This window comes from Mobula birostris, chromosome 1 (genome assembly GCF_030028105.1).
Source record: "Mobula birostris isolate sMobBir1 chromosome 1, sMobBir1.hap1, whole genome shotgun sequence".
Lineage (NCBI taxonomy): Eukaryota > Metazoa > Chordata > Chondrichthyes > Myliobatiformes > Myliobatidae > Mobula > Mobula birostris.
Window position 1 is genome coordinate 227,046,520 of NC_092370.1, and position 144,179 is coordinate 227,190,698.

The 144,179-nt window shown below is 44.8% G+C and overlaps 3 protein-coding genes across 5 annotated transcripts in view; 2 read left to right on the plus strand and 1 right to left on the minus strand.

Annotated features, from left to right (window-relative positions):
* The first annotated feature begins 3,087 nt into the window (after positions 1 to 3,087).
* nrde2 (NRDE-2, necessary for RNA interference, domain containing) lies at positions 3,088 to 82,823 on the plus strand. Its single transcript, XM_072272918.1, has 14 exons — positions 3,088 to 3,187; positions 18,103 to 18,211; positions 23,446 to 23,655; positions 24,529 to 24,675; positions 31,530 to 31,998; positions 39,025 to 39,430; positions 43,428 to 43,561; positions 63,973 to 64,096; positions 66,288 to 66,460; positions 71,330 to 71,716; positions 74,795 to 75,714; positions 77,250 to 77,388; positions 77,965 to 78,036; positions 82,286 to 82,823. The coding sequence occupies exons 1-14, from the start codon at positions 3,115 to 3,117 to the stop codon at positions 82,409 to 82,411; spliced, it is 3,489 nt and encodes a 1,162-aa protein (XP_072129019.1). The 5' UTR covers positions 3,088 to 3,114; the 3' UTR covers positions 82,412 to 82,823.
* Positions 82,824 to 84,341: 1,518 nt separating this feature from the next.
* On the plus strand, positions 84,342 to 114,430 carry LOC140205349 (epithelial cell adhesion molecule-like). Of its 2 annotated transcripts, none has more exons than XM_072272947.1 (9): positions 84,342 to 84,752; positions 91,062 to 91,232; positions 95,636 to 95,873; positions 96,941 to 97,012; positions 97,992 to 98,055; positions 99,408 to 99,506; positions 101,503 to 101,685; positions 103,417 to 103,476; positions 104,748 to 114,430. In XM_072272947.1, exons 1-9 carry the CDS (start codon positions 84,680 to 84,682, stop codon positions 104,802 to 104,804), a joined length of 1,017 nt encoding a protein of 338 aa, XP_072129048.1. In that variant the 5' UTR covers positions 84,342 to 84,679; the 3' UTR covers positions 104,805 to 114,430. The 2 variants fall into 2 exon arrangements, with proteins under 2 accessions (XP_072129048.1, XP_072129055.1); XM_072272954.1 differs by having other exon boundaries at positions 84,343 to 84,752; positions 104,751 to 114,430.
* Positions 114,431 to 115,008: 578 nt separating this feature from the next.
* Positions 115,009 to 144,179, minus strand: part of LOC140205337 (26S proteasome regulatory subunit 4) — a 41,392-nt gene continuing 12,221 nt past the window's right edge. For both annotated transcript variants that reach the window (XM_072272938.1, XM_072272929.1), the window contains exons 2-11: positions 134,902 to 134,955; positions 130,938 to 131,034; positions 128,275 to 128,399; positions 126,964 to 127,149; positions 125,173 to 125,301; positions 121,919 to 122,015; positions 119,517 to 119,706; positions 119,070 to 119,221; positions 116,622 to 116,776; positions 115,009 to 115,304 (exon numbers count right to left, since the gene is read on the minus strand). In XM_072272938.1, coding sequence (XP_072129039.1) covers positions 115,170 to 115,304; positions 116,622 to 116,776; positions 119,070 to 119,221; positions 119,517 to 119,706; positions 121,919 to 122,015; positions 125,173 to 125,301; positions 126,964 to 127,149; positions 128,275 to 128,399; positions 130,938 to 131,034; positions 134,902 to 134,955 — 1,320 coding nt within the window. In that variant the 3' untranslated portion in view covers positions 115,009 to 115,169. The remainder of the gene's footprint in view (positions 115,305 to 116,621; positions 116,777 to 119,069; positions 119,222 to 119,516; positions 119,707 to 121,918; positions 122,016 to 125,172; positions 125,302 to 126,963; positions 127,150 to 128,274; positions 128,400 to 130,937; positions 131,035 to 134,901; positions 134,956 to 144,179) is intronic.

The window sequence follows — 144,179 nt, forward strand, 5'->3', positions numbered from 1 at the left end:
CCGACGCTATGAGCTGCACCACCCCAACCAATCCCGATTTAACCCTATCCTAACCATGGGACAATTCACAATGACCAACTAACCTACCAATACATCTTTGGACTGTGGGAGGAAACCAGAACACCCGGGGAGAACCGCGCACATTCCACAGGGGGAATGTACAGAGACTCCTTACAGAGAATGCCGGAACTGAAATCTGAACTCCGACACCACTCAGCTGTAATAGTGTCATGCGAACTGCCTAGCTACCCTGGCGCTATGTTGGTGCTGGAAGAATGGTGACCAGGACATATATGGACCATGTTGGTTTTTGATGCAAACCAATGCATTTCACTGTACATTTCAATGTTTCAATGGACATGTGACAAGTAAAGCCAGTCTTTAATTTTGTCTCTTTACCATTGTAATTGCCCTTAGGAAGGTGGTGATGAGTCTGATGAAGGGTTAAGTAACTCAAAAGCAACGTTGTCAGATAAGGAAGTATTGGATCAACCCTTAGTGATGATGGAGGCACAAGGTCTTTGAATGGAGACGAGGGGTGGTGGGGTGTGGTGCAGAAGATGGTGTAGCTATGCCCTTGTACTTCCCGGTCATAGGTTTAAAAAGTGCTATCAAAATTGCTTTGTGGTGCAGTTAAATGAAAGTCACATTTTCCATTGATTACCAGTCAAGTGACCAGTGCTCAGTCTCCTGAGTGTTGTTGGAGTTGTATTCATTCTGGCTTGTGCCACATCTCATGCAGGAAATTTGGGGTGTGACGTGGTGAATCACTCAGTCAGTGAATTGCTCATGGTATTTAGCCGACAAAGTGGAGTGGACTTTCTGATTAATAGTGACTCACAAGATGTTACTGTGTTCTTTATTTTTCTTCAGATAAAGATACAGCTTGGTAACAGGCCCTTCTGGCCCACGAGCCTGCACTGCCCATTTACACTCTTGTGACCAATTAACCTACTAATCCGTACATCTGGACTGTAGGAGGAAGCTGGAGCACCCAGAGTAGAACATATGAACTCAATACAGCAGCGGTGGAATCGAACCCAGTCATTGGCACTGTACTAGTGTTATGTTAACGTCTACACTACTGTGCTGCCCCAGAGTTGACGGTGGGGACTTTGCAAGGATAAATGGTGAGACATTTATTTTTTGAGATAGTCACTGTCTAACATTATGATTACTGCTTTCCAACCTGGAATGAGGCCTGTAACATTTACGAGGGACACTGTTGTAGGAAAGCTCTTCCATCATCAAGGACCCCCGCCATCCAGGTAATGCTTCCCTCCCGCTACTGCCATCAGGAAGAGAGCTGTCAAGTCCCTCACCACCAGGTTCAGGAACAGTTATCCCTCAACCGTCAGGCTCCTGAACCAAAGGGGATAACTACAGGCATCCCAACACTGAATTAATGCAACAGACTACATTATGAACTCACTTTTAAAGAGTCTATAACTCATGTTCTCAGTATTTATTGCTTAGCTATTTATTATTACTTTTTTTCTTTTTTTGAATATGCACAGTTTGTCTTTTGCCTGCTGGTTGTTATTCCGCATTTGTTTTCATTGATTCATTTTATGCTTCTTTATATTTACTGTGAATGCCCACAATAAAATGAATCTTGTGGTTGTATATGGTGACATAGATGTACTTTGACAATAAATTTACTTTGAACTTTGAACATTCATAACGATGCCTGAACTTGTTTCTGTCTGATTGCTTGGCCAGCTTTATATGCAACATTAATTCAACAGAATATCATGTAAAAAATGTTTCATAGAATCATGGAACCTGAAATAGGCCCTTCGGCCCCCGTATCCATCCTTACTATTAAGTAGGTATTTACTGATAAGCTACATGACTTACTTGGAGCTCTGACTAAGTACCTTCATTATTAACTGTTTGCACACATAAATTCAGAAATTGATTGCTGATTACTTCAATTATTACGTATGTATCTATTACACAGAAGAGAAACAGTGTAATTTGCCCACAATGCCTGTGCCAAACATGATGCTGAATTAAACTAATTTTATTTTGCCTGTACACGTCCATGTCCCTCTATATTCACCTGTTTCTTAAACACCACTATACTATCTGCTTCCACCATTCCACCAACAGTTTGTTTCAAGCATCCACCATTCTCTGAGTAAAATATAAACTTTCCTGCATATCTCCTTTAAACATTTTCCCTTTACCTTTAATGCATACTCTCCAGTATTTGAGTGGGCACATGGCCAAGTGGTTAAGGCATTGGACTAGCGATCTGAAGGTCGTGAGTTCGCGCCCCAGCAGAGGGAACGTGTTGTGTCTTTGAGCAAGGCACTTAATCACACATTGCTCTGCGACGACACTGGTGCCAAGCTGTATGGGTCCTAATGCCCTTCCCTTGGAGAGGGGAGACTTGCAGCATGGGCAGCTGCTGGTCTTCCATACAACCTTGCCCAGGCCTGCGCCCTGGAGAGTGAAGACTTTCCAGGCACAGATCCATGGTCTCGCAAGACTAACGGATGCCTAGTATTTGACATTCTGGGAAAAGACTCTAATGCTCATAATCTTAAAGACTTCTATGGAGGGGAACAAATAGTTGACGTTTCGGTCTGAGACCCTTCTTGGTCTGAAATGTTGACTGCTTATTCAGTTCTATAGATGCATTTTGTGTGTGTTGCACAATCTTTTGAATCTGTAGAATCTTTTGTGCTAATAAACTCCCGTCAGGTGTTCCTTCAGCCCCTGACACTCCAGATACAACAATGCACATTCGCCAACCTCTCATATCTCAGACCCTCCAATCCAGGCTACATCCTGATGAACCTCTGCTGCACCCTCTCCAAAGCCTCCACATCCTTCTTGAAATGAAGTAACCAGAATTGCACACAATAGAATAATTGCAGTCTAAGCAAGGTTTTATATAGCTGCAACGTGAAACATAATATTTTCGTAGATTCATGGCTATAAACTTATTTGTACATTTTCCCTCGCTTGTAGTCCAAGAAAGGGCAGTTAGACATCTCTACTGATGAGGATGCACCATCTGAAACTACAAATCCCAAACTCCCTCGCGGTTCCATGCCGTCATATTCAAAGGACGAAGCGACGGAGGAGAGCGGCCTTGGGAGGATGGAAGCGCCGTCGGGTTCATTGTTCCCGGCGTTTGCTGGGACGAAGGTGCCCTGTGCAAGCGGTTCCGAAGGTAAATGCTCGGGAGTGGGTGCTGCCCACTAGGGCTCTCCCCACCAGAGTGCTTGCATCTTCCGTTTTCCTATCTCTGCACACAAGAGTCTGCAATTGGGCCTTGATCACCCTCTATTTCTGCCAAAACAGTTCGGCTTCACCTTGTCCTCTGTCCGTTTTGTGGAGCATTGCCGTGCGTTCCTTACTTATAGCGGCCTCTTTCGCAGCTGGGGGCTATTTGGCCCTGTTATTCATTACCCTGCTCGCTCACTATCCTCTCATGCCGTTGGTCTGTGGTTCCCCCCCGCCTTTCTTCCATTAAAGCATCTACCTTACATCCCTTCTCGAGGTTTGGATTGGCTATTCACCCGGGTGGTGGGGTGGAGATACGTCTCACCAAAGGTGTAGGGCGCTCCTTCCCTCCGCTAGCCTGCGGATGACCATTAGGCAAGGTGTAGCACCTGCTTAGCAACCCCCACCGCCGATCCGACCAGACCAGGGTGAAATGAAGCCGTGGGGACATGGTGGATGGTTGTATGAACAGCTGGTGCGTCTCTCAATCCTAGTCCTGCGTCCACTGACGCCAGGCAGCCATCTGAAGAGTATTGATCATGGCTGGGGTAAAGACACAGCCCAGAAGAAGGCAAAGGCAAACTACTTCTGTTGAAAAATATTGCAAAGAACAGTCATGATCCGTAAAATATAGGAGCAGAAATAGGCCATTCAGCCCATCGAGTCTGCTCCACCATTCAATCATGGGCTGATCGAATTCTTCTAGACATTCCCCCCCCCCCCCCCCGCCTCTCCCGATAACCTTTGATGCCCTGGATAATCAAGAACCTATCTATCTCTGCCTTAAATACACCCAATGACTTAGCCTCCACAGCTACTCATGGCAACAAATTCTACAGATTTACCACCCTCTGACTAAAGTAATTTCTCCGCATCTCAGTTCTAAATGGACGTCCTTCAATCCTGAAGTCGTGCCTTCTTGTCCTAGACTCCCGTACCATGGGAAATAACTTTGCCATATCTAATTCGTTCAGGCCTTTTAACATTGGGAATGTTTCTGAGAGATTTCCCCTCATTCTCCTGAACTTCAGGGAATACAGCCCAACAGTTGCTAGACGTTTCTCATATGGTAACCCTTTCGTTCCTGGAATCATTCTTGTGAATCTTCTGTGAACCCTCTCCAATGTCAGTATATCCTTTCTAAAATAAGGAGCCCAAAACTGCACACAATACTCCAAGTGTGGTCTCATGAGTGCCGTATACAGCCTCAACATCACATCCCTGCTCTTATATTCCATACCTCTGGAAAGGAATTCCAACATTGCATTCGCCTTCCTCACAACTGACTCAACCTGGAGGTTAACCTTTAGGGTATCTTGCACAAGGACTCCCAAGTCCCTTTGTATCTCTGTATTTTGAATTCTCTCTCCATCTAAATAATAGTATGCCCATTTATTTCTTCCACCAAAGTACATCACCATACACTTTCCAACATTGTATTCCATTTGCCCATTCCCCTCAGCTATCTAAATCTCTCTGCAGGCTCTGTTTCCTCAACAGTACCTGCTCCTCCACCTATCTTTGTATCATTGGCAAATTTAGCTACAAATCCATTAATACTGTAGTCCAAATAATTGATATACTTTGTAAAAAGCAGCTGTCCCAATACCGACCCCTGTGGAACTCCACTGGTAACCACAGAATTCCACAAATGAACACAGAACACTCACGAGCTGCGTCCTTCTCCAGACCTTGCACTCGTCCAAAGAAAGTTTTACTTCATTAACCCCCTAGTTGCCTGGGATCCCTCACTCGCCTTGCTTCATAGTCTTCCAAGGTGAATCCCAATGCTAGGAGATCATCCAAATACACCAAAACTCCACACAAGTCCATATCCCCCGCTGGAAAGTTGCAAGGGCTCCGGATATGCCCTGGGGCATCTTTTCGGACTGGAAGAATCCTGGGGTCCTATAACGGCCGTCTTCTCCTTGTTGGCCTCACTCATCGGGATGTGGCAACATCCACTCCTCAGATCCAGCACATTAAACCACTTCGCACCACTCAGACAGACCAGTGTGTCTTCGGCCTTCGGGACCACATACTGGTCGGGGACAGTGCGTCTGTTCAGAGTCCTATAATCCACACACACGCTGCCGGCGTCCTTCACATCTGCAGGGGCCAGTTGCCGTGACCTCTCTCTCACCGAGGTGTCTACAGCGGTCAACTCCCCCTCACCCCCCAGTGGTACATCAGAGCATCCACTAAGAGGATCTCACCCTCAGATACTACCCCCCCGGGCCATATCACCATCGGCTCTCGTTTAAATTCGGATACTGGCCCAATGCCGCTATACACGTCCTCACAAGCAGCTCGAAACACTGGGTGCACAGATAATGCCTCCAAACAGCTCTCACCCACCTCCTCCGGGCAGGCCCCCATGCGCCTCCTCACCAGCGGGGAGTTGGTCCCCTCCAGAATCGAAACGCTGCCCGTCTCAACAGTGTCCGGGCACATCAGCACTAAGTATTCATGACCCTCAGACACCCACACATTGGCCTCCGAGAACTCCAGTTTCACTGACCAATAACCGTCATCTGAATAATCACCAGCATTGGTACCCCAGATCTCCAGTGCCCTGAAGGTTATCAAGGGTAAATGCTTCAGAAACCGGTTGTAAAACGAACTGTACAGCAACTCGACCTGCGACTCGGTGTCATAGTCATACTTTATTGATCGCGGGGGAATTTGATTTTCGTTACAGTTGCACCATAAATAATTAAATAGTAATAAAACCATAAATAGTTAAATAGTAATATGTAAATTATGCCAGGAAATAAGTCTAGCACCAGCCTATTGGCTCAGGGTGTCTGACCCTCCAAGGGAGGAGTTGTAAAGTTTGATGGCCACAGGCAGGAATGACTTCCTATGACTCTCTGTGCTGCATCTCGGTGGAATGAGTCTCTGGCTGAATGTACTCCTGTGCCAAACCAGTACATTATGTAGCGGATGGGAGGCATTGGACAGCATCCTCTTTTCAGAGAGTCCAGTTCCATCCCCACAACATCACTGGCCTTAGGAATGAGTTTGTTGATTCTGTTGGTGTCTGCTGCCCTCAGCCTGCTGCCCCAGCACACAACAGCAAACATGATCGCACCACCACAGAATCGTAGAACATCCTCAGCATTATCCGGCAGATGTTGAGTGTGGCTTCAGCATGGCTTCCATCCCTCCTTAACGACCCACTGGAGTGCAGTCCCACTAAGCCTTCAGAAAAAGGGTCTTTTCCTCTCGGGAGTTCCTTCATACATTGCTGGGAACATGTTCCCCCAAGAGACACCAGGCAGTTCTCCCACTGAATCTCCTCGAAGTTTCCTGACACCTCTCTGATCAGCTGAATGACCCTCCCCCCCCCACCGCACTGCAACCAATTTAGCTGTTTCTCTAGCCAAACAAAAAACCTCTGAAAGCTTTTCCCCATTCTCCCGACTCACGTTTGGAAACTCCACCCCGAGCTGCAGTTTGCCCCCAGTCGAACCAAGCACCTTTTCCCGCGCTTGCCGATAAAGAGCAGCTGTCACTATGGAGGCATTGAACCTGACAGTTCTAACAACGTCAGCAGCCTGCCTATCCAAACTTCCAACCAATCCCTGTCGCTGTCCGTCAGCTGAGCACTGCCACTCACCTAACAACTGAGAGGTCCGCTCTGCCCACGCCTCCGCCCCTTTAGGGGTGGACATTATTCCAAAAACCGGGTGGAGCCTGCCATAGCTAGAACATTCCGACCACTCTTTCCCCTCACTCCTGACAGTATGGACAGCCCATGGCCCCGCCTCGCCAGTAGACACTGGTAGTCTCACCACCGTGACGTCAGTGCTAGTCTGACCTAGAACAAAGACCGCCATTTTATCAGACCTTGGCGCCACGCTTTCAACTTCGCCCTCAGCTTTACCCAAACTCCAAAATCGAATGAACAATTCCTCCTGGGTACAAATATCCACCCCACTGAACCCATTCTTAACCGTAATCCCACAGAAACACAGTAGCACTGATTTAAACAGGGCGATCACACAGCCTTCCACAGAATCAAATCCCGGACGAGCCCCCAAATGTAACACTTGCTTTGCCTAGTGGCATGATCTCGGGGTGATAACCCCCTGCCCAGCCAAACCTTAGAACTCTCGTTTGGATGAATGCTGTGCGATGTGTCCCCTGTTTCAAACCAGTACCCCGTAATGATAAGCTGCACACAGGATGCGGTTAAATAATTAAGATTTTATAACTCTTACTTGAACTATGGGATTAGTAGAGAACCAAAATATAAAATAAAATGGCGCCAAGAATAATAATTAAACAGTTTGTGCACAGATAACTCGGAGCTCACGCAGTATCCTCGGTCCACCATTCGATTTCCTCCGAACTCGGCGGGTCCTGAGCCCCCGTTTGGGATCCGCTCCGTCAGCCAGCTCACAGCATCTCTTGGTGTGCGTCTTCTCTCTTAATCCCCATGGTGCATTCTGACCAAATCCCACGCAAACAACAGCTTTCACACAGACAGAAAGAATAACATCTATCCCAATTGGTTAGCAAATGAATACAAGTCCCGTTATCACTAATTATAACCCAAACATGCTGCTACAGAGAACCCCTTACATCAGCAGTTAACATTACAGAGAAGCCATTTTATTATAACATTGCAGAGAAGCTGTTTTATTAGCCTTAGCAAGTAACATGAAAGAAGAACCCCTTACACTTAAATAAGGGAACAATATCTGCAACCCTCCAATCTTCTGGAACCTCTCCCGTCCCCATTGATGATGCAACGGTCATTGCCAGAGACTCAGCAATCTCCTCCCTTGCTTCCCACAGTAGCCTGGTGTATATCTCATCCGGTCCCAGTGACTTATCCAACTTGATGCTTTCCAAAAGCTCCAGCACATCCCCTTTCTTAATATCTATATGCTCAAGCTTTTCAGTGCACTGTAAGTCATCCCTACAATCGCCAGGGTCCTTTTCTGTAGTGAATACTGAAGCAAAGTATTCATTAAGTACCTCCGCTACCTCCTCCGGTTCCATACACACTTTTCCACTGTCACATTTGATTGGTCCTATTTTCTCACATCTTAGCCTCTTGCTCTTCACATAGTTGTAGAATGCCTTGGGGTTTTCCTTAATCCTGTCTGCCAAGGCCGCCTCATGGATCCTTCTGGCTGTCCTAATTTCATTCTTAAGCTTCTTCCTGCTGGCCTTATAATTTTCTAGATCTCTATCATTACCTAGTTTTTTGAACCTTTCGTAAGCTTTTCTTCTTGACTAGATTTTCAACAGCCTTTGTACATCACGGTTTCTGTACCCTACCGTCCTTTGCCCGTCTCATTGGAACGTACCTATGCAGAACTCCATACAAATATCCTCTGAACATTTGCCACATTCCTGCTGTACATTTCCCTGAGAATATCTGTTCCCAATTTATGCTTCCAAGTTCCTGCCTGACAGTTTCATATTTCCCCTTACTCCAATTAAATGCTTTCCTAACTTGTCTGTTCCTATCCCTCTCCAATGCTATGGGTAAAGGAGATAGAACTGTGATCACTATCTCCAAAATGCTCTCCCACTGAGAGACCTGACACCTGGTCTCAACCCAAAATGTCAACTGTCCACTGGTGCTGCCTGTCCATCTGGAATCCCCCAGCATTTTGTGCTTAGCTGCTGATTTCAGCATCAGCAGTCTCTCGGGTCTGCAGAATGGAATTGAATTGACTTTATTACTTACATCCTTCATATACATGAGGAGTAAAAATGTTTATGTTATGTCTCTGTCTAAATGTGCAATGTGCAATTTATAGTCATTTATAATAGATATTATGTACAACAGGATACTCAATATAACATAAAAATACAGTTGTGTCAGCATGAATTAATCAGTCTGATGGCCTGGTGGAAGAAGCTGTCCCGGAGCCTGTTGGTCCTGGCTTTTATGCTGCGGTACCATTTCCCAGATGGCAGCAGCTGGAACAGTTTGTGGTTGGGGTAACTCAGGTCCCCAGTGATCCTTCAGGCCCTTTTTACGCACCTGTCTTTGTAAATGTCCTGAATAGTGGGAAGTTCACATCTACAGATGTGCTGGTCTGTCGGCAGCACTCTCTGCAGAGTCCTGTGATTGATGGAGGTACAGTTCCCAGACCAGGTAGTGATGCAGTCAGTCAGGATGCTCTCAATTATGCCCCTGTAGAACATTCTTAGGATTTGGGGGCCCATACCAAACTTCTTCATCCATCTGAGGTGAAGGAGTGTGCCTTTCCGCAGCAGCATTCCTCTGGAGGATCTCAGTGGTATTTGCGGAAGGGAAAAAGTTGTGAATGGCACAGGAGATGCTGGAGGAACTCAGCAAGGCTGGTGACGTCTATGGAGGGGAATAAACAGTTGATATTCTGGGCCAAGACCCTTCGTCAGGACTGGAAAGGGTGCCGTCTAACTTGTTGAGTCCCTCCAGCAGTTTCTGTGTGTTGCATGAGATTTCCAGCAGAATCAGAATCAGGTCTAATATCACCAGCATACATTGTGAAATTTGTTAGCGGCAGCAGTACAATGCAATGCATGATGATATAGAAAGAAAAATATGTATATTAAATATTTAAATTTAAAATAGAGCAAAACAGAAATTTTATATATATATACAAAAAAAGTGAGGTAATGTTCATGGGTTCAATGTCCATTTAGGAATTGGATGGCAGAGGGGAAAAAGCTGTTCCTGAATCGCAGAGTGTGTGTTGTCAGGCTTCCGTACCTCCTTCCTGATAGTAACAATGAGAAGAGGGCATGCCCTGGGTGATGGGGGGTGATTAATAGCTTCTTTTGATTCTGTGCAGTAGCCCCCTCATACCAGACTGATGCAGCCTGTCAGAATGCTCTCCACGGTACATCTGTAGACATTTTCAGGTGTTTTAGGTGACGAACCAAATCTCCTCAAACTCCTAATGAAATATAGCCACTGGCATATCTTCTTTATTACTGCATTGATACGTTGGAACCAGGTTATATCATCAGATATATTGACACCCAGGAAATTGCTCACTCTCTCCACTTCTGGTCCCTCCATGAGGATTGGTTCGTGTTCCCTTGTCTTGCCCTGCCTGAAGTCCACAATCATATACCCACTACATCCTAGAAATCAATGGGTAATAAAATGCCAATCTTGCTGTTGATGACCATGGTCTGTAAAATAAACCTAAACCCAAGAAATTTTGCAGAAGGTGGAAATCCAGAGGAACAAACAGAAAATGCTGGAGGAACTCAGCAGGTCAGGAAGCATTTACGGAGAGGAATGAGCAGCTGATGTTTTGGATTGAGGCTCTTTATCAGGACTCTGCCCAAAACATGGACTGTTCATATCTCTCCATGGGTGCTGCCTGACCGGCTGGGTTCCTGCAACATTTTGTTTGTTCTTTTGTAAAATGAATGAGTTTTGAGATCCAAGCCACAGATTGTTTTCACTAGCCAGCTTAACTCTGTGGATACTGGCTCTTTTATCTTTGACAGATTTTCTTCATTTACTCTCTTTGAAGAGTTACCTGGTCTTTAGTCTGAATGTATTTATTTTTATTTAGCGATACAGTGTGGAACGGGCCCTTCTGTTCTTATGAGCTGCATCGCCCAGTAACCCACCAATTATCCACTAGCTTAATTACAGGACTATTTACAATGAGCAATTAACCTGCTTTCGACTGTGGGAAGAAACTGGAGCAGAGGAAACCCACGCACTCATACGAAGGATGTACAGATGTTTTACAGACAACATTGGAGTTGAACTCCAAGCTCCAAGTTCCCGAGCTGTGATAGTGTTGGGCTAATCTCTACGCTACTGTGGTGCGAATGGAGAGGTTTAATGTGGTAGTTGTTTCATAATGAAAGCAGCCTGTTTATATAGTGATGTTGTTGCAGTAAACCAGGGGCTCCCAGCCTTTTCTATGCCATGGACATGGACCCCTACCATTAACTGAGGGGACTGTGGACTCCAGATTGGGACCCCCCCCCCGCAGGAAACCATCCCAAGGGACTCAATAGGAAGGCTTAAAAATAAAATTTGACATTGAGTAACTTAACATATTGAAACATTTCAGTAGATTTTGAAGTAAAAGGTATGCCACTTAATTCTCATAGACAAATACTCTGACGTTTAGGGAGACTCATGGAACTGCAGATGCTGTAATCTAGTGCGACACACAAGACGCTGGAGGCAGCATCTCTGGAAGGAAATGGGCGGTCCACAAAATGTTGGAGGAATCTAGTGGTTAGGTAACACTTATTGCGAGGCCTATGCATATTATTTGCCAGGGGAACCACCACCAAGTGGTGTTAGGTCAGACAACAGTGATGTGATATATTGGATGAAATGACTTGGGCCCAAGCACTCTATCAAACTTCTGCAGTGTCCTGACTGGTTGCACCATGGTCTGGTATGCTAATTCGAATACACAGGAACATAAGACCATAGGAACAGAATTAGGCCATTCAGCCCATCAAATCTTCTCCCCAATTCTATCACGACTGATTTATCATCTCCCTCAATCTCATTCTCCTCATAACCTTTGACACCTTTACTAATCAAGAACCTCTCATCTTCTGCTTTAAATATACCCATCATCTTGGGTCCACAGATTCACCACTCACTGGTAAAAGAAACTGCTCTGCAACTCTGTTCTGAAGGGACATAACTGTACACTGAGGCTGTGTCCTCTGATCCTGGTCTCCCCCTTACTATAGGAAAGATCCTCTCCATGGCCTTTCTATCTTAGCCTTTCAATATTTGATAGGTTTCAATAAGATCCTGGCTCATTCTTCTAAATTCCAGCAAGTACAGGCCCAGAGCCATCAAATGCTCCTTTTGCATTAACCCTTTCATTCCTGGGATCATGTTTGTGAACTTTCTCAGAAGTTGCGAAGAGTAGAGGACTCAGCCCAATACATCGTGGACACGTCCCTCTCCACCATCGGTAGTATCTACAGGAGGCACTGCCTCAAAAACAGAATATCCATCATCAAAGATCCCCGCCATCTGGGCCATGCCAACTTCTCAAAGATACCATTGGGCAGGTGATCCAGAAGCCACCGGCTTCAGGAACAGCTACTCCCATTCAACAATTCGGTTCTTGAACCAATCAGCACAACCCTAATCACTACAGTTTGGAAACACGATAAGCACTTTGATAACTTTCTACTAAAATAGGCTTCATATTTTAAAATCTTTCTTGTAAAAATTGTGTATAATTTATCTTTAATTTGTGTTTTCTTTGTGAATGCTCTTTATACAATGCTTTGGGCCTGTGATGCTGTTCCAATTAAGTTTTTCATTGCATCTGTGCATACATATACTTGTGCAGATGACAATCAACTCTACTTTGATTTGAATGTAACTTAAAAGTCTATACCAAGTGGTAAGCCCTGCAGTACCGCAGTACAGGGATTACCCTGGCACAGTGTTTACCAGCCTGCTTAGTCTATCAGAGAACTGGACTTGAAAATAGGCTAAGGCTATTTCAAATAATTGAGTGCCTGTAACAGCAAATTGCTACATCTGAGTCTACTGCAGTCGGGACTGATTCCTCAGCACTTTTAAAAGCTGTAAAAGCTGAGTAATGTACCTCAAGCAAGAGCAGAAGTTGAACAAGTTTCTGCTATCAATGTATTGGAATCATTGGGATCTTGGGGTCACTCAAATTGATATGGGTGGTTAAGAAGTGAGTCACTACTCCGGGAATTGAGTTCAAGAGCCGCAGGCTAATGAAGCAGCTCTGTAAAACCCTGTTTGGACCACGTTTGGAATATTGTGGTCAGTTCTGGCCGCCTCATTGTAGGAAGGATGTGGAAGCTTTAGAGAAGGTGCACGGGAGATTCACCAGGTTGCTGCCTGGATTAGTGTGCATGTTTTAAGGGGAGAGGTTGAGTGAGCTAGGGCTTTCCTCTTTGGAGTGTAGGAGGATGAGGGGTGACTGATGGAGGTGTACAAGATGATAAAGGGCATAGGTCAAGTGGATAACCAGAGACTTTTTCCCAGAGTAAAAATGGCTAATATAAGGAGGCATAATGTTAACATGGTTGGCATCCCACTATATATCCTCCAGAGGTAAGTTCTTTGCACAGGGAGCGGTGAGTGCATGGAATGTGCTATCAGGGGTGGTGGTAGAGGCACATACATTAGGGGTATTTATGAAACTCTTTGATAAGTGGATGGAAGATAGAAAAATGGAGGGTTATTTGGGAGGGAAAGATTAGATTGCATTTGCAATAGGTTAACAGGTTAGTACAATATTGTGGGCTGAAGGGCCTGTACTGTGCTGTAGTGTTCGATGTTCTATTTGGGACCTACGGATCTCGATGAGATTAAGCTAAATGACTGTGAACCTTAGGAGGGTCTCCCTAAATGTTTGCCAGCAATAATGGCCATGAAGATCATCTGACAAAGCCCAGGCACAATGGGAACTCAAGTCACACTCCTGAGCAGTAATCCGATATTTCGGCAAGATCCCTAGACATTTGGGATTCTCACTGATAATAGGTGAATCCTATCCACCATTGCTCAGTCTGGGACGGGTGGATCAGTGCTGGCAAGGAGCCGCAGAGAGGTCAGGCTAAGAGCCTACAGGTGAGGTGAGACTGTGCACTTTGACCTCTGCGGGGTCACCATGGGGAAAACCCCACTACTCTGTGCCAGCCTAGATCCCTCATCCAAGCCCATCCTGTCTGCCTGCGTTTGACCCATCTCCCTCTCTTCTCGCTACTATGAGTCTTGAATCCCAAGCGACCATGTTTTGCAGCAGTTGTTGCCCTGCAGCTTTTGGGTTCCTGGTTCGGCTTAGCTCACCTCAACGTTGAACTGATTCTGCAGCTGATATTCACTATTACTTGCTTGCTTCTTTTAATTATTTGCATCATTTTGGACATGGGATGTTTATTGGTCTTTTTTTTAATGAATTCTGTTGTATTTCTTTGTTCTCCTGTGGGTGTCAGCAGTGAATCTCAGGGTTGTATAGGGTATGTAGTATACTTTGATAATAAATCTACCTTCAACTTTTGAACTTTGAGCTTGGTGCAGGTAACACCCCTAGCAGAACATGAGAGTTTTGATGCAGTTTTTCGACCCTAACTGTTGACAATTCCTCCCATTCCACCACCCCATAGATGCTGATGGCCTGCTGAGTTCCTCAAGCAGATTGTTGGTTGCTCCAGATTCTTCTGCATCCTTCGTGCCTTCATGAATCCATTCTCCCTTCTCCTTTACTCCAGGACTTCCCCTTTCCTTGTCTATCTTATCTTCCTCTGTCAAAATGTTTGATGGTTTCTTAAAATTGATGAGAGGAGACATAGGGGATTCAAAGATTCAAGATTCAAAGTATGTATGCAGCATACAACCCTGAGATTTGACTTCCCACTGACAGCCACGAAACAAAGAAACCATCAAAGAAAAACATCAGACCCCCCCAACGCACAAAAGAAGAACAAATTGCATAAAAGGGCAAAAAAAAGAGCAAAAAACACAAGAGTATAGAACATCAAACCAGAAAATCAACAAAACAGTCGAGGAACGTTCAGTTTCAGCTCATTTTAGTTCAATGCTGTTGACTGTAGGCCGCAGAGCCAGTGTGCACTGATCAAAATTGCATAAGATAGCAACAAAAAAAAGGACCCACCAGAAACGCATCATAACATGAACTACAAAGTCTGGTCCACAAACCACGTCAATAGAGGTTTGTGTGTTCTCCCCGTCGCCGTGTGGCTTTCCTCTGGGTGCTCCAGTTTCCTCCCACAGTGCAACGATGTGTCAGTTGGTAGGTTAATTAATCATTGTAAATTGTCCTGTGATTAGGCTAGGATTAAACCAGGGAATTGCTGTGTGGTGCGGTTCGAAGGGCCAGAAAGGTCTATACCGCACTGTATCTCAATAATTAACTAAACCTTTCCAAGACCCAGGACTCCGGCACTGTCCTCTGGCAGCTATGAGTGAGAGGGAGGGAGAGACTGATTGAATGCAGGCATCTTCATTCTTCAGTGAGAGAGAGGGATCTACAGTTTTTTCACAAAAAAATGCAGAATTGTTTTAAATTACAGAATTCATAGAAATATTAAGGACTAGCTTTATTTGTCACATGTACATCGAAAAATCAAAACATACAGTGAAAAGCATCTTTTGCGTCCACAATCAACATAGTCCGACGATTGTGCTAGAGCAGCCAGCAAGTGTTGCATGCCCACAACTTACTAACCGTAATCCATATGTTTTTGGAATGTGGGAGGAAAACGGAGCACCCAGAGGAAACACAGACTGTCATGGGATGAACACACAAACTCTTTACAAGCAACGGCAGGAATTAAACCTTGATCGCTGGTGCTGTAAAGCGTTATGTTAACCGCCACACTACCGTGCCACCTCATTAGCAACTCCAGGTTAAAATTAATAGTAGGGGAAAAGGCTAATGCCCTTTTGTGGCCTTGTTATCTCAGCATAGTACTTTCAGAGTTATTCTGGTAATACTAACTTGTTCAGAGCAGCCTGGATAGATTATCCAAAGATGACATGATGCCTTTAAGCTGAACTGGTAAATTTATTTATTATGTCACATGTATTGAGGTGCAGTGAAAACTTTGTTTCACGTGCCATACATACAGATCATTTTGTTACAACGGTGCATTGAGGTAGTACAAGGGAAAACAATAACAGAATAGAGAATTAAATATTACAGTTACAGAGAGAGGGCAGATAAAGGTCAAGGACCAAATTTGGCATATGTATTTATATTTACTGTGGGTTCAGATTAATTGGGACACATCAGATCCAATAGATTTTGGCCCAGTTAAGCGACTGCCCTAATTAGCCGAAGTTTCATGGAAATAGTTAAAAAGGTATAAAAAAAAATCTACCGTTTAACTGAGTAACAAGTTGTATGTTTAAATAACATACAGAACTACCAATGCTACTACAGTACTGTATTATAGAACTGTGTCCATTCCTAATAGTTACTAATGGAGGAATTCATCTGGTGTACACTGCCATGTATGAGGTGTCCAGGGCGGGGTAACATCTTTGGTGAAGGGGCTTGTGTGCATTCTGGGGCAGCTCGCTCACCTTTGGTCCCCACCAGACGTTCAGCTCTCATCTCTGGCTCCAAGTAGCTGTTTGCATGCGATAGCAGCCATACCCTGGTACACCACTTCAACAGGCGGGCTAATTGAGGTGAGGGTAGCCAGCAGACCTCATACCCCAGTGAATTAGGGATGTGCCGTAAGATGTAAAAGAAGAATTAGGCTATTTTGCCCATTGAGTCTGCTCTGCCATTCTATCATAGCTGACTTATTCTCTTGCCTTCTCCCTGTAACTTTTGATGCCCTGATTAATCAAGAACCTATCAACCTCTGCTTTAAATGTACTCAATGACTTGGCCTGCACAGCCGTGACATTGAATTCCACAGGTTCACTGCCCTCTGGCTAAAGAAATTTTTCCTCATCTCTGTTCTAAATGCTTGTTCCTCTATTCTGTGGCTATTCCCTCTAGTTCTAGACTATCCCACTATAGGAAACTTCCACTCTCTGTCAGCTTTCAATACTCGATAGATTTCAATGAGATGCCTGTCATAGCATGTGAAGTCAGCTCTGGCAGACTGGGTGGATGAGATCCAACAGCTAAGGAGGCAGTTCTGCAAAGCTTCGTGGGGGGCAAAGGTTATGATAAGGCACAGAATAATTCATGGCAACCGAGAAATACTGCAGTTTATGATGATTATTTGTACCACAGGTCCTGGACTTCTGAGGTTGAGGAGTGGAACTGCCCTTTGTGCAGTGGCTTTTCCACTTTAAAAGCTCCCCAGCACCACAGGTTTCACTGTCATTATTGGATACGGCAGACAACCAACACGCTGTTGTGTTCTTTTGATCAACTGTAAATGAACAAAATTAGCACAGGCACCTAGCACAGATAATGGACTGCCTTCCTACAAGGCCTGTGATGATTGCATCCTCCAAATCTTCATTTTCATTGTAACATTCAAAATGATTGTCAGTGCCTTCAAATTCTTTGTAGTTCCTAACTTGCTAAAGTAGTGAAATAGGTTCATTTTCACCCCCAGCCATCTCTGGCATCTCTAAGCCTGAATGCTTGAAACTGCAGTGAAGTGAGCAGAACAGTCTTGCTGTTTATTTCTTTCCAACCATCAATGACGAAGATCACTTCCTTTTGAACACAAACGCATGTAAATGAGGGTATTTAAAACCTGATCTAAACACGACATAGTGTCTAATGGCCACACAAATTCACATGATGGACTCCAGTTGGTTAACTTTTCAACAATAGTCTCCTGTCCCAATTAAGCGGCATTGTGTCCAAAAAAAAAAAAGAGGAATCCTGGCTATTTTCCCAATTAGTTTTTGTTATTTAAGAGTTGTCTCAAATAAGCAGCTGCTCCGATTAACAGATGGGCCAATTAACTGGAATCTGCTGTATTAGGAATTTCTTGTGATGTGTTGGTCAGGGCATGACATGCAACAAAATCAAGTCAACAATTATAAAGAATTATACAAAGAGCTATTAAAGTTAGAGGTTATATATGATGACCTCTTGGTATCTGTGATCCAGACTGCATCTTTTCAACAAAAGCTTTGAAGCTACTCCAGGCCAAGGAAGCTGTGACGTCCTTGTTAGAAGACTGCACCATCCACGTTTCCGAGGTTTCTCTTACTGTGGGAGTTTGACAGTCAGCACTGCAGTAACAGAGGGCAGTGTGATCAGCGAGGGTTTCATTGACTTACATTATGTTGTCCTTGACTGTGAAGAATGACTTTAATGGCATTTGCTGTGATTTACTGTCAGTTTATCTGATGAATCCTTACATTAAAAAGCGCAGCTGCTAAGTAACATTGATTTCTGCTGCCCGCAGGGTTGGATTGGCTCAGTAATCAAAGCTTCCGCACTGAGGATGCCCTACAGCTGCACCAGCGCATCGTGGGGAATGCAGCAGACTCAGTCCAGGGGTCACCACAGGCAAGGTACACCCTCCATCTCTCTACCTCTCTATTCATTGTCTCCTCTTTACCCACTCCCTGTTTTTTGTCCACTTTCAGTCCATTCTTTTGCTTCAAGTCATAGGATGTGTCAAGCGGCGTGAATCCCACTCATTGCCCTTGGGGTATAAATTTATAAAGTACTTCTTTGGTTTGATTTTTGTCTGTGTAACCAAGTTCAGTATAGAGCATAGATCATGGAGCATAGAACAGTATGGCACAGTGAGGACCTTTGATTTATGATGTTGTGCCAACATTTTAACCTACTACAATATTAATCTGACTCATTCTTCCTGCGTCGCTCTCCATTTTTCTTTCGTCTAAATATCTGCCTCTACCACCCACTACTGTGTTTTTAAAAAAAAAAGTACCTCTGATATCTCTCTCTCCTCTCCCCCCCCCCCCCGCCCCCCCCGGTACCTTCCTCCAATCATCTTAAATAGATTATCTGTGAATACATGGCTCCTCTTTAGACAGAGTTAAGTGCTTAAGTTCCTGGGAGTTCACATCGTGGATGACCTCACCTAGTCCCTCATTATCACCTCCCTGAACAAGAAGGCACAGCAGCACCTCCACTTCCTAAGGGGATTGAGGCAAGAGAAGCTCCCCTCCACCTCCATCTTAACTGAATTATACTGGAGCACCCTGACAAGTTGCATCTCTATCTTGTATGGGAGCAGCAGAGCATCAGACCAGAAGTCCCAACAAAAGACTGAGTGTCTGAAAGGATCATAGGAGTCTCCCTAACATCCATTGCGGACACTCATCAGGAGCGCTGTGTATGGAGGGCCCTTAGTATTATCAAGGATCCCGCCCATCCGTCCAGCTTCCTCTTTGACTTTCTGTCATCAGGCAGGAGACTGTGATGCATTTAAAAAAAAATGGTCAGGATGGGAAACAGTTTCTTCCCTCAAGCCGTTTGGCTTTTAAACCCCCAGCTGCATCGCATTTGAAGTGTCACTGGATAATTTATTCTGTACCTTACAATATTTAATTTATCCTTACTTTCCAAAGTTATTGTGTGTTATATTTGTGTTATGTGTACTACTGGGTTTTACACCCTGGTATGGAGAAAAGTCTTGTTTGACGGTATTCATGTATATAGTTAAATGACAATAAACCTAACTTGACTTGAAAAAATACGCCTTCTCGTATTTGTTATTGTCTCTCTGGGAATAAGGTGCTGGCTGTCCACTCAGTCTCTGATTCTTGTCACCTCTCGTCCTCTTTCGCTCCAAAGAGAAAAGATCCAGATCGCTCAGACTATCCTCATAAAGTCAGGTTTGTGCTATAACTGTCAACTGGCGTTTATCATATCTCCTGAACTCCAACAACCGTAGTCCTTTGTAAATGTTCTAACTTTGCTGCCTCAATATTTTGAGCTGCATCACCAAGCCATGAGCAGCAAAAGAGAAGAGGGAAGAGGCCTTGCCTAGAAGAATGAGTAGTGCCTCCTTGTACTTCCAGCAGTGACAATATGGAATATGATGGCCAGTGTCAATGAACTGCTTTGAAGAAGCACTTAGCATGTTTTGTTAGTTCTCTGATATTGTCCTGATATCTCCTTACAGTTCCTCATGACAAGTGGATGCATTAAAAAAATTCCGCCTCATCTAAACTTTTGATACTAAGGGAGCCCCGTCAATATGGGTTAATCAAAGTCACCCACAATAACAGTCCTGTTGCTTTTAACACCTCATTAGCTGCTACATATCTGTTACTCCCACAGTTTTTTGGGAGACTTTCAGTGTAACTCCCAAGACCCTTATTCCTGAGGTCTACCTATGTCACCTCAGAATGTCCTCTCTAAGTGCCACTGGGACATTCTACCTGATCAGTAGTGCAACTTCCAATTGCATCTTTTTTACATTTCTTTTACATCCCTCCCTTGCACTGCATTGCTTTGTTTTCCAAAGGCTGTGTGTGTTGGTCAACTGATTACTTGTGTATGTATGATTGCCTGTGGAATAATTAGCCATACTTGTTTAACGTGCAGTGTTTTGTGTTCAGTTGCACTTTGCTGGCAGCTCAAGGTGGTCCTTGCATTGCTTTGGTTTCTATTGGAGATTAGTTGGAATTGGTGAAAGGTTTAATGGTTGAGTAACAGTCTGACAAGCTTCTGTATTCATAGCAAGTGGGATGAGTTGTCTATAGTAGGAGGATTGAGTAGGCTCCTATAACCAATAAAAGGAATGTAATGCTCCTCCTTTGAACAGTCCATTAATCTGACCCTCTGTCCCTCTGTCCCCCTCTGTCCCTCTGTCCCTCTGTCCCCCTGTCCCCCTCTGTCCCTCCCGTCCCTCTCACGAAGAACATATATGCCACTAACGGGCATACACAGTAATTCCAAGAAACACAATAGAATCAGTGAAGGACGATATCCAACAGGACAGCCAAGCAACCAATGTGCAAAAGACAAGCAACTGTACAAATACTAAAGAGAAAAATAAACTAAATAAGCAATAAGCAACGAGAACATGAGATGAAGAGTCCTTGAAAGTGAGTCCATAAGTGTGGGAACAGTTCAGTGATGAGGTGAATGAAGCTGAGTGAAGTTATCTGGTCCAACAGCCTGATGGTTGAGGGTTAATAACTATTCTTGAATCTAACTGTTCCTCAGGCTCCTGTACCACCTTCCTATTGGCAGCAGCGAGAAGAGAGAGTGGCCTGGGTGATGGGGATCCTGACGATGGATGCTGCTTTCCTGCAACAGTGCTCTGTGTGAATGTGCTTAATGGTGGGAAGGGCTTAACCTGTGATGGACGGACATATCCACTAATTTTTGGATTTTCTGTTCAAGGGCATTGGTGTTTCCATACCAGGCAGTGATACCACCAGTCTATATCCTCTCCACCAGACATCAATTTTTAAGTTTGTTGAAGTTTTAAATGTCATGCCAAATCTTTGCAAACTTCTATGGAAGTAGAGGCACTGCTGTGCTTCCTTTGTAATTGCACCGACATTCTGTGCCCAGGACATCCTCTGTAATGGTAACACAGAGGAATTTTAACTCCACTTCTGATCCACCAGTGAGGATTGGCTCATGGACCCCTTGATCCTGGAGGAACGTTGTTTCATTTTTACTGTGTACTGTACCAGCAGTTATGGTTGAAATGACAATAAAAGCTTTGTGACTTGAAGTCAGTAATCAGCTTCTTGGTCTTGCTGAAACTGAGTGAGAGGTTGCTGTTGTGGCACAGCTCAACCAGATTTTAAATCTCCCTCCTTTATGCTGATTTGTCACTACTTTTGATTCGGCCAACGACAGTGGAGTCATCAGCAAACTTAAATATGGCATTGGAGCAATGCTTAGCCTCACAGTCGTAAATATAAAGTGAGTAGAGCTGGAGGCTAATCACACAGCTTATGTGCTGATAGGGTTTGTGGAGAAGATGTTGCCAATCTGAGCTGACTATTGAGGTCTGCAAGTGAGGAAATCGAGGATCCAGTTGCACAAGGAGGTAATGAGGCCAAGGTCTTGAAGCTTATTGAATAGTTTTGAGGGGATGATAGTGTTGAATGCTGAGCTGTAGTCAATAAGGAGCATCCTGATCCTGATGGATGCATCTTTGCTGTCCAGATGTTCCAGGGTTGAATGAAGAGTCAGTGAATTGGCATCCACTGTGGGCCATTTGAGGCAGTAGCAAATTGGAGCAGATCTAAGTCACTTCTCAGGCAGGAGTTGATAAGTTTCAACATCAATCTCTCGAATTATTTCATAACAGTAGATGTAAGTGCTACCGGACAATAGTCATTGAGGCAAGTTACCATGAATTCTTCTCGGGCACCGGTGTAACTGAATCCTGCTTGAAGCAGGTAGGCACTTCAGACTGCCGAAGCAAGAGGTTAAAGATATCGGTGAACACGCCAGCCAGTTGAGCAGCACAGGTCTTTAGTACTCAGCCAGGTAGCCCATCTCGACTTGATGCTTTCAGTCAGTTCACCCTCCCGCAGAATGGTCTCACGTCGGCCTCAGAGATTGAAATCACAGGATCATCGGGGCTGTGTGAAGGTTTCTCCATGTTTTGACAGTAAAAGTGAGCATAAAAGGTGTTGAGCTCACCTGGGAGCGAATTCTTGTAACCAATGTCGCCTGGTTTCATTTTGTAAGAGGTAATAGCGTTCAAGCCCTGCCACGGTTGTCAAGCATCCCCCAGAGACTGGTTTGGAATTGCCACTAAAGTGGGTGACAGCCGTGGTGTATTTGTTCAGATCCTGTGCTAAGTCTTTGAACTTGGTCTAGTCCAGTGACTGGAAGCAATCCCATAGCCTTGCTCTTTAGCCTCTGCCTGTATGCAGATAGAAGCACAGCCAAGTGATCAGATTTCCCAAATTGCAGTCTAGGGATGGAATGGTAGGCATTCCTAATCATAGTATAGCAGTGGTCTAGTGTGTTTGGACCCTTGGTGCTGCAGGTTACATGCTGATGATAATTGAGCAGAGATTTCTTCAAACAAGCCTGATTGAAGTTCTTGAGTATGATTTGAAATGTGCTGGGGTGGGCAGTTTCTTGTTCGGTGATGACAGCATTCAATATCTCGAGTGCCTAGTTGGCTTTTGGCAGTATGTAAACTGCAGTGAGGGTCATGAAGTGATAGATATGGAGTGTATCTGGCTACCTCTGTGACTACACAAAATGCTAGAGGAACTCAGCAGGTGAGGCAGCATGCACAGAGAGGAATAAAGAGCGGACATTTTGGGCCAAGACCCTTTATCAGGACTGAAAAGGAATGGGGAAGAAGCTAAAAAAGGAAGTTGGGGAGAGGGGAAGGAGTACAAGCTGGTGTGTGATAGGTGAATTTAGTGATGGACAAGGTGGGGAATGGGGGATGAAGTTAGAAGCTGGGAGGTGATAGGTGGAAAAGGTGAAGAAAAAGGAATCTGATAGGAGTGGACCATGGGAGGGAGAGAAGGATGAGGGGCACCAGAGTGAGATGATAGGCAGATGAGAAGAGAAAGGGGTAAGAGGAGAGCCAGAATGGGGAAAGGGAAAAGAGAGATTCAAAAAAGAGGGAAGAACACTCCCCATTCTGGATCCCCTCTTACCCCCCTCTATTCCTGCACTATGATGTTGCCTCTAATCTTGACCAAGAAAGGGAGGGGACGTTGCAAGGCCTTGAAGAAGCCAGGACCGGACAACAATGATAGCGTGGCTTTAACTAGTGATTGACTAGCGGTTAGCAGGTGGTTAATGATTCCTTATCTAACTGCATTTTCAGTGCATATTCAGACCGTGAAGTATCTGGGAGGTTGTCCCCCAGATCGCTTGACAGTGGTGAAGAGCATGTTGCAGCCAAGAAGAAGAAAAAGAAGAAGAAACATCGCCGTCACAAAAAGGAGAAAAAGAAAAACAGGGACAGTTATCATTCCAGCAGTGATACGGACCCTGAGCTCCTCTGGGATAAAGGCAAAGAGGTCCCCATCGAGAGGTGAGGAGATTGCACTACGATACCATATCAATGAACATTGCTGTAGTTTTGTTGAGTCTTCCAGCACATCCTTTAGAACATAGAACAGTATTGCACCATACAGGCCTTTCGGCCCATAATGTTGTGCCGACCTTTTAATCTACTCCAAAATCAATCTAACCCTTCCCTTCCCTTAACTTTCCACTTTTCTTTCAGGCATGTGCCTTTCTAATGTCCCTAATGTATCTTCTGCTACCACACCAGGCAGCGTGTTCCATGTACCCACCACTCTCTGTTTAAAAACTTAGCTCTGACATCTCCCCACCCCTCCGTACTCTCCTCCAAACACCTTCAAATTATATCCCCTCATAGTAGTCATTTCTGCCCCAGGACAAATCTCTGGCTGCCCACTAGATCTCAAAGTTCAAAGCAAGTTTATTATCGAAGTATGTGTATGTCACCATATACTTCTCTGCGATTCATTTTCTTGCAGGCATTCACAGCAGAACAGAGAAATACCATAGAATCACTGAGAAACTACATAAATGCACAAAAGAAAGAGATAAACTATGCAAATAGAGATATGAGTACATAGAGTCCTAGAAAGTCTCTCTGCCTCTTATCATCTTGTACACCTTCATCAAGTCACCTTTCACCGTCCTTCACTCCAAAGAGAAAAGTCCTAGCTCGCTCAGTTGATCCTCATAAGACATTCTGTCTAATCCAGGCAGTCTCCTGGTAAATCTCCTCTTTAAACCTTCCACATTTTTCCTTTAATGAGGTGACCAGAATTGAACCCACCTGTCCCTTTGCATAGGAATTGAAATATTGAAATATACATGATTTGAAATATACAGTCGGATAGTTATGCAATCAGATTCTGTAACTTTGCAGGGATGAAGCCTGTAGTGACTTGCCTGTGGGTGCATTCATGTGGCTGGATGACCTCCAAGAGCAGACTGCGCAGACCTTCTGCATCGACAGAAAGCCTGATCCTGGCAACTGGGAGTACAAGTCGCTCTATCGTGGAGACCTGGCAAGGTACTAGTAATGAGAGAAGCTGTAAGACTCGTTGATACTTCCCTTGTGATTGACTTATGACATTGAGTGTGATGCGTTGTTTGGAATAGGTGTTTTGAATGGGAGCATGGCACTGTACTGGCAGAGAACATTTGAATGGAACTGGAAGCTGATAATTACCCTGATGTAGGATCTTGTCCTGAAACATCCGTAGATGCTGCTTGACCTGCTGAGTTCCTCCAGCATTTTGTGTGTGTCACCCTGGATCTCCAGCATCTACAGGCTCTCTTTATGTTGTTGAAAATTGCCACTTGCCATACTTTCTGTTGCATACCTCAATTGCTTTCTCTGCCAAATATCCATCTAGTTCGGGTAGCATGGTAGCATAGCGGTTAATGTTATGTTTTACAGTGCTAGTTGTATGTTCAATTTGTACAGTCCCCCCATGACCACATGGATTTCTCCTTGTGTTCCAGCTTCCTCCAATATTCCAAAAATATATGAGTTAGAGTGAAGGTTAATGAGTTCCGGGCGTGCTATCTTAACACCAGAAGCATGGCAACACTTGCGGGCTGCCCAGCACATCCTCGAACTGTTTTGGTTGTTGACGCAAACAATGCATTTCACTAATTGCAATGTTTAGATGTACACATGACATATAAAGCAAATCGTCAATCTTAATCTTTAATCTTTCTTCCTTGAACTCTGATATTTGGATTTGGCTGCGGCACTGTCGATTGGGACCATTTGTCTATTGAGCCCACTCCAGCTCCAGTTAGTCACATTACCTCACTTCTATCTTTTCTCTGAAAGCCTGCTGCAAAATTTTTTTTATGCAGAGAGTGGTGAGTGCGTGGAATGGGCTGCTGGCAATGGTGGTGGAGGTGGATACGATAGGGTCTTTCAAGAGACTTTTGGATAGGTACATGGAGCTTAGAAAAATAGAGGGCTATGGGTAAGCCTAGTATTTTCTAAGGTAGAGACATGCTCGGCACAACTTTGTGGGCCGAAGGGCCTGTATTGTGCTGTAGGTTTTCTATGTTTCTATGAAATACTGCCCATTATTCTTTAAGGCAGTGCAATTTCTCACTTCTTAAGCATACCATTTAAATTCTGCTTCTTCTCTGAGGATCGTCACCTTGTTGTGGCAGAGAGGTTGGTGAGTTCCTGAAAGGGATGCTGTCTGGAGCTTAGATCCTGGTAGGGTCACCCATAGCAGTAAGGTTAAGAGAGAGGTTCCATACAAAGGGTGATCCAACCAATATGTCAACAGTGGGGCTGGTGGAAGATGATAATGCATCACAGTGGCATTGGAGGTGGAGGAAGTGCAGCAGTGAAGGGTCCCCAGTCATTTATCATTCTACGCCACTGAACCCTGACCTCGATCTGTCAAGGACCATGTGGTGGCTGCCCACATCAAAGTCACGCACAGGTGTTCTCCGTTAATGGAATGCATCCTAACGTTCCAGTTATGTGGATTCTGGATCAGCCTCTACAGCCACCTGAGGACCCACCTATAGACAACCCCTTAGGAGAACATCATACTCGACTCAAGTGATTGCAAGAAGACCTTGCAAGCTTCTAGACTGTTTCTGGATTTTTGCCTCAGTGTCACTTTTAGCTCGATTACCTTCCTGTGAAGAGCCTTTGGATAGTTTCCCATGCTAAAGATACTATGTAAGCAAAAATCAGTACTGAGGTTGGCAAGACTCTCCACAATTGCTGGTTGCCTGTTTGTTCTGTAGTTGTATCTTAACTGTTTGATACTTTCCAGTACCTTGTAAATTATCTTGTTCCACTTCCTTCGAATTTAGTCTCAACAAAATCTGATTTATCCATCACCCTCATCCCCTGTATTAACACTAAGCAGCTCAAATCACTGGGCTACACAATAACTGCAGCCAGCTCAATGTACACGTATCCCAAGAACAATTATTTTCTTGTAATTGAAGGTTTGATGAGGGAAGCAGGTCTCTGTGTCAATGACAGATTATTCCAAGGGAGGGAGAGAGCACTCGTCACTTTGTACAAATCCATTTTCTTGTAAGTCGCTTTGCATCCAGGCCGTGCTAATGGACTGTCTTCCCGTGTCCCACGGGCTGTCTTCCAGCTGACTGCTAAACAATGCCCTATGTCAATATTGTTTTGGCATAAAGGCAGACTTAATTAGCCATGAGATGAAATGTCTCAACAATTGTCATTACTCCCTGCGGGTAGACAGCTTTCACATAATGGTAAATACAAAGTGTCCGGGTCAGTGATGTTCAACACAGAGTTGTCATGTCAATTATCTGAATGGAGGGTGGAGTTTCACTTCAGAAATAAAGCTCGGGAGTCTTGGTTTTGCCCTGCTGCAGATTGTTCAGACTGCAGTACTGCTGCTTACTAACCCAACAGGGCCCTGCTCTAACATGTTGGCTTTGATCGAGGTGCTGATAGGTTTGAATTCTGAAGACAGTTTGGATAAACACAGAACAGCACAGCACAGTATGGCCCTTTGGTCCACAATGTTGTACCAGTCCTCTAACCTACTCCAAGGTCAATCTAAGCCTTTCCTCCCACACAACCCTCCATTTTTCTAACATCCATGTGCCCATCTAAGAATCTCCTAAGTATCCCCTAATGTATCTGCATCTACCACCACCCTGGCAGAGTGTTCCACACACTCACCACTTGGCTTGCATCCTTTGATTTTAGATTTCAGATTTCAGACTCATTTACTTATCGCATCTGCATTGAAACATGCAGTGAAATCTGTCATTTGTGTCAATAACCAGCACGACCTAAGGGTGTGCTGGGGGCAGCCTGCAAATGTTGCCACACATTCTGGTTACAATATAGCATGTCCATAGTGTTCAGCAGAACAACACAGAACACAACAATAGAAAACAAGACTTTTTCTACACCCACACACACAGGGAGTGTGATGGTGAGTAGAAATTCAGGCCCTTTGGCCCACTGAGTCCTTGTTGACTATCAAGCAGCCATTTCCACCAATCCTAACTGGTGCCATTTTATTCTCCCCACATTCCCACACATCAGGGCCAGTTTACAATGAGTGGCCAGTTCACCTATCAGCCCTCACGTAGCTCACGTGGGAGCAGCACGTAGAGAAAACCCAGATGGTCATGGGGAGAATGTGTAAATGCCTGAGAAGGAGCACCCCATCAGCTGTGCCTTCCTGTATTTAATATGGAGTAACTAAAATTGTTTTAAAGAAATTTAGAGGGTAGATACAGTTTCTTAGGACGTGGAACACTGCATCACAGTACAGGCCCTTCAGTCCACCATGTTGTGCTGACCCTTTAGCCTACTCTTAAGATCAATCTAATCCTTCCTTCCTACATAGCCCTCCATTTTTCTATCATCTATGTGCCTACCTGAAAGTTTCTTAAACGTCCCTAACGTCCCACCCCTGGCGGGGCACCTCTAACATTCCCCCTATATTTTTCTCTAATCACCTTAAAATTATGCCCTCTCGTATTAGCCATCTCCATTCTGGGAAGGTCTCTGGCTGTCCACTCATTCTATGCTTATCATTTTGTACATCTCTATCAAGTCACCTCTCAGTCTCCTGTTCTCCAAAGAGATAAGCCCTAGCTCACTCTGCCTTTCCTCACGAGACATGCTCTCTAATCCAGGCAGTATCCTGGTAAATCTTCTCTGTACCCTCTCTGAAGCTTCCATGTCCTTTCTATAATTGCTCTATTGGGGAATCCTCTGAGGTAGTCGTTGCTTCAAGGCCAGCCTGTGCTTACTGTATCAGTGAGCTATGTTGTCATTCAACAGGCCAGAGCTTTAAACTGGATATGTATAAAGGACAAGCCCACTTGCCCAGCAGTTGGTCTTTCCAGATTCCAGTCGATCCTTTGTGGAAGATGCCGTGGAACTTTAGCCAAATGATTACACAGGATGAAAGATGTCATCTGTGTGGAGAGTTCGAAAGTTCAAAGTAAATTATTATCAATGTACGTATGTGTTTCCATGTGCTATCTTGAGACTCATTTTCTTGCTGGCATTTACGGGGGGGGAGAAATATAATAACATTTGTTTAAAAAAAACTATACATAAAGACTGACAAACAATCAAAGTGCAAATAAAGAAATGAATGCCAAGACCATTGTTAATGCAAGAGATTCTGCAGATGCTGGAAATCCAGAGTAACAGACACAAAATGCTGAAGGAATTCGGCAGATCAGGTAGCACTCTGACCTGTTGAGTTCCTCCAGCAGTTTGTGTGCGTTACTGAGAACACGTGTTGTAAAGAGTCCTTGAAAGTAAGTCTGTAGGTCGTAGAATCAGTTCAGAGTAGTCCGTGCCAATTCAGGAGATTAATATTTGTGCAGTAATAATTTTTCTTGAGCCTGGTGGTATGGGACTTAAGGCTTCTGTACCTCCTGCCTGATGGTAGTAGTGAGAAGAGGTTATGGAGTGGATGGTGGGGGCTTTCATGATGAATGTTGCTTTCCTTTGGCACTGCGCCATGAAATTGTGCTCAATGATGGGGAGGGGTTTGCCTGACCATAAGACCATTAGATATAGGAGCAGAATTAGGCCATTTGGCCCATTGAGTCTGCTCTGCCATTTCATCATGGCTGATCCAGTTCCCTCTCAGCTCTAATCTCCTGTCTTTTCTCCATAATCCGTCATGCCCTGGCTAATCAAGAGCCTGTTGACCTCTGCCTTAAATATACCCAATGCCCTGGCCTCCATAGCCAGTCATGTCAATGAATTGCACAGTTTCACCATTCTCTGGCTAAATAAGTTTGTGATGCACTGGACTGTATCTGCCGCTTTCTGTCAACTTTTTCTGGAGTGAAGAAGCTGAGATTACTCTCTAGTGACTAAAGAGAAGCAATTTCCATTGATAAGCAGGGAGTACCTGTCTATGAAAACGAAGGATTATGTGGAGAATTTCAGAACGTAGCGTAAATCATTGTGGCATAAGAGGTGGTCACTTGGCCCATTGAATCCATGTCCGCATTTCTACAAATTATTCTGCTTCCAGTTCCTTTTTGTGAAAGCGATTGACTTAATGTTTCAGTAACAGGTGATGATCCAGATCAAAACCGCTGTCTGTGTACAACAAAATATTTTCCCCCATGTTCTCTCACCCACATCCCACCTCTTCATCTATTACCCATCGCTCTCAATGTATGACTTTTGGTTCTCAGACTACAATATTGAACACCTCTATTAGATCTTTGAAACCTTCATTACTTCAAGGAGAATGACTACTGATTAACTGGAATGTATTTATGGAATGGGTGGTGGAAGATAATTTATAGATTACCGTTAAAATGGACGTGGATACATTCTTCAAAGGGAAGAATTGGTGTAATGGAAAAAAGAGGAGGTGTTAGACAAATTTGTTAATCTTTCAAGGCCAAAGCTGGAACAGATATGTTAAATTGAGCAGTCTCCTGCACTGTAGAATTCAGTGATTTATTGAAAAATAGGCTTTTCCAGCAGCATAGCAGCTAGCTTAACATTGTGTATCGAGTCCTGTGCTTCAATTCCACCACCGTGTGTAAGGAGTTTGTACATTCTCCCTGTGACCGCATGGGTGCTCTGTTAACTCTCGCGCCCCAAAGACATACAGATTAGGGTTAGTAAACTGTGAGCATTCTGTGTTGGCACCAGAAGCTTAGCGATACTTACAGGCTGCCCCCAGTCCAGCCTTGACTGTATAGGTCATTGACGTCATCAGTGCATTTCACTGTGCGTTTTGGTGGACAAGTAAATCTAATCTTTAGATCTTTATCTTTTTCTCGACTGACAATTTGATCCGTGTTATCGTGTTAACTTTGGATCGGTATATTTCCTTTCATGGAGCCTGTGCATTCAGTATAACTGCTGCCAAACCTCCCTCCCCATCTCCCCCATCCATCCCTGTGACCTTTACCCCAGTAAATGACCATGCTGACAGAAAATCTGTAATAGACACCACAGTGACTGCCCAGTAACTCGAGCCTTTAATACTGTAAAATTCCCCACGGAATTTAACAGCAGAATCAAATTAGATTCAACACTGACTCCTGTAAGATTATCTAGTTCTTTTAAGGAGCATCCTGGAAAGAGTTATAGAAAGGGAATTCCAAAATTATGAGTCCAGATAGATAAAGGGTCCAGAAAATGTTTATGAAAATGATCCTGGCAATGAAAGTGTTGACATATGAGGAGCATTTGATGACTCTGGGCCTGTACTTGCTGGAGTTTAGAAGAATGAGGGGAGATCTCATTGAAACCTACTGAATATTGAAAGACCTAGATAGACTAGATGTGCAGCAGATGTTTCCAATAGTGGGAGAGTGTCGGGCCAGAGGGGACAGTCTCAGAATAGAAGAATGTCCCTTCAGAATAGAGATGATGAAGGATTTCTTTAGCCAGAAGGTGCCGAATCTGTGGAATTCATTGCCACACACAGCTGTAGAGACCAAGTCATTGTGGATAATTAAAGTGGTTCTTGATCAGTAAGGCCTACAATGATTATGGGGAGAAGGCAGGAATATGGGGTTGAGAGAGAAAATAAATCAGCCATGAGCAGAGCAAACTTGATAGAACAAAGGGCCTAATTCTCCTGTGTCTTACAGTCTTGTGGTCTGAGGCATGGTTGCTAATGATACAGTGATGCACACTGGAGATTTTATCAATTCAGAGAAATAGGCTAGTGCAGAGATCTGCTGATGGGTGAGGGAATGCACAAGGCTATGGAATACACAAAATACTGGAGGAATTCTGCATGTCAGGCAGAATCTACTTAGGGGGATAAACAGGCGGTGTTTTGCCAAGACCGTTCATCAGGACTGCTTGTTGTATTCAGGACTTGTATATTAGATCAATAAATAGTTAAACATGGTGGTTGTGTATTACAGATACAAGAGGAAGGGGGATGTCTGCATTGGTCTTGATCCCAAAAAGCAGTGGATTACTTGGGAAGATTCAAACCAACAGAAGAAAAAGATCAAGAAGAAGGAGGATCGATATTACAGCCCATCCAGCCTTCAGCTCCTAAGCACTGACACAGTCCCTGTTTACCGTGAAGGTGGTTTACAAGGTCAATCTTGTGTTGCTCCAGCGTCTTTCATTCCTGTTCCAGATTGGGAAGAGAGTGACAGTACGCTCTCAGGGGCCATCACCTCGGTCAATCCACTTGGGATTTACGATGCTTCCACCACGCTGTGGCTACAAGGGAAGGGCCAGCTGGAGCAGGAGACCTGTGCGCCCATGGACAGCGATAGGAGGATAAATTCTGCCAGGATGGCCAAAGTGGAACGATACAACAAGTTGTTAAGAGAGGACCCCAGTAATATCCAAACCTGGATGGAACTTGTTCATTTTCAGGTGGGTACAGCATAGTAAAAGACCTTCCAGACGAACATGTACATGTCTAGTTGCCAGCAAGTACTATGGGTATTGGTTTATGATTATCATGTGTACCAAGATACAGTGAGAAGCTTGTCTTGCATTACAAATCATTACACAGCGCATTGAGATAAAATGCAAAAGCTGCTGAGAATCAGAATCAGGTTTAATATCATCGACACATGTCGTGGAATTTGTTAACTTAGTGGCAGCAGTACAATGCAATATATGGTAAATATAGAAAAAATAAATCAAACACTTACTATAATTGTACATTAAATAGTTAAATTAAAATCTGAAAAAAGTGAGGTAGTGTTCATCGGTTGAATGTCCATTTAGAAATGGGATGGTGGAGGGGAAGAAGCTGTTCCTGATTCGCTGAGTGTGTGCCTTCAGGCTTCTGTAAGTGCAGTACAGATAAACAATGAAGTGCAAGATCATAACAAGGTAAATCGTGAGGCCAAGAGTCTATCGTAGTATACACAAAGTCCATTCATAAGTCATAACGGTGGGATGGAAGCTGTCCTTGAGCCTGATGGTATGTGCTTTTAACCTTTTGTACGTACTGTCTGAAGGGAGAGGAGAGAAGGAAGAATGGCCGACGTGGGTACGGTCTTTGATTTTGCTGTCTTCTTTACTGAGGAATTGAGAAGTCAGACAGAGTCCATGGAGGGGAGGCTGGTTCCTGTGATGTGCTGAGCTGTGTTCACAACTCTCTACAGTTTCTTGCGGTCACAGGCAGAGCAGTTGCCATACTGAGCTGTTATGTATCCAAACAGGTGCAGTGATGAAAAATTGGTAATGGTTGACAGGGACATGTCGAATTTCTTTAGCCTTCTGGGGAAGTAGAAGCGTTGGTGAGCTTTTTTGGCCATGACATCAACATAAGATCATAAGACACAGAAGTGGAATTAGGCCATTTGGCCCATCGAGTCTGTTCTGCTATTCCATCATGACTAATTTACTTATTATTCCTCTCAATCCCATTTTTCTGCCTTCTCCCAATAATCTTTGATGCACTCACTGATCAAGTATCAATTAACATCTGCTTTAAATATACCCAATGACTTGGTCTCCACAGTCGTCTGTGGCAGTGAATTCCACAGATTCATCAACCTCTGACTAAAGAAATTGCTCCTTATGGTTGGACCAAGATAGACTATTGGTGATATTCACACCTAGCAACTTGGATCATATTTTCCAGCACTCACCTCATACCCTTCCATGCCATGGTGTTTCTTGTGCTCATCTCAATGCTAGTTAAACATTGTAGTACCTCTGCAGACCATCTCAGCTTCATAAATTTGCTTTATATCTGGCACCGGGTCTGTACCCGTGAGCTTAAACCTCGATCTGTAGAAAATCCTGGGCAGTCGACAATGGCCCCATGACTGGTTGTAACAGAAAGTTAACCCGGTAATATTTCCGGGGACACTGCTGTTCTTAAGAGAACAGTTGAGATGTTGGAATGAATTAGGGATATCATTGTGATGGCCAGAATGAACTACGATCTATAAATTAAAGAACAGAAATGCAACAAGGCCTTGGAAACATACAGAGCAAAAGTTGCTGTTCTTGCTATGTGATTACAGGAATGGAGGTGGCTATTTTCTGAAACTGTCCTTGCAGCCACCATTTTGTGAATTGTTTGGTGAACTGATTCTTGCTCTAGGATAACTTAATGAGAGCAATTAAACGTGGACACAAGAAGTTCCTGCTAATGATCTGCTAAACTTGAGACCATTCTCAGATAAGAAGCTGATATTATGTAGAAGGAACAGTCTGTGATCTGGTCATTTGGGTCCAGTGTTTGGCTGACCTGGTTAGGCTGGTTTGAGTTGGACAGAATGAAAGAACTGGCCTAAGGTACAAGGCTGAAGTGAGAACCATGGAGCAATACTGTTTGTAGTCTTGGGCTACTTCCAATGAGAAGCTGACACAGGTCAGTCAGATGACCTAGAGCCAAGGAAACTGAAACCACATAGATTGATCTTATAAAGAAATGAATAAGAGTGGAGAATTTCAGAAGTACAGTTAGTGATAGCTCTGTGGATACCAACAGTCGCAAAAGTGGATGACTCCACATCAAAAATGTGGAGATTAGATCAGGATCAAGGAAAACAACTGGTCAGCATGATATTCTGTTTAAGTACCCTCCAACCTGATGGCACAAGTATCGATTTCTCCTTTCAATTAACAAGCCCCCCCTTCTTTATTCCCCACTCTAACCTTTTACTTCTTCTCACCTGCCTCCTCCTTCCCTTTCTCCTATGGTCCACTCTCCTCTCCTATCAGATTCTTTCTTCTCCTGCCTTTGACCTTTTCCACCCACCTGGCGTCACCTATCGTCTTCCAGCTAGCCTCTTTCCCTCCCCCTCCTCTTAATTCAGGCATCCTCCCCCTTCCTTTTCAGTCTTGAAGAAGGGTGTCAGCATGAAACGTTGGCTGTTTACTCTTTTCCATGGATGCTGCTGGGCCTGCTGAGTTCTAGCGTTTTGTGTGTGTTGCTGTGGATTTCCAGCACCTGCAGATTTTCTTGTGTTTAACCTTTTCCCAGATATTACCTTTTCTCTCCTTTGACTGTTCATGGCGTGTCAGGGAAAACTAGTGGGTGTGCAGACGATTATTTAGCTGTGTAAGTTCATGGATTGTTAGCTGACCCAATAAAGGCACTTCTCAGTAAATATAGATTCCCTCTGTATCTAACTGATCATTAGTATTGAGGGATAATCCTTGTAAGAATGTGTTTGAATAATAGGAAGTACACTGAGTCCTGATGGCGGTGCATAGGGAGTCGACGTTTTGGGCCGAGAAAACTGTAATGTTAACTGTACTTTTTTTCCATCAATGCTGCCTGGCCTGCTGAGTTCCTCCAGCATTTTGTGTGTGTTACACGGATATAGATGATCATATATGTTACGTATGCATGGAGCAAGATTGACAATGGAGTAGTGTGATTAAACATTTTTACTGAGTCATATTAGTAACCTACACACAGAGCAACTTACAGCGTGGGTGTGAGGATCTGGGCCCGCTGAGATGAAAGACGTGCACTGAAAAGCATGTGTGAAAAGAGAAAAACCTCCGTGCATAGCAAGTCCAGTTGGCTCACTGTGCGGTCGATCAGCCGCATCCGCCCTTGCCGCTTTCCTGCAGTCGATCTGACTTGGTGCCATAGAAAATACAAGCAAGCATAGGAAAGTTATACTACAAGAAAAATAACAATTCTGCACCTCAATCCAACAGGTACAAAGGTTGGAGCAACATGATTTAGCTCACAAGTAAGAGAAAGTCTGCAGATGCCGGAAATCCGAGCAACACACACAAAATACAGGAGGAGCTCTATGCTAACTTAGCTACTGGAGACAGCAACTTTGTAGAATTCTAAGAGTTATCCCCGCGCTGAAGCAGGAGCTTCACTTTCCAGGCACGTTGGGGCCGAGGGGAGAAGTCTCATTCCAGTGTCTCTGGCTTCTTGCCTTTGGCTTCATCTGCAAGAACACAAGCAGTTTAGATTGACTGCATCAAAACAGAATGCTCCAGATCTGGCCTTAAGCTGCAAAAATGCTCCTTCAGAATCAAAATGATAAATGTATCAACCCATCTCAAGGACTTTGCCCAGTTGTATTCCTTTATACATTTATAACATTGCGGGAAGAAGTATACTTTGCCCTTGAGCAGACGGTTATTAGTGCACATTCTGTGATCTCCTTGCCGGATGGTCATTTGCTCAGTTACTTGCACTCTTTCCCCCATTGTCTTTGCCAATTAACTACTCTCACAGCTCACACTTGTTCCTCAATCACAAATTTCAAAGTACATTTGTTATCAAAGTATGTATACATTGTACAATCTTGAGATTTGTTTCCTTACAGGTAGCCATAAAATATAGAAACCCAAAAGAAATCACTTAAAAAAAACCCACCAAACACCCAAAACGCCCAATGTACAGAGACAAAAAAACATGCAAAGCATAAAGGTAAGCAAATAGCATTCAGAATGAAAGTGAGTCTACAGACACAGAGCAGCCTGAGCTGGCCGCAGCCTCAGTTCAGTGCGGAGCCGAGTAAACGGCACGGAGCAGCGAGCAGAACCAGCCCGATCTTTGCCTCTGGTCCCAACACCCTGCCTCTTCAATCTGGCCCAGCGTTTCAGTTGTTTCTCATTCTAAGACCCGGGCCCTGTCGCTTTGACGTGCTCTGCCGCCACATTTCCGCCCATACCTGACCTTTCCAAATGGGCTAGGTGCTTTGATCAATCAAACCTTGGGCCTTTTCTCACGCTCGATTTAGGTGGATGGGTCTCAACTCTTCCTCACCTCTGCTTGCCTTGACCCAGCCTCGTCGCCACTCACTTCGACCCTCGATTCTTCCTTGCCTCCATCCACCTCTCCATTGTTTGCGGTGGTTGTTTACCATACGTTTTTCCAGGAGAAAGTGTTATTAATAAGGTACTTAGATGTATTCTCTGTTTCGTTTGCTGCTGGGCTTCACCAGCTGCATCTTAAACGAGAAACACTTTATTCACTTGTGCACAAGGAGAACAGCCCGACCTCTATCACCAAGCTCTTCTGAAGTTTGAATAGAGGAGTGCCATTTTTATACAGAAATTGACTAATTGGATACAGATATTGATCCCGTAGAAACTTAGTGCACTTCTGAATCCCATTATTTGCATATTTAAGAATCAATCATAATATGTATTTTGAATGTTAATCAATTAAATCTCCATGTTAAAGGCCAGTAATACTTGAGAATTAGTAAAATAATTGCCAGTAGTAAAATGTTGCCCTACAATCCCTTGCTTGCATCTTTTTCTTGTCTTGGTCTGCCTGCTGATCTTGGTTCCCAGGCTACACAAAGGAGAATTTGGCTTTCAAGGGCCACCTTCTGTCTGGGTGACTGCACCGTGTCTGCATACTGTCTCTGTCAGTTTATCATCTTGATCAAGAACCCCCACCATCCAGGCCATGCTCTTCTCGCTTCTGCCACCAGGAAGAAGGTACAGGAGCCTCAGGACCCACACCACTAGCTTCAGGAACAGTTATTACCCCTCAACACTTCATCTCATGTTCTCAATATGTTTTATTATTATTATTTCTCTTTTTCTTTGTGTATTTGCAGTCTTGTTTTTTTTTGCAAATTGGTTGTTCCATTGGGTGTGGTCTTTCGTTCATTCTGTTGTGCTCCTTGTACTTACTGTGAATGCCCATGAGAAAATGAGTCTTAGGGTTGTATATGGTGACATATACAGGTATGTACTTTATTTAGAACTTTCCATATGAAAAGCATATACAAAGGGGAATTCGGCTCTCAAAGGTTTTTGCTCAGCTTGATACTGCCCAGGGTCTGCGTTCTGTTCTGTCAGCACTCCATTTTAACCCTCGCCTTTCTGCATCTTCCACAACACTTTCCAGAAGGCAAGAACGAGTATGAAGTGATTCCTTTTGGAAGGTTGAATTGAAGGCAGTTAACGTTAGGATTTTTAGCAGTGTGAAGGAATAGAGGCATCTTGGGGTCCACATCCATAGATCCCTCAAAGTTGCTGTGTAAGTTGATAGGGTTGTTAAGGCATATGGTGTGTTGGCTTTCGTTAGTCGGGGGATTGAGTTCAAGAGCCACGAGCTAATGTTGCAGCTCTACAGAAACCCTAGTTAGACCACATTTGAAATATTGTGCTTGGTTATGGTCACCTCTTTATAGGAAGATTGTGGAAGCTTTAGAGAGGGTGTAGAGGAGATTTACCAGGATGCTGTCTAGATTAGAGAGGGTGACTTATGAGGAAAGGTTGAGCAAGCTACGGGTTTTCTCTTTAGAGTGAAGAAGGATGAGAAGAGACTTGATAGAGATGAACCAGATGATAAGATGCATAGATAAAGGGGATAACCTCAGACTTTTTTTTGCAGGGTATTAATGACTAATAATGGGGGCATAATTTTAAGGTGATTATTGGAAAGTATAGGGTGGATGTGAGAGGAAGGGGGTGAGTGAAGGTAGTGATAAGGGGCAAGTTAGAAACTTTTAGGTAGGCACATGGATGATAGAAAAATAGAGGGCTGTGTAGGAGGGAAGAGCTAGGTTGATCTCAAAGCAGGTTAAAAGGTCGTCACAATATTGTGGGCTGAATGCCCTTTACTGTGCTGTAGTGTTCTGTGTTCTAAGGCAAGAAGCAATTGGTGAGGTGAGGGGCCTCCAGGGAAGCATGTGGTTCTTGAGTAACAGAAAGGTTTATTGTACAGGAGAACACGTCCCCAAATGATAATAAATAGTTGCAATAAAAGGAAAGGCTTAAATGCTAATCAGTTAGAAGGAAAGGTTAGGTAAACTTGTTTTCTGTGGCGGACTGGAGGCTGAGGGAGGACCTGGTAGATGTTTATGTGATTATGAGATGCACAGGTAGGGTGGAAATGTTGTAAGCTAGAGGGCATAGGTGTAAGGTGAGAGAGGGAAAGTTTTTAAAGGAGATGTGCTGGGCAAGTTTTTTTTTACACAGATTGGTAGGTGTTGGAACATAGTGCCAGAGTGTGATTGAAGCACGCGGGATAGTTATGTTTAAGAGGAATTTGGAAAGGTACATGAATGTGCAGGGAACGGAAGGATAAAGATTATGTGCAGGCAGATAGCCTTAGTTTAATTTTACTTCATGGTCAGTACAGACATAGTGAGCTGAAGGATGGGTTCCATGCAGTACTGTTCCATCAGTGTAATCTTTGTGAGATTACTGCCATGGCAACACACACACAAATTGCTGGAGGAACTCAGCAGGTCAGGCAGTATCTATGGAGAGGAATAACATTTTGAGCTGAGACCCTTCAGGACTGGAAAGGAAAGGATTATTGCCACGGTGATCTTTCAGTATCATGGAAAATGCAAGTTAGAGTGTGCTGATCAAATTGCAACTGAATGGTTTCTCCGTGTTTTCTGTGTCTAAGGCATACATTGGACAGTGTGCTGTGTCATTGCTGAATCTCCTCACGAGGTTTCCTCCCTTCCCTCCCTCCTTCAGGATGAGTTAATGCAAGGTCCAAGTCCGTTCACCGTAGCTGCCGCAGAATCTGAGAAGAGGAAGAGATCGCGCCGGATTACCTTGGAGAAGAAGCTGGCCATTTTGGAGAGAGCTATCGAGAGTAACCCCAACCACGCGGAGCTGAAGGTAGCCCGGCTGGAGCTCTGTAAAGAATCTTGGGAGCCGTCTGATCTGGTGAATGAATGGAAGAAAGTGGTCTTTCTTCACCCGAACAACACCACTCTATGGCAGAGGTATCTCGTGTTCTGCCAGAGTCAATTCAGCACCTATTCGACCTCCAAGGTCAATGGCATCTACGGCAAATGCCTGAGCACTCTGGCCGCTGTCCTGGATGGTACCCTCGTGTCTCATCCTGCACTTCCTGATACAGAAGAAGCTATGCTGGGTAAGGTGGGATACAAATGAACTCAGCAGTTTCGGTTACTCTACTACAGAAAACGTTTAAGATGGGTGGCACGGTATCACAGCGGTTAACGCAATCACTTTATGGTGCCCCGCGATCACCGATTGGGACTCCATTCCCAACACTGACTGTAACGAGTTTGTACGTTCTCCCCGTGATCATGTGGGTTTTCTCTAAGGATTCTGGTTTCCTCCCACGTTCCAAAGACATATAGTTAAGGTTAGGGTTAGTGAGCTGTGGCCATGCTTGGGGGCTTCCCTCATCACAATCCTCAGACTGTGTTGGTCATTGATGCAAAGCAATGCATTTCACTGTCTGCTTTAATGTATGTGTGACAAGTAAAGCTACTCTTTAACTTTAAACTGGAAAGAGTGCAGCAAAGAATTGCAAAGTCCTGAAGGAAGGTCTTGGCTTGAAATGTCGACTATTGTCCTTCCATAGAGTCTGCCTGAGCCTCTGGGTTCCCCCAACATTTTGTGTGTGTTGCTCAAGATTTCCCGCATCTGCAGAATCTCTGGTGTCTCAGATTTGCAACTCAGGAACTGAGTTATACAAAGAGGTTGGTCAGGCAATGACTTTATTAAGAGGTGATCTTAATAAATCATGAGGGGTATAAATGGATTGACCGCACACAGTCTTTTTCCCGTGGTTGAGGAATCAAGAACTAGAGGGCATCTGTTTAAGGTGGGAGAGGAAAAATTCAGTAAGATCTTGCGAAACAACTTTTTAAAAAAAAAGTACAGACGATGGTATGTATATGGAATGAGTGACTCAAGGAGAGTGGTTGAGGCAGGTACACTAACAACTTTGTTAAAGTCAGTTGGTCAGATACATGAATAGGAAAGGTTTAGAAGGTTACGGGCCAAATGCTAGCAAATATGACTAGCTGGGATGGTGCATCTTGGTTGGCATAGACCAGGTGGGCAGAAGGGTCTGTGTCTGCTTTACAATTCTATGACTCGAGCACCAACAGAGGGAGTGGAGTGAGGAAAGAATCGTCACCATTTTGGGTTGAGAGCCAACATCAGGTCTGAGAGTGGAGATGAAAGATAGCTAGTATGGATAGGGTTCTTTATACTGCTTATCACTCCTCTCTAATCTCAGACCTGATAAAGGGTCTTGATCTGAAATGTTGGCAATCCCACCTCACCTCTCCCCACAGGTGCTGCTCGACCTACTGAGTTTCTCAAGCAGTTTGTTTCTTGCTGCTTGTCCCTGCATCCACCATCTCGTGTGTCATCAAGATCACCATAGGCTCTTCTAGCTCCTGTCATTGTGGTATAGTAGGCATGCCATGTTGGCATCAGAATGTGTGGCAACACTTGCGGGCTGTCCCCAGCACATCCTTGGGTGTGTTGGTTGTTAAGACAAATGGCACATTTCACTGTATGCTTTGATGATAAGTAAATCTAGGCACTCTGCAGAAGGTAGAGACAGAGTGATGCTGGAGCTGAAGTTAGATCAATGTGCAATGAATGAACAGGCTGGGGATTTTTTCCCTAGAGCAGTGAAGGTCGACATCTTTAAGTAGGGATATGAAAGGGTTAATGATAATGTACCCCACTGGATGTATCACCTACCTCTACCCATCCAGATTTTCAATCCCATTGAAGTCAGTGGAGTTGTGTCGGACAGAAGGCTAATCTGATAATGTTTGCATGACACTGGAACTTTTTGAGCTGTTTATGTCAAATTTATCCACAGTATTAATAAACATACAGCAAAAACAATGGACCCACCTTATCCATGCCAAACGTAATGGCTCTCTGCTCATTGCACCAGACTATAAGATAAAGGAGCAGCATTAGGCCATTCAGCTCATCGAGTCTGCTCTGCCATGCCATCATGGCTGATTTATTATCCCTCTCAAACCCAGTCTCCTGCCTTCTCCTGTAGCTTTTGATGCCCTTAATAATCAAGAACCTATCAACCTCCGCTTTAAATAGGTCTAATAACCTGGCCTCCTCCGGCATCTGTGGCAATAAATTCCATAGGTTCACCACGCTCTGGCTAAAGAAATTCCTCCTTATCTCTGTTCTGAAGGGACGTCCTTGTATTCTGAACCTTTGCCTAGACTCGCCCATTATTGGAAACATCCACTTCACTCTGCCTAGGCTTTTCAATGTTCTATAGGTTTCAACAAGATCCCCCTTTCATTCTTCTAAACTCCAGTCAGTACAGGCCTGAAGCCAGCAAATGCTCCTCATGCATTAAACCTTTCATTCCCAGGATAATTCTCATGGACCTCCTCTGGACCTTCTCCGATACCAAATATGGGGCTCAAATCTGCTCACAACACTCCCAAGTGCGATCTGACCAGTGCCTTATAAAGCCTCAGCATGACATCCTTGCTCTTATACTCTCGTCCTTTCAAAGTGAATGCTAACATTGCAATTGCCTTCCTTCACACCAACACAACCTGCAAGATAACCTTTGGGGAATGCTACACGAGAGCTCGCAAGTTTGTTTGCACCTCTGATTTCTGAATTTGGTCCTCATATAGAAGATAGCTGATGCCTTTATTCTTTCTACCAAAGAATATGACCATACACTTCTCTACAGTGTGTTCCATCTGCTGCTTGTATACCTGTATACATCATCCCTCAGCCAATCGAAATATCCTTCAACCCTCCTCCTCGGTATATATTTATTTAATTAGTTAATTATTTAGAGATACAGCACAGCGATAGGCTCTTCCAGCTGAACAAGCCTGCGATGAATTAAAACACTATCACGTACGTCTTTGGACTGTGGAAGGAAACACCCAGATGAAACCCATATGATCAGTGTTGGATTCCTCTTTTGCATGAGGTGCCATTGGAAAACCATAATGATCGAGTGGATAGCCAGAGGCTTATTTCCCAGAGTGGAAATGGCTAGTATGAGGGGGCATAATTTTAAGGTGACTGGAGTAAAGGATGAGGGGGATAGCCGAACAGGTGTTACACCTGCCCCTACACCTCCCTCACTTCCATTCAGGGCCCCAAACAGTCCTTCCAGGTGAAGTGACACTTCACCTGTGAGTCTGTTGGGGGTCATATAATGTGTTAGGCTTCTTGTATATTGATGAGACCTGACGTAGATTGGGAGATGGCTTCACTGAGCGTCTATGCTCCGTCCACCAGAGCAAGCAGGATCCTCCAGTGGCCATCCATCTTAATTCCACTTCCTACTCCCATTCCGATATGTCCATCCATGGCCTCCTCCACTGTCGGGATAAGGCCATACTTCAGCTGGAGGAACAACACCTTGTGTTCCGTTTGGGTAGCCTTCAAGTTGATGGCATGAAAATTGATTTCTCAAACTTCCAGTAATGCCTCCCCCCCCCCATCACTGTTTCCCATCCCCTTGTCCCTCTCTCATGTTATCTCCTCGCCCGTACATAGTCTGCCTCTGGTGTTCCTTCTCCCCCCCCTCCCCCCGCCTTTTTTTCCTTTGTTCCATGGCCTTCAGTCTCTTTCACCAATCAACTTCCCAGCTCTTCACTTCATCCCTCCCCCTCCAGGTTTCACCTATTGCCTGGCGTTTCTCTCTCCCCTCCCCCCCCCCCCCCCCACCTTTCAGATTCACTCGTCAGCTTTTCTCTCCAATCCCGCCGAAGGGTTTCGGCCCGAAATATCGACTGTACTTTTTTCCATAGATGCTTTCTGGCCTGCTGAGTTCCTCCAGCATTTTGTGTGTGTTGTAGGGGGATGTCAGAAGTAATTTTCTGTACATGGGTGTGTGGAACATGCTGATAGAGGTAGGTACATTAAGGACATTTAAGAGGCTAATGGATGAAAGAGATATGGAGGGCTGTGTGGGAGGGAAGGGGTAGATGGATCTTAGAGTAAGTTAAACATTTTCACAACTTCGTGGGCTGAAGGGTCGGTACTGTTCTACATACTAAGTAAAAATCTAGGAGTTGCTTTTGACATTTGTAACACTTTGTTCTGCTACATTCATAGATGTGACTAACTGATTTTCTCTCCTTTTACAGCTATTTTCCTGCAACAGTGTCATTTCTTGCGACAGACCGGCCATTCGGAAAAAGCCATTGCCCTTTTCCAGGCCCTCATTGACTTCACCTTCTTCAAACCCGACAGCGTTGCTGGGCTGACAACCAAGGCACAGGTAAAGCTGGCTTTTCTTCATCGCGTTAATGAATTCACCAGAGGTTCCATGTATTACACAGTAAGTGGCATCCGATTACTCAGTTGTCTGGTGCCCTTTGCACGGATTTTGTGCTCTCTTGGTGCTTATCTCAGCAGAGATGTTTTGATGATTTGTTATCAACCTAAAGAAAACAGAATCGATGATGGTAAGCAAATCAAACACTGAAGACTCATTCATGATGGTAACGTTACAAGTGAATGGACAAGACATTGAACAGGTGTGAAAGTTTGATTATCTTGGCAGTTGTCTGACAGATGACGGGAGATGTGAAGCTGAAATCAGACGGCGAATAGGTATGGCTAAGACCCAGTGCATGAAGCTAAAAGATCTACTATGCAATCGGAAGATAGACATCCAAGGTAGAATCCATTTCCCCAAGTGTTTCGTATGGTCAGTACTGAGGTATGGATCAGAAACATTGACCCTGAAGAAGGATGATATGAAACGAATGAATGCTTTTGAAATGTGGTGCTATCGACGAAGGTTGAAGATCAGCTGGGTAGAGAAAGTTTCAAATGAGAGGGTTTTGTCCGAAGTTGATAGACCACGGATACTGCTGGAGAAGATTATGAAGTTAAAAGTTGCTAATTGTGGACACGTTACATGGAGAGATAACATCTTGTTGGACTTGCTATATGGAAAGGTGGAGGGAAAGAAAGGAAAGGAAGGCAAAGAACAACGTGGCTGGATAATGTCAAGGATTGGACCAAGCTGGACAAGACTAGGGATGTTGTGAACAAGTGTCGGGACAGAGCGGTGTGGAGGGAAATCATCCGCCAACTGGAAATTCTAGATGTGACCTAACGACGATGACAATATCACTATCCCTGGACTAAGAAGGGAGATAATACAACCCAAAATCTCATTACTGGTTGCTGTCCTGTGGCTTAAGATGTATCAATCTCTCCCCGGATCTCTGTTTTGCAACTTCAAGCATCTTGTCCTTTGCTAGCTCTCCCTCGAGGTAAGGCTAGTGTCTTCGGAAAGCAAAAAGATAAGATCAATATCTCAGATTCAGATTCAGATTTATTTATCACACGCACATTGAAGCAACCAACACACCTAGGATGTGCTGGGAACAGCCCACAAACATCACGACACGTTCCAGTGCCAATATAGCATGCACAAAACGCCCAGCAGAACAACATAGAACACAAAAAACTCAACACAACAAGCAGCAAAACAACAATAGCAAAACAAGTCCTGTTACATATATACACAGAGACACACAGATAGACAGACAGGCGCCCCTCTAACTCCAGAACAAGTCTCCACTCTCTAGGCTTTGGCCTTTGAGCTTCGATTTCCAGACTTCGGGCTTCGATCTTTGGTATTGACTCCCAGACTGGCTGATATCACCTCGAACTCCAGGACTGCTGACTGACTGATCCTTGTGCTTCCTCAGTCCGATCATGGGATCCACCAACCTGGGCCAGCTCGGCATCCACGGATGTCCTTTTTCATCCGTCCACGTCGCTGGACTCTGAGCATGGAGCGGAGGCATAGACTACAGATGCTCTTCACCTACCCACATCGCTGGCCTTTGAACGCAGAGCTGACCTCTAACACCTCAACATTCCTGTCCCTATACCCTAATCTAACCGTTAACCCCCCCCCACACACACATCACTATCCCTAAAACCTTCATTATATTGCTGAAAGCATATACTTAATGCAAGTACCATTAATTTGGTCAAGGCAATTCTTTAGATTGAAACAGAACTGTAGTTAAAAACGAAACCACAAGGAGCTTTTCATTGTTGATTATGCATGTTGCATGCCCTTTATATTGAGGCAGAATTTATCACCAGCCTGGCCTTTGTGTGCTTGGATTTGCTCTGTAAATGCCACAGTTAGTGTAACTGCTAAAGTTCACGGGCAGCTGTAAAGCTGTGTTTATTACTTCTGACATGAATACCTGGCAAAGGAGCTATAAGAGCCATTTGCAAAGGTTAGCCGTTTTATAATTGTCCAATGTAGTCTGACTCAGTCCTGTGAAAGGCCCTGAGACCTTTTGGTGGCATTAAAGGTGTTGTTTGAGTGGAGCAACAGTTAATTGTTAAATATTTGGCACATAGGCTTCTGGATCTTTGACAACCCTTGATTGTTCCCGCTTCTTCAGTTTGGATGGACTTAGCCCGGCCCTCCCCACCCCAACCCCTGCAAGGAGCAATATATCCTCATCTTCAGTGAGGTAGGGTTGACGGAGTGCTCAGGATCACTAAGAAGCTGAAGCTGCTTGGTAGTGTTCTTTATTGAACCAAGTCGACCCACCACGTGATCCTGGCTGTTACAAATTATAAAACCTGTAAACCGTATGCAGTGTGTGCTCTTGGCTTTGGTTACAGTGAGAGGCTGGGTCGGCTGGATCTTTTATTCCTGGAGAGTCAGAGGCTGACGGGCGACCTTTAGAAAGGTTTTGAAAAGCACAAATCAGAATCAGGTTTATTATCACTGACGTACAAAATGTTGTGAAATTCATTGCTTTGGAGCGGCTGTACAGCACAAGGTAGCTGTACAGTTGTGGAGATAATGAAGCTTTGGCTGTTTATTCCTCTCCATAGATGCTGTGTGATGCTTTGGATCTGCAGAATGAGGGTCTTCCCCTTCCTCCACCGTCAACGCTTTCCTCAACCGCACCTCTTCCATTTTGTGCACTTCTGCCCTCACCCCATCCTCCCGCCACCCTCTTGTCCTCATCTACCGCCCCACCAGCCTCCACATCCACCACATAATTCTCCGTAACTTCTGCCGGGAGATCCCACTATCATGCACGTCTTTCCCCTGCTACACCTGTCCCTACACCTCCTCCCTCAATACCATTCAGGGTCCCAAACAGTCCTCCCAGGTGAGGCAACACTTCACCTGTGAGTCATATACTGTATCCAGTGCGTCAGTGAGATCTGGTGTGATTGGGAGACCGCCTTGCCAAGCACCTACACCCTGTCCACCAGAAAAAGTGGGATCTTTCCAGTGGCCACCCATTTTAATTCCACTTCCCTTTCCCATTCTGACATTTCAGTCCATGGCCTCCTCTACTGTCACAATGAGGCCACACTCAGGTTGGAGGAGCAACACCTCATATTCCATCTGGGTAGCCTCCAACCTGATGACACGAACATCTATTTCTCAAACTTCCGGTAATGGCACCCCCCTTCACAATTCTCCATTCCCGTTTCCCTCTCTCATTTTGCCTGCCCATTGCCTTCCCCTGGTGCCCCTCCCCCTTTCCTTTCTTCCAGGGCCTTCTGTCCTCTCCTGTCAGATTCTCCCTTCTCCAGCCCTGTATCCCTTTCACCAATCATCTTCTCAGCTCTTTACTTCACCTCTCTCCCCCCTGCCTTCCCGGTTTGACCTATCGCCTTGTGTTTCTTCCTCCCCTCCCCCCACCTTTTCTGACTCCTCATCTGATTGTCTCCAGTCCTGATGAAGGGTCTCAGCCCGAAAAGTCAACTGTACTCTTTTATTATAGATGTTGCCTGCCTTACTGACTCCAGCATTTTGTGTGTGATGCTTGAATCAGCAGACTGTCCTGTGTTTGGACTGATACAGTAAGGTGTGTAGTCACAGTGTTTTTTCTCTCAGGGTAGGGGAGTCTAAACCAGAGGACATAGGTTTAACATCTCTGCTTGGGACATCTGCAGTTTATTTCCCTGTATCAGTGCTGCCTGACTTACTGAGTTCCTCAAGATTTCATGCATGTGCAGAATCTTTAATGTTTTTGACATGGGTTTAAGGTGTGAGGGGAAAGACTTAAAGAAGAACCTGAGTGGAAACTTTTCATACAGAGAGTGGTGAGTATATGGGACGAGCTATCAGAGGAAGCCGTAGAGGTGGGTACAATTACAACACGTAGGAGACATTTTGACAGTTACACCAATAGAAAAGCTTTAGAGGGATATGAGCCAAATTCCAGAAAATGGGACTAGTTTGATAAACATCTTGGTCTGAATGCATGGGTTGGACTAAATGGCCTGTTTCCGTGCTGTGTAACTCAAAAATGTGAAAGCATTAAAATATGAACATATCAGCAACATAACGGCATAGTAGCTCCATATTAATCCAAAAAGAATTTGCCTATCTACAGTAATTTTAACATGGAACATAGAGCGATACAGCTCAGGAACAGGCCATTTGGCCCACACTATTTTGTCAAGCCAGCTAAAAAGCAAACGCTAATCCCTCCTACCTCCACCATGTCCATATCCCTCCATCTTCCTTACATCCTTACATCCATGTGCCTGTCCAAACATCTCTTAAAAGCCTCCAATGTGTTTGCCTCTAACACCATACCAGGCAGCGCACTCCAGCGCACTTTACACTAATAATGTCAAACTTTGGCACTAATTTCATGACTATTCCAAGATCAAGCATTTGCAGCATAGTTCTCACAGTTAATGGCCCCAAAACAGCAAACTGTTTAGGTAAACGCAAGAGATTCTGCAGATGTTGGAAATCCAGAGCAACACACATAAAATGCTCGAGGAACTCAACAGGTCAGGCAGCGTCTGTGGAGAGGAATAAACAGTCAGTGTTTCGGGCCAAGACCCTTCATCAAACTGTTGAGGTGGTTTTCACTGAGGGATAAAAATAAAGCAGGATACACTGGAGAAATTCTGTAGAAGTGGATCACTCACTTCTGTCTGAGGAAATGGGGTTCCTGATAAAATTCTCCAACCTGTCTCCCATAAACTGCACCTCCTATCTCCCTTCATCGAACATGAAACATTACAGCACAGTATAGGCACTTCGGCCTACAATGTGGTGCTGACCTTTTAGAACATAGAACATTACAGCACAGTACTGGTCCTAAGACTCACGTTATTATGCCAACCCTTTAACTTGCTCCACCATCAATCTAGCCCTTCCCTTCCCCATAGCCCTCCATTTTTTTCCATAAATGAGTCTCTTAAATGTCTCTAATGTGTCTACCTCTACCGCCATCCCAGGCAGAGTTTTCCATGTACACACCGCTCTGTGTAAAAACAAAAACTTCTGACATTTCTCCCTTGTACTTTCCTCCAGTCACCTTAAAATTATGCCCCCTTGTATAAGCCATTTCTGCTTTGGAAAGTCTGGTTTTCTACTTAGTTGATGCCTCTTATCATCTTGTACATCTCTATCAAGTCACCTCTCATCCTCCTTCACTCCAAAGAGAAAAGACCTGGCTCACTTAACCTACCTTCATAAGACATGTTCAGGCAGCTTCCTAGTAAATCTCTTTTTAGTCAGTGGACTGGACTGTGTTCAGAGAGTCATCTTCGAGCCTGGATGAATTGCCACTGACTTCATTAAAACAGTGTGGATGAGTGTGTGCCTACGAGAACCTGCTGTACATTCCCAAACCAAAAGCTGTGGATGAACCAGGAGGTTTGTAGTCTGCTGTAGGCTAGATCTGTGGCATTTAAATCTGGCGATCCAGGTCTGTATGAGAAAGCCAGGTATGACTTGTGGAGGACTATTTCAAAAGCCAAGAAACAATTCAGGGAGAGGTTGGAGGCGACATCGGATGCAAGTCAATTCTGGCAGGGTTTGCAAGCCATTACTTACTGCAAAGCAAAACCCAACATGAATGGCAGTGATGCTTTACTACCAGACATGCCCAACACCTTTTTCTGCTCACTTTGAAAAGGAGAATAAAACCACAGCTATGAAGATCCTTGGATCACCCGATCTCTTGTCTTGGAGGCCGATGTCAGGCTGTCTTTCAAGAGGGTGAACCCTTGCAAAGCAGTAGGGCCCGATGGAGTACCTGGTAAAGCTCTGAAAACCTGTGCCAACCAACTGGTGGAAGTATTCAAAGACAATTTAAATCTCTCACTGCTACAGTTGGAAGTTCCCACCTGCTTCAAAAGAGCAACCATTGTAGCAGTGCCCAAGAAGAGCAGTGTGAGCTGCCTCAATGACTACCATCTAGTAGCACTCACATCTACAGTGCCGAAATCCTTTGAGAGGTTGGCCATGGCAAGAATCAACAACTGTCTCAGCAAGGACCTCGACCCACTGCAATAATATATCTATAGCACATGTGATTTCAATGGCTTTCCACGCAGCCTTGGATCACCTGCACAGTGCAAATACTTATGTCAGGGTGCTGTTTGTTGGCTGCAGCTCAGCATTTAATACCATCATTCCTACAGTCATGCTCAAAAGGCTACAGAACCTGGGCCTCTGTACCTCCCTCTGCAAATGGATCCTCGACTTCCTAACCAGAAGACCACAATCTATGCAGGTTGGAAATAACATCTCCACCTCGCTGACAGTTAACACCTGTGCACCACAGGGATGTGTGCTTAGCCCACTGCTCTACTCCCTCTGTACCTGTGACTTTGTGGCTAGACATAGCTCAAGCAGCATCTATAAATTTGCTGATGATACAACCAATGTTGCAGAATTTCAGATGGTGACAAAGGGACATACAGGAGCAAAATATACCAGCTGATTGAGGGATGTCACAGCAACAATCTTGCACTCAGTGTCAGTAATATGAAAGAGCTGATTGTGGTCTTCAGAGAGGGTAAGACAAGGAAACACAAGCCAATCCTCATAGAGGGATCAGAAGCAGAGAGAGTGAGCAATTTCAAATTCCTGGATGTCAATATCTCTGAGGATCTAACCTGGACAGAACATATTGATGCAGCTATAAAGAAGGTGAGACAGTGGCTATATTTCATTAGGAATTTGAGGAAATTTGGTTTGTCAACTAAAACACTTGAGAACTTCTACAAATGTACCGTGGAGCACATTCTGACTGCCGCATCACTAAATGGTATGGGAAGGTGGGGAGAACTATAGCAGAAGGTCGAACCAAGTTGCAGAAACTTGTAAAAATTAGTCAGCTCCATCTTGGTGTCTAGCTTCTGTAGTATCTAAGACATGTTCAAGAAATGGTGCCTTAGGAAGGTGGCTTTCGTCATTAAAGATCCCCACCACCCAGGACTTGCCCTGTTCACACTGTTATCTTCGGGAAGGAGGTGCAGGAGCCAGAAGGCACACACTCAGCGATTCAGGAACAGCTTCTTCCCCTTTGCCATCTGATTTCTAAATGGACAGTGAACCCATGAACACTACCTCACTACTTTTAAAATTTCTGTTATTTTGCTCTATTTATTTTAACTTAATTATTTAATAGACATATGTATATTTAATGTAACTTTTTTCTCTATTTATTTATCCTGTATTTCATTGTACTGCTGTCATAAAGTTAACAAATTTCATGACATATGCAGGTGATACTAAATTTGATTCTGATTCCTCTGCACTCTCTCTAAAGCTTCCACATCCTTCCTCAAATAAGGTGACCAGAATAGATAATAGGCATCCGTTAGTCTCGTGAGACCATGGATTTGCGCCTTGGAAGGTTTCCAGGGTGCAGGCCTAGGCAAGGTTGTATGGAAGACCGGCAGTTGCCCATGCTGCAAGTCTCCCCTCTCCACACCACCGATGTTGTCCAAGGGAAGGACACTAGGGCCGATACAGCTTGACACTGGTGTCATCGCAGAGCAATGTGTGGTTAAGTGCCTTGCTCAAGGACACAACACGCTGCCTCAGTTGAGGCTCGAACTAGCGACCTTCAGATCACTAGACCGACCCCTTAACCACTTGGCCATGCGATAACACAATATTCCGTGTGCTAAACCTACTCCAAGATCAATCTAATCTTTCCCTCCCATGCTAACTCCAAACTTGCTTTGTCCTTGAGAGACATATTCTGATCATTTGAATTTGATATTCCACTAAACTGCTGAGAATACAGCTTCTTGTCTTACCCTAAGCACTGGCTGATACAGTTATTCCTTTTCTCACTGGGCACTTTTCTCCTCTCTAGTCAATCACCTTCATTTCCAAACATGCCGCCAACTCTCTGACCCTTCGTGTTTCATCGCCAGCCTCCCAGTTCTCCAAGCCATGCCTTTTTTGTTTGAATGCTTCCAGTCTGTTTTCTCCTCCGTTACTTTACTGCAATGTCTCTAACCAGAGTCATTTGTGTTGTGCCGTGCCAATATAATTGATCTTTGTACCTTCTGACCTGTCTGTACCTTTTCAGACAAATGTCTGTACTTTATCTTCATTAAAAAGTGCCTGATGAGCACTTGCCTGTTTCTCTCCTTGCCTGGAAACCATGCAATAGATCAGAATCAAGTTTAATATCACCGGCATTTGTCATGAAATTTGTTGTTATGCAATACATAACAGGAAAAATTGTGAATTATAGTAAGTAATATATATGTTGGTGCCAGAAGTTGACACCCACTTTGAGGTTCTCTGGTTTTACGTCTCTCAATGTTGCTTTTGAGTCTCTTCTGCAGCGTTCAGCCCATGGATCATCGTGTTCCAGCTTCTTGTTCATCCTCCGGTTAGTTTCTGTTGCCAGCTATGTCCTTGGATGCCAAAAATCCGTGTACATGGATTCCCTTTCTATGCCATTCTTCTTTTCATGAATTAGACAAATTAATTGTATCAAAGGACTTATAAACCGTCTGAGAAAGAGACATTCGGACTAATCTCACTCTCAGCTCTTGTTGTGAAGCCTCTTTAAGAAGCCCCTTAATAGCTTTTGGTACCTCATTACATCATGTGTAATTTTTGTGAAGTGACTTAGGATCTTTTCATTGCATTCATCAGAATCAGGATTAATATCACCGGCATATGTTGTGAAATTTGTTAACTTAGTGGCAGCGGTACGATGCTATACATGATAATATAGAGAGAAATAAAATAAGTAAATCAATTGCAGCAAGTATATACAGTGTATGTATATTAAATAGTTAAATTAAGAATAGTGCAAAAACAGAAATAATATAAAAACAAAAAAAAAACAAGGTGGTGTTGATGGGTTCAATGTCCATTTAGGAATCGGATGGCAGAGGGGAAGAAGCTGTTCCTGAATCACTGAGTGTGTGCCTTCAGGCTTCTGTACCTCCTACCAGATGGTAACAGTGAGAAGAGGGCATGTCCTGGGTGATGGGGTCCTTAATAATGGACGCTGCCTTTCTGAGGCACCACTCCTTGAAGGTGTCTTGGATACTGCAGAGGTTAGTACCCACCATGGAGCTGACTAATTGTACAACTTACTGTAGCTTCTTTCGGTCCTGTGCCCCCCCTCCCCCAATACCAGACAGTGACGCAGTCTGTCAGAAAGCTCTCCATGGTACGTCTGCAGATGTTTTCAAGTATTTTAGGTGACAATCCAAATCTGCTCAAATTCCTAATGAAATATAGCCACTGTCTTGTCTTCTATTTAGCTGCATTGATATGTTAGATCCTCAGAGATTTTGACACCCAGGAACTTGAAATCGCTCACTCTTTCCACTTCTGATCCCTCTGTGAGAATTAGTATGTGTTCCTTCGCCTTGCCCTTCCTGAAGTTCACAATCAGCTCTTTGATCTTTCTGACACGGAGTGCCAGGTTGCTGCAACACCTCTTAATTAGCTGGTATATCTCGCTCCTGCGTGCCCTCTCGTCTCCATCTGAGAACAATACCAACAATGGTTGTATCATCAGGGAATTTATAGATGGCATTTGAGCTATATCTAGCCACACAGTTATGGGTCTAGAGAGAGCAGAGGTGTGCCAGTGTTGATTGCCAGCAAGGAGGAGATATTATTTCCAATCTGCACAGATTGTCGTCTCCTGGTTAGGAAGTCGAGGATCCAGTTGCAGAGGGAGGTACAGAGGCCTAGTTTCTGTAGCTTATTGATCAGGACTGTGGGAATGATGGTGTTAAGTGCTGATCTATAGTCAATGAACAACATCCTGACATGGTGTTTGTATTGTCCAGGTGATCGAAGGCTGCATAAAGAGCCACTGAGATTGCGTCTGCCGTTGACCTATTGTGGCGATAGGCAAATTGCAGTGGATCCAGGTCTTTGCTGAGGCAGGAATTGATCCTAGCCATGACCAACCTCTCAAAGCATTTCTTCACGGAAGATGTGAGTGCTACTGGGTCATTAAGGCAGCTCACACTACTCTTCATGGGCACTGGTATAATTGTTGTCTTTTTGAAGCAGGTAGGAACTTCCGACCATAGCAGTGTGAGTTGGTTGCTACAAGTTTTCAGAGCCTGACCAGTTATTCCATCGGGGTCTGCAGCCTTGTGAGGGTTCACACTTCAGAAAGACAGCCTAACATCAGCCTCTGAGACAGAGATGACAGGGTGGCTGGGTGCAGCAAGGATCTTCACAGCTGTAGTCATATTCTCCCTTTCAAAGTGGGCATGGAAGGCGTTGAGCTTGTCTGGTAGTGAAGCATCACTGCCATTCATGCTATTGGGTTTCACTTATAGGAAGTAACTTCCTGCGAACCATACCAGAGTTGATATGCATCCGATATCGCCTCCAACCTCGCTTGTAATTGTTTCTTTGCTCTTGAAATAGCCCTCTGCAAGTCATATCTGGTTTTCTTGTACAGACCTAGGTCACTAGACGATGCCACAGAGCTAGCCCTCAGCAGATGGTGAACCTCCATTAAATGGGTGATGTAAAGATATTTTTTTGATGTGCTCCCCACAGGTCCAAAAGTGTTGAGGCTAGTGGTTGACTACTGTGGTTGAGATGTGCTACATTACTCACAGGCGTATTTTTAAATGCCCTAGATAACCGTATGAAATTGAGAGATGACAGCAATCCTCCCAGATATCTGCAGTGCAGTAGCAGCTGTCTATTAGAACATGACGCGCCTGAATCAAAAGGAGTGTATCCACCAATATTCTGCAGATACTTTTAAAGCTTAAAGGAACAATTAAAACCGTTGTTTTTAAAACACAAGTTTTAACAAAAAATGCATGTATTGGAAAAGGTCAGTTGGTTAAGAAATGGACTTGGAGTGCCCCCAAGTGGTGGAATAGTTTTACAAGAGAGTTTTACAATTCTTTGCAGAATTTAAAGCAGTTAAGGTCCTTTAATGATGAATGGAGCTTGAAGCAGTGGATATTTTTCAACCTATGTCTACACCATGGTTGGTGGATTACCCTATGTAACACTCGATTCGCCTAGTGGCTTAATATGGGGGTTGATAACCCCCTGCCCGGCCAAACTTCTCGTTTGGGTGGATGCTGCGCGATGTGTCCCCTGTTACAAATCAGTACCCCGAAATAACAAACAGTACACAATATGTGATTAAACAATTGAGTTTTATAACTCTGACTATATGGTTAGTAGAGAAACAAAATATAAAAACAAAAGGACCCAAATCTGTGCACACAAAGTTGGAGCTCACGGTTTCCCCTTCGCCGATCCTCCTTCGACTGTCACTGTCCGTCTCTCCCTTGCTCCGAGTCCACCCCATCCAGCGGACTACCAAATCGCTCCATTCGCGTCTTCTCTCTTCATCTCCCTCTCTCACTCTGGCAAAAGCCTGCGAAAGCAACTGCTTCCAGAATCACAAGACAGAGCCACAAATCTTGTATTGGCTACATGCATCCCGTTATCTCCAGCAATAACCCAAACATTGCTGCTACAGAGAAACCATTACCTCAGCAGTGAACATTACAAAGAAGCCATTACATTAGCAGTGAAACCTTACAGCATGCTACACCTATATGAAAGAAATCTACTTCAGTAAAGTAGATTCTGCTGGGAGACCATGTGACTTAAGAGCAGAATTAGGCTATTTGGCCCATCGAGTCTGCTCTGCCATTCGATCATGGCTGATTTACTTTCCCTCTCAACTCCATTCTGCTGCCTTCGCCCGTAACTTTGATGCCCTTACTAATCAAGAACCTGTCAATCTTCATTTTAAAAATACCCAATGACTTGGCCTCCACAGCTGTCTGTGGCAATGAATTCCACAGATTCACAACCCTCTGGCTAAAGAAATGTTTCCTCATATCTGTTCTAAAGGGACATCCTTCTATTCTGAAGCTACTGTGCTGCCACAGGGTAAGAGATTGAGGGGTAATTGTGTAAAGATTTATAAAATCCTAAGGTGCATAGATAAGGTGAATGGTCACGGTCTTTTTTTTCAGGATAGGAGAGTCTAAAACTGAAGGGTATAGTTTTAGGGTGGGTGAAGAACGGTTTAATAGGAACAGGTTTTCTACAAAGAGGGTGATAGGGACGTAGAATAAGCTGTCAGAGGGAGGGGTGGAGATAGGTACAATTACAGTGTTTAACAACATTTAAACAGGTACGTGCATAGGGAAGATCTGGAGAGGTATGGGCCAAATGCAGACAAATTAGAGTAACTGCGATTAGCACAGAGAATTTGGGCCAAAGGGCCTTTTCCTGTACCATAGAATACACTGATTGAGTTTTTGAAGTGGAACTTGAAACCAAGGCTTTCTGACAGAAGTCAGCTCACCACCGCTGAGCGGAAATATCCAGCCATTGATCTGTTTGCACTTCTATGAGCGTATTTAATTTGAAAAGGCATACCGATTAAATAATTTATTTAAAATAGAAGCCCTCTGTGAAGTACAGCTTCACTGAAGGACATAAAAGATAACTTGAACAGATGCCTTTCTTCCTTCCACCCAAGGCTATTCCACAGTCTCCTGGCCAAGCTTCCATCATCCTTTAACTGCAGCTTAACCAAAGCAAACACAAACAACTTGCAGGGAAGGATGTATATGATGGGGTGAAGCACATAGAACATAATTTATCCAAAACTCTCCTACCAATCTCACCCAACATCTGATAGAGATCTATAAGATTATCTGAGGCATGGATAGAGTAGGAGGACTGTATCTTTTTCCCAGTGTTGAAAAGTTAATAGCAGAGGGCATGCATTTAAGGTGAAAGGGGCTAATTCAAAGGTATTGTGAGGGGAAGGTTTGTTTACACATAGAGTGGTGGGTGCCTGGAATGTACTGCCCGGGGTGATGGTAGAGGCAGGTACATTAGAGGGCTTTAAGAGATGTTTAGATAGGCACATGGATGTAAGGAAAATGGAAGGGTATGGACATTGTGTAGGCAGAATGGATTAGTTTAGTTAGCCATGTGATTCGTTTTTTAATTGGTTTGGTACAACACTGTGGGCTGAAGGACCTGTCCGTGTGCTGTACTGGTCTCTGTTCTGTGTTCTAACATGTGTTCTTTGGTTCTTTCAAGTTTAAAATTCTCTGCCTCATTCTGTTGCTCTGCTGTTAACCCCCTGAATTTCTGCAACCTCAGTCAACCCTCCAAACTGCAGATGTTGGGTATTTAAAATAAAGCAGAAATGCTGCAAGTAGTCTAGGCCAGGCTGCATCAGTGGAAAGAGAAACAGAGCAAGCGTTTCAGGTTGAAAACCCTTCGCCACAACTGGGACGGAGACAGAAGCAGCTTGTTGAACTGCAGGAAAGGTAGGATGTATCTGATGGGATAAAGAATATAGAACTCTACCGCACAGTACAGCCCACTGTGTTGTGTTGATCTTCTAACCTACTCTAAAATCAAACACTTCCCTCCCACATTGTCTCCTTTTTTCATTCATCCATGTGCCTAAGAGTCTCTTAAATGTCCCTAACGTATCCAACTCCACCACCAAACCCACCACTCAGCCCTTTGTCATCTCCACCCATCGCCTGCCAGCTTTGATCACTCTCCCCTTTCCCATCTGCCTGTCACCCTTCCTCACCTGGATCCACCCATCGCCTGCCAGCTCTTGCTCCACCCCTTTCCTTTGCAAGGCCATAAGACACAGGAGCAGAATTAGGTTCTTCGGCCTATTGAATCTGCTTCGCCATTCCATCATCTGCTTCGCCATTATTGTTCTCAACCTCATTCCCTGCCTTCTCCCTGTACCCTTTGACCCCCTTTCTAATCAAGAAACTCCTCTTTAAATATACCCAATGATTGGCCTCCACAGCCATCTGTGACAATGCATTTCACAGAGTCATCACCCTCTGGTGAAAGAAATTTCTCCTCATCTCTGTTCTGAATGGATTTTCTTAATACTGAGGCTGTGCCCTCTGGTCCTAGACTCTCTCACTACTGGAAGCATCCTCTCCTTCTTTCAATATTAAGCAGATTTCAATGAGATCCCCCACGTTCACCACATCAATTTCTTCACTTTTTCTACTCTGCTGACTATAGTCTCTAAAAGCTCATAACAGGTTTCCTTTTCATAATTCAATGTTGATTTTTCCAAACAGCCTCTCTATCCTTTCATCCTTTGACCTTCACGCCATGACCCCAGCTTTCATAGGTCAAATGCCCTATGCTATTTTATATCCAGTGACAACGCCACATCACCCCCCCCCCCCACTGCTGTGGCATGGGGAACAACTGGTAATTAGGTCATTATTGTCACACTTACTGAGATGCAGCAGAAAGCGTTTGTTTATATTAACCCAGGCACAATTCCAGACACAAGGATATCAAGGCATTACAAAGAAAATAAACAGCAGCATATTGCAGCATAGTTACAGTACTGTACAGTTACGGAGATAGTACAGTGGAGGTTGACAAATAAGGTACAAGGGCTTCCTTGAGAAAGATTGGGAGATCAAGAGTTCACCTTTATCAGACAAATTGTCCAATCAAGAGTCTATCACAGTGAGGTAGAACATGTCCTTGAGTCTGGTGGCGTGTGTTTTCAAGCTTCTCATCTTCTGCCCAATGGAAGTGGGGAGAAGATTGAATGACCAGGGTGACAGGGATCTTCGATTATGCTGGCTGCTCTACTGAGGCAGTGAGGGGTCTGTTCGTATCAATGGAGGGGAGACTGGCTTTCGTGATGGATTGAGCTGTGTCTGCACTGTTCTGTAATTTTAGTCCGAGCCGTTGGTAGCATGGCGGTTAGCACAGCACCTTACAGGTTTCAATTCCCGCCACTGTCAGGAGTTTGAATGTTCCCCCTGCGATCGTGTGGGTTTCCTCCGCGTGCTCGGTTGGGGTTACTAAGCTCTGGGCACGCCATGTTGGCGCCAAAAGCATGGTGACAGTTCAAAGTTGAGAGTACATTTATTGTCAAAGTACCCTTACAGAATTACAGCTCTGAGGTCCGTCCTCCCACAGGCAGCCACGGAACAAAGAAACAGCATGGAACTCGTTCCAGGGAAAACATCAGACATCCCACATGCTAAAAAAAACCGCGCAAATGACAAGAAGCGAGTGAACAACGCATAGAATATCAACATCGATCCTAAGAGTCCAGGAGTTTTCAGTTCAGTTCAGTTCAATGCTGCTAGCGGACTGCAGGCCCTAGAGCCAGGCTCACCGGAGTGCCCCTGGCCTCACCAATCATCCCAAACCAACCACTCTAAAACAGGAATAAAAAGAGTAACTAGAATCCAGTAGTACATGCAACATGAATCTCAAAGACTCTCAAAATGAGTCCACAGCCTCGAGCCTCGCCATCAGTCTTTACAACGTAGAGCACAAAACTGCACTTTTCCCCCAACAGCAGCTAGTGAGAGGGAGAGGAAGACTTGGTCAAACGCAGTCAGACAGCGGCGAGCAACCACCGTCCTCCACTTTCATCCTCACCGACTCCAGTCTTGCTCAACGTCACAACTGGAGAGGAGCACCAGAGTCAGTCATGGGCTCTAGGCCGCACACTCTGCTCCCTACCTCATCAAACTCCCACGGAGCCAGCAAAGTGCCGGATCGCTCAATCAGTCCAAAGACACACCATCAAAATGTGAATCACAGGTTCCAATCACGCGCAGCTCAGTAGTAGAATCATATTTGAAAGAAGCGGTAGTAAAAGAAACAGTTTTGTGACTGTCTGCAGGACGTTGCCATCGGTCGCAGACGCCTTCTTGAAACATTTGCACATATTCGGACTGTATTGGTCATTGATGCAAATGACACATTTCAATGTACATGTGACAAATAAAGCCAATCTAAAAATAATCTAATCTATTCCAAGCTGTGTTGCATCTTGATAGGATGCTCTCTGTAGTGCATCTATAAAAGTTAGTGAGGGTCATGCCAAAATTCCTTTGCCTTCTGAGACAGTAGAGGTGATGATGCCAAGTTCTGCCCAGCAACGTGATCATGCCTGGATAACCTGTCTGTTGAGGATTAAATGTCGGCCTTGGCTCCAGGGAGGACCTCTCCATTCATAGGACAGTGCCAAAAGATATTTTACCTCCGCCAGGGAGGGCAGACAGAGGAATCCTCACTTTCAGATGCTCCTCATATTCAGCAAAGTGTCTGAGAGGTCACTGTAATCCATTCTCCATGCTGGTAATTGAGACTTCCCTGTGGATTCACTGTTCTACCGCAGTATGACAGTGCAATACAAAAGTTTTAATTACTTATGGCTAAGCGTATGGATTTTCCATGGATTAAGGATGAGGCAGCAGTGCACATTCCCAGTGGATTTTCTTCCCTGCACTTGGTGACAGGGTACAAATTACAGAGGCTTCAGAAAATTTCAAGCGGATTAAATGCAAGCTTCCCCTGTCAGCAAGAGGTGACATATTACTCTTGCCTGTAAATAATACAATTTGCCATCTCCTTTTATGTAAGCTTCAAATTGAGGCAGCAGGAATCAAGGCAATTTTTATTCTCATTATTTTCACTTTGGATGGTTCATTTTGTAGAATTGCAAACATGTTCTTAATCTGATATAAATGAGTATCATTGTGATAACCAGACAAAATGGGCTGGTATCCACAATGCATCCGAAGACTTTCCTGTGGGCTTTAAGTCATTGAATTGGAAATGGTTTATTAATGTTGCATGTACCAAGAGACAGTCAAAAGCTTGTCTTGCATACTGTTCATATAGAACAGGTCATTACACAGTGCATTGAGGTAGAAGCAATAACAAAATGCATAATAAAGTGTAGAGAAAGTGCAGTGAGATGCAAAATCATAATGAGGTAGATGGTGAGGTCAAGACACCAACTCATTGTACAAGGGAACCATTTAATAGTCTTATAACTGCAGGGCAGAACCTGTACTTGTGCCTGGTGGTGCATACTTTCAAGCTTTTGTATCTTCTGCCTGATGGAAAGGGGTAAAAGAAAGAATGTTCTGGGTAGGGTGTGTATTTGATTATGCTGACCGCTTTACTGATGCAGTGAGAAATATAGAGAGAGTCCATCGAGGGGAAGCTGGGCTGTGCTGATGTTTCTTGCAGTCACATACAGAGTGGTTGTTAAGCCATTATGATCCGTTCTATGGTGCATTGATAAAATTGATTAAGATGATGGAGACATGCCAAATTTCTTTAACTTCCTGAGGGAGTAGAAGCATTGATAAGCTATCTTGGCCAGGACATGTATGTGATTGGACTAGGACAGTGTTCACTCCCAGAAATTTGAAGCGCTCACCCTTCTCAATCTCAACACTGTGCACCGTCCCCCTTCCTGAAATCAATGAGTACAACCCTCCAACATTACTATCAAAGTATGTATACCATATATAACCTTGAGATTTGTCTCCTTACAGGCAGTCACAAAACAAGGAAACCCAGTAGAATTCATTTTAAAAAAACTGTCAGGCACCCAATGTGCAGAAAAAAAAGCAAATCATGCTACCAACAAAAATATACAAATAACATTCAAAACTGTAGTTCACAAAAGTGAGTCAACAGCCACGAAGCCTGTCACAGCCGATCGAGGAGCCTGTTAGCTGCAGGCCGCAGTCTTAGCTCAGCACAGAGACAATAAACTTCACAGAGCAGCGAGTTGAAAATCAGCCCGCACTTCACCTCCGGTCCCAACACTCTGATCTTTTCAATCTGGCCTGGTACTTAAATCAGCCAAACAGTGCATTGTCCCTTGCACTTGGACTTGGGCCCTGACACTTCAATATGCTCTCGGGCCTGGGATCTGCCACCTTGATTCGGCCTGTACCCGACCTTTCCAATTTGGCCTGGGGCTTAAACCGGTCTAACCTCGGCTTGTTCCTTGCTCACAGGCCCCGGCTCTGCTGCTTCAACTCTGCCTCACCTTGGTTCTGTCGTTTCAGATTCCCTCCAAGTCTGCTCCGGGACACAAGCGCTGTCTTGTTCAGTTACTCAGTCAGGTGGTAGTGTCTGACACTGACCAGTATAGAGGAAAGCCCACTGAGCCCCATTCCATGTTTGGTCACGCCCTTCATAATGTGACGCATTTATTTATTTCCTGGTTGGCTGCAATGGCATGGTGATCTTAGTTCCCCATGTGCCAGGCCTTTAGTCAGGAGACTGTAGAGCAGTTGCTAATTTGCCTGGTTGCTTAATTTAAGAATTGAAATCAGATTTATTATCATTGATACTTGTTGTGAAATTTGTTGTTTTGAGGGAACAGGACTGTACAATACATTAAAAATACTATAAGTTACAATAAGAAATATATTAAAAAGTAGTGCAAAAAGAGAGCTAAGTAGTTTTCATGGGTTCACGGATCGTACAGAAATCTGTTGGCAGAGATAGGAAGAAGCTATTCCTGAAACATTGTACTTCCTCCCTGAAGGTAGTGATGAGAAGAGGTCATGTCCTGGATGCTGAAGGCCCTTTGTGATGGACACTACCTTCCTTTGAAGATGTCCTCGATGGCAGGGTGGCAGGTGCCCATGATGAGCTAGCTGTGTTTACAACCTCCTGATGCCGTGCTAGACAGTGATGCAACCAGTCAGAATGCTGTCCACAGCACATCTGTAGAAATTTGCTAGAGTCTTTGGTGACATACCATCTTGTGACTGCATCAACATGTTGGGCGCAGGATAGATCTTCAGAGATGTTGATACTCAGGAAGCTGAAGATACTCACCTTTTCCACTATAGACTCCTCGATGAAGACTGATGTGTATTCTCCCAACTTCCCCTTCCTGAAGTCCACATTCAATTGCTTGGTTTCACTGATGTTGAGTGCAAGCTTGTTGCTGCGATACTACTCTACCAGCCAGTCTATCTCATTCCAATACACCTCCTCATCACCACCTGTGATTTTGCTAACATTTGTCCCATCAAGTCTGATTGACTTTCCCTCTCAACTCAATTTTCTGCCTTAACTTTTGATCACCTTACTCATCAATAGCCTCTCAACCTCCATTGTAAATATACCCAATGACTTGGCCTCCACAGCCAACTGTGGCAGTGAATTGCAGATTCACCACCCTCTGGCTAAAGAAAATCCTCCTCATCTCTGTTCCCTGTTCTTTATGTCTGAGGCTATGCCCTCTGGTTCTATGCTGTCTCACTATTGGCAACATCCTCTGCACATTCACTCTATCTAGGCCTTTCAATATTTGGAAGATTTCACTGAGATCTCAAGGTCAAGAGGCCATCCCAGTTTAGTGAAAAGAAGCTTTGTAATTTAGTGCATGATTGTAATTCTCTCTGCTACAAGCTTTTGTCCAGCTGTGTTAAAGAGGATGTTAATGAGGCTGGCAGATGGTGGTCTGACAGAACTGGCGTATCTGCTGTCCGGTACGTTCACTGACATCCCTATTCTTGAGCCCTGCTCCCCTCCCTATGACTGGGCTGCACCCAGTGTTGATATAGACTGTCCAGGGAGCAGCATGGAGAACCTCATTCTGGTTTGGGGCTATGAAGGAAAATCCTGCTGGTTGTTGATCAAGGGCAGGATAAACTGCTTTCCTGATCCACATCTTTCTATGTGACCCTGATCTTTAAAACGTCATCCCTCAGCTTCTTTTGCTCAGAAATAAAAAGACCTTGTAGAGTTGTGTAAGTCATAAGGGATATATAGTGAGAGGCCACTTTGATAGGTACAGGACTGGAACCTGGTGTTGTCTCCTGCTGCTGTAGCCCATCCACTTCAAGGTTCGACATGTTGTGTGTTCAGAGATGCTCTTCTGCACACCACTGTTGTAAGGCATGGTTATTTGAGTTAATGTCACCTTTCTGTCAGTTTGGACCAGTCTGGCCAATCTCCTCTAACCTTTCTTGTTACCAAGGCCTTTTCACCCAAAGATCAGCTGCTCACTGAAAGTTTGCCATTCTTTATAAACTCTAGAGACTGTTGTGACTGAAGGTCTCAGACCAGCAGTTTCTGAGATACTCAAATCACCCCATCTGGCACCAACAATCATTCCATGGTCGAAGTCACTTAAATCATATTTCTTTCCCATTTCTGATGCTTGGTTTGAACAACAGCTGAACCACTTGACCATTTCTGTATGCTTTTATGTATTGAGTCTCTGCCACATGACTGGCTGTTTAGATATTTGCATTACAAGCAGGTGTACCTAACACTGAGTGTATAAAGTCAAGAGGGGCAATAATTGAGTGAATGTACACAATCTTTTCCAGGGAACGGGAGTCAAAAAAGAGAGGGCACAGGTTTAAGGTGAGAAGAGAACTATTATACTAAACTTCGATGACAAACACCAAGCTATGAACTGTAGCCAGCATTGTAACCAGAGATGAGTACGAGCTGCTGAACTGGCTGACGTCAGCAAATAACACTAGGCCCTGCACATGGCCATCCCAGGTAGTTCTGACTCTTATTAATGCTAAACATGTTGCATCTGTTTTCCCAAACAGGTGGAATTCTTTGAGCCGTTCTGGGATAGTGGTGAACCCCGATTCGGAGAAGTAGGAGGGAGAGGCTGGAGAGCGTGGATGCGGCAGCAGGAGAAGGGTGGATGGGTAATTGTCAACGAGGAAGGTGGGTCACTTTCTGCTTAAAGAAGCTTTACTTGTCACATGTACATCGAAGCCGACAGTGAAATGCATCAAATCAAATCAGTGAGGATTTTGCTGGGGGGCAGCCGGCAAGTACCACTTAGCTTCCTGTGCTAACGTAGCATGCCTTCGACTTTAACCGGTACATCTTTGGAATGTGTGAGGAAACTGGAGCACCCGGAGGAAACTCGCTTGGCCGTGGGGTAGAACATACAGAATTGAACCCGATTGGTGATGGCTGCCGCTGTAAAGCGACTGAGCTGAACCGCCATGCTACCATGCTATCCAGATACGTTTCGGTGACTGTCCAAGGATATTGTCCTGCTGGGCTTTGCTGTCCTAGGTCTGTGGCATTGAGCCCCTCCTCTGAGGCAGACCTTCCCTCTTCGTGTCTGATTTTGTAGCAGTGACTGCACAATATATACAAAGACAGACAAACAACCAATGTGCAAAAGAAGACAAACTGTGCAAATTTAAACAAAAATAAATAAATAATACTGAAAACATGAGTCGTAACGTCCTTGTAAGTGAATCCGTAGGTTATGTAATCAGTTCAGAGTTCAGGTGAGTGAAGCTACCCACAATGGTCAAGGAGCCTGATGGTTGAAGGGTTATAACTGTTCCTGAACCTGACGGCATGGGATCTAAGGCTCCTGTACCTACTTCCCAGAGGCAGCATGTCCTAGGTGATCCACCACCTCTCTCCTTTCCTGATGCCGCAGTTCAGTCCATCTGGTAGATTAAGAACCCCTCAGGCTAGAGTGCCGTGTCTGGGGTGTTGATGGTGAGCCATGTGTTAGTGAAACAGAGAATGCAGCAATCATTCATTTCCCTCCAACACAGCAATTTTGCCCTTAGATCCTCTATCCTCCAGTGACTGTACATTTGCTAAGGGTATGCTAGGGAGAGCTAGTCCTATATGCTATTGCTTTGTGAAGATTTTGTAAGTTTAAGGCCGGATTGAAAATGTATTTTATTACTATACCCCTTGTTCTATTTGCTTCCTTCAACATCTTTGACCGGGTTTCCTAAATAGACATCAGTCATCCAAACCCCAATCCTAGTGATTCTGTCTAGCGTGGTTCCTGATGCTTCACCTTTTCTTAATTGCTGGAGGATGGTGATGCTGTAATGACACTGGCAGGGGTGCCAGAGGATTGGATGATGGCTAATGTTGTTCCATTGTTGGAGAAAGGCTCTAAAAATAAGCCAGGAAATTATAGGCAAGTGAGCCTGACATCAGTCGTGGATAATTTATTTGAAGGTATTTTCAGGGACAGGATACATAAGCATTTGTATTGAATTTATTGATGTTGGTTTACTATTGTCAAATGTACCAAGACACATCGAAAGGCTTGTTTTGCATACTGTCACACAGATCAAATCATTACATAGTGCATTGAGGTAGAACAAGGTAAAACAGTAAAATACAGAAGTAGTTGGATAGACAGGTCTTGATTTGGGATGGTCAACATGGCTTTGTGTATCGTAGGCTGTGTCTAGCCAATTTTGTATAGAGTTTTTCAAGGAGGTTACCAAGAAGGTTGATGAAGGAAAGGTGGTGGACGTTAGCAAAAATAATAATAGGTGGTCTTCTCTCTTGACTGGAGAACTATGACTAATGGTGTGCGCAAGGGTCACTGCTGGGTCCATTGTTTATTAACTATATTGATGATGTAGATGATAATGTGGTAAACTGGATCAGCAAATTTGCAGATGAGAGCCAAAATGGGGCTGTAGTAGGAGGTATCAAAGCCTGCAGCGTGATCTAGACTACCTGGTAAAATGGAGTGAAAAATGTCAGAGGAATTTAATGTAGAAAAGTGTGAGGTGTTGCATGTAGCAACTAGGTAAGACTTGCATAATGAATGGTAGGGCTCTGATGTGTGCCACAGAACAAAGGGACCTGTGAATGGAGATCCACAATGTTTTCATAGCAGCAGGATTGTAAAGAGAGATCTTAGAGATGTACAAAACTATGAGGGGTATAGATAGGAAGAGTGCGTGCAGGCTTTTCCCCTTCAGATTTGGTAAGACTAGAACCAGAGACCATAGCTTTAGGATGAAAGGTTTTGACAGCCATTCTAATCTGTGGTGCCACTACAAAAACTTGAGTACCCAGGCCCCGAGGTATACTGTTTCTTGTTCAAATCCTCTCCTTTTAACATGGCTAGGGGATGACGAAGAAGAGGATGAAGATGAAGAAGAAATCAAAGACAAGACCCTACCCAAGTGGCAGCTCTGGATGCAGGTAGAAAGTGCCCGGGATTCCAAGCACTGGTTGCCATGGCGAGCTAGTAAGGCAAAGGGTCAAACGGAGGATGACTGTGAGGACCCTGACAGACAGGTGAGTCAAACAGTTTGCATCCAGATCTCAATCAAAAACATTTAAAGGCAGTTTAAAAATAGGGTTAAAATTATTCCATTTACTTCAGATTTATTTATCATGTGCACATCGAAACATGCAGTGAAATGTGTCATTTTCCTTAACAACCACCACACCCAAGGATGTGGTAAACACAAGAGATTCTGCAGATACTATAAATCCGGACTAACACACACAAAATGCTGGAGGAACACAGCAGGTCAGGCAGCATCTGTGGAAAGGACTAAAGACTTCATTTTTCAGTCCTGATGAAGAGTCTTGGCCCAAAATGTCAACTCTTGATTCCACTCCATAGATGCTGCCTGAACTGCTGAGCTTCTCCATCATTTGGCTGGTGTCACACTGACAAATAGTCTGTGTTGGTTCAAACTTTGTTTTAAGCGGAGAGTATGTTTAAAATGTGTGAGCGTCATTCAAAATCAAGATCAGATTAATTATCACTAATGTATGTAGTGAAGTTTGTTGTTTTGTGGCAGCAGTACAGTGCAGGACATTAAAAAAATGACGTCACAATTTTAAAAAATCGGAATTGTTTTTAATATCACTGGCAAATGTCACGAAATTTGTTATTTTGCAACAGCGGTACATTACAATACATAGTTTTTAACTATAAATTACAATAAATATATACTTAAAGATTAAATTTAGTGCAAAAAGAGAGCAAAAAGATGAGGTAGTGTTCATGGGTTGATTGTTCATTCAGAAATCTGATAGGGGAGGGGAAGAGTCTGTTCCTGAAACATTGAGTCTGTGTCTTGAGGCTCCTGTGCCTCGTCCTTGATGCTAGTAATGAGAAGAAGGCATGTCCTGGGTGAAAGGGGTCCTTAATGATGGATGCCACCGCATTTTTAAGGTGTCCTCAATGATGGGGAGGCTAGTGCCCTTGATGGAGCTGGCTGAGTTTACAACTTACTGCCAATTTTTCCGATCCTGTGCAGTGTTCCCTCCGTACCAGGCAGTGATACAACCAGTTAGAATACTGTCTACCATGCAGCTGTAGAAATTTGCGAGTGTCTTTGGTGACATACCAAATCTCCTCAAACTCCTAATGAAATATAGCCACTGTCATGCTTTCTTTGTAACTGCATTAATATGTCAGACTCAGGATAGATCTTCAGAGATGTTGACACCCAGGAAATTGAAACTGCTGATCCCTCGTTGAGTGCAAAGTTGCTGTTGCGACACCACTCAACCAGCTGATCTATCTCGCCTCTGTATGCCTCCTTGTTCCTGTCTGAAATTCTCCCAACAGTTGTGTGTCGGCAAATTTATAGATGACGTTTGAGCTGTGCCTTGCTAGACAGTTGTGGGTGTAGAGAGTATAGAGCAGTGGGCTAAGCACACGTTCTTGACAGGACGGATTCCTGTCACAGTATATGGACAGGCCGACCAGGGGGAACGCCATACTAGATCTAGTACTAGGTAATGAACCGGGTCAGGTCACAGATCTCTCAGTGGGTGAGCATCTGGGGGATAGTGACCACTGCTCCCTGGCCTTTAGCATTATCATGGAAAAGGATAGAATCAGAGAGGACAGGAAAATTTTTAATTGGGGAAGGGCAAATTATGAGGCTACAAGGCTAGAACTTGTGCGTGTGAATTGGGATGATGTTTTTGCAGGGAAATGTACTATGGACATGTGGTCGATGTTTAGAGATCTCTTGCGGGATGTAAGGGATAAATTTGTCCCGGCGAGGAAGATAAAGAATGGTAGGGTGAAGGAACCATGGGTGACAAGTGAGGTGGAAAATCTAGTCAGGTGGAAGAAGGCAGCATACATGAGGTTTAGGAAGCAAGGATCAGATGGGTCTATTGAGGAATATAGGGAAGCAAGAAAGGAGCTTAAGAAGGGGCTGAGAAGAACAGGAAGGGGGCATGAGAAGGCCTTGGCGAGTAGGGTAAAGGAAAACCCCAAGGCATTCTTCAATTATGTGAAGGAAAAAAGGATGACAGGAGTGAAGGTAGGACCGATTAGAGATAAAGGTGGGAAGATGTGCCTGGAGGCTGTGGAAGTGAGCGAGGTCCTCAATGAATACTTCTCTTCGGTATTCACCAATGAGAGGGAACTTGATGATGTTGAGGACAATATGAGTGAGGTTGATGTTCTGGAGCATGTTGATATTAAGGGAGAGGAGGTGTTGGAGTTGTTAAAATACATCAGGACAAATAAGTCCCCGGGGCCTGACGGAATATTCCCCAGGCTGCTCCACGAGGCGAGGGAGGAGATTGCTGAGCCTCTGGTTAGGATCTTTATGTCCTCGTTGTCCACGGGAATGGTACCGGAGGATTGGAGGGAGGCAAATGTTGCCCCCTTGTGCAAAAAAGGTGGTAGGGATAATCCGGGTAATTATACACCAGTGAGTCTTACGCCTGTGGTGGGAAAGCTGTTGGAAAAGATTCTTAGGGATAGGATCTATAAGCATTTAGAGAATCATGGTCTGATCAGGGACAGTCAGCATGGCTTTGTGAAGGGCAGATCGTGTCTAACAAGCCTGATGGAGTTCTTTGAGGAGGTGACCAGGCATATAGATAAGGGTAGTGCAATGGATGTGATCTATATGGATTTTAGTAAGGTATTTGACAATGTTCCACATGGTAGGCTTATTCAGAAAGTCAGAAGGCATGGGATCCAGGGAAGTTTGGCCAGGTGGATTCAGAATTGGCTTGCCTGCAGAAGGCAGAGGGTGGTGGTGGAGGGAGTACATTCAGATTGGAGGATTGTGACTAGTGGTGTCCCACAAGGATCTGTTCTGGGACCTCTACTTTTTGTGATTTTTATAAACAACCTGGATGTGGGGGTAGAAGGCTGGGTTGGCAAGTTTGCAGACGACACAAAGCTTGGTGGTGTTGTAGGTAGTGTAGAGGATTGTCAAAGATTGCAGAGAGACGTTGATAGGATGCAGAAGTGGGCTGAGAAGTGGCAGATGGAGTTCAACCCGGAGAAGTGTGCGGTGGTACACTTTGAAAGGACAAACTCCAAGCAGAGTACAAAGTAAATGGCAGGATACTTGGTAGTGTGGAGGAGCAGAGGGATCTCAGGGTACATGTCCACAGATCCCTGAAAGTTGCCTCACAGGTGGATAGGGTAGTTAAGAAAGCTTATGGGGTGTTAGCTTTCATAAGTCGAGGGATAGAGCTTAAGAGTCGCGATGTAATGATGCAGCTCTATAAAACTCTGGTTAGGCCACACTTGGAGTACTGTGTCCAGTTCTGGTCGCCTCACTATAGGAAGGATGTGGAAGCATTGGAAAAGGTACAGAGGAGATTTACCAGGATGCTGCCTGGTTTAGAGAGTATGCATTATGATCAGAGATTAAGGGAGCTAGGGCTTTACTCTTTGGAGAGAAGGAGGATGAGAGGAGACATGATAGAGGTATACAAGATAATAAGAGGACTAGATAGAGTGGACAGCCAGTGCCTCTTCCCCAGGGCACCGCTGCTCAATACAAGAGGACATGGCTTTAAAGTAAGGGGTGGGAAGTTCAAGGGGGATATTAGAGGAAGGTTTTTTACTCAGAGAGTGGTTGGTGCGTGGAATGCACTACCTGAGTCAGTGGTGGAGGCAGATACACTAGTGAAGTTTAAGAGACTACTAGACAGGTATATGGAGGAATTTAAGGTGGGGGCTTATATGGGAGGCAGGGTTTGAGGGTTGGCACAACATTGTGGGCTGAAGGGCCTGTACTGTGCTGTACTACTCTATGTTCTATGTTCTTGAGGTGTGTCAGTGATTTTTTTAAAAAGTGCAAAAGAGGAATAGCGAGATAGTGTTCACGGACCATTCAGCTATCTGATAGTAGAGGGGAAAAGCTGTTCTCAAAACACTGAGTGCAGGTCTTCAGGCTCCAGTATAACCTTTGTGACAGCAGTGACGAGAGAAGGGCATATCCCCATGGTGAGGGTTTTTAATGATGGATGCTGGCTTCACATTTTGAATGGTGGGAAGGCTTGTGCCTGTGGTGGAGCTGGTTGAGTTTACAACTCTCTGCAGCCTCCTGCGATCCTGTGCACTGGTGCTTTCATACCAGGATCAAAGAGCATCTTTACTCGCCATATACATTGACACGTATTAGGAAATCACTTTGTTGTGTTGGTGTGACGTGGGACAAAAACGTCAACATTCAAAAATTATACCGTATAAGTAATTCTATAAAAATACAGTTGGGAGCACAGAAATGGAATAAGATGTGCACAAATAGATAAATGCCAGTATGTAAACAGCATTATAAAAAGTAGTTTAAAGTGTTTACAGTGCAGTAGCTGGGTGATAGAGAGGTGGGGACTAACTAGAATGATTGATCAGATACCCTGGGGAAGAAACTTCTAAGATGGTGTAAAGTTTTTGTTTTAATAGCCTTATAGCTCTTCGCAGAAGGGAGCTTTTGCAAAAAGCAGCTTGCAGGGTAGGTAGCATCTGCCGTAATTTTCCTGCCACTTCCTCATCCTGGACACATACAGGTCCTGCAGTGACGGTGGACTGCAGCCAATAATCTTTCCTGCTGACCTGAGAGTGGCTGTAGTTTCTGTATGCTGTGGCTGATGTGAGGATGCTCCCTATGATGGCAGTGTAGAATTGCACCAGTATGTTCCAGGAACAATGGAATTTCACCAGCTGTCACAAGAAATGCATCCTCTGCTGAGGCTTTTTATGAATGAAGGAGATATGGTTCCCCCACACGAGGTTCTGTGAAATAATGATGCCCGGGAACCTGAATGTTGACACTGTGCTAACTGTAGAGTTGCTAATGATGGTCAGAATACTCTCCACAGTACATTTGTAGAAGTTTGCTAGAGTCCGAAGTCACCAACAGTTTTCTTTTTATTTATCAGGTGCTGTTCGATGACATTGGTTCCTCGATGTTCAGGATCTCCAAGCCAGAGCTGAAATTCCAGCTCATGGCCTCCTTTTTGCAGTTCCTGGGCGTTCCGGCTGGGGGAGCTCTCCCCTGCTCCTGCCTGAACCTGGCGCTGGACGAGCCAGCCCTTTTCAGCAGCGGATCGGATGGCAAGAGGCTTCTGGACTGCTCGGATCCGCCGGCCTCTGGGGTCGGCTGTGTCGGATTTATGGCTGCCAAGCCCAGGCGGAAAAGGGCGGCTGGGCACTGCAGGGCCGGAGAGGACTTCATCCGGATTGTGTTTCAGCAAGCACTGCCTCACTTTTCCGGGCAAGAGCGGTCAGAGTTGATACGGAGCTGGCTGCTGTACGAGAAGTCCAAGGTAGGATCAGGAACATGGGAATATGTTTCCTTATCGTGTATAAGCAGGCATGTTGGCCCATCAAGTCTGTCAGGATCACAGAGCAATCCCACTTATTTAATTTTTATTTAGAGATACAGCACAATAGCAGGCTCTTCCAGCCCAATGTGACCAATTAAGTTTCTAACCCCAAACAAATCTGGAATGTGAGAGGAAACTGGAGCATCATAAAGAGAACATACACACTCCTTACAGCCAGCAGTGGAATTGAACCCGGCTCCTTGGCACTATAATAGAATTATACTAACTGCTAAACTACTACACACTATAATCAACTCCCCTTACAAACCCAGGAGTGATTCCCCACCCCTCCCACCTCTCACTAGGGGCAATTTACAGCAACCAACTGACCCGGCAATCCACGTGTTGTTGGGATGTGGAAGGAAACTAGAGCACCCGGGGGTGCTGGGAGGAACCGCCACAGGAAGAGCGTGGTGGTATGGTAGCATAGCAGTTAGTATTACAATATCACTGCGCCAGCGACCCAGGTTCAGTTCCGCAGATGTCTGTGTGGACTTTGTACGTTCCCTCTGTGACTGTGTGGGTTTCCTCTGGACGTCCCGGTTCTCTCCCACATGCCAGAAGATATAGTGGGGTCACTGGTCACATGGGTGTAATTCTGCAGTGCGAGCTGGTTGGGCCGGAAGGACCTGTTACTGTACTGAATCTCCCAGTAAGAAACGAATAGATAAAACTTCCATACAGACAGTGGGTCAGGTTTAGACCAGGGTTGCTGGCACTGTGAGGCAGTGGCTTTTCAGTGCTGAGGTTTTGGGCCTTTTCTCCCCTCCTGAAGGTGAAAGAAGCTGTTCCTGAAGACACACGCTGGATGCTCGAGGAACAGCTTCCTCCCCTGCACTGTCAGATTTTGGAACAGTCCGTGAACACTACCTCACTATTTTTGCACTACTTATTTAATTTTATATATATAATTGTAATTTATAGTATATACTGTACTGCTGCCACAAAACAACAAATTTCATGGCATACTGAATGTCAGTGACACTAAATCTGATTCTGAAGTTGCTGCATCGGCTCTCCCAACACTCCCAGAATCCCTAGCTAATAGAACAGTACAGTAACAGTAACAGCTCACGATATCTACACTGACCACAGCGCCAAATTAAACTACTAACAGTGACGTTGTGGGGATGGAACTGGACTCTCTCTCAGTGGTGTCTGAAAAGAGGATGCTGTCTAAGTTGCATGCTGTCTTGGTCAATGTCTCCCATCCACTACATAATGTACTGGGTGGGCACAGGAGTACATTCAGCCAGAGACTCATTCCACCGAGATGCAGCACAGAGCGTCATGGGAAGTCATTCCTGCCTGTGGCCATCAAACTTTACAACTCCTCCCTTGGAGGGTCAGACACCCTGAGCCAATAGGCTGGTCCTGGACATTTCATAATTTACTGGCATAATTTACATATTACTATTTAATTATTTATGGTTTTATCACTAATTATTTAAGGTGCAACTGTAACGAAAACCAATTTCCCTCGGGATCAATAAAGTATGACTAACTAACTAACTAATTCTTCCTGCCTGTACTTGATCCGTATCCCTCCCTGTGTCTAGATATTCATGTGTCTGTCTAAATGCCACTTAAACACCAATATTGTGTCTGCTTCCAGCACCCTCACAGGCAGCCACCACTCTGTGAGAGAGGTGTTGTATCACGCCTGACGTGTTAGCCGTTTCCCTTTTCCCATTTGCTACCTGACCTGCTGAGCGTCCCCTGCATTTTCTGTTCCTATTTCACCAGTCTGGCTTTCCCGATCATGTTTTTGATGGGACTTTCCTGTGCAAAGACTGGTCTTCCACTGACACACAGTTGGTGCCACATAAATCTAGAGATCCCAGGTTTGATATATCTGCATTCTCCTATCCTGTGATATTACTATCTGGGGTCCAAAGGTAAATTATCTTGTTAGTGCCTCAGACGAGATCCACTTGCCTCAGTTCTGAGAGTGCTTCTTAATGCTCACCCCAGTTTTTCATGGGATCAGAGCAGTGAGTCCATTGCAGTCATAGAGTTGTTAGGAGACAGGAAGAAGCCATTTGGCCCACTTTTCTAGCTCTCAGTAGAACAATACCATCAGAATATTTCCTCCTATCACTATCCTTCCCTAATGCCCTCCAGACCTTTTCTCTCCTAAGTGCCTATCAAATTCAGCTTTGAAGGCATTGATTCCATTTTGTCAACCTTGCAGTGAATTCAGATCCAGATCTTAATTAATGGCTTCCCTATGTATCCCCACCCCCCCCACCCTATCCATTTTAAATGGTCTAAAGACTGTGACCTCACCCCCGCCCCACCCCCAGCTTGGTGTGGCAACAGCTCTGAACACGACCATGAGAAACTGCAGAGTTGTGGACACAGCTTGGCACATCACAGGAACCAGCCCTCACTCCATGTACTCTCAGTATTTCTCACTGCCTCAGTAAAGCAGTCAGTAGAACCAAAGACTCCATTCACCCGGAACATTCCCTCTTCTCTCCCCTACCATCGGGCGGAAGATACAAAGGCCTGAAAGCACGTACCACCAGGCTTGATGTCAGCTCCTGTCCCACTGTTATCAGATGGACTCTTGGCCTCACAATCTACCCCGTTCTGATTGTGCACTTTATCGTTCACTCTCTCCGTAGCTGTTACACTTCATTCTGCATTCTGTTATTGTTTTACTGTGTACTACCCCAGTGCACTGTGCAATGATTTGATCTGTAGGAACAGCATGCAAGACAAATTTTTCACCGGATCTTGGTACATGTGACAACAGTAAACCAATACTCCTAGGTTTGAGCAACGCATACAAAATGCTAGTGGAACTCAGCAAGCCAGGCAGCATTGATGGAGGAGAATAAGGAGTAAATTTTTTTAGTCCGAGACCCTTCATCAGGACCCCGAGTTTGAAATCTCTGCAATCCCCCGTCAGTTAGTGATACCGCCTGGGATCCAGTGGGGGATGATCTTGTGCCTGGGATTTGTGTTGGTTGTGTCCAGTCTGTGAGCTAATCCATCACCCTCCCTCCCCAGGTGCTACAGAACCTGCAGCTTGGGAACAAGAGGCTGAAATCTCAGGGGAAGAGGAGCAAGAAACTGGCAAAAAGCCTTCTGAAGGAAGCAGAGAACCGGAACGATTTGGCCCTCTGGAAAGAGTATGCCCACTTGGAGTGGCTGCTGGGCAACGTGGAGGACTCGCGAAGGGTCTTTGACACCGCTCTCACGATGGCGGCTGCTCAGGGCCTGAGCAGCTCCCCTCTGTGTGACCTCTGCCTCCTCTACGCCTCGCTGGAGCTGGAGTTAATGGGGGGCCTGGAAGGACTAGCGTCATGCCGTGCGCTCTACATCCTGACTCGGTTTGCCCAGGGGAGCGGCTACTCGCCTTACTGCGGGGAGGTGCCATCAGTGAGTGTGCTGAAAGCCCGGAAGAGTTACGAACATGCTTATCAGCGCTGCTTATCCAGTGAATTTCCCCCACAGGGTGCTTGGGAAAGACCAGAGGGAGCTGCTCACCTAGTAACCCTGGTAGCTTGCTTTGCTCTCTTCCAGTACCTGACGGTGGGAATTCAGGCTGCCGACACACTGTACAGGCAGGCTTCTGAAAGGCTTGTCAGCCTCTGCTCATCGACTGAAGTGAAACTTGCCAGCGCCGGGGCTTCCGCCTCTGAACGCCTGGCCACACTGCACGTGGCGCTGCTGAGGTTCCACATGAAGGCTGGCGTCTATCCCTTGCATCCCCTTTGTGAAACGCTTGCTAGCGTTTTGCAGCAGTTTCCCAGCAACCCTGATCTCTGGAGGTTCTACGTGCAGGTGGAAAACAGGTCACACAGTGGCAGCAGAGCCCGCAAGTTCTTCGACCGCCTGACCAGGGCCACAAAAGACATTGTGTTACCCTGGTTATTCGCAATCCACGCCGAAGAGCAGAGGAAGGAACGGGTTGACACTATCCAGAGGTGAGAATAGTCCTCAACTCTCATAGAAGATGGAATATAGAATATTCAAGGTATAACATATCCTCAGTAGCCATTTTATTATGATACCCCCCCACACCTATTCATTGTCTTCTGCTCTGTAGCCCATCCACTTCAAGGTTCAATGTGTTGTGCATTCAGAGATGCTCTTCTGCACACCACTGTTGTAACGTGTGGTTATTTGAGTTACTGTCGCCTTCCTGTCAGCTTGAACCAGTCTGCCCATTCTCCCCTGACCTCTCTCATTAACAACACATTTTCACCCACAGAACTGCTGCTCTCTGAACGTTTTCTGTTCATTGCACCATTCTCTGTAAAATGTAGAGACTGTTGTGCGTGGAAATCCCAGGAGATCAGCAGTTTCTGAAATACTCAAACCACCCCATCTGGCACCACAATCAATCCATGGTCAAAGTCACTTAGATCACATTCCTTCCCCATTCTGATGTTCGGTCTGAACATCAACTGAACCTCTTGACCATGTCTGCATGCTTTTATGCATTGAGTTGCTACCACATGATTGGCTGTTTAGATATCTGTATTAATGAGCAGGTATACCTAACAAAGTGGTTGCTGAGTGTAGAACACTACAGCACAGTAAAGGCCCTTTGGCCCACAATATTGTGCTGACCTTTTAACCTCAAATATCAATGTAAGTCTTCCCCCCTTTACAGCCCTCACTTTTTAAATTTCATGCACATCCCAACTAACAGTCTCTAAAATGTCCCTCTACTGTCGTCCTTGGCAACATGTTCCATGCACCCACCACTTTGTGTGAAAAAATCTTACCTCTGATGTCACCCCCATACTTGCAGTCACCTTAAAGTTATTCCTCTTCGTATTAGCCATTGCCACCCGAGGAAAATATCTGACTCTTCACTCTGTCTATGCCTCTTATCACCTTGTACACCTCTATCAAGTCACCTCTCATCCTCCTTCAGTCCAAAGAGAAAAGCCTCACTCAACCTCTCCTCATAAGACATGATCTCCAAGTTAAGAAATGTCCTGGTAAATCTCCGTGACAATTGAAAATTACTACAGCTGTTGGGTAGGTATGTCAGATACCTGAGGGCATTAGCTTTTAGGTGAGGGGTCAAATTTAAAGGAGACATGTGGGACAAGTTTTCACACAGAGAGTGGTGGCTGCCTGGAACTGGCTGCCAGTGCTGGAGGTGGAAGAAGTGGCATTTAGAAGACTTTTAGATAGGCATATGAATATGGAGGGATATGGATCATGTGTAGGCAGAAGGGATTAATTTAATTTGGCGTCATGCCAATCACAGATATTGTGGGCCAAAGGACCTGCTCCTGTGCTGAACTGATCTATGGAGGGTGTTAGAAATACCTCAGTTCTGGACGCTTCATTACAGGAAGATGTGGAAGCTTTAGAGTGCACAGGATGCTGTCTCAATTAGAGAGCATGTCTTGAGAGGTTCCTCGTTGGATGGGAAGAACTTTGGGACAATATAAGGATGGATATGATGCTAATTTTTTTCCTCCCCTCTCCTCCTCCTCAGGGCGAATGTTGGGATCGTGCACAGCACGCTGCCGGAGACAGGCCTGGTCAATCGGATCGGAGCACTGTTTGAGCATGCGGTCCAGTCTGAGGCCGGTGTGCACTGTGTTCTGCTCTGGAGGATGTTCCTGCAGTTTACGGTAGAAGCAACCTGGGATTATCACCATCATATCACCCACATGCCACAGCCCCACCTTCCTCCCTCCTTTCCCCCCTTTATTCTCTCTCTCTTTGTTGGACTCCACCCATCTATCCTTCACTTGCCACAATCTTCCAGCTCCAGTTCCCTGGTGGGTTAGATGGGAGTAGGACTCACTTGATTGCTCCTTGAAAGAGTTTGAGAGGACACTCCTCAACCCTGTGCCCCCCCACCTTTCTGGCCTCTTCCTACCCTTCTCCTCACCTCTTCTTCCTACCCTCCTCCTTCCCTTCCCCTCGCATTCCCTCACCCTCTCACCCTTCGCCCCTCTTCCTGCCCCACCCTCCAGCCCCTGGCCTCCCCGCCCCTTTCCATTTGCCCCTCCCCGCAGCATTATTCATTCCACAGGGAGGCTTACGACACCAGTGGCCTAACTGATAACCTGTAGTCAAATGATTAGGTGCTCGGTGCTGTAACTGTGCTGTCTGTTTCAGTCCCGGTTTGCCACTGGGATGTTCCCGTCACTGCTGAGTTCCAGTACTAATGAGCCGTTTCTTTCCATCCTCCAACAATGCAGTCACAGCGAGGGAATGGGGAGAGGACGAAAGGTGTGTTCTACAGGGCACTCCAGCATTGCCCATGGGCAAAGGTAAGCCGGCAAGTGAGGCTCCCTGCTTCAACTATTAGATCAACACACACAAAATGCTGGAGGAACTCAGCAGGTCAGGCAGCATCTATGGAAAGAAATGAACTTTTGTTTTCTCGGGCCATTGGAAAGGAAGGGGCAGGAGGCAGGGGCAGGGAGAGGAGTACAAGGTGGCAGGTGTTAGGTGAAACCAGGTGAGGGGGAAGGTGGGAGGAGGGTGGACAGGTGAGGGGTAATGAAGTAAGAAGCTAGGAGGTGAGAGGTGGAAGAGGAGAAGTGCTGGAAGTGGAGGAATCTAATAGTAGAGGAGAAAGGAAAAGAGAGGGGCACCAGAGGGAGGTGATGGGCAGGTGAATGGGGTAATAGAGGAACCAAAATGGGGAATGGAAAATGAGAGCGGGGGGGTGGAGTTACTGGAAGTTGGAGAAAATGATGTTCATGCCATCAGGTTGGAGGTTACCCAGAGAGAAGTTGTTGCTCCTCTAACCTGAGTTTGGCCTCATCATGAGGAGGAGAGTAGAGGAGGCCATGTCAGAAAGTGAATGGAAAGTTGAATTGAAATGGTTGGCATCCAGGAGATCCTGCCTTTTGTGGCCAACAGACCGAAGGTGCTTGACTATAGTTTCAAATGCACTGGGCACTCTCCCCTTGGTCAGAGTCCATGGGCTTTAATCTCCAGCAACCTGGTTGCCCAGAACCATCTTCAGATTTGGACATTGTGCATTCTGTCACCTGGAGCCAGTTGGCCTGGATTGCAGCTCGCCTGGTCCTCAATTCTCATTTCACCTGCCACCTCTCTATATCACTTCCCACCTGCCAAGTGCCCCACTGATTTTTCCATGCATAACTTTAGATGAAATGTTTATTTCACGGGGGGCCGTATGAAGGTGCCTAAAGTGGGCAGCATGGTGACGCTCTGGGTCGAGCTGCTGCCTCACTGCACCGGAGACCTGTGTTCTGGCCTGACACATTCCTGACCCTGGGCAGTGTCTACAGTTTGCGCATTGTCCCTGTGACTGTGTAGTCTTCTTCTGAGTGCAGTTAGCTTCCACGTTCCAAACACTGCCGGCTGGTAGGTTCATTAGCAGAATTAGGTCCCTCAAGGGGTGGCAGTTGAGGCAGAAACATCAAAGACATTTAGATAGGCACATGGGGGATAGAAAAATGGAAGGCTATATGGAAGGGACGAGTTATATTAATCTTGGAGTAGGTTAAGAGGTCAGCACAACAAAGTGGCCAAAGGGTCTGTACTGTGCTGTAATGTTATTTGACATTGCTCCATTTCCCCTCCTTTACTCAGAACCACCTTTCCAATCAACAATCTATTGATCACTGACTTAAAAACAGCCAATGACATAGCTTGTACAGTTGTCTGTGGCAATGAATTCAACAGATTCACCGCCTTCTGGCTGAAGGAATTGACATCATCTCTGTTCTATATGGATATCCCTTTATCCCTTTAAATGGTATTGTGCCATTGGATACTAGAGTCACCACACGATTAGATTAGATTAGATTCAACTTTATTGTCATTGTGCCGAGTACAGATACAAAGCCAATGAAATGCATTTAGCATCTGACCAGAAATGCAAAGAATAGTGCTATTTACAAAATAACTGTGAATAAAAAAGTGCTACAGCACACAAGTATAAAGGTACTGAGACAGTACAATATGGGTGTAGTACTACTTAGCGCTGTGATGAGAGGTTCAGCAGGGTCACAGCCTCAGGGAAGAAGCTCTTCCTGTGCCTGCTGGTGTGGGAGCGGAGGCTCCTGTAGTGCCTACCAGATGGGAGGAGAGTGACACCCTTCACCATCTGGGACATGGCCTCTTCATGTTACTACCATCAGGTAGGAGGTACAGGAGCCTGAAAACCTATACTCAATGTTTTAAGAACAGCTTCTTCCCTCTGCTATCATATTTCCAAACAGTCCTTGTTATTCTTCTTTTGCACTATTGATTTATTTTTGTAACTTTTAATACGTTAGGACTTCATTCTATGGAGCATAGGACAATGATGAGAGATTTGATAGAGATGTACAAGATTATGTGGAGTATAGATAGGGTAAATGCAAGCAGGCTTTTCGTACTGAGTTTGGGTGGGACTAGAACTAGAGATCATAGGTTAAGAGTGAAAGGTGAATTATTCAAAGAAGAACATCTTCACTCAGAGATTGGTGAGAGTGTGGAACGAGCTGCTAATGGAAGTGGTGGATGTGGATTCAATTAGAAACATAGAACACCTACAGCACAATACAGGCCCTTTGGCCCACAAAGCTGTGCCGAACATGTCCTTACCTTAGAACAACCTAGGCTTACCCATAGCCCTCTATTTTTGTAAGCTCCATGTACCTATCCAGGAGTCTCTTAAAAGACCCTATCGTTTCTGCCTCTACCACCGCTGCTGGCAGCCCATTCCACGCACTCACCACTCTCTGTGTAAAAAACTTACCCCTGACATCTCCTCTGTACCTACTTCCAAGCACCTTAAAACTGTGCCCTCTCATGTTAGCCATTTCAGCCCTGGGAAAAAGCCTCTGACTATCCACACGATCAATGCCTCTCATCATCTTATACACCTCTATCAGGTCACCTCTCATCCTCCGTCGCTCCAAGGAGAAAAAGCCAAGTTCACGCAACCTATTCTCATAAGGCATGCTCCCCAATCCAGGCAGCATTCTTGTAAATCTCCTCTGCATCCTTTCTATGATTTCCACATCCTTCTTGTAGTGAGGCGACCTGAACTGAGCACAGTACTCCAAGAGTGGCCTGACCAGGGTCCTATATAGCTGCAATTATAATATTTAAGAGAAGTTTGGAAAGGCACATGGCTGTGAGGGGAATGGAGAGTTATGCTCCAGATGCAGTTCAATGGAACTAGGCAGAATTACAATCTGGCATGAAGTAGATGGGCCAAAGGGCCTGTTTCTGTGCTGTAGTGCTTCTTGACACTATGAATAATGAGGTAGTGTTCATGGACTATTCAGAAATCTGAAGGCAGAGAGGGGGAATCTGCTCCTGAATAGTTGTGTCTAGGTCTTCAGCCTCCTGTCCCTCATCCCCAATGGTAGCAATGAGAAGAGGGCATGTCCTGAGTGGTGAGGGTCCTTCGTGATGGATTCCACCTTCCTGAGGCAGCACCTTTTGAAGATGTCTTTGATGGTTTGGAGAGTTGTGCCCATGATAGAGCAGGCTGAGTCTAGCCTCCTTCGGTCTTGTGCATTGAAGCCTCCACACCAGAGGTGATGCAGGTGGGAGGAATGCTCTCTGTGGGACATCTCTAGAAATCTGCTGGAGTCTTTGGTGGCATATCAAATCTCCTCAAACTCGTAATTAAGGAAGGCTGCCAGCATGCCTTCCTTGTAATTGTGTCAGTGTGTTGAACCCAGAGTAGATTCTCTGAGATGTTGATGCTCAAGCTCTTCCACTGCTCACCCCTCAGTGAGGGCTGGTGTGTGTTTGACATTTTTCCAGGGCGGAAATGGCTAATACAAGGGGTGTAACTTGAAGGTGATTGGAGGAAGGTATTAGGGGGATGCCAGGGGTAAGCTTTTTACCCAGAGAGTGGTGGATGCATTGAATGCACTGCCAGGGGAGATGGTAGAGGCTCATACATTAGGGATATTTAAGAAACTCTTAGATAGACATAAGGATGATCTAAAAATGGAGGCTATATAGGAGAGAATGATTAGATTGATCTTTCAAATAGGTTAAAGGGTCAGCACAACATTGAGGGCCGAAATGCGGTTCCATTTTATGTTCTGCGTTCTCCACACTCTATTCTTTGGTCTTACTGGCGTTGTGTGCGAGGTTATTGTTGTGCCACAGAAGATGCATCAGTCCACTCCGATCTTCCGTCAGTGGGACGAGGACACCCTTTGAAAGAAAAGGGACAGAGAGGGTGGCTGCGCCCTCACAGTTCCAGTGACCCCGAGTTTGATCCTGACCTTGGGTGCTGTCTGTGTGAAGGTTGCATGTTCTCCCTGTGACTGTGTGGTGCTCCAGTTTCCTCACACATCCCCAAAGATGTGCAGATTGGTAGGTTAACTGGCCAATGTAATTTGCCTCTAGTGTGTGGGTAGGTGGTAGAATTGGGGGGGGGGGGTCGATGGGAATTGGGAAAGTTAATGGGGAATGGGATCGCTCTGAGAGCTGGCAGAGACTTGATGGGCCACATCTCCACTTCCTGTGTTGTAAGGAAATGAGGAGCCTAGAATCTTGGAATCACTAAGTACCACTCTCCTTCCTCAGGTCCTGTATCTGGACGCAGTCAGACTGTTACCAGAGCAGCTTCAAGAAATCATCGACTTGATGACCGAGAAGGAAATCCGGATCCGGGTTCCCCTAGAGGAGCTGGAAATTCTCATCGACGATTAATCAGGAACAAGCTGGATTCCTCTGACTTCCTTCACTTCCCTGTGATGCCTCCAAACACCTGGGGGGGGCAAAGTTTGAGAAATGGAGGCAGACGGTTCCTCCACTCATAGCCCCATCAGAGGGCAGTACTGCCCTGGCTGAGTGCCAAGCTGTAGCCAAGACTACTGTTAATGGCAGAGGGTTTACCCACGGAAATGTTTCTCCCTCCCAGCACTCTGAGAAATAAATGGATCATCTCCGGCGCTGGTGATGCAGGCTGAGGGAAGAATGCCAATAGCATCCCCATAAACTTTCCTGGCCTTCCCAGCTGTGCCAAGGAATCTTTAACATCCAGCCCATCATCTCATCCAAAGGGTGTGTTATCAGATTGTTCATTTGTAAGATTGTTTAATAAATATTTATTTTGCATTAACTGCTGTTATCTGCTTGTGTGTTAAGTATTAAACTTTCTCCACAAAGTGCCTGACATCACAGATAACTTGCCTGGAAGTCTGAGAGTTTGAAAAAGGAAGCCTTGTTTGCACTTACTTAACCTCTGTATGTTGTACATAGCTTGGGCTCGACTGCGATCCATGCAGTAGCGATGCCACTGTGCCAAGAACAAGCCCTTTGTCCCTTTCCTGTGAGCTCTCTGACAGCCAGTACCTTCAGCTTCCTTCCTCATCACAATCGAGTTTGATATTGCTGACGGTGTGAAATTTGTTGTTTTGCAGCAGCAGCAAGTGCAAGACAAAAACTACTGTTAAGTTACCAATAAATAAAGATGACTAACAGGGTGGTGGTCATGGGTTTATGAACCATTCAGAAACCTGACAGTGGAAGGGAAGAAGTAGTTGAGTGTGGGTCTTCACTCCAGTACCTTCTCCCTAATGGCAGTAACGAGAAGAGGGCCTGTCCCGCATGGTGAGAGTCTTTAACGTTTGATTCTGCCTCCCTGAGGCACGGCTTCTTGAAGGTCTCCTCGACAGTGGGGAGGGAAGAGTCCACGATGGAGCTGGCCGAGTCTACAACCTTCTGTGGCTTTTTGCGAACCTCCATACCAGGTGCTGACACAACCAGTCAGATTCAAGATTGGTTTAAAGTCATTTCCAGTGCACAGGTCTAAAGGAGAATGAAGTAATTGTTACTCCGGATCTGATGCAGCACAAAAAGAAGGCCAATAAGACAGGCCTGGTGGTGTGGGACCTCAGGTGGTGTACCTCCTCCTCTGTGGTAGCTGTGAGAAGATGGCATTGCCCGGATGGTAGGGATCTTTGATAATGGATGCTGCCTTCTTGAGGCTAAACGTCCTATAGGTACTGCTGACGGCAGGGAGGGATGTGCCAGTGATGTATTGGGCTGAGTCCCTGCTCTGCAGTTTCATGCATTCCTGAACATCCAGATTGCTGTCGCAGACCATGATGCAACCTGTCAGGACAGCTATAAGACCCTAAGACAAAGGGACAGAATTGGGCCATTCATCCATCCAATCTGCTGTGCTATTTGATCAGGGCTGATTTATTTTCCCCCTCAACCCCATTCTTGTGCCTTCTCCCTATAACCTTCGATGTTCTTACTAATCAAGAACCTATCAATCTCCGCTTTACATATACCCAATGACTTGCCCTCCACAGCCGTCTGTTGCAATTAATTCCATTGATTCGCCATCTTCTGGCTGTCAAAATTCCTCTTCATCTCTGTTCTATTCTGAGGCTACGCCTGCTGGTCCTGCACTCCTGCACTATAGAAAACATTCTCGTCACGTCCACTCTATCTAGGCGTTTCAATATTCGACAGGTTTCAATGAGGTCTCCCCCACTCCATTCTTATAAACTCCAGCGACTACAGACCCAGAGTCATCAGATGCTCTTCATACTTTAACCCTTTCATTCCTGGGATCATTTTCATAAACAACCTCTGGACTTTCTCCAATCCCAGCTCCTCTTGGGTATTGTACCCTAAAGTGCTGCAAGTGTGATCTCTGCAAGGGCTTAGAACGCCTCAGTACATCTGTAGAAGTTTTCCAGAGCGTTTCAACATACCTAACCTTCTATCAAAGTAAAGGTGCTGTCTGCCAGCCCATGCTTGCTTCCAGTTTTTGATATTGTTCATGCCTTGCAGGTGTAACAACAAACTGGGGCTGTTAAACTTAAACCAGCTGAGTTTATCTGGCTGACTTAACCCTTCCCCTGGAGCTGAAGGCATTCTGTTCACTAGCTCCTCAGACTCCGTGAGGAGGCAGGGAGGCTTGCCATTTCTATCACAGCTCCAGTGCGACAGGCACGGAACATGGGCAGAGATAGCTGCCTGCTTCTCCTGGCGGTGTTGATGGGTCGTCTCTGCACAAATTCTGCCATACCAGGTAAGCCGGTTGTGCTAATTTCTCTAGCAGGGTTTGCAGCTCCGTGGTTGATAGAGGATAATGTAAAACTCATCTGTGCTCTAGTGTAATGTAAAAGGATCCAACAGCAGGATGTTTGGATAAATACCTCTCCGATGGGAGAGGCTGCAGAGATTTACTGGGATACTGCCTGGATTAGAGATCACACCTTATGGGGAAAGGGCTTTCCTTTTTGGAGTGGAGGAGGAGGATGAGATGGAGAATGGAGAGAAGCAGGATTTGTTGGAGGTGAGAGATATCAAAAGAGTGCACAGACAGCACCTTTCTCCCAGAGCGGCAATGGCTAATACCAGAGAACGTCCTTGTGAATGAAGGAAAGTTGGGGGGGGGGGATGTTTAGGGAGGGACCAGGATCCTTGTGCAAGACTCTCAGACGGTTAATTTACAGGTTGATTCTGGTAAAGAAGGCAAATGCAATGTTGGCATTTATTTCAAGGAGAATAGAATATAAAAACAAGGAGATAGTGCTGAGCCTTTATAACACACTAGCCAGGCCACACGTGGAGTATTGTCACCAGTTTTGGGCCCAGAAAGGTGTGTTGTCTTTGGAGAGAGTCCAGAGAAGGTTCACAAGGATGATTCTGGGAATTAAAGGGTTAACATGCGAGGAGCATTTGGCAGCTTTCCCACTGCAATTTAGAAGAATGTGGGGGGTATCGCATTGAAACCTACCGAATGTTGAAAGGACTAGATAGGGTGGATGTGGAGAGGATGTTTCCTATGGTGGGGATGTCCAGAACTAGAGGGGGGGGCAACCTTTTAGAATGGAGGTAAGGAGTAATTTTTTTGGCCAGAGAGTAGTAAATTTGTGGAACGCTCTGCCACAGACTGTGGTGGAGGCCAAGTCTGTGGGTATATTTAAGGCAGAAGTTGATCATTTCCTGATCGGTCAGGGCATCAAAGGATATGGCGAGAATGCAGGTGTATGGGGTTGAGTGGGATCTAGGATCAGCCATGGTGGAAGGGCGGAGCAGACTTGATGGGCTGAATGGCCTAATTCTTCTCCTATGTTTTATGTTAGAGATAGATTTTTTACAGTGGTGGGTGCCTGGAACACACTGCCAGGTGTGGTGGTAGAGTCGTAAGACATAGGAGCAGAATTAGGCCATTCAGCCCGTCAAGTATGCTCTGCCATTCCATCATGGCTAATTTATTCTCCCTCTCAATCCCATTCTCCTGCCTCCTCCCTGGTATTACAGCAAAGAGACTAGCATGGATAGAAGATTGGCTGACTGGCAGGAGGCAAAGAGTGGGAATGAAGGGGAATATAATTTCCTTTCTTCTGTCTCCCTTTTTAAAGAGTGGAGTGGCATTCACAATTTTCTAGTCCTCTGCAACCATTCCAGAATCTAGTGATTCTTAAAAGATCATTACTCCACAATTGCTTCAGCTACCTCTTTCGGAGCTCCGGCGTGTAGTCCACCTGGCCCAGGTGACTTATCCACCTTCAGAACCTTCAGCTTCTCAAGCACTTTCTCCTTAGTAATACCAACCACACTCACTTCTGCCCCCTGACACTCTCAAATTTCTTCCATACTGCTAGGGTCTTTCACAGTGAAAATTGATGCAAAATATTATTAAGTTCATTCACCATTTCTTTGTCTCCCATTACTACCTCTCTATTTTCTACCTCTACCTCTACCTCTATTATTTTCCAGTGGTCCAATACTCACTCTCACCTCTCTTTGACTTTTTATATGTCTGAGAAAAACTTTTGGTATCCACTTTCATTTTATGGCTGGCTTTCCTTCATATTTCATTTTTTCTCTCCTTATGGCTTTTTAGTTGCCTTCTGTTGGTTTTTAAAAGGTTCTTAATCCTCTAACTTCCCACTAATTTTTGCTATATTATCAGCCCTCTTTTTATGCTTCCCTTGTCAGCCACAATTTCCTCATCCTCCCTTTAGAATACTCTTCATCTTGCGATGTATCCATCCTGCACTTTCTGTATTGCTCCCAGAAACTCCAGCCATTGCTGTTCTGCCATCATCTGTGCTAGTGTCCCCTTTCAATCAGCCTTGACCAGCTCCTCTCAGATACCTCTGTAATAGTCTTTACTCCACTGTGATACTGATACATCTGACTTTATCTTCTCCCTGTCAAATTGCAGCATAAATTCTATCATATTATGATCACTGCATCCTAAGGGTTCCTTTACTAATTCAATCAGGTTCATTACGCAGCACCCTTTACAGAGCAACACACAGAAAATGCTGGGGGAAATCAGTAGGCCAGGCAGCATCTATGGAAAAAAAGTACAGTCGACCTTTTGGGCGGAAACCCTTTGGCTGGACTCCTGCTGAAGTGTTTCAGCCTGAAACGTTGACTTACTTTTTTCCATAGATGCTGCCTGGCCTGCTGAGTTCCTCCAGAATTTTGTGTGTGTTGCTCGGATTTCCAGCATCTGAAGATTTTCTCTTGTTAGTGATAATAAACCTGATTCTGATTCTATTCCTGGAGATGTCCAGCAGAACAAACAGTTTCCATAGAGAAAAGGGATTAACCTTCCATCAAAATCTCTGGTCAATCTCTGGTCGTTCCCTCTCCTGACCCTGTACAGAATTGCCTTTCATCTAGTGGGCCCAACCATAAGCTGCTCTAAAAAGCCATCTTGTAAGCATTCTACAAATATTCTCTCATGATCCAACATCATCGTGATTTTCCCAATCTACTGCATATTGAAATCCCCATGACTATCATAACATTGCCATTTTTACATTCCTTTTCTATCTCCTGTTGTAATTTATATCCCACATCCTGGCTGCTTTTTGGAGGCCTGTATATAACACCCATCGGGGCCTTTTTACCCTTGCAGTTACATAACTCTACCCATAAGGGTTCTACACCTTTCAATCCTAGGTCGCCTCTTTTTAAGGATTTGATTTCATTTTTTTTTACCAACAAAGCCACCCTACCCCCTTTGCCTACCTGCCTGTCCTATCGATAAAATGCGTATCCTTGGATTTTAAGCTCCCAAGTACGATCTTTCAGACATGACTCATGGGCGCCCACAATCCCTGATGAAGGTTAAAGGTTCAAAGGATCAATGATACCAATCTCTAACTGTGCTACAAGATCATCTGCTGTGTGCATTCAGGTATAACACCACTAGTCTTGTATTCATCACGCTTTTCAATTTTGCCTCCATGTTACACTTCAATTCATCCCACTGACTGCAAATTTGACCAATCATCTGCCAGTCACTCCTCTCAGTCTCACTACACACTGCATTTACGAGGCGTGATTGATAAGTTTGTGGCCTAAGGTAGAAGGAGATGAGTTATACAGCTCTCATTACATGCACGTGCAGTTCAACTCTTTGAGTGATTATGCAGAAGTTTGAAGTTAATAACTCATCTCCTTCTACCTTAGGCCACAAACTTATCAATCACCCCTGCTGTGGACCACTTTCTGGAGGTCCAAGACACTGACTTCTATAAATAAGGGATCCGTATGCTCCACAGCCGCTGGACTAAGTGTGTAAATGGAGGAGGAGACTATGCTGAAAAATAAATGTGCTAGGTTTTCTAAAATTGACTCCTTCTATCTTAGGCCACAAACTTATTAATCACCCCTCGTACTTGTATACCAACTGCCCCAGCCTCAGCCTTATCACCATGGTTCCCATCTCCCTGCCAAGTTAGTTTAAACCCTCCCCAACAGCTCTAGCAAACCTGCCTGTAAAGATATTGGTCCCCCTCGGGTTCAAGTGTAACCTGTCAGTTACATTAGAGACTGTTAGACAGGCACGTGGATGAAAGAAAAAATGGAGGACTATGTGGGAGGGAAGAGTTAAATGGTCTCAGAGACGGTTAAAAGGTTGGCGCTAACTCATGGGCCTTAGGGTCTGTACTGTACTTTGTAACAGAAATGCTGTTGCAGACAAGAGCACTTGGCAGGTCAGGCAGCATGCATGCAGAGGGAAACAAGGTTAATGTATTTGACCAGAGGCTTTGACGGAGAGTTGATTACTCTTCGCCATGGAAACCGTTTGTCCTTCTCGGCATTTCCAGGAATAGGAGCAGAATCAGGTTCACTATCAGTAACGTATGTTGTGAAATGTTGTGGTTTTGCAGCAGCAATACATTGAAAACATTCTATAAATAAGAAATATGTACTGTAAGAAAATCAGTAAATAGTGCAAACAGAGAGCAAAATAGCATGGTAGTGTTCATGGATTAATGGACTGTTCAGAAATCTGATGGCAGAGGAGAGGAAGCTGCTCCCAAAACATTGAGTGTACGTCTTCAGGCTCCCGAACCTCCTCCCCGATGGTGGTAAGGGGAAGATGGCGTGTCCTGGGTGGTGAGGATCCCAGTGATGGATGCCTCCTTAAGGCATCTCCTTTTGAAGATGTCCTCAATGGCAGGGAGGCTAGTACCATGATGGAGCTGGCTGAGTTTACAACCTTATGCAGCTTTTCCTGATCATATGCACTGGTGCCTCCCTACGAGGCTGCAATGCAATCAGTCAGAGTGCTCTCTTGTACACTGGTGACACACCAAATCTCCTCAAAACCCCAATGAAATACAGCTGCTGGCATGACTTCTTGCTCAACTGTATCAATGTGTTGGACCGGGGATAGACTCTCTAAGATGTTGACACCCAGGAACTTGTTGCTGCTCACTCTCTCCACTGCTGATCCCTTGATAAGGACCAGTGCTCATTCTCCCGAATTTCCCTTCCTGGAGTCCGCAATCAGCTCCTTGGGCTTACTGACACTGAGTGCCAGGTTGTTCTGGGACCCCATTCAACCAGCCGGTCGATCTCCTTTGTCACCCTCTGGGATTCGGCCAACAATAACGATGGCATTTTTAATTCACTCTAAGCGATTAGTCAAATCTAAAATACACGTCCCTTCCCAGGTCACTGCAAGGTTCTGTTCCTAAGAACTATTCGTAACTGGAATAGTTCTTAAGTCAGAAATGCAGCCATGAACTCAGTTCTCTCCTGGCAGAAGATGCCTTCAGACCCGCAGCAGCTGGCAGATCTGTCCCGCTAGTCTCCCAAGCACACACTCGTATGTACAGAATGAACACAAGTCAGGTGTTTGCGACCCAGAGAGAACCAGTGGTACGCTGTGCTGTTGTGATGGCCTTAAGGGAAGGCAATGTTATGGGAGAGGAGCTATGCTAGGATGACAACAGCTTTGGAGAGAAAACCTTACAAGGGAAAATGGAACAAACTGGAACACCCAGAGAGTATTCTGTTCAGTTCTAGGCACCTCATTTTAGGAAGCTTTAGAGAGGGTGCAGAGATTTACCAGGATGCTGCTTGGATTAGAGAGCATGTCTTGTGAGGATGTGTTGAGTGAGCGAGGGCTTTCTGTTTGGAGTGAAGGAGGGTGAGAGGTGATTTGATAGAGGCTTAGACAGAGTGGACAGCCAGAGATTTTTTCTGGGGGGGGGGCATAATTTTAAGACAATTGGAGGGAAGTATAGGGGAGATGTCAGAGGTAAGTCCTTTACACAAAGAGTGGTGGGTGTGTGGAGCCCCCTTGTGCATTAGAGCATTTAAGAAACTCTTAGATAGGCACATGGAAGATAGAAAAATGTAGGAGGGAAGGGTTAGCTGATTTAAAAGGTCGGCACAACACCGTGGGCCTGTCCTGGCTGTAATATACCGTTCTATGTTCTATGCACAGTCCGGTCTGCAATCTCCGAGTGCAGGAGAACAAGAGGTGTTTTCGTAGAAACATTAGATCCTTGGCAGCTTATCAAGGTCAATGGTGAGGGGGTGTTTCCCCACTGATGGAAAGTTTAGGACCAGAGGGCATGGTCTTGGAGTGTTGGTGCTCATTTTAGACCAGGAAGTGAAGATTTCCTTCTTTAAGGAGTTGTCTGTCTCTGGAATTCCTGTGCGGGTGAATCTTTGAACATATTCAAAGCTGACATGGATAGGTTTCTAATTGACAAGGGATTCCGAATTAGAATGTTAACTTAAGAAAAGTTGGGTCAGTCATGATCTTGGTGAAAGGCAGCACCGGCTTGAGAGGTCGAGTGGCCTAAATCCTGCTCCCATTTCTTGAGGTCTTCCGGTCATTACTACTTGTGTTATTTTACTCAGCTGCCGACTCCCCACTGTACAACGGCAGCTACAATTAAGTGGTACTTCATTAGTAAGTCTTTTTGGATGAGCCAGGGTCCTTTGTTTGGAACTGACCACCAGTCTGTGACTGTTTGTTGCGGTCTTGGGCAGAGCCGTTTCTGTGGTAAGGAAGGGGAAGGTTGTTGCCGGGAGCTGGTGTTCACCCTTGTCCCTCCTTTGGTAGACGACGAGTGCCCCGATGCCTCTCCTGCCCGGGAGAACTGTGAGTTTGACGAGGTGTGCGAGGACGCCAGCTGCAAGTACAACGAGTACGTGACCTGCCACCTCAACCGGTGTGGAACGTGCGAGGCCGTCTTCCGAGGCTTCGACAACCTAACAGTCAACTGCAACCAGTGTGAGTCTCACCTTCCGCCCTCACTCCGAGCCTGCGCTGTTGCTGCCTCGCCGCCAGCCCTGCACTGCTGAAACCAATGCATCAGTCGCATCCTCTGCAAACCCACTAACAATGCATCTCGTCACTCCCAGTATTGCTGCAGTCATGCACCGACTGTAACCCTGACACCAATGCAACCCAGTACCACTGTATTCTGCAGACTGCAATCCACACAGTTTCAAAGTACATTTATTATCACAGTATACAACTCTGAAATTTGTCCTCCCCCCAGGCAGTCACAAAATAAAGAACCATTGAATCAACTGGTTTAAACAAAAACATTGAATATCAACCCCCCCCCATGTGCAAATGGCAACAAAAAAAGAGTAAAAACACAGAATATAAAACACAAAATCAGAAGGTATATTTCAGTACAGTTCAGCTCAGTGTTCATTTTCTGCAGGTCACCTCGATTCAAAAATCAGTCAAAAGTAGTAACTGAAAAATTTATATCTGTTCGTTTCCATTCCCCTTGAAAGCTTTGAAAGGGAACAGAATGAGGCTATTCAGCCCCGTTGGCCCTGCTTAATTAGACTGTGATTGGTCTATACCACTGATCACTCATGTCCCTTGCTGCCCCTAGCTGTGCAGGGAAGTGATGCTGAGGCTTTATAAGGCACTAGCGAGGCCTCACCTTGAGAATTGTGAATAGTTCTGGACTCCTCATCTTAGCAAAGATGTGCTGGCATTGGAGAGGGTCCAGAGGAGGTTCACAAGGATGATTCCAGGAATGAAAGGGTTATCATACGAAGAACGTTTGATGGCTGTGGGTCTGTACTCGCTGGAACTTAGAAGGACGAGGGGTGATCTCACTGAAACCTTTCGAATGTTGAAAGATCTGGACAGATGTGGAAAGGATGTTTCCCATGGTGGGGGAGTCTAGGACAAGAGGGCACAGCCTCAGGATAGAGGGGCGTCCATTTAAAACAGATGTGGAGAAATTACTTTAGCCAGTGGGTGGTGAATTTGTGGAATTTGTTGCCATCTGCAGCTGTGGAGGCCAGGTCGTTGTGTGTATTTAAGGCAGAGATTGACAGGTTCTTGATTGGATGTGGCATCAAAGGTTATGGGGAGAAGGCTGGGAACTGGGGTTGAGGAGGAGATTAAAAAAAAGGATCAGCCATGATTGAATGGCAGAGCAGACTCGATGCGCCAGATGGCCTAATTCTGCTTCTATGTCTTGTGGTCTTATGGTCTAATAAACAACCAGAACTAGATCTAAATACTAGAACACATCATAAACCTGAATTAGAGTCCAAATTTACAATCCCTACATTCCATATTCAGCACAGACCTTGCACGTAATGAAACTACACTGACAATCACTAGCCTACTGTGTTTTCACATGCCCTGCTGATACCCAGAAGGTTTCCTCTTGCCACGAGGCACCTTGTCACTTTATCATTTCCCGTCAGATGCAAGGTTCTGATCTGAAATGTTGACAGTTGCTCACCCCCCCACAACAGATGCTGCTCGACCTGCTGAGTTCCACCAGCAAATTGTTTGTTGCTGCATCTGCTGTCTCTTTTAAAGATTGGCTTTGTTTGTCACATGTGCATCGAAACATGCAGTGAAATGTGTCATTTGTATTGATGACCAACATGGCTAGTGTCGCCATGCTTCCGGCACAGCGTGCCCACAACTCGCTAATCCTACCCATATGTCTTTGGAATATGGGAGGAAGCCCACACAGTCACGGGGAGAAGGTACAAACTTATTAAAGTCAGCAATGGGAAAATGGAATCCAATTCACTGGCCCTGTAAAGTGTTCCACTAATTGCCACACTACTGTGCTGCCCCCTGGTGTCTCCATATAAACATTACACATTTACGTAAACTCCCTGCTTCATTAAACACCAACCTAATGGCATGAACATCAATTTCACCTTCGGGTAATTTTTTTTTTTCATTTTTCCCCCTCCCCCTTCCCTTTTCTATTCCCCACTCTGGCCTCTTACCCCTTCTCTTCACCTGCCTATCAACTCCCCCTCTTGCCTCTCCTCCCCTTTCTCCCATGGTCCACTCTCCTCTCCTATCAGATTCCTCCTCCTGCCCTTTGGGTTTCCCACCCACCTGGCCACATCTACCACCTTCCAGCTAGCCCTCCTTCTTTCTGCCCATCTTTTTTATTCTGTATCCTCTCCCTTCCTTTACAGTCCTGATAAAGGGTCTTGGCCCAAAACTTCAACTGTTTATTCATTTTCAGAGATGCTGCCTGACCTGCTGAGTTCTTCCAGCTTTTTGTGTTTTTTCCTCTACTTTATTTATACCTATTATGGGAATTTTTAGCTCATTGTATCCATAATATGTAAAATAAAATATACTGTAGTTTATAAGTCAATATCTTTCACAAGGTGTACACTTTATATAAGGTGTACAGTGATAGGTGTGTAAAATGAATCTGCAAGGGGGCTCAGTCAGTCAAACAGCATACGTGGAATGTGAAACCAGTCAATGTTTGAGTCAGGGACCCTCTCTCAGAACTGGAAAGCAGATAACCGAAAATATTCTCTGGTTTTCCTTTCCAGATACTGGCTGAGATCTTCCAGCATTTCTGTTCTTGTTGCAATAGATATGTAAGCAATGACTCACTTTGCACATCCCATCATATTCAACACGGATACAGGCCCTTCGGCCCAATTCATCCATGCTGACCAAGGTGCCCATCGAAGTTAGTCCCAATTGCTCTCGTTTGACCCATTTCCAGAAGACATAGGGGCAGAATTAGGCCATTTGGCCCATCGCATCTGCTCTGCCATTCCATCATGGCTGATTTATTATCCCCTTCAACCCCATCCTCTTGCCTTCTCCCCATAACCTTTGACACCCTAACTAATCAAGAATCTATCAAACTCTGCTTTAAATATACCCAATGATTTGGCCTCCATACTCATACGTGGCCAAGAATTCCACAGATATACCACCCTCTGGGTAAAGGAATTTCTTCTCAGCTCTGTTCTAAAGGGACGTCCTTGTATCCTGAGGCTGTGCCCTCTGGTCCTAGACTCTCCCACTACTGGAAACATCCTCTCCAAATCCACTCTATCTAAGCCTTTCGACAGAGGCCCAAAGCCATCGAATACGCTTCATGCATTAACTCTTTCATTCCCAGGATCATTCTTGTAAACCTCTGCTGCCCTTTAAGCCTTTCCTAGGCTTCCTCTCCTCTCCATGTTCTTGACCTAGAGTCATTTAGATATTATTGTACCTTGCTCTACCACTTTCTCTGGCAGCTCATTCCAGATGCCAACCACCCTCCATGTGAAAAAGTTGCCCCTCAGGTCCCTTTTAGATCTCTCCCCTCTCACCAAAAACCTGTGCCCTCTGGTTTTTGGTTCCCCTTCCCCTGGGAAAATGACTGTGTGTGTTCATCTCATCAGATTCAGATTTAGTTCCCAAATCAGAAGCAGAATCAGGTTTAATATCACCGGCACGTGCAGCAGCACAACACTGAAACAGGTTGCGTCAACTCAGCCTTTTCTCCTTGGAGCGATGGAGGATGAGAGGTGACCTGATAGAGGTGTATAAGATGATGAGAGGCATTGATCGTGTGGATAGTCAGAGGCTTTTTCCCAGGTCTGAAATAGCTAGCACAAGGGGGCACAGAAATAAGGTGCTTGGAAGTAGGTACAAGGGGGATGTCAGAGGTAAGTTTTTCACACGGAGAGTGGTGAGTGCATGGAATGCACTGCCAGCGATGGTGGTAGAGGAGGATACAAAAGGGTCTTTTAAGAGGCTCTTAGATAGGCACACGGAGCTTAGAAAAACAGAGGGCTGTGCAGTAGGGAAATTCCAGGGAGTTTCTCGAGTAGGTTACATGGTTAGCACAACATTGTGGGCCGAAGGGCCTGTAATGTGCCGTAGATTTCTAGGTTTCTATGTTTTCAATGCAATACAGAGAGAAAAAGGAAACTGAATTACAGTAAGTAAATATATATTAAACAGTTAAATGAACTAAGTAGTGCAAAAAGTAGGAAAGTTTTAAAAAGTTGTGTTGTTTGCATTAACAACCAGCACACCCAAGAGTGCACTGTCAATTCCCGCCACTGTCTGTAAGGAGTTTGTACGTTCTCCCCATGACCGCATGGGTTTCCTCCAGGTGCTCTGGTTTCCACCACATTCCCAGGGGTTAGTGATGGTAAGTAAGCTGTGGGCCTGCTATGTTGGTGCCTGAAGCTTGGCAATACCTGCGAGCTGCCGCCAGTACGTTGCAAACATGACAGAAAACATTTCGCTGTGGTTTCGATGTTTCGAAGTACACGTGACAAATAAAACTATCTTTACCTTTGGTCCCTCGAGTCCCGACAGATCTCCCGTGCACGCTTTAATGATGCCTCCCCACCGCCTCTCTCCCGCTTTCTCAGTGACGCCCAAATGCCGCCTGCTGCGCCTGGAGATGCTTCACAAGAGCCGGACGGCCAGCAGGCAGCCGGGCGGAAGGAGGGTCGACGACCTGTACGACCCCGAGTGTGAGCGGAACGGCACCTTCAAGGCCAAGCAGTGCGACGACTCCAACCTCTGCTGGTGCGTGGACAGCGCCGGGGTCAGGGTCACCGACAAGACCGGTGACGACCCCAAGTGCGGCCAGCTCGTCCGAGTCCAGTGAGTGTTACTCAGAACCAGAATAGACATCGAGTGCGGAGAAAATTGACAAAGATGTCCCCAGGACCTGAGGCCTGAGATAGAGGGAAAGGGCGAATAGGTTATGACTTCATTCCTAATGTAGTGGGGGAATTTGATAGAGAGATACAAACTTCTGAGGGGTACCTTCCCACTGAGATTGGGTGAGACTGCAACTAGAGGTCATAGGTTAAGGGTGAAAGGTGAAATGTTTAAGGGGAACATCTTCACTCATAAGTGTGGAACGAGCTGTGAACAGCAGGGGTAGGTGTGGGTTCGATTTCAACATTTAAGAGAAGTTTGGACGGGTACAGGGATGGGAGGGTTATGGAGGACTATGGTCCAGGTGTGGGTTGATGGGATATAGAGCTTGTGACAATGACATGGGGAAGGATGGGACAAAGATACAGACCCAGTCAGTGGGACAGAGAGCCAAGGGAAGGGATGCAGACCTAAAGACAAAGGTATGGACCCGGGCAATAAGACACAGACCCAGTCAGAGATTTGGACCTTGGGATACTGAGCAGGGCAGGTCTGGGTCACAGACCCAGAAGAAGGAGTGCAGATTGGATGGGAGTATGGTGAAGGAAATAGATTCAGGTCCCACATCGGGGCACCCCCTGTTGGTTCTGGATTTAAAGGGAAGGCTCTGGTCAGAACCAACAGTCTCATTGCTGCTGTTTGGCTAGACTGGCTGACGGGTGGGCTGGGAGGTGGGGGTTGCCCGACGGGTGGGTGCTGGCCGACGGGTAGGCGGGGACTGGGTGCTGGCCGACGGGTGGGGCGGGGAGTGGGTGCTGGCCGACGGGTGGGGCGGGGAGTGGGTGCTGCCTGGATGGGTGGGGCAGGGAGTGGGTGCTGGCCGACAGGTGGGGGCGGGGAGTGGGTGCTGCACGACGGGTGGGACAGGGAGTGGGTGCTGCACGATGGGTGGGACGGGGAGTGGGTGCTGCCCGGATGAGTGGGGCGGGGAGTGGAATGAACAACAGGATAGTGTTCCTTCAACAAACCAGACTCAGTAACTAATCCAATCTCTCACCTTCCTGCAGCCTCATTCAGATTGATTTCAGCTTCAAAGTCGAGTTTGTCTTCCTGAAGATGAAGGAGGCAGCTGTTCGACGGTGGGTAGAATCTTTTCAGAGCCATGGGGGGATGAGGGTTCACTTGGGGGGGGGGGTGTAGATGTTGATAGTGTTGATTTAACCAGCCTCAGTACCCCTTTGTCGGGGTTCGGGAGAAGGTGGAGAGACGAGTTGGTAAACACTGACCAGAGGTCCCACCACCATCTGCAGTCCAGACAAGGTAAGAATGGCTCTTACCTTTTCCTAAGGGCATTGGGTTGGTTTTCTTGCAAGAATCTAGTAGCTTTGAACACCCCCCATCCAGGCCATGCTCTCTTCTCACTGCTACCATCGGGAAGGAGGTACAGGAGCCTCAGGTCCCACACCAGCAAGTTCAGGAACAGTTATTACCCTTCAACAATCGGGCTCCAGATCAGTGTGGATAACTTCACTCACCTCAACTCTGAACTGATTCTACTTAATTTTAAGGACTCAATTTCAATATTGATGTATGTACTTGTATTTTATTATATTGTATTTTTGTTATTTGCACAGCCTGTCTTCGTTTTGCACATTGATAGTTTTGTCAAACCTTGTATATAGTTTCTCATCAATTCTATTGTATGTCTTTGCTGGGATGGGATTAGAACTCATGTCTCTCTGTTACCAGCAGAAGTTTAACCATTGTGCTATCCTGTCCGATTGTTTACCGTTGGAGTTCACTCTGCTCACCTTTGCCGTGCCTCAAGAAACTGCGGAGTTGTGAACATAACTCAGCACGTGACAGGAGGCAGCCCCTCTCCTCCTCCTGTCGACCCCGTCTCATCTCACCATCCTCTTCATGAAGAATTTTTCTCTGACATCCCCCCCCCATACTTTCCTCCAATCACTTTAAAGTTATACCCCACTGTATTAGCCATTTCCACCCTGGAAAAAAGTCTCTGACTGTCCCCTCTATCTATGCCTCTTATCATCTTGTTACTGTGCTACCCTCTGTTTCCTGTTTCTTCAGGAAGTTCTCTGGTTTCTTGTGTTTCAGGAAGGTGGCCATCAAGTTGGTCAAAGAGTACACCCTGAAGGCTACCCAGATCCTGGAGATCACGGCAAGTACCTGGCTTCTGAATGGAAGATCTGGGTGGGTAGGTGGTACGGGGGCTCCCCTCACCAGTGTTCAATTCCACCAAGAGAAACCAGCTCCATTTCAGAGAGCTGGCAGCTTGAGGCCCCATTCCAGAGATCTGATTGGGATACAGTGAGCTAGAGCAGGAGGCGTGAGGTGCGGGGGCAGGACAGGGGAATGGGAAAGGGTAGATGTGCTAAACTGGGGACCGGGAGCCTGAAGGTCTGGAGTCGGAGGACTGTCCCTGTGAGAGAGAGGGTGGGTGGGTGGAAATGGGACTTGATGTTGCTTTGTTGCAAGTTGTGTTCTGTGTTGTTCTGCTGGATACTGGGGGCATGCTATATTGGCTCTGGAATGTGTGGCAACACTTGTGGTCTTTCCCCAGCACGTTCCTGGCTGGCCTGGTGACATTTTGATGCTCCTTCAATAACTCCAAAAGACTGGAAGTAGGGTAAATACTGAAAGGCTTTTATTCGCAGTAAAATGTGACCTCCATCATGCTGAGTGTCTGCCCTGGACTGAGGGAGGAGCAATGGCGCAATCGCCTTTATTCAGGGGTCTGTGGGAGGAGCCACAGGGGCAGTCAGCAGAGGGGCATGTCCAGACAGGTAACCCAGTTACAACATATATATATATATATATATATGGTTTACCACACATTTCACTGTATGTTTCGATGTACTTGTGATAAATAAACCTGAATCTGAAAGCAGCCAGCATAACCAAAGACCCCGCCCATCCTGGACGTCGGGGGCCCCTCCTGGGGTTGGAGGCATCTGTGTGTTTGTGACTGGGTGGGAGGGATTGAGGGGAGGAAAAGGGCTCGTTCTGCTGCTGCCTGTATTCCACTGGGCACTGTGGCATGCCACCTTGGCACCGGAATGTGTGGCAACACCTGTGGGCTGCCCGCAGCACATCCTTGTTGCACAAGCGACACATTTCACTGTCCACGTAATAGATAGGTGAATCTGAATCTGAAATCCACGCTGATACAGTACTCCCAACACACCACCGAGCTGGGTGGATGTTTTTTCTTGCAGAGGGGTGTGAATCTCAGGATCAGAATCTGGTTTAATATCACTGCCATATGTCATAAAATTTGTTGTTATCTGTGGAATTCTTGGCCACAGAGAGTGTGGAGGAAGATGGTAGTTTTGAAAGATCGGGGAATTGAGAGTGATGGGGAACTGGTACAGAGGGGAAACGAGGCCCGAGTCAGATTAACCGTGAGCACGCTGACTGTTACGACAGGCTTGAATAGCTCCCCTGTGATCACCCTGAAGGTCGGCCGCCCTGCAGAACTGACGGCCTGTCTCCCTGTCATCTTGGCAACAGGTCCACGAGTTGTCCAGAGAGATCTGCATCCGGCTGAGCGAGAACGGGACCAAAGACCCCGCCGACATCTCTACTGTGGCATACTACATCGAGAGGGACGTGAGTACAACTCCTGACTCTCTCCCGAGAGCACAGCCCTGCTCTTAAAGATAAGGATTGGTTTTGTTTGTCACGTACAGTGAAATCTCCTGTTTTCATCAAAGATCCAGCACGGTCTGAGGATGTGCTGGGGGCAACCCTCAGATGTCGCCATGCTTCTGACATCATCATAGCTTGCCCACAACTCACTGGAGCATCCAGAGGGACCCATGCGGTCGTGGGTAGAACAAACAAACTCCTTACAGACAGCGGTAGGAATTGAATCCAAGTCACTATGCAGTAAAGCGTTTCACTGACCACTGTGGCACCGTGATGCCCCATTCTACTAACTCCCTCACTGAGTGAGAATAGGCATTGCCCAGCAGCTGGGTTTCTATGGCAACTCCTTCCACCACACCTCCGTATCTTTCAGTTCCTCTCGCGCTTAAGGGAATCTGGGAGTGGGGGGGGCAGAGAGTGGTGATAATATGGAATGGGCTGCCAGAGGAGGTGGTGGGGGTGTGTACAATTAGAGTGTTTTATCGACACTTGGATGGAAACATGGATAGGAAAGATACAGGCCAATGCAGGCGACTGGGACTATCTCAGGAAGGCACCTTGGCTAGTACGGATGAGCTGGGCCAAATGGCCTCTTTCTATGCTTTATGACCTTATAATTCTGTAACCTTCCAGGATTCAGGCACTGCAGCACTCTGAGATGGTAAAACACTTCAGGATGGTGATAGTTGAAATACAAGAGCCTGTTACCTTGCTGTACAAACATAAATAACAAGATTTTCTTTCATTATTAAACCTAGCATGAGTTGGGCAGAGTACACTATTCACAATCAGAATCAGGTTTGATATCATTGGCATATGCTGTGGAATTTATGGTTTTGTTGTAGCAGTACAGTACAATACATAATATAAAAACTGTAAATTACAACAAATATACAGTATATAAAATAAATTAAATAAATAGTGCAAATAGAGCTTAAGACCGTGTTGCTTACTGAAATGCCCATGGCTCTGACTGTGGATTTCAGCTGTCGTAGTGCTGAACGGGAATATTCGATGATTCCTTTTGGAACTGCACACAACGAGTCGCTGGTTGTCTGTGCCATTTTGGCTCTCTGCAGATCCTTATGTTCTTAAGAATTGCCATAGTTGACCACGATGCAACCAGTCAGGACACCTTCACCAGTACCTCTGTAGAATCTTCGTCGACAAGCCGAACCTCCTTAACCTCTCATGGAAATAGAGACACAGGCTCAGTCTCTAAAACTCTAACCTAAAACTGTGGTTGGAGGAAAGGGGGAAGGCCAGGGGTATTTTTTTTTATACAGAGAGTGGGGGAGTAGGTTAAAAAGTCGTCTCAGGACTGTTCTGTGTTCTAACTCATTTTCTGTTTCCCAAAGTCTCGAACACAGAACAGTACAGCCCAAGAACAGGCCCTTCGGCCCACAATGTTGTGCTGAACCAGCCAAAAAGCAAATCAAATACACCCAAACACTAATCCCTCCTACCTACACAATGTCCATATCCCTCCATATTCCTCACATTCACATGCCTATCTAACTGTCTCTTAAAAGCCTCTAATGTATTTACCTATACCAGCCAGCTCATTCCGGGCATCCCCCCAAAAAATTTACCCCTCACATCCCCTTTGAACCTACCCCCTCTGACCTTCGCTGCATGCCCTCTGGTATTAGATATTTCTTCCCTGGGAAACAGATACTCTTTGTCCACTCTATCTATGCCGCTCATAATTTAATAAACTTGAAACGTTTACTGTTTCTCTCTCCACAGATGCTGCCTGACGTGCTGAGTGCTTCCATAATTTTAATTGATTTTCTTTTATTTTTGAAACCCACGTCTGGTTGGCTGGGTCACTCTCAAAGTCAAAGTCGAGTTTATTGTCATTTACGCAGGACCGTGTATGCACAGTGCAGTGAAAAGCTCACAGGCGCGTGGCATCATATGAGCAGCATTCACGAGTGTTCTGATCTCCCCGCAGCTGAAGACGAACAGGTTCACTCTGGAAGTGGATGGGAAGAGCTTGCAGGTGGAGAGGGAGTCGGTCCAGGTTTGGTTCTTTGACAACGAGCCTCCCCGGATCAACATGAAGTCCATCTCGCCGGGCTTTGCGGCCATCATCATCATCATTGCACTGGCCATTCTAACCGGGATCGCAGTGTTTGTGAGTACATTCCGCAGGACGGTGGTGAGGGGGAGATCTATTCTTACCAGCACCCACTGAGCATGCTTTCATGGCCCGTTAAATATGGGGTTTTGTTGGGCTCTCTAGCAAAGCTGCAAATACACCAGGGGAAAGGTGACCTAATGCTTGGACTGAATTTCACACTAAATCATTTGGTCTCACTCTGTCAGAGTGCCTTTCATCCACCCCTTCTCTGCTATCTAAAACTATTTTCTCTATATTGCTGTCTAGGCTGGTTATGGACATAAGTAGATAGTTAAATTACTCACAGTCCTGATGAAGGATCTTGACCTGACACTTTGACTGTCCATTTCCCTCCACAGATGCTGCCCAACCTGCCAACTCTCCACCATCCCCTGCTACTCCCCTCTGCCTCCCTCGCCTCTCTCGCTCTATTGCAGCCCAGTAGTGTAGCAGTTAGTGTAACAGTATTATAGTACCAGTGACCTGGGTTCGATTTGCGCCATTGTCTGTAAGGACTTTGTCATTCTCCCTGTGACCACCTGTATTTTCACCGGGTGCTCCACCTTTCTCCCACTTTACAAAGATGTAAGTGTTAGTAGGTTAATTAGTCACGTGGGTATAATTAAGTGGGCCAGAGTGGCCTGTTACCGGCTATATCTCTAAACAAAATAAACAATTCCATGCTCCAACCTTACTCTGCTTTCAAATTTCATCTTCATCAGCCCCTTGTCACCTCCCAGCTTCTGTCACTGTTCCCACTCATTCCATTCCCAGTCTATCTGCTCATCCGCCTCCCCACCAACCTGGATCCAACTACCGCCTGCCAGCTCCTAGAGCTCAGAACAGTCCAACGCAGTACGGGCCCTTTGACTCACAATGTTGTACCAACCTTTTAACCTACTCCAAGATCGGTCTAAATCTGCCCTCCACATAGCCCTTCATTTCCTTTCATCCATGTGCCTATCAAGAGTCTCTTAAATGTCCCTAATGTATCTGCCTCAACCACCCTCTGTGGCAGGGCGTTCCACACACTCACTGCTCTCTGTGTAAAAACCTACCATGACATCCCCCTATACTTTCCTCCAATCATCTTAAAATTATGCCCTCTTGCAATAGTCATTTCCACCCTGGGTAAAGGTCTCTGTCTGTCCACTCGAATTATTCTCCTTATCATCTTGTTCATCTCTATCAAGACACCGCTCATTCTCCTTCATTCCTAAGAGAACTAGCTCGCTCAGCCTATCCTCACGAGACATGCTCTCTAATCCAGGCAGTGTCCTGGTAAATCTCTGCACCCTCTCTACATGCTCCACTTAGGGGTTCCCAACCCGAGGTCCATGGACCCCTCGGTTAATGATAGGGGTCCATGGCATAAAAAAGTTTGGGAACCCCCTGCTCCATATTCTTCCTGGAAGTGACCAGAACGGAACATAATACTCCAAATGTGGTCTTGCTCCATTCCTTCCCCTCACCTCTTTAAACTGACTATCTCCACTGTACCTTCCAGTCCAGGTGAAGGGTCTTGACATGAAACATCTACAGTCCATTTCCCTCCACAGATGCTGCCTGACCTGCTGAGTTCCTCCAGTGTTTTTTGTGTCTGCTCCAGATTCCAGCCTCTGCAGAAACTCCTGTGCCTTCTCCAGCACCGTTTGATGTTCATGCCTTCCATCAGAATGATTTGGGGTGAAAAACAAGAGGGATGATTTGAGGGGATGTAACTCTAATATCACTGTGTGTTTGCAGGTTGTGGTCAGGAGGAGAGCGAAGGAGGACTGGCAGAGGATCCAGTTTGAAGTGATTGAGGTGATGTATCGTGCTCAGACCTCTGTGCAGCTCTTCCATGGTAGGGTCACTTGGGATTTAGTTCAGTGACTGATGTTCCAGTTTCTGTCTGCTGCAAAAGGCAGGATCTCCTGGTGGCTACCCGTTTCAGTTTGACTTTCTGTTCCCATTCTGACATGTTGGTCCATGGCCTCTTTTTCTGCCATTTTGATGCCATACTCAGGTTGGAGGAGTAACATCTCATATTCTGTTTGGGTAGCCTCCAACCTGATGGCATGAACATCGATTTCCCGAACTTATGGTAATCTCCTCTCTCCTCCTCTCTTTTTCCATTGCCCATTCCAGCTCCCCCCTTACCCCATCTTTGGTTCCCCTTCTCTTTCTCTTTTTCCCATGGTCCACTTTCCTTTCTCATCAGATTTCACCTTCAACCCTTTAACTCTTTAAAGAAAAGATTAGCATTATTCGATGTACATCGAACCACACAGTGAAATGTGTTAATTTGCACCGAATCAAAGAACTGAGGACTGTGCTGAGCAGCCCACTAGCGTTGCCTCGTGACTGTTAAACTCCATCCCTGGATTCACAAAGGCAAACACACCATATAGCTTTTTAACCAGCCTAATTTGTAGAATCTCAGGGACGTGGGGAGACTAAAGTGGGATTCTTGACTGATGGTCAGTGCAGACTCTGTGGCACAAAGTGTCCCTTTGTGTGCTGTATGACTCTATATTGCACAGTCTACTGGATGGGGAATAAAGACCAGGGTAGAGGAATTCCCGTTCTGTATTCCTGTCCACCCTCACCGTTCCGACTGTCCAGCCCAACTCCTGGTGCTGAAGACTTTGCCAGAACAGGGATTGATGATCTCTGGTGTCTGATGATGGCAATGAATAGCAATGGTCAGACTGATCAAGGCAGCCTTTCAGGGCACGATTTACACGGGGAAGGGCAAGGGCCCAGGGAGAGCACTGCAGAACAGGAAGGCTGAGGGTACGAATGCACAGTCCTCTGAAAGTGGTGACAAATGTAGACAAAGTAGTGAAGAAGTTGTGTAGAGCATTCTGCCCATCGAGTCTGCTCATGGCTGATTTGTTGTCCCTCTCAACCCCATTCTCCACCTTCTCCCATAACCTTTGACCCCTTACTAATCGAGAACCTATCAGCCTCTGCTTACTCAATAACTTGTCCTCCACAGCCGTCTGTGGCAATGAATTCCACAGATTCACCTGTGCTTTCTGCTGTTCTTGCTCTCTCTCATTTCACTGTGTCCCTCATGGGTTTTGTTTTAGCAGGGCCAGGAGTTGGAGCACCACCAGCTGGCCCAGAGGATGGGTTTAGCACGTTAACCCTCGAGAAACTAACTTGACCTTTCGGATTCTCGGAACCAAGTCTTGCTTTTTATAGCACCCAAGACCTTCTGTAGCCTCAGGAAGAGCCTCGGTTGTCGCAAGTATTGATGATCAAACTCAGCAGAACAGATCTAAAGCAGGTTGTAACCAATGTCTCCATTGCCAAGAAGCTTAGACACCTTGCAGATTGACTCTTAATTAAGCTGCCGTGCTAATGTTTAACTAGAGATCCACCGAAGATCCATGTAGGGATTCAGGTTCTTCAGCCCATGCGCTCATGTTTTTGAGAGAGACATTTGCTGGTTCCTGCTCTTTGCAGGTGAAAATTCTCTTCTGGAGGGGCAGCTTTGGGCAAGTTGCCCACTCATTCTATGAAATGGAAAAATCAGGTTGGTTATGAATTCCTTCAGAGCTGCTCCGCGGTGCCATAGAAGTCCTGAATAAGCACGGATTTCCTCCAGTGGGCAGAGACAGCCTCCGGGAGACTTCTGGCTGAGATATTTCAACATGATACGTGCTACATTTTGTTTAACAATTGCTTTAATCACTGTAAAAGGGCCTATTATGTGATAAGTGTAGATGCCAATTTGTGAAATAAAGACCCACATAAGGGTCAAAAATGCAAACTTGGTATTTGAAGTACTGCAGAGTTTAGCAGGAACTCATCAAAAACAAATGGGCTGTGAAATTGGTGCCAGTTTGAGTTAAGTGATGGTAATGAGTCTATTTAAATACAGTGTTAACATTAAAAGGCATTAGCTACTCATGAAATGCACCACTTTTACACTGTAGATTATTGCAGTCATTCCAAGGACATTTCAAACAAAATTATGTATCCTGGTTTCCATTGAACATTTGTAAGATTTTTAGTGTAGAACAAAAGTTACAATGTATCTCTCTAGGTCAGTCCCTTCCCAGCTACATCCATGGTACTTCACATGCTCTTGATCTCAACAACTCTCAATCAACTCCCTAGCCCTGATTGCTTCACTTTCACCAAGGATGTCCAGTCCCTGTACACCTCTATTCCCGCCCCCCCATTAAAAAGCCCATATAGTTCTCTGCCTCTGTCAACAACAGATCTTGACCAGTTCCTGTCCACCACCACCCTCCTGGGTCAGGTAGAACTGGTCCTCAACTTGAACAATTTCCCTTCCAGCTCCTCTCACTTTCTCCAATCCTGAGGTGTAGCCATGAGCACCCGTGTGGACCCCAGCTATGCCTACCTTTTCTTTGGCTACATAGAACAGTCCATGTTCGAAGCCTTTGTTGGAAATGCGCCCCAACTCTTCCTTCGCTACATTGACGACTGTATTGATGCTGCTTCATGCACCCATGCTGAGCTCGTCAATTTCATCAACTTTGCCTCCAACTTCCACCCACTTAAATTCACTTGGGTCCATTTCTGACACCTCCCTCCCCCTTCTTAATCTCTTTTTCTCCATTTCTGGAGACAAACTATCTACTGATATCATTTATAAACCTACCAATTCCACGGTTATCTTGACTATACCTCACCCTGTCTCCTGGAAAAGTGCTATTCCTTTTTCTCTATTCCTTTGTCTCCACCATATCTGTTGCCAGGACATTAGAAACATCTTCTTCAAAGAATGGGGTTTCCCTTCCTCCTCCATTTATGTTACCCTCACCCACATCTCCTCCATTTCCCCCTATCAGCACTCACCCCATCTTTCCACCACCTTTACAGGGAATAGAGTTCCTCTTGTCATCACCTACCATCCCATGAGCCTCTGCATCCAACACACCATTCTCCGCAATGTATGCCATCTTCACATCTTTCCCTCTCCCCTGCCCCACCCCATTCTCTGCTTTCCCCAGGGATCACTTCCTCCGTGATTTCCTTGTCCATTCGAACCTCCCCACTAATCTCCCTGGCACTTATCCCTGCTGTGGTAGAAGTGCTACACACCCATTCACCTTCTTCCTTACCTCTAAGTGAGACAACACTTTGCCTATGAATCTGTTGGGGTCTTCTACTGTGTCCAGGGCTCCTGATGTGGCCTCCTCTACATTGGTGAGAGTCAAAGTAGACTGGGAGACCCATTTTGTCAAGCACCTTAGCTCCATCTGCAAAAAATCAGGATTTCCTGGTGGCCAACCGTTTTAATTCCCATTCCGACATGCCAGTCCATGTCACAATGAGGCCACTCTCAGGTTGCAGGAGCAATCCCTCATTCTGTCTGAGTAGCCTCCAACCTGATGGTATGAACATCATTTTCTCCAACCTCCAATAATTTTTCCCTCTTCCCCATTCCCTATTCCCTCTTTTTCAATTCTCTACTTTGTCCCCACTCTCACCTCATTTCCTCACCTGCTTATCACCCTCCCCGGCATTCCTCTTCTTTCCCTTTTTCCCATGGTTCACTCTCCTCTCCTATCCGAGTTCTTCTTCTCTAGCCCGTTACCTTTTCCACCTATCACCTCCTAGCTTGTACTCCTCCTCTCCCCCACCTTCTTATTCCGGCTTCTTCCCACTTCCTTTCCAGTCCTGATGAAGGGTCTCGGCCTGAAACATTTATTCCTCTCCACAGATGCTGCCAGACATACTGAGTTCCTTCAGTATTTTCTCTGTGTGGCAAGGAAGTATGTAGAAGCTTTAGGGAGGGTGCAGAAGAGATTTACCAGGGTGCTGCCTGGAATAGAGTGCTTGTCTAATGTGACAGCCAGAGATTTTTTCCCAGGGCAGAAATGGCTAATACAAGGGAGCATAATTATAAGGTAATTAGTGAAATGTTTGGGGGGATATTAGAGGTAGTTCCCCCCCACCCCACATAGAGTGGTGGGTGCATGAAACATGCTGCCGGGGGGTGGGGTGGTGATACAGATAGATACATTAGAGCTATTTAAGAAACTCTTAGATAAGCATATGAATGATAGAAAAATGGAGGGCTATGTGGGTAAGATTGATCTTAAAATAGGTTAAAGATTGAGTGCAACATTTTGGGCTGAAGGGCCTGTACTGTACTTCTATGTTAAGAAAATACTTGTCAGGAGTGTTCCTTCCACAAAGACACAGGTAGAAATGTGGGACTGAGATCCTATCTTACAGATGAGTGGTTAAAACAAATCCTCACTTGTGTTTTGAGGAAGCCTAGGGGACGTGTACCAGACCAATACTTAAGAGTGACTGTGTTATGAGGAAAGATTGGGTAGGCCATGTCAGAGAGAGGGGGGTGGCGCAGTGGGAGAAAACGATTGAAGTAAGACATAGAAACAAATTTAGACCTTGGGATGATGGGACTATGCAGAATAATAGTTCAGCATGGACTAGATGGGCAAAAGGACTGTTTTTGTGTTGTAGGGCAGAAAGTTATGTGAGATGGGCAGAGAAAGATTTTTAGATAGAGAATGGTGGGTGACCGGAAAAGAACTATCAGGTTAGTGATAGTGAGCTAGTGAGGTTTAAGAGGCTGTTAGATAGATAAAGGAATCTGCAGGCAGAAGGGAATAGATTAATTTGGCAACACACAGAAAATACTGGAGCAACTCAACAAATCAGGCAGCATCTATTGGAGGGAACAAACAGTCAACATTTTGGACTGGGATCCTTAATCAGGACCGTTTAATTCTGCACTGTGTTTGGCACAGATATCATGCGCTGAAGGCCTGTTCTTGTGCTGGCCATGTTGTGTGAGAAAATTTAGAACCAAGGGGCACAGTTTAAAATTAGAATTTTCCTCAAAGACAGAAACAAGGCGCTGTTCATTCTCTGAGGGTCATCTGCTTCTATTGCCTTTTGTGGAGGAGAATCCTTAACTATTTTTAAGGCAGTGGTAGTTAAACACTTTGTGAAATATCTTAAGTCTACAACCCAACTCCAGCCTCCCAACCCAATTTCACTCCCACCAAAGCAGGCAGCACGTAGCGCAGCGGTTAACGCATCGCTTTACGGTGCCAGCTTTCGCTGATCTGGGTTCCATTCCCGCTGCTGTCTGTAAGGAGTTTATACATTCTCCCTGTGACCACGAGGATTTCCTCCAGGTGCTTCGGTTTTTTCCCACATTTCAAAGTTGTACGGGTTAGGCTTAGTCAGTTGTGGGAAAGCTATGATGGCACCAGAAGTGTGGTGACACACGCAGGCTGCCCAGCACACTCCCCTCTGATTTCGTTTGTCACAAACGATGCATTTCACTGTACGTTTCAATGTACACGTGACAAATAAAGCTAAAAGCGAAAAAGGCTAAAAAACCAAAGCAACAACACACACTCCATATCATCAAACATCACTGAAACCCGCCCTTTAGACATCAAGTCCACACCCATTTACACCAGTCCCATTTTATCTTCATAATTTCCCTCAATTTCCTCCGATTTTACTACTCTTTTACACACTGGGACACATTACCAACCTGTGTGTCTTTAAGATGTGGGGCAGCCTGTACCTGTGTGGTACAGCCAGAACGTGCAAACTCCACTCTGGTATCACACAGTGTCAGGATTGTCACAGCAAAGCAGCATCCATCATCGGGGCCCACAGCTCAGGTCATGCTCCCTTCTCACTGCTGCTATCAGGAAGAATTTCAGAACTCACACCACCAGGTTCAGGGGCAGTTATTACCCCCCAACCATCAGGCTCTTGAACTAGAGGGGATAAATTCACTTGCCTTATCACAGAACTGTCCCCACAACCTATGGACTCACTTTCAGGAACTCTTCATCTTATGTTCTTGATATTTAATGTTTATTTATTAATATTACTTTTTTCTTTTGCATTTGCAGTTTGTTCTTTTGCATACTGGTTGAACACTCAAGTTAGGTGCTGTCTTCTATTCACTCTATTATGATTATTGGATTTACTGTGCATCCCTCCAAAAAAACACAAACCCCAGGGTTGTATATGGTGACATATATGTACTTTGATAAATTTGTTTGGAACTTTGAACCTGGGTCACAGGAGCTCTACCCACTGCCACTGAGTTCCCACGGGTTGATGTGCTTCAGCTACTTTGGACTTCTCTCTCTCAATCCCTTTGAACGATTGCCCTTGTCAATCACTGCCAGTTACCCTCACCTCTGGCCCCTGAACTCTTCCACTGCATTGTAAATATTCATGCTGTTAGTTCAGCACATCAAACATTAACAGGCCTCCACTAACACGGCCCTTAGGCTAAGACTCAATGAGGACCAGCACAATCAGCTGCTGCCTTCGGCCACTCAGGTTAACAGTGTTCTGCTTGGTAGTTACAATAATTAACAAAGGACTGCTTTCAGGACTTATTAGCAAGCTTAATGACTTGAGAAAGTCATCTCGCTCTTTAGGTAAGCCTAACATTTTATTAATTGTTGCTTTGCCCATAACCACAAGAAATTGCAGAAAATTGTGGACACATTTTAGTAAACCAGATTAGATTAACCTTATTCGTCATATGTATTATGCCTTGGAAAGGTATTCATCCCCCCTTGTCCAGTGAACCACCTTGCAGCTATTATAGCCAGCAGTCTTTTTGGATAAGTCTATTAGCTTTGCACAATGTGATGGAGCAAGATTTACCCATTTCTCCTTGCAAAATTGCTCAAGCTGTGTCGGGTTAGTTGGGAAGTGGTGGTGGACAGCAATCTTGAGGTCTTGTCAGAGATGTTTGATTGAGTTAAGGTCAGGACTCTCACTGGGCCACTCAAAGACATTAATTTTCTTCATCTGAAGCCACTCCGTAGTTGCTCTGACAGTGTGCTTTGGGTCATTGTCCTGCTGAAAGATCAACTTGCTCCCCAGTTTAAGCTTTCTGGCAGGTTTTTATCCAGGACCTCTCTGTATTTAGCAAGATTCATCTCCCCATCAATCCTGACCAAATTTCCAGTCCCTGCTGCTTAAAAGCACCCCCATAGCATGATGCTACCTCCACCATACTTTACCCTAGGGATGATGTTACCTGGTTGATGTGCAGTATTAGATTTATTCCACATGTACCACTTAGTGTCGAGGCCAGAAAGTTCCAATTTAGTCTCATCAATTTAGTCAAGACCTTCTTCCAGATCTTTACGGTATCTTCTAAGTGACACTTTGCAAAGTCTTTACAGGCAAGAATATGCTTTTTCTTTGGCCAGGGTTTCTTCCTTGCCATTCTTCCATAAGTACCATTTTTGTGCAAGGCCTTAGAGATTGTGGAGCCATGAATTTCATCTGCAGTTGCAGCCAGACTTTAGCAGCTTGCTCACCAGAATGACTACCTGTTAGCGTCACAGCAGGCTCTCTAACAAACGCAATTCTTCTCCGGCAACTAAGTTTAGAGTGGCAGCCTTACCAAGGCAGTGTGACTGTAGCTTCATATTTTTTCCACTTTTTCGTGATAGACTGCACTGAATTTCGAGGTGCAATATTTTCCAATGCCTTTGAGATGGTCTTGTACCCATTCCCAGATTTGTGGTTTTCTTATCATTTCCCTGACATGTCTTGAATTCTCTTTTGTCTTCATTTTGGTTTGATCTGTTGTAAAATGACATGTCCACACTGTTGGACCTTACAGAGAGAGAGTTGATCATCCAATTTTCTACATCAACAAACTGATGTAGAAAAAAGGTAATATATTGCACCTGAGGAACGTCAGTGGAGTTATTACAAAGGGGATGAATATTTTTTTCAGCCTCAATTTTGTTTTTTAATTTTTAGTAAACTGGAATTTTTCTTTTGATTTGACTTGATGCACAATGTTTTGTAGATAGCTAAAAATCCTACTTCAATATATTTTAAATTTAGAAAATGAGACAGTAAAATGTGAAAATAGTTGTGGGGTCTGAATACATCTTCAAGGCATTGTACATTGAAACATCCAGAAAAATGCGATGTTTGCATCAAATCAAATCAGTGAGGATTGCAAGTGTCGCCATGCTTCTGACACCAATATATCATGTCTACAACTCGCTAACCCTTATGTTTTTGAAATGTAGGAGGAAACCCATGTGGTCATGGGGAAAACATGCAAACTCCTCAAAGGCAGCAGTGGGAATTGAACTCTGATCAGTGACGTTGGCACTGTAAAGCAATGTGATAACTGCTACGCGACTGCGCCACCCACAGAAACCAGCCTCTCCTCCTTGGACCCTATCTACACTTCTCACTGCCTCAGTAAAACAGCCAACAGAATGAAGGACCCCATCAGCCCCAATCTCTCTCCCCACCCCCCCCCCCACCACCATCAGACAGAAATACGAAAGCCTGAAAGCATGCAACACCAGGCTCATCACAGCTTTAATCCCTGCCATCAGACTCAACCTCATTATGGTTCGTGCAGCCTACTATCTGTTTGCACTGTACTTTCTCTGTAACTACAACACCTCACTCTGCACACGTTTATTGTTTTTCCCCTTAAAATACTTCGATGCATTGTTGTAATGTAATATTCTGTATTGACAGCATGCAAAAATGTTTTCACTCTACCTCGGTATATGCTACAATAATAAACCATAAGATCCTATGACAAAGGAGCAGAATTAGGCCATTGAGGGACCCAAACAGTCCTTCCAGCTGAGGCAACACTTCACCTGTATATCTGCTGGGGTCGTCTATTGTATCCAGTGCTCCCGATGCAGCCTCCTCTACATTGGTGAGACCCGTCATAATTTAGGGGACCGCTTCGTCGACCACCTCCCCTCCAAAAGTGGAACTTCATAGTAGCTAAGTGCTTTAATTCAGATTCCCATTCCAACGTGTCGGTCCATGACCCTCTCTCGTGCCACGAGGAGACCACACTCAGGGTGGAGCAGCAACATCTTAGATTATGAGGACACGTAGTCCTCTTTTATTGTCATTTAGTAATGCATGCATTAAGAAATGATACAGTATTCCTCCGGTGTGATACCACAGGACAGACCAAGACTGAAAAAACTAACAAAACCACATAATTATAACATGTAATTATATTCTGTCCGGGTAGCCTCCAACCTGATGGCATGAATATTGATTTCTCCTTTTGCTAAAAAAAAATCTCCTTCCCCTCCACTCTTCTGTTTCCCACCCTGGCCTCTTGCTTCTTCTCACCTGCATATCACCTCCCCCTGGGTCCCCCCCACCCCCTATGGTCCACTCTCCTCTCCTATCAGATCCCTTCCTCTCCAGCCCCTCACCTTTCCTACCCACCTGGCTCCACCTATCACCTTCTAGATATCCTCCTGCCCCCTCCCCCCACCCTCTCCAGCCCTGAAGAAGGGTCTCAGCTCGAAACGTCCATTGTTGATTCATTTCCATCGATGCTACCTGATCTACTGAGTTCCTCCAGCATTTTGTGTGTGTTGCTTTAGATCTCCAGCGTCTGCAGAATTCCTCATGTTTATGATTAGGCTATTCAGCCCACTGGGTTTGCTCTGTGATTCCATTATGGCTCATTTCCCTCTAAATCCCAGTCTCCTGCCGTCTCCCCATAGCCTTTGAAGCCTTTACTAATCAAGAACCTAATAAACTCCACTTTAAATGTACCCAATGACTTGGCCTCCAGTCACCTGTGGCAGTAAATCCCACTGATTAACCACCCTCTGGCCAAGGAAATTCCTTCTCATCTCTGTTCTAAAGGGATGACCCTCTATCCTGAGGCCGTGCCCTCTGTTCCCAGAGTCCCCCACTATAGGAAACATCCTCCTTATGTCCACTCTATCTAGCCCTTTCAATATTCAGTAGGTTTCAACTAGATCTCGCTCATTCTTTTAAACTCCAAACTAATTTGCCAGTTTACCATTCAGTAAGATGAACTATCTTCAGGCAGGACAGCTTGCTGGGAAAAAAAGTTGATTTTCTTGGTTCTTAGTTCATAGAAAATACTCCAGAAAAACAAATTTAGCATTTCAGACTGTGTTGGCTCTTAATCAGTAGTATTACCCTTCCCTACCCCACCACTTCCCCAGCACCCTATAATCTTCCCAAGTATTTTTGTCCGCAAGGAATAGGATCAGGAGAAGTCCATTCAGCACCTCAAACCCGCCTCACTGTTTACCCTGATCAAGTTTTATCTGCCCCAGGCCTCATCTCTAGCACCACAGAATTAGGCCATTTAGCCCCTCAAGTCTGCTCTGTCATTCCATCATGTATGATTTATCATCCTCTCAATCCCTTCTACTGCCTCCCCCCCCCCATACCTTTAACACTAATCAAGAACCTGTCAAATTCTGTTTTAAATGTACCCAATGACTTGACCTCTTTACCTGTACAAACAATCCAGCAGTTTCTGCAGTGGACCTGTGAGTGGTGGGAGCTGAAATGAGGGCTCCTTGTAATATTCTGCAGGGATTATTTTCAGCTAATAGCAAAAAGAGTCACATACCACCAGAACGGTCCCAGGAATGAAAGTCTCCTCCAATACGGAGGGGGTGGGTTGCGTGGGGAATCTCCTGGTAAGCTTGCTTCTGGGCCCAGCCCAGATGTCCATTCGTGGACCCAGGAAGTGGGCAGTCAAGACCTTTGCCCAAGCCAACTGCCTGCCCCTCTTCCAGGGTTACGTTCTTGGAGAGGGAGGATCCAAATTACAATGGGCACAGTGGAGAATTTCCCAGAACAGTGGGCTACCAAGAAATGTAGAGTTTCGTAGACAACAGCAATCGTATTTTAATTTGAAATTGTCAATAGTTTTGTAAACCCCTGATTATTGTATGTATTTTGTGAGTGAATAAACATGTATGTTTGTTAAAAATGAGTATTTGGGACTGTACTCTTTGGCGATCAGAATGATTGGGGGGGGGGGGAGGTGAGTGAGGTGGAAATCTCATTAAAACCTAATGAATACTGAAAGGCCTGGATAGAGTGGACGTGGAGAGCAGATTTCCATTGGTAGGTGAGTCTAGGATCCAAAGGCACAACCTCAGAATAAAGTGCTGTCTCATTGGAATTAAGACGAGGAGCAATTTCTTCAGCCAAAGGGTGAAATTCACTGCCACAGGACTATGAAAGCAAGTCATTGGATATAGTTACGGCAGAAATTGATGGGTTCTTGATTGGTAAAGGGGTTAAGGATTATGGGGAGAAGGTGGGTGAATGGGGCTGAGATTTAAAAAATAAGGAATGATTGAATGGCAGAGCAGACCTGATGGATTAAATTCTGCTCCTTTATCTTGTGGTCTATGCTGGATTCACTTGCAGAGTTTAAAGGCAAAGGGAATTTGGGGTAAGACAAATTGACAATCTGAAAGAAAACAGCATCCTCATAAAGCATAGTCACTGCAGAAGACAACAGGAACCACAGTAGTTCATTCCAAAATATATAGTTTACAGTTTTTATTAAGATATGACTTACAGGACTTCAGGAAGGTGGAGAAAGTTATGCAAACAACCCTCAAGAGTCGAGCTCTGTCCCCAAACTCCTGTACCTTAAAAGCCTTCAGAGAAGCAAAGTAGAAAGGTTTATGCAAGGAATCGTTAGGTTAAAGGTAAAGTCCTTCAGGTGTGCCCTCCTGTTTCTTGTACAAGACGTTCTCTTTTGACTTTTTGAAGTCTTCATTGGTTACTTTCATCCTTCGCTCACGTAGGGCCATCAGACCAGCTTCTGTACAGATTGCCTGCAACAGAGGAACACGGGTCACATTAAAATGGTGAACACAGCCCGATCTAACAAAGGAAAAGCCCTCCCCTCACTGCTACCATCAGGAAAGAGGTACAGGGGCCTTAGGTCCCACACCATAAGTTTGATCATTAAGTTTACTTTGAACTTTTTAAAATTCCTACCAGTCCCTTACCAAATCTCACAGACACTTCAACATCAGAGTAATCATCTTCTCTACAAATTCCTGATTGTAATCAGTACAATGAAATTATAGAAGATGTTGGCGAGACTGAATTTGTGTTGTGTACCTTTGGTTGCCTCGTTATAAGACATCTTTAAACTGGAAAGAGTGCAGAGAAGATTTACGAAGATGCTGCCAGGATTTAAGGGCCTGAGTTAAGGAAAGGTTAGATAGGTTAAGACTTTTTCCCCTGGAAAGGTGGAGGTTGAGGGGCAACCTTACAGGGATTTATAAAATCTGGAGGATATATATAAATAAAAGGTAAATAGCCACAGTCTGTTCCCCGACCCCCCAACCCTGGCAGGGGAGTCTAAAACTAGAGGGAAAAGGTCTGAGACACATGACATTCTGTAAATGCTGGAAATCTTGAGCAAAACATATAAAATACTGGAGGAACTCAGCTAGTCAGGTAGCGATTGTGGATGGGAAGGTCTCAGCCTGAAACGTTGACCATTTTGTTCTCCTCCATAGATGCTGCCAGATATGCTGAGCACTTTGTGTGTTGAACATAGGGTTGAAGCAAGAGGGGAAAGATTTAAAGATAGCAGAGGAAAGGGTAGAGGTGGGTACAATTATGACATTTAAAAGCAATTTTACAGTTACATGGAAAGGACATGTTTGGAGAGATATAGGCTAACCAAATACAGGCAAGTGGGAGTAGTTTGGTCAGCAACATGGTGGGCAAGGGTGAGTTGGGCCGAAGGTCCTGTGACCCTAGTAGCTAAACAAGGAACATTTAGCCAAAGATGATGGGAACTTGAATATTTCATAATCTTTTTCAGGTCCCTCACTAAACAGCTCATGTCTATTGATCAGCCACATGGACAAAGACAGGAAGTACCAATAAATGCTGGAAATAAAACAAAGAACTGCAACCATAGGAAATGTGAAATAAAAACAGGAAATCTCAGTAGGTCAGTACATCAAGTAGAGGCACGGTAGCAAAGCAATTACAGTATTGCACTTACCAACGACATCACCTCTGATGATATTGAACTCCACAAGATATCATAGGTTGATCCCCTACACCTAGGACACAATCTAGCTGGAGGCAGGTAGAAAAAACACCAAAGAATAAAGTCCTCCACACACCTTAATATCTGCCCCAGACAGATCATCTTTGGCCAGGATCAGCTCATCCAGACTCACGTCTTGTGCCACTGTCATCCTACTCGTGTGGATCTGGAAGATTCGGCGCTTTGTCTTCTCGTCAGGAAGAGGGAATTCAATTTTACGATCAATCCTTCCTGGAACAAAACCAAGTGCAAAAAGAGACTAGCATTTGATTGGCAATTGGATTATAGTTGTTACATTATTGATAGATGTGTACAAGGTGATTAGAGGTGTAGTTTGAGTGGATGGCCAGAGACTTTTTTCCAGGCTAATATGAGGGGGCAGAATTTCAAGGTATTTGGAGGAAAGTATAGGGTGATGTCAAAGGTAGTTTTTTCTTTAAGAAACAGAGTGATGTGTGTGTGGAACACTCTGCTAGGGGTGGGGGTAGAGGCAGATACATTAGGGACATTTAAGATTCTCTTAGATAGGCACAATAATGACAGAAAATTGGATGGCTATGTTGGAGGGAACTGTTAAAGTGTTCTTGAAATAGGTTAAAAGGTTAGCACAACATCATGGGCTGAAAGGCCTGTACTGTACTGTACTGTTCTATGTTCTGAGATAGTGAAAAACTTTATTTGGTATGTTAACTATACAGATCATTTTCAAAATATCAGTACATTAAGATAGTACAAATAAGAATAATAATAAGATGCAGAATAAAGTGTTACAGTTACACAGACTGTGCAGTGCAGGAAAGCAATAAAAATTGTAAGGACCATGACAAGATTGCGAGATCAAAGGCTCATCTAACAAGAGGTTCATTCAACAATCTCATAACAGTGAGACTGAATCTGTCTTTGAGCATAGATAGTGCATGTTTTTAAGTTTTTTGTATCTTCTGCCCAATGGAAAAGGGAGAAGAGAGAATATCCGGGGTGGGTGGGGTCTTTCATTATGTTGGCTGCTTTCCTGAGGCAGAATAGAAACATAGAAAACCTACAGCACAATACAGGCTCTTCGACCCACAAAGCTGTGTCCTTTCCTTAGAACTACCTAGGCTTACCCATAGCCCTCTGTTTTTCTAAGCTCCATGTACCTATCCAGGAGTCTCTTGAAAGATCCTATCGTTTCCGCTTCCACTGCCGCCGCTGACAGCCAATTCCACACACTCACCACTCTCTGCATAAAAAACTTACACTTGACATCTCCTCTGTACCTACTTCCAAGCACCTTAAAACTATGCCCTCTCGTGCTAGCCACTTCAGACCTGGGGAAAAAGCCTCTGACTATCCACATGATCAATGCCTCTCATCATTTTATACACCTCGATCAGGTCACCTCTCATCTTCTGTCACTCCAAGGAGAAAAGGCCGAGTTCACTCAACCTGTTTTCATAAGGAATGCTCCCCAATTCAGGAAACATCCTTGTAAATCACCTCTGCACCCTTTCTATGGTTTCCACATCCTTCCTATAGTGAGGCGACCAGAACTGAGCACAGTAATCCAAGTGGGGTCCGACCAGGGTCCTATATACAGTAGCTGCAACATTACCTCTCAGCTCTTAAACTCAATCCCACGTTTGATGAAGGCCACCGTATGCCTTCTTAACCACAGAGTCAACCTGCGTAGCAGCTTTGAGTGTCCTATGGACTCGGACTCCAAGATCCCTCTGATCCTCCACACTGCCAAGAGTCTTATCATTAATACTATATTCTGCCATCATATTTGACCTATCAAAATGAACCACCTCACACTTATCTGGGTTGAACGCCATCTGCCACTTCTCAGCCCAGTTTTGCATCCTATCAATGTCCCACCGTAACCTCTGACAGCCCTCCACACAATCCACAACACCCCCAATCTTTGTGTCATCAGCAAATTTACTAACCCAAATCAAAGGAAGAAAGGCTGGTTTTCATGATGTGCTGAGCAATGTCCACAACTCTGCAATCTCTTGTAGTTTTGGGCACATAAGAGTCTTTTCTACTCAGAGGATGATGGGTATATAGAACGAGCTACCAGAGGAAGTGGGGGAGTTGGATATAATTACATTTAAAAGACATTTAGACAAGTATAGGGAAAAGAAAGGTTTGCAGCAGGGGTTCACAACCTTTATGTGCCAGGGACCAATACCATCAAGCAAGGGATCTGTGGACCCAATGTTCTTAACAGGTTTAGAGGCAAATAATTGATACTAAAATGTACAATCATCGCAGAATCAAATATCGCTGTGATGATTGTACGCTTTAGTATCAACTGTTTGGCGACAATAAAGTATAAAGGCAAATTGGACAAGCTCAGGAAAACAACCTGATCAGAATGGACGTGTTGGGCCAAAGGGCATGACTCTGTCATTCTAAACAAACTGAAGGTCGACAAGATCACATTTCCAGGAAACGGTGCCTCATATTTACCCACAATTTCTCTTCTACAATTAGCTGCTTTGTGAACCCGATCAAATGGCACCTTCTATAGACTGACCTGGCCTGATGAGAGCTGGGTCCAGGGTTTCTATTCTGTTTGTGGCCATGATTACTTTCACGTCCCCCCGAGAGTCGAACCCATCCAGCTGGTTTAGCAGCTCCAACATGGTTCTCTGGATTTCCCGCTCACCACCCGAGTTGGAATCATATCTGAAAATGGAAGACAGATCAGCATTTGGTGTACTGACAGCTGGTACAGTCCAGATCGAACTGTGCCCACACACGATAGCAGGCGCAGTCCGTACCAAATATGCCGACAGCGGGCGCAGTCCTCACCAAACACAATGATAGCTGGTTCAATTATTGATCAAATGGTTAAGGATATCACAACCTCCTAGTAGCACCAAAAGTTATATCCACTGTGCACTGAAATCTATAAACGGAAACAATCCTTTTAAGCATTGCATAATCTAAGCGTTCAATAGCACTCCTCAACCCAGCTGACCTCTTAGTGCCGATGGCATCAATCTCATCAATAAACACGATGGAGGGTGCGTGCTCTTCAGCGACCCGGAACAGCTCGCGCACCAGCTTCGGCCCATCCCCCAGGTACTTCTGGATGAGCTCCGAGCCCACCACCCGCAGAAACGTCGCCGAGGTCTGATTTGCTACGGCCTTAGCCAACAGAGTCTTACCTGCAGTTAATTAAACACAGGGCACTAGTTAACATATCGTGATGTTTACAGAATTTGCTGCATCCTATTATACAGATGTAGACGTCACTGGAAACAGCAATATTTACTTCTCTTATTTTTAAAAAGGACAACAACCTTGCCATAGGTTTGGAGGCTTGCGTGCCTCAATGACCCAGAGAGCTATCTTGGCTGGAGTCAGGGCCTCGTGCTGTGGCTCCTGGTAAGGTCACCCATGCCAAACAGGTCAAAGGGTAGAGGCCAGACTACGAACGGTCCACCAGTCCTCCAGGTTTGGGGGTTCAGCTCAGGGATAACAACCCTAACTAGTCAAAATAAAATTTGTTATGGAAACAGCAATGAAGAAACCACCTAATTCTATGTGCGATGTTATTCCTGAATCTCCATCCAAGGCCCGACTTTAATGAAAACTGAGAGGAAGCTACTGGCATGATGAAGGACCCTGAACCACACCTGAGATGGTCAAGGACAGATAAATGGAGGACCTTCACTGCTGCCCTAAATGCCAGAGGCGTAACGGGCAGCAAGTAAAGGGGAGATGGCCAGTATAAAGAGGTGAAGGGACGGGATGGAGCAAGAGCTGAGAAGTGATTGGTGGATCCAGGCAAGGGGGTGAGGTTATAGGCAGATTGGGGAACAGGATAGGTGGGAATAGAAGCTGGGAGGTGATGAATAGATGTGACAAGGGGCTGAAGAAGATGGAATCTCAAAGAGAAAGAAGACAGGGCATGGATTAAAAAAATGATTTAGAACCACAGCACAGTATCAGGTCCCTCCGATCCAAAGAGCCTGCGCCACGCAATTACACCCAAGGATAGTGGTTAGCGTGATGCTTACTGCGCCAGGTGTAAGATCAGAGGTTCAATTCCTACCGCAGTCCGTAAGGAGTTTGTACATTCTCCCTGTGACTGCATGGGTTTCCTCTGGTGCTCTGGTTTGCTGCCACATTCCAAAGGTGTACAGGTTTGGGTTAGTGAGTCATGGGCATGCTATGTTGGCTCCAGAAGTGTGGCGACACGTGCAGGCTGCCCAGTGCAATTGAGTTGATGCAAACCACGCATTCCACTGTTGTATGCTTTGACAAATAAAGCTCATCTTTATCTTTGAATGTGAGAGGAAACCACAGAGTCATAGGGAAGATATACATGCTCCTCAGACAGCGGCAGGAACTGAACCCAGATCACTGGCGCTGTGATAGCGTTACGCTAACCGCTACATTACTGTATCACCCGTTTGTTGAACGTTCCTAATTCCAGTTAGGAGACAATAATATTGATGAGGCCTGGAGTCACATACTGACCAAACTAGGTAATGACAGATCTCTTTCCCGAGAGGTTGTTTACAGAACTAGATGTGTTTTTATGGCAGTCCAGCAGTCTCGTGATCAGCATTACCTAGACAATTATTTTTAATAAATTCCAGATTCTACACTCAAATTATTTGAGTTGAAATTTCCCAGCTACCACAGGAACATATTCTGTGGCCGCTGGCTGAGTAACCCGAAAATTACATTACCATAACCCAAAAGTAGAAACATTAAACATATGTCAGGCAGTAATTAATGGATAAGAGTATTTAGTTCTGAGCAGAATATTTCAGGCCAAGCCTCTTCATCAGAACTGGAAAAGAAGGGGGAAGAAGCCAGAATCAAGTGATGCAGGGAAGGGAAGGAGTACAAACTGGCAGATGATAGGTGAGACCGGGTCAGGGGCGAAGGTAGGTGGGTGGAGGTGTGGGTATGAAGTTAGAAGCTGAGAGGTGATGTGGAAGAGGTAAAGATCTGAAGAAGGAACCTGATAGGAGAGGAGAGTGCACCATGGAGAAAGGGAAGGAGGAGAGAAACCAGAGGGAGATAATGGACAGGTGAGGAGAAGGGGAAAGAGGGAAACCAGAACAAGGGGTGGAAAGAGAGAGAAGAAGGAGGGGAGAGAAATCGTTCATGCAATCACGTTGGAAAGGCCTCTCAGTTGCTGAGCTCCAGGGCCATTAATGCAGGTGTGAAGCTCATGGTAGGATCCCTGCAACGTCCATAAAATGCACCAAGACTGACAGTGTAGATTCATTCTAAGCTACAATCACCAGCTAAACCTCTAATATTTCTCAGGGGCTCTGTCATCCCAATGCAGCTGTTTAAAGGGATTTCAAAAATTAATTGCAGATGAAGCAACACAGACAATTTAAACATGTAATTTACCTGTGCCAGGTGCACCATAAAGAATAACTCCTTTAGGAGGCTTAATTCCCATTTCTTCATAATACTCGGGATGGGTGAGCGGAAGTTCCACAGATTCCTGCAAGAAAAATAAACATTTTAGGTATTAGTAAAAAGTGACATGCAGTGTGTACTATCTTTCACTCCCCTCTCAGGACATCCAAAGGTGCTTCGCGACAAGGAACGGCAGTTACTATATAAATGTACGGAATGTATATCATCTAGAGATTCTGTAATGTTGAATGTAATGGCATTGTAATGTTGAATGCATACAGTCATTCAATACCATTACAACCTTATGAAGGATCTTCCACTTGTAAAGCCTTTTCACAGAACCTACTAAATGTTTCCAGTAATTGTTTTTAATTCAGGGCTTCCAGTTTTAGTGATTTTTATTTACAATCCTGTATCAATCTCAAATTCTTCTTCTTTCTCTGGACTACCAACTCTGGCTCAGTGGGTATGGTTAGGTTGTTTTACGGGTATTGGAGAGGAGGTTAAGTCTACTGTAAAGACAGGTATAGAAATACTTGCAGTGCCAGAGATGTTTTTTTAAGCAAGAGATTAAACACATATCTGCTCCCTCAGGTAGATGTAAAATATACAATACTCTTTTCAAGGAGCATTGGGTTCTGATTAATATTCACTCCTCATTCACCATGTCTAAAGCAGACTATTTCCAGCTGGTGGTACAATGACATCAGCGCCAGACTCCGGAGCGAAGGTTCCCGAGTTCAAATCCAGTGGATTTCTGGGAGGAGGTTTCTGTGAGGTACAACTTACACTAGGTAACCTCCCTGTCACAGATTTTACAGATTCTATAAATCAGTCATAAAACTTTCAAAGCACACTTAGAACCAAAATTGTCCACCCATTCCCTATGATGGCAAAGGACCCTTATTCCCCAATGCTCCGGATACCCCATGCACTCACCACTCTTTGTAAGAAACCTACCTCTGACATTTCCTCCCTATACTTTCCTCCAAACACCTTAAAATAATGCCCCTCATATTAGCTATTTCCACCCACCCAAGCAAAAAAGCATGGCTGTTCACTCTATTTATGTCTCTTATCATTTTGTATACCTCTGTCAAGTCACCTCTCATCCTTCCTATCTCCAAAGAAAAAGGCCCTAGCTCATTCAACCTATGCTCATAAGACAAAATGTATATGCCTTATTATCGAGCAATGCGTAACAATGTAAAACCAAAGTCTATGAAGCAGACTTGAGGGACAAGGTTCTACCAGTGAAATATGTCTAATCATACTGCGTTGAAACTCCTCGCACTACAAACAGAACCCAATGAAAACAATAATGCTCATAAATCCAATTGCATCCGGCTATCAAAGACCACAATTCCCCCGAAACTAACAAAATCCAACAATTCCACCTTTCCCTGTCAAAATTCAACAGCTAGTAGGATGAGGGATTCATCCAGCAGATTTTTTGTTGTAGCCAGAGGGTGGTGAATCTATGGAATTCATTGTCACAGATGGCCAGAGGCCAGGTATATTTAAAGTGGAGGTTGATAGGTTCTTGATTAGTAAGAGAGTCAAAGATTACAAGAAGAATGGGGTTGAGAGATAATAAAGGCTGTGGGACGAGACAGCATCCTAGGACAAGTACTCAGGATGTGCGCAGCACAAATGGCAGGTGTGTCTACTGACATTTTTAACCCCCCCCCCCCCCCCGTGTAGAGTGCCCTCCTGCTTCAAATTATCCACCATTGTCCCTGTACCAAAAAAGACCATGGTAACATGCCTGAACAACTGGTGTCCTGTCACTCTCACCTCAATAATAAGCAAATGCTTTGAGAGGCTGGTCAAGGATTACATCTGCAGCTTGTTACCACCCAAACTGGACCCCCTACAATTCGCCTACTGACACAACTGAGCGACAGATGATGCAATAGCCACTGGTCTACACACTGTCCTTGCACATCTGGAGAAGAAGGATGCTTATGTGAAAATGCTGATCTTGGACTACAGTTCAGCATTCAACGCCATAGTTCCATCCAGGCTCGACAAGAAGCTCAGAGACCTCAGCCTTGACCCTGCCTTGTGCAATTGGATCCTGGACTTCCTGTCAGATTGCCAGCAGGTTGTAAGAGTGGGCTCCCTCACCTCCAACCCCCTGATTCTCAATACAGGAGCCCCTCAGGGCTGCATACTGAGTACCCTCCTTTGCTCCCTGTATATGCGTGGCTGTATCGCCACCCACAGCTCCAATCCGCTAAATAAATTTGCCGATGACACTACATTGATTGGCCTTATCTCAAACAATAACGAGGTGGCCTACAGGGAAGAAGTCATCTCTCTGACACAGTGGTGTCAAGAAAACAACCTCTCCCTCAATGTTGCAAAAACAAGGGAGCTGGTTGTGGACTACAGGAAGAATGGAGACAGGCTAACCCCTATTGACATCAATGGACCTGGGGTTGAGAGGGTAAACAGTTTCAGGTTCCTTGGCATCCACATCACCGTGGACCTCACGTGGTCCGTACACACCAGTTGCGAGGTGAAAAAAGCACAGCAGCGCCTCTTTCACCTCAGTCGATTGAAGAAGTTTGGTATGGGCTCCCAAATCCTGAGAACTTTCTACAGGGACACAATTGAGAGCATCCTGACTGGCTGCATCACTGCCTGGTATGGTAACTGTACCTCCCTTAATTGCAGAGCTCTGCAGAGAGTGCTGTGGACAGACCAGCACATCTGTAGTTGTGAACTTCCCATGATTCAGGACATTTACAAGGACAGGTGTGTAAAAAGAGCCTGTAGGATCATTGGGGACCTGAGTCACCCCAACCACAGTCTATTCTAGCTGCTACCATCCGGGAAATGGTACTGCAGCATAAAAGCCAGGACCAACAGGCTCCTGGACAGCTTCTTCCACCAGGCCATCAGACTGATGAAATCACACTGACTTGAGTGTACTCTGTATTACATTGACTGTTCTAATTATTATAAATTACTATGATTGCACATTGCACATTTAGATGGAGATGTAACGTAAAGATTTTTACTCCTCATGTGTGAAGGAGGTAAGAAATAAAGTCAATTCAACTCAAATGAGCCATAATTGAAAGGCGAAGCAGACTCGATGGATTCAATGGCCTAATTATGCTCTTACATCTTATGGTCAGAGCTATGTGCTTGGACTTCTACTGTAGAACAGGATTGAACTTTGGATCTTGGGGCGGGGGGAGGGTACGATCACAGAATTTAGAAAGTCCCACCTTGATTTCCTGGATCTGATTATCCAGCCCACCAATGTCAGCGTACGTTTCCTGTGGAGCCTTCTCGACTTTCATGACGGTCACCAGTGGATCTGTATCGTCAGTCAGCACCCCGATCACTGCATGGACCTAATGCAGAGGACAAGAAAAAACCTGTTGCTGTGTGCCTCTGCAATATTCAGCACTTTTCAATTTGAAGGGCATACTGAAACTGTGTACTCTAAAATTAGACAAAAATATCTTTGTGTGCATTCTAAAGATGTATGCGCTAGTGGGTTAATTGGTCAAATGGGTGTAATTGGCTGGCTCAGACTTGTTGGGCTGGAAGGGCCGGTTACTGTGCTGCATCTCTAAATAAATAATGACTGTGATTTCTAACGGGGACAACAACAATTAATGATAGTCACTGCATTAGTGAAGATCACAAATCACCTGCAAATTGGTTTGAAAATGATAAACATTAGCTTTATTTGTCACATGTACATCAAAACTTACCGTGAAATACATCATTTGTGTCAACGACCAACACAGTCCAAGGATGTGTTGGGGGCAGCCCACAAGTGTCGTCATGTTTCCGGACCCAACATAGCATGACCACAACTTATTAGCCCTAACTTATACACCTTTGGACTGTGGAGGAAAGCGGACCACCTGGAGGAAACCCATGTAGTCACAGGGAGAACATACAAACTCCTTATTGATAGCAACAGAATCAAACCCCAACTGGGGATCGCTGGCGCAGTTAAACAATTGCACTAACCGCTAATGTGGCACCAGGGAAATAAAAGGGGATATTTAAAAATTCAGTGTTTTGGTTGTTTTTTTTCCTTTTAATATTGAAACAGTCTCCATCGTAGAACAGTAGAGCACAGGAACAGACCCTTCGGCCCACAATGTCTGTGCTGACCCCATCTGCCTGCACATTGTCTCTGCTTACGCTACCCCTCTTTATCTGCTGATACATGTAGGCGTGACATCCTCACAAGCCTCTATTTCCAACACGTTGCAGAGACACAAAAGGGTGGAAATGCAATCCTGGGATCTGGAGTGCGGGCTGACCACAGAGCCCAGAACCGGGCTCCTAAGTTATGCCCACGGAAAGGTACTGCTAGCAGCCTTAATGTCACGCACATTATTTTGTTGTAAGAGGAGGGCAGCACGGCACTGTAGCTTTACAGCACCAGTGATCGGTGTTCAATTCCAGCTGCTGTCTGTAAGGAGTTTCTACGTTCTCTCCATGACCGCGTGGGTTTCCTCTGGTTGCTAGTTTACTCCCACATTCCAAAGATGTACAAGTTAGGGTTAGTAAGTTGTGCATACACGCTATGTTGGCACCAGAAGTATGGTGATACTTGCGGGCGGCCCCCAGCACATCCTTAGACTGTGATGGTCATACCCATCTCACTGTTTCGATGTACACGTGACAAATGAAGCTAATCTTTACCTTTCTCTAGCATTGTGTGTGTGCTGCTCAAGACTTCCCAGCATCTGCAGAATCCTGTGTTTAATTTCCATCTTTATAGGTCCACCTCCCTGTCCCTTGGAATAACAGGGACTTAGGGAATTGCACAACTTGGCAAGCCATCTCACCTCCTGCCCTCGTCTTTTTACCAGGTCTCTTGATTGGCAAGGAACTGATCTAAACACAAAGCACACATGTAAATACTGAACCGTTTGCCTCCGTTCTGGATACTTCCCAACCCTTCTTAGACCAGCACAGTCATGCTAACCCTCACGTAAACAAATAAATAAAAGTCAACTCCGCATTCATTTTAAGCAGTAACCTGTTACCTTGTGGTTGAGTAGGACGGAGCAGCCCGGCTCAAGCAGATCTTTATCCACAAATGACAAGATGCTGACATAATGCTCCGAGCCAACTGACGTCGATACGATGGCGTGGTTGTCGTCAATGATTTCCTCCAGAGTACCCACAGACATGGGTGTCCCTCTCAGGTCATCCACCTTTGACCTTTCCTCCTGTTATCAATGGCAAAACCAACAGGTTTCTCTGAAACGTACTCTTTCTGAGGACTGGCCTATCATCCCCAAAAACAAACAGTAGGCTCTTCAGCTCCTTTTCCTGCTTTATCATTCAATAAGATGCTGAATGATCTGTTGCTTCATGTAATTTACCTTAATATCCTAAATGTATTAATGTCTGTCAGATAGATGACTATCAAGCTGTCACACCCTCCTGCATTGAGATTACACCAAGATGATGTTAATGATTCCTCATAAAACACCAGCACCTGTTTAGCACACTGACCCACTACAGACACATGCCAAGTGATATAAGATATCGGTGCAGAATTAGGCCATTCAGCCAATCGAGGCACCAAAGTGGGGATGACTGGAAGAATTGGATTAGCCCATGATTGAACGGTGGAGCAGACTCGACGTGCCAAATGGCCTACTTCTGCTCCTATATCTAATGGTCTCATGAGTCTGCTCTGCCATTCAATCATGGCCGATTTATTATCCCTCTCAATCCCATTCTGTTATCTTCTCCCCATAACCTTGGGTGCCCTTACTAATCAAGAACCTATCAGCCACCTGGGGCAAATTCACACATTCTCCACCCTCTGGCTAAAGAAATTTCTCCTCGTCTCTGTTCTAAAGGGATACTGGAATGTCCTTCTATTCTGAGGCTGTGCCCTGTGGTCTTAGACTACCCCACTATTGTAAACATCTTCTCCACACTGTCTCTATCTAGGCCTTTCAATATTTGATAGGTTTCAATGAGATCGTTCCATCCCCACATTCTTCTAAACTCCAGTGAGTACAGGTCCAGAGCATCAAATGCTCATCATACTCTAACCTTTCATCCCCTGGATCATTATCATGAACCTCCTCTGCTCCTCTGGACCCTCGCTCCAGGTTCCAGCATCTGCAGTCCTTTATGTCTCCAACAAGAACTGCTTAATGCTTGCACTGAACAAAATGCATGCAGATATGGAGGAATAGATTAAGGGTGCTGGAATCACGAATTAAATTTTCATCCTCAGATCCAATAAGTTCTCAGTGTCAGGTGCCATCTAGTCATGCTTACTGTCCTGTGCAATAGTATAGCTTTCACACTTTTGGTCACTTTCCAGCACAAACCTCTTGCTTCTCTTCAAGTGGTTTCATTTGTTCCTGATTTCTGATGAATTCTTCTTCCATAAGAAGATAATCTTTTATCCGTTCCAATTTCAGCAATTTCAGACGGCATTGTGTGTGAGGAGTCACTATGGGCACAGAGGAAAGAGGGGAGATTATTCTCAGTACAGGCTATTACACAAAGGCTATTAGTGGTTGACAATGCACCTTGCCTATTTTGGAACACCTAATCAGACACCACCAGGCTCAAGACTAGCTACCCTTCTAAACCTGGGACTCAACAGCTCCTCTTGCAAACGGATCCTTGACTTCTTGAGCATTAAGGATAGGGAGCAACATCTCTGCCACAATTATTCTCAACACAAGTGCCCCACAAAGCTTTGTGCTCAGCCCCCTATTCCCTATAGAATTACGACTACATAGCCAGATTCCTTTTCTAACTCCATCTACAGGTTTGCAGATATCATCGTAGCAGGCTGTATCTCAAATACTGATGAGTCAGAGTACAGGAAGGAGATGGAAAGCCTAGTAACATGGTGTCATGACAACAACCTTTCCCTCAATGTCAGCAGAACAAAAGACTTCAGAAATGGGAGGGGGTTCACATGTTCCTGTTTACATCAGAAGTCAAGAGGATTGAGAGTTTCAAGCTCCCAGGATTGAACTTTAGCAATAGCATGTCCTGCTCCAACCACGTAGACATTACAGCCAAGGAAGTTCACCAGTGCCTCTACTTCCACAGGAGCCTGAAAAAATTTGACCCTCATCAATTATTGATACACCACAGAAAGCATCCTATCTGGATGCATCACAGCTTGGTGTGGCAACTGCTCTGCATGTCCGCAAGAAAGTGTGGACAGAGACTTCATGGAAACCAGCCTCCCCCCCACCCCCCCAAAGGATTGTGTCTACATTTCTTGCTGCCTCAGTGAAGCAGCCAGCATAATCAAAGATCCCTCCCACTCCTCCCTACGGGCAGAAGACACAACTTTCGCTGGCAGCTCGTTCCACCCTCTGAGTGAAGATGCTCCCTCTCAGGTTTCCCTTAAACATTTCAGCTTTCACCCTTAACATTTTACCTCTAGTTCCAGTTGTACCCAACCTTAAGTGGAAAAAGAGCATAGAACACTACAGTACAGTACAGGCCCTTTGGCCCACAATGTTGTGCCGACCCTTTAAGCTCCTCTTAAGAGTAATTTAACTCCTCCTTCCCACATAGCCCTCCACTTTTTTTTTTTCATCTGTGTGCCTATCTAAGAGTTTCTTAAATATCTCTAAGGTAAATGCCTCTAACTAATATCCCTGACACCACAGTCCACACACCCATCACTCTCTGTGTAAAAAACCTACCTCTGACATCCCCACTATACTTTATTCCAATCAGTGTAAAATTATGCCCCCTCGTATTAGTCATTTCCTCCCTGGGAAAATGTCTCTGGCTGCCCACTCTATCTCTGCCTCTTATCATCTTGTACACACCTATCAAGTCACCTCTTATCCTCCTTTGCTCCGAAGAGAAAAGTCATAGCTCGCTCAACCTACCCTCACAAGTCATGCTCTCTAATCTAGGCAGCAGCCTGGTAACTCCCCTCTGCACCCTCTCCAAAACTATGTTCCAAAGAATGAAGACCTAGCCCAGCCAACCTCTCCCTGTAATGGAGGCCCTGTAGTCCTGGCAACAGCCTCAAATCTTTTCAGCATTATTTCCAGTTTAAACACATCTTTTCTAGAACAGGGTGACCAAAACTCAGATTCGGGTTCATTTATTTGTCATCTGTACATAGAAACATACAGTGAAATGCGTTCTTTGCGTTAATAACCAGCACATGATTATGATAGTGTCACCATACATTCCAGCACAGTACTCACAAACTGGCCTCACCAATGACTTGTACATCTGCAACATAATGTCCCAACTCCTGATGAGTTATGACTGATGAAGGTCAGCGCATTAAATGATTTTTTTCACCATTGTATCTGCTTGATGACACTACTTTCAAAAAACTATGCATCTGTATTCCTAAGTTCCCCTGCTCCTTTATACGCCTCAGTGCGTTACCATAGCATAAGACTTCCCAAAATGCATCACCTCACTGGTGAGCACACGGAGTGAGCTGCCAGAGGAAATGGTTGAAGCAGGTACAATAGTATCATTTGAAGTGGTACGTGGAGGGGCGGTGTTAAGAGAGATATGGGCCAAATGCAGGAAATTGGGGCAAGCAGGGTGGGTGCCATGGTCCACATGGACTAGTTGGACTGAAGGGCCTGTATCTGTACTGTATTGGTCTATAAATCCTAGAGCTACTTCTCTAACTGACCAAGATAGACAGAAGACTCAATAAAGTCTTGTCCTTTTTAAAAGTAGATGCTAAAGACCTCAAAGAACATTTTTAAGTTATTTGCTCTGTTTTGACCAATTTTCACCCCCCTTTAATATCACTAAAACAGATGGTCTGGTAAGTGTCATACTGTTGTGTCCTCCCTGCATTCCAATCTGACTGCACGTCTAATAGCTCTTAACAAGTTGGAAAGCATGTTGGAATACAATAGAAAGGAAAGTCTTCCTTTAAGCAACCTCAAACCGTGAAAGCAAGCCCTCTTCCTCATTCCGTTCATTACTAATAAGATTATACAATGTCCCAGGGTGTAAAGCCATAAAACCTTACCCAGGGGCAACTTGCTGGCAGCATCTGGTCCTTTGGTTTTCTTCTTCTTCTTCCCTACCCTTGTCGGCACAGGTGGCTCGTACTTCTTCTTCTTATCCTAGGACATGCAAAGGAGCTACCTTTAAACATCTGCCTTTTTGGATTCCACGCCAGAGCCTTACACAGATTGAAACTCACTTGTTTGGCATTCTGTGGTCCTGTGGTCTGGCATGTTTTAAATCTGTTGCTGTTGGCTTGCAAAGCAACCACCAGAGAAGCTGTATTAGCAGAGTCAAAGAGAAAGAACCTAAACTCTGATTTATAACCCTTGGAAACTAATGTATCAGTTTCCCAACTAGAATGTGACTTATGGAACCTCACAAGCAAAAATAAAAGATACGGAATTTATTGAGATATTTTTGCTTTGTAACTGCTCTTTCTATGATCCTACAACCTTCAGACTAATTTTCAAGGACTTTTCACAGGACCTGTTCACAGTATTATTTTTATTTGCAGTTTGTAATTTTTTGCACATTGATAATTTGCCAGTCGTTGTTTATCTATAGCTTTTAGTAAATTCTATTGTATTTCTTCCTCTAATTGCCTGCAAGAAAATGAATCTCAAGGCAGTATAGTGTAACATATACATTTTTTGACAATAAATTCACTTTGAACTTAGCAGATGAAATTTATCTTCTCTTTTAAATTTTATTACATACCCATGTTTCAACAGCATTAAGTACTGATGAAGAACAACATGCCAAGCATCTTTTTCACCACCTGTCTACCTGTGATGCTACTGTCAATGAACTATGCACGTACTTCTCGCTAGAAGAGACCGTGTACTATGTGCAATTACATGAAGTGTGCAAGGTAGTAGCCCCCTTTTGCATATCCAAGAGGGCTGCTCCTTGCATTCTGGCTGCATTTTTGCCTCAATACAGAGGGGTGCAAGGAGGTAGCAGAATGTCCTAGTAAATCTACCCAGAGGCTGGCTAAGACACCTATTCTAGAGACTGGCAGCAGAGGGATCCGCCCAGGCTGACTGCCTGGCGAAGTTCGGGAGGTATGTCCATGCCTGACTACCTGTGAAAAAAAGAACATGTGATGCCCACAGGTAACAGAGGTATTTTGAGATTGTTGGGCACCACAGGGGATAAATGTCATCCTTGATGAGGACGGGAATGTGGTAGTTTAGTCTGTGTTAGTCATGATTCAACCATCAGGCTCCTAAACCAAAGGAGATACTTCACTCAGCTTCACTTGCCCCATCACCAAAATGTTCCCACAACCTATGGACTCACTTTCGAAGACTCTTCATCTCATGTTCTCTATATTTACTGTTTATTTATTTATTATTATTACTTTCTTTTAGTATTTGCACAGTTTGTGTCTTTTGCACACTGGGTGAATGCCCAAGTTGCTGCAGTCTTTCATTGATTCTGTTATGGTTATTATTCTATTATGGATTTATTGAGTACGCCTGCAAGAAAATGACAATACAACCATATCGTAACTGTACTGTGATAATAAATATACTTTGAACTTTGATTTGTCTCACTTTTGTATGCAGTATGATTGTACAATAGTACTGTACTGGGCAAGATTGTATGGGAAACTGGCAGTTGCCCATGCTGCAAATCTCCCCTCTCCACGATACCGATGTTGTCCAAGGGAAGGGCATTAGGACCCGTACAGCTTGGCACCAGTGTTGTCGCAGAGCAATGTGTGGTTAAGTGCCTTGCTCAAGGACACAGCACGCTGCCTCAGCCAAGGCTCGAACTAGCGACCTTCAGATCACTAGACGAACATCTTAACCGCTTGGTCACGTGGCAACGTGCCAGTACTGTAGTGGTTTGAATTTATAATAAAGTTTTGTAAAAAATGTTTCTCTGCTCCATTTCACTCCAGTGCACTACCACAGTAAAAATCCTAAAATAGTTTAACTTTCCAAAATACATCTCATCGTTTATTAAGAGCAAGTACTGTGTACTACAAGTCCTAACCAGCCTACAATCACTCAACTTATGTACAGCCTTATATCTACAAGCGAGCAATGAAGAGATGAGTGGGATGGACTTGCTGACTGCTGTGTATCTGTCTTGTGGGAATCTGGTTCAGGTTATAAATGGTTTCCCACAAACCAAGCCCAGCCATAACCAGGGTACGACCTGTACAGCTTTGAAATTGTAAGCTTTATATTACATTTCCCAAAACAATAAAAATGATTTCTGATGGCATTTTCTGTTCTAAGCTTCATTCTACATTTCATGACACAGCAATACACATGCAAAGTGAAATGGCAAGTCTAAAGCTCAGGTTTATGCTTGTGTTGGGGAATCTTGGGCCAATTTCTGCACTGGTCAGTTCCCAAGCATGCCAGAGAAGAGGGTTTCAACTCGTAGCTGGACTCTTGCAATCTGATAGCAGCTAGTATGTGATCAGATTTGAAATTATTATAGGACATGAAATTTTTTTTTGTGACAGAAAAAACATCAAATAACTAAAAATTACAAAAGAAGTACATAAAAAAAGGAATAACGAGGTAGTGTGCATGGGTTTATGGACTGTTCAGAAATCTGATGATGAGAGTGCAAGAAGCCGTTCCTTAAGAAATATTATCATTTCACGAAGATGTGAGCAAGGTAATGACCAAAACAGAAATGTCCCAGATCAGAGTCAGATTTATTTATCGCTGACATATGTTGTTCAGCAGCAGCAGCACAGTGCAATAAATTAAAAAATACAGCCTCAGAAAAGGAGGACATCCCTTTAGAACAGTGATGAGGAGGAATTTCTTTAGCCACAGAGTGGTAAATCTATGGAATTCATTGCCGCAGATGGATGTGGAGGCCAAGTCATTGGGTATGTTTAAAGCAGAGGTTGATAGGTACTTGATTAGTAAGGGTGTCAAGGGTTACGGGGAGAAAGCAGGTGGATGGGGTTGCGAGGGATAATAAATCAGACATGACTGAATGGTGGAGCAAACTTGATGGGGCAGATCAGCTTTGATCAGATTAAATGGTGAGGCAGCTCTGAGCAGCTGAATGGCCTATTCCTGATTCATGATCGAATGGTGGAGCAGATTCAATGGGCCAAATGGCCTAATTCTGCTCCATGTCTTATGATCACAAAAACAAGTGGAAAATGAGAAAGGGCTCCTCAGCTCAGGGAATATTCCAAAGGAATATCACACTTTTGGGACTGGGCGGCAGGAGTATTCATTCTTTGAGTTATGGTAAAACAAAGGACAATAATATTGAAAGATGTAAAATTCTCAGCAGATGTAATATATGGGTGCTGAGAGACTTTCTGCTGACAGGTAAATCTGGAACTCAAGTCACAGTCTCAGGAGTAGAGATTGCCCATTTAAGACTACTGTGAGAAAATTCATTATTCAGGTGGGTGTAATCTTTTGAATTTGCTACACTAAGGCTACAGATCCAGGAGGAATTAAATCAAAACTGATATTGATCAATTTCTGGCAACCGAGGGAATCGAGGGCTCCGTGGACACAAGTGTGTGCAAACGTTGGAATCTGGATCAAAATTATAACTACTGGAGGAACTCGGAGTCAGGCAGCATCCATGGAGGGAAATGGAGAGTCGATGTTTCAGGTCAACACCACCAGTTCTGATAAAGGGTCTTGACCTGAAACATTAACTATTTCCACCAACAGAAGCTGCCCGACTCATTGAGTTCCTCAGTAGTGTTTTTCCCAACCTGGTCTTCTTACCCCACTAACCCCTTCTCCTACATCCCTGACTTTTCATTCAGTAAAATGTCATTCTCTCTTCAGTTCTCAAGAAATATTAACTGTATCACCCTTTGCAGATGCTGCCAACTTCTTAAACTTTCCTTCTTTAAGGCTGATACTGTTTAATGTGCACTTAAAGCATTAATTACCAGGGTGGTACAGTTAAAGGAACTAGTTATAATTTAAATTATAACAACAATCACTACAATGAACAGTTGAAACACTCACCTTATCATCTTTCTTTCCACCTCCAGCCCCATGACCTCCACTTTGGCTCTGACCCTAAGGGGAAAGAAAAGACAGTGGGTCATACAACAGCAATTTTGATCAGTCATGATCTATCCAAACATTGATAGGGCCTGGAATAGACTCCCATTCCTGGTCAGACCTTGAAATGTTAACATGAAAGTCTTCACAGCAATGCCACAGGTAATTATGAATAAAGGTACAGAACACTTACTTGCCCACAGAGCCGCCATGCGCAACACATGTTGGCACATGCAGAAAGCGCAGTCTGTGTGTGAGGCGTGCTGGCACACACAGCAGTCCATGTCTGACAGATGCCTACGTAGAGAGCCGTCCATGAACGACGCTTTATCACTATCAAATGTAAAGTTCTCAAACTCTATATATACCCCGTATCCACACAAGCAGCTTGGTATAACACACATCGACATAAACAGCTGTCTATGTATAACACACTTCTACACAACAGCTGTCTGTCAGCAGCTGAAATCGGGTATAGATGAGATTCCAAGAAATGATTTTGTCAAAGTACCGTTGAATATTCATCAGCCTGATTTGTCTCTCTTCACAGATTCTGCCTGACCTGTAGAGTATTTCTAACATTCTCCATTGATATCAAAATAAAACATTAGCTTTATTTTCACATGTACATGTTCCAAAGACATACCGGTTAGGGTCATCGATCAGGGTTCAATTCATGCTGCTGTCTGTAAAGATTTTGTACAACATGTTCTCCCAGTGACTGCGTGGGTTTCCTCTGGGTGCTCCAGTTTCCTCCCACATTCCAAAGACGCACAGGTTAGGGTTAGTAAGTTGTGGGCATGCTACGTTGGTGCAGGAAGCATGGTGACACTTAAAGTACTATCCTCAGACTGTGTTGGTCATTTTTGCAAACAAAGCATTTCACTGTATATTATGATGTTTCAATGTAGATAAGACAAATAAAGCTAATCTTTGTTTGGGAAGGTTTGTCAGTGTTGCATGGTGGGGTTTAAACTACAGTTGCAGGGTGATAGGAACCAGAGTGCCAGAACAGTTGGTGGAGAGGTTGTGGGGACAGATGTTGGCAAGACCTCAAACAAAGTCAGGAATCAAAAGGTTGAGCGTGGTGCAACTAGTGTCCTGAGCTGCGCATATTTCAATACAAGAAGTATCTTAAGAGAGGTGGGTGAGCTCAAGGCATGGATCAACACATGGAGTAATGATATTGTAGCCATGAGCAGGAGGCCTTCAAAAGTGAAATTTTGAAAGTACAAAGCTTGTATAGGACTATCAGAATAAAAGATAAAGTGTAGAAAATATTGGTTTTCAAGAGATATTGAGGCCATGGTTAAAAAATAAAAAGGTGCATAGCAGGTATGAACAAATGTTTATTTTTTATCACTACTTTTTATTGCAACACCAACAAATTACATCCAATACAACCAGTTGCCGATTACATTTTGACTGTTTAACCCAGCCACCCCCCAACTTTCATCATCATCCCCCCTCCACCCCTCATCATCATCCCCCTCTCCACCCCTCTCCCCTCCACCAACCAACTGAATAGTAGTGCATACACAGACAGAGCATTCCTATTTCAGTAGAAGATCTTTTAAGTTAGATATCAAATTTGTCCACATTAAGATTGTGCTTGGTCGTGCATCATTTACTCTTGCTGATGATAGTTCCAGGTAAGAAATGTCCAAAAAGCTCCGAAGCCAGTGAGTATTTGAAATATCATGGGCAGGTTTCCAACGCTGGACTACAATCTTCTTAGCTGCTGTCAGGCCTGCCAGCCAGATTTTGCGTGTTTTTTCCGTAAGGGAAAGGTGGGAGTCATCATTTAGAAGATGTACAGCGAGGTCCATTGGTAATTGTACTCCTGTTAGTTCTTTAAGAGTACTGATAACCTTCCCCCACAAATCAAAAACCCCTGGACATTCCCATACAACATGTATAAAAGACTCAATGGTTCCGTGGGGGCAAAATGAGCAATATGGGTCAGGAACCAGTCCTATTTGATGTCTAATTCTCAGTGTTAAATATGCTCTATGACAAAATTTCAAGTGTTTCTACTGACAATTTGGGTTTTTTGAAGCACCGGCAGCATTATCCCAAATCGCATCCCAGTCTAAGTCTTGTCCCAATTCAGATATGTCCCTATCCCAGGCTTTCATTCCTGATGTAGGCATATATTTCTGGGAGTTTAATTTATCATACATATATGAAACTATCTGTCCTGGAGCTCTCTGTATCCAACTTAAAATGGAATGGTCCTTTAAATCTGAGCTCCAGGGAACCCTGTAGGCTTCACAAGCTGATCTTACTCTAAAGTAGGAGAAAAGCAAGTGTTTATCAATATTATATTGAGATATCAGTTCTTGAAAGCTAAGGATTGTACTTGCCCCATTAATATCTTGAAGAGTAGTAATACCTTTATCCTCCCAAGTTCTGTTAGTGAATGGTTTCCCCCCAGATAGAAGATGATTATTGTTCCATAATGGAGATGATTTGCACCATACGCTTTTAAATTTTAGGAATTTTTCTGCTGCTCTTAACACTTGTAGCATATGGGTTTTAAAATTGGACCGTAATACAAATCACATTTTTTGGTGGACATACCTATAAGGAGAAAGTTCTTCAACCTTATTGGTGCTATTAGCTCTTATTCTATATTTTTCTATGACGAAACTTTATCCTCCTCCATCCAATAGCTAAGACTTTTTAATACAAATGCCCAGTGATACAATTTCAAATTTGGACATGCCAATCCCCCATCTGACTTTTTGAATTGTACAGCTGACCACTTTATATTGGGTCGTTTACCATTCCAAACATAGCATCGTAGTAAGGAGTCCAGTTTTTGCCAATATCCTGCTGGAGGTGCAAGTGGGATCATTGAACTGATAAAGTTAATGCGGGGTAAGATGTTCATTTTAATGACCGATATACAGGCTGGGACTGATGCTGGCAGGTGTCTCCATCTATTAATATCTTCTTCTATTTTTTTCAAAATTAAAGAGTAATTTGTTTTAGCCAAAGACGATAGGGAAGCATTAACTTTAATACCCAAGTAGAGGACCTCATTTGTAACCTTAATCTGGGGAGGGAAAGACACCTTACTTTTATCTGTATTAATCAGCATCAGTCCTGATTTTGACAAATTAACTTTGTATCCTGAAAGAAATCCAAATTGCTCCAGTGTTTTTAAAACAGAGGGGAGAGTTTGTTGAATATTTGCCATATAAACTAGTCTGCGTAAAGTGACACTGAATGTGATGTTGTACCTACTGTAATAGGGCAGATCTGAGGAGAGTTTCTAATTAAATGTGCAAGCAGTTCAATAGATATAGTAAAAATTAAAGGAGACAACGGGTCCCCTTGTTGTGTGCCCACCCGGGCTGAAGGATTAGCATACAGTGTTTGAATCATATTGATAAATTTATCATCGAACTTAAATTCTTATAGAACTCTCCAAAGGTATAGCCATTCAAGGCGATCGAACGCTTTTTCAGCAGCTAGAAATAGCAGGCCACAGGCAGGCAGGATTTTATGTGTTGCACTCAGTATGAGTAAGAGCCGCCGAATATTATCAGATGCGGGACGCCCCCTTTAATCTGGGCTAATTATTTTCCCAACTACTGTCTCAAGTCTACTGGCTAAGACTTTGGAAAATATCTTGAGGTCAGCATTCATCAAGAAGATTGGACGGTAATTGGCACACTCCGAGGGGTCCTTACTGGGCTTAGGTATAAATGTGATCAGGGCTGTGTTTAGATCTCTATGGAAAGCGCCATTTCCAAAAGCATAATTTAATGTTTCTAACCATACTGGTCCAAAGATATCCCAAAGTGCTAGGTAAAGTCCCACAGGTATGCCATCTATACCTGGCATACGGCCCTTATTTGTAGCTTTGACTATTTTAAGTAGCTCATCCAGTGTGATTGGAGAGTCTAGAGTTTTGGTGTCCTCTAATGACAACATAGGGAGGTCTAATCCACTAAAAAAATCTGTGAAGTCATTCTCAGAAGGAACTGAACCACTTGTATACAGTTCTTTACAGTAATTCTTTAATGTCTTGTTTATTTCCTCTGTTGACAATACTACTCCACATTTAGCACATCTAATCACTGGCTTAGACCTTTTAGCTTCCTGTTTGAGCGTTAGTGCTAAAAGATGGCTCGGTTGCTGCCTTCTGCGTAATACTTATGTTTGGTTACATGGATCATATATTCTGCTCTGCTTAATAAATCACTTAATTCTGCTTGTTTTGTTTTGAACCTGTTTTCTTTTGTTATGGTGCATCTCTTTTTGAGGTCATTCTCCAAAACTTTACATGTTCTTCTAGGGTGTTAATCTTTTGAAGCCGGCTTTTATGTAGATGGGAACTGAACCATATGGCGTTAATTCGTAAGAAATCCTTGATGGAGGCCCAAACCACTGTCACATCCGAGACACTAATTTAAATTTATAAATTCTGTCAGTTTTGTTCTCAGTTGTGTTAGAAATTCGTCGTTTTTTAGAAGGGTGGAGTAGCCTTATTTTTAATTTTGCCATAATTAAAAGTAGATATGACTGGGTTGTGATCAGATAGATGTCTGGGCAAAAATTCTACTGAGTGTACCAAAGGCAGCAAACTGGAGGATATAAGAATATAATCTATCTGAGAGAAAGTTTTATGTCTTGTGGAGAAGGTGGTACAGTTTTTAGCAGATGGATTATGCACCCTCCACACATCCGTTAAATTTAAATCCGTTAGAAAAAGGTTAAGTGCTTTGGAAGCAGATTCTTGAGAGCTTGATATAGTTGAGGAAGATTTAGAGGTCATTGTTTACCAAAACATTCATGTCCGAACCAACATATAGTTGGTAGTCACTTAACTTCAGTAATTGTGAGGTAATTGAGGGAAAAAATTCAACCTGGAATATAGTTGGGGCATATAGGCTAATGAATGCAACCTTTTTACCCTGAATGGATGTACAGCAAAAAGCTAGACGTCCTTCATTGTCGGCGCCAGTCCTTTCAATTGATACATTAATACTATGTCTCATTAATATCATAACTCCTTTCATACGAGTATGAGTTGTGATGCCACAACTGGTTTATACAAGTGGTTTTGAACTCTGGGAATGTCATTAGGTTTAAGATGTGGTTCCTGCAACAGCGTGATATCTATTTTCTTTCTGCGTAAGAATCTAAAACCTTCGAACACTTGTAGAGAGAGTTTAATCCTCTAACATTAAATGATACAACAGTAAGATTTTCTAATTTATCTGTATTGCTCATCTTTCCCTGGATCTGTTGTTGTAAGTTGGTGGTGGAGCCTTGAGTTATCCCCTTCCCACCCCCCTCCCTTCACCCCTCCCATCCCCCCATCACCCCTCCCATCACCCCCCATTCAACCCTTTACTTTGTAACATCTGTGAGTGTCACTTAGCAATGTCAGACACTGAACAATAACCGCCCCCCTCTAGCACCAACAAATTAGAAAGGCAAAGCAGTTCTCATAGACAATCATATCAAAGAGACAAGAAAAAAAAAACTGGTCAAACCCATTAACCTATATAATTAAAACCATTCCCGTCTCAAATATAACACATAATCAAGACCCCAACAGCTCTCTTGCGGGAGACTGTTGCTTTAATAGACCGTCGCTTAGTGATGGCACCAGTAACGTCTTATCTGGCGCCCAGGAACATAAACAAGTCTACTGGAGAAGACATAACCCGAAATGAACATGTACAACTAAAGCAACACACATCGAAGTTGCTGGTGAACGCAGCATCTGTAGGAAGAGGTGCAGTCGACGTTTCAGGCTGAGACCCTTCGTCAGGACTAAGTTAGTCCTGACGAAGGGTCTCGGCCTGAAACGTCGACTGCACCTCTTCCTACAGATGCTGCTTGGCCTGCTGCATTCACCAGCAAATTTGATGTGTGTTGCTTGAATTTCCAGCATCTGCAGAATTCCTGTTGTTTATGTACAACTAAAGTTATTCAAAACAAACTGCTGTTTTTCAGCTTCATTCTTGATAAAGTATGACATTTGGGTGTATTGAATATCACCTTAGAAAGTAAAAGATAAAAAGTATAAATCTAGGCGGACTTATATCACCTTACCATGTTATCCTTGTACTAACAAGTTAACCTTAAAACCCTGACCTGCAATACTCAGAAACAAATTGGCCCCTTAATTAACTAAATACAAAAGTGGAATGAATGACTTTCCAATAAAAGAATAACCAGAAAATTTCACACCTAGGACGTTAACTTGCCCGTGCCTGTTAGGTTGTGCATACAGGCTAGTACGAGCTCTTCATGCAGTTCCGTCTCCTCCCGAGGGGCGTGTGGACTTTGTCCGGGGTCTTCTTCCATATCTCCCAGCACTGATGATTTCAGAGCTTCTTTCACTTCCTCTGCCGAGTTAAACGACATCTTCATGCCCTTAATATTCACTCTCAAAACCGCTGGGTATATGAGGAATGAGTCGATCTCCTTACGTCAAAGCTTAGCATGGATCTCCTTGTATCCCTGTCGTGCCGGGGCTGTAGTCGGTGAAGAACTGTAGCTGGGTGCCGTCGGGGAGAGTAGGTTTGGCTTTCCTCGCGCCCTCCAGGATAGCCTGCTGGTCGGTGTACTGTAGAAGCCTAAAAACCATGGTCCGCAGTCTCGAGGTGTCGTTGGAAAAGATCCTATGTGTTCTATCGATCTCCAATGGAGTGCTGTGGGAATTCTTGAGCACTGGAATCCAATTAGGCAGCATCTCCTGGAGGTAACCTCTTGGATCATTACCCTCAGCACCTGTCGGTAAGTTGACCAGCCACACATTATTTCTCCTGGATCTGTCCTCCAAGTCCTTTAGCTTCTTCCATATCTTAGTCACCTCCGCGAGACAGAAGTTAGTAACTTTCTCATTCTTGCGTAAGCTAACCTGAATGTTGTCTATTTTGTTGAAGACTGTGCTAAATTTTTTAGCATGAATGTCCGCTTGCTCCTTTAACGACCGGAGAATGTTGCCATTCTCTGCCATATGCTTCTGTATGGGGTCGAGAGACTTTTCCAGCGACTCTTTTAGCATGTGGGCTACCTTTTCTTGCAGTGATTCCATCTCCGTTGCCATTGTTTGCTTAATTAGCATAGCTATTTCCTCGGATGAATTGCTAGCTTGGTGTCGTCTGCTGGTACCTTGTTTCCTGGTTGAATGTGGATTTTTTTTTGAGGTCATGTCTTTAGTTAGATCTTTCTCCAACTCAACCTTGTATTAAGACCGTCTATGAGCCCTAAAGAATGTGAAAAAGGAGAGTTATATGTCAGTGCTCAGTGCTGTGCTGCCATCTTGCCTCGTGCCTCACCGGAAGTCCAACAAATGTTTATTAAGGCAGCTCACATTATTCTTCTTAGGCACTGGTATAATTGTTGCCTTCTTGAAGCAAGTAGGAACTTCCGCCTATAGCAATGAGAGTTTGTAAATGTCCTGGAAAACTCCTGCCACTTGGTTGGCACAAGTTTTCAGAACCTTACCAGGTGCTCCATCGGGGCCTTCCACCTTGTGAGGGTTCACCGTCTTTAGAGACAGCCTAACATTGGCCTCCAAAACAGCAATCACAGGGTCACTGGCTGCAGCAGGGATCTTCAAGGCGGGCATAAAAAGCGTTAAGTTCATCGGGTAGTGAAGCATCTATAAATTTGCTGATGATACAACCATTGCTGGGAGAATCTCAGATGGAGACGAGGGGGAGTACAGGAGCAAGATATACCAATTAGTGGAGTGTTGTCGCAGCAACAACCTTGCACTCAACATCATGACAGAGACTCCCGGATGGCTTGTTGCCTCCTGGGTGCCAGGGTCAGGGATGTCTCTGATCGCGTGCACAGCATTCTGAAGTGGGACGGTGACCAGCCAGATATCATGGTACACATCGGTACCAACGACGTAGGAAGAAAGAGTGAGGAGGTCCTGAAGAGTGAGTGTAGAGAGCTTGGTAGGAAGTTAAAAAGCAGGACCTCGAGGGTGGTAATCTCAGGATTGCTACCTGTGCCACGTGCTGGTGAGAATAAGAATAGGATGCTCTGGTAGATGAACACGTGGCTGAGGAACTGGTGTAGGGGGTAGGGTTTCAGATTTCAGAATCATTGGGACCTCTTCTGGGGCAGGTGGGACCTGTACGAGAGAGACGGGTTACACCTGAACTACAAGGGGACCAATATCCTTGCAGGGAGGTTTGTTAGTGCTATTGGGGAGGGTTTAAACTAGATTTGCAGGGGAATGGGAACCAGACTGCCACAGCAGATAGTGGAGTGGGGGTGAAAATAAGTGATGTTAAAAGTTCACGCAAAGTCACAAATAGAAGGGTTGTGTGTGGTAGTAATAATCTTCTGAGGTGTGTCTACTTCAATGCAAGGAGTATTGTGGGGAAGGCAGACGAGCTGAGGACGTGGATTGACACATGGAATTACAACATTATACAGGTGTCCCCCACTTTTCCAACGTTCGCTTTACGAAACCTCACTGTTACGAAAGATTAGTGCCGTTTTCACTGTTACGAAAAAAAACCAGCGGCGAAAAAAGGCAGCGCGCTCTCCCCCGGATTCGGAACTGCATTCTAGCCGGCATTGCTTAAACACGTGCCTGTGAGCAGGTGTTTGCAAGATGAGTTCTAAGGTATTGGAAAAGCCTAAAAGAGCTCGTAAGGGTGTTACACTTAGTTTAAAACTAGACATAATTAAGCGTTTCAATCATGGTGAACGAAGTAAGGACTGAGTGAGTTTGGCTTCTGGAAGTTGACGAAGATGATGTCGAAGAGGTTTTGGCATCCCATGACCAAGAACTAATAGATGAAGAGTTGAAGCAATTGGAAGAGGAAAGGATAACAATTGAAACTGAATGCAATAGCGAACGGACCGAAAGTGAAGTCGTCCAGGAACTGAACATGAAGCAACTGCGTGAGATTTTTGCTGCAATGATAAAGTACGACTTTAATTTTGAAAGGGTACGTCGGTTTAGGGGATATTTGCAGGATGGTTTGAGTCCTTACAAAGAACTGTATGATAGAAAAATGCGCGAGGCTCAGCAGTCAAGCAAGCCTTCCGCATCAGCCACAGCAGACGACAAACCTCGACCTTCGACATCGAGGCAGGCAGTCATAGAAGATGAGCTGCCTGCTCTAATGGAAACAGACGACGAGATGATACCCCAGTGTCCCACCACCCCACGATTTGCAGAGAATGCAGCGGTAGCCGGGAGGCACACAGCACATCTTTAAGAAAAAAGCCAAAATAAA

Bases quoted from the DNA above. Each gene is read 5' to 3' on its own strand.
- nrde2 (XM_072272918.1), top strand. From the start codon at position 3,115: ATGGAAGCGCCGTCGGGTTCATTGTTCCCGGCGTTTGCTGGGACGAAG. The intron at 66,461-71,329 runs GTGAGTCAAACA...TTTATTTATCAG, and splicing joins GTGAGGACCCTGACAGACAG to GTGCTGTTCGATGACATTGG. The intron at 75,715-77,249 runs GTGAGAATAGTC...CCTCCTCCTCAG, and splicing joins CGGGTTGACACTATCCAGAG to GGCGAATGTTGGGATCGTGC.
- LOC140205349 (XM_072272947.1), top strand. From the start codon at position 84,680: ATGGGCAGAGATAGCTGCCTGCTTCTCCTGGCGGTGTTGATGGGTCGT. The intron at 98,056-99,407 runs GCAAGTACCTGG...TCTTGGCAACAG, and splicing joins CCCAGATCCTGGAGATCACG to GTCCACGAGTTGTCCAGAGA. The intron at 103,477-104,747 runs GTGATGTATCGT...GTTTTGTTTTAG, and splicing joins TCCAGTTTGAAGTGATTGAG to CAGGGCCAGGAGTTGGAGCA.